This window comes from Felis catus, chromosome D3 (genome assembly GCF_018350175.1).
Source record: "Felis catus isolate Fca126 chromosome D3, F.catus_Fca126_mat1.0, whole genome shotgun sequence".
NCBI lineage: Eukaryota > Metazoa > Chordata > Mammalia > Carnivora > Felidae > Felis > Felis catus.
Genome location: NC_058379.1, coordinates 17,067,994 through 17,208,986, shown reverse-complemented (window position 1 = coordinate 17,208,986; position 140,993 = coordinate 17,067,994). Strand labels below are relative to the sequence as shown.

Here is a 140,993-nt window from a genome sequence, read left to right as displayed (position 1 = left end):
AATGTTTACTGAGCACCTACTCTAACCAGGCATGGCTCTCGGCTCTGGTAGATTGGATTACTGTTTCCACCTCCACATGCCTCCTTGACAGAATTATACATCCATGCCGTTTGCCCCTGTGACTTGTAGGTGGCGTCTACTTCCTCCTTCCACTGTTGTTTGGTCATGTGACTTGTGTTGGCCAATGAGATGCGGGAGAGGGTGATAGCGTCCCCGCTAGAGGTAGTGATCGTTCTAAACTGAGCTTCAGGAGGTGTCACGACCTCTTGCCCTCCTGACATCACCGTTATAATAAGGGCACACCCCCAGAAAGCTGCTGGTCCCAGAAAGAGACACACAGAGCAGACACACAGACTAGAGTTACACCCAACTGAAATTGACCGAACTTTAGCCCATCTGCAGACACAGAAGTGAAAAAAAACACGTGTTTGTTACTGTAAGTCATTGAGAAGTGGGAGTTACTTGTTTCACAGCATTTTTGCAGCCGTGGCTGACCAAGAGATCAAGCGTGCCTCAGGAGCAAGCACTTGGGAAACTTTTAAACAATATTGATGCCTAGGCCTGTCCTAGAGATTCTGACTCAGTTGATCTGAGGTGATGTAGGACCAACAGGGGCAAGAAATCATTATAGCTCTGATTGTTAGAGATTTAGCATCCAAGGTGGAATCCCACAGAGACCAAAGTGGATTGGCCGTGACGTTCGTGAGATTTAAGTTTCAGGACCCCTCACCTGAATGGACCTGCCAGATAAATATGTACTTTTATACCTCATATTTATTAATAATTTTGTGGGGGGGGGCGCCTGGGTGGCGCAGTCGGTTAAGCGTCCGACTTCAGCCAGGTCACGATCTCGCGGTCCGTGAGTTCGAGCCCCGCGTCAGGCTCTGGGCTGATGGCTCGGAGCCTGGAGCCTGTTTCCGATTCTGTGTCTCCCTCTCTCTCTCTGCCCCTCCCTCGTTCATGCTCTGTCTCTCTCTGTCCCCCCCCCCAAAAAAAAATTTTGTGGGTTAAAAAAAAAGTCACCCAAAATACACAAGCTTCAGTCCCCAAGTCGTGATCTGACCCTCTTGGGGCCTCAGGCCAAAGTTCACCAAGACTTTAGGTCCACCAGATGAACCTGCGTGTGTCCTGCAAAGTCTGCAGGCAGCTATGTTTCCCCCACATTCTACCTGCCTTCCCAAGGAGGAAGTTATAAATGTGTGGCCAAAGAACCCTGGAGTGGAGCCAGGCATCTACCTGCTGACCTCAGATGAGGCTGCGCTTCTGAAAGCCTTGATTTCCTCATCTGTACGACGGACACAAGAACAGCGTGCATACAAGGGTAGTGAGGATACAAGCCAATGGCTCCGTGTAGAGCCGGACGTTTAACAGAGGCAGTATGCAGTGATTCAGCACTTGGCCTCTGGAGGCAGAACTCCCAGATTCAAATCCTGCCTGTGCCACTGACCCGCTGCGTGACTTTGCAGGTTTCCCAACATTTCCAAGCCGCAGTCTCCTTGGCTGTGAAATGGGACTGATATAGTAAGGCCATCATGGAGTCAATCACTCTGCAGATTAATCAAAAGGACTAGCCAACTCCTTCTTGCAGAGTTGGGCGTTTGTCAATGGGCATTGTTATTATTTTTGCAAACACAGATGCTGGCTCTGTTCTGAAGTATGTAGGGAAGATACCAGAATGCCACGGTCAGGGTTACGCGGAAGAACCCCATGACCCTGGAGCTGAGTTATGCCACCAGCCCACCCAGGGTTCAAACCACAGCCTCGGATTGCAGCGCAGACACAGCCTACCCCCCACAGAGCCAGCCTGCCATGGGCCACCAAGCCTGTTTCCTTCTGCACAGACCTGGCAGCCACGTGCACCAGTTCTCAATTCGTTCCCGTATCATTTCCCCTAATATCTCCCTGGGGGCTGATTGATGGCGACAGGCGACAATCTATAGCTGTGTGACAGAATGTTTACTACCAGCCCTCTAGGAAATGATTACTTCGAGGTAATTTTGAACCTCCAGACTATGATGCAGTGTCTCATATATTAAACTGCAGCAAGCAGTGTATAAAAGTATTACAAGGAGACCTTGTATTTCACAGCTTACTGGGGAAGGAGCACACAGGGGCAAATTGGTTTCAGGGGAAGGCAAGCAGAGGATTCAAAATCTTTGCATCCGACACTATGGAAGAAACAGAAGACTAAGCTTCAGGTCTACATGGCCAAGGGCAATGCCCATTTTATGCCCCTGGGCTGCTCCAGGGGAGAGTCTACGACCAGTGCCACTGAGGCCCCAGACACTGTAATTCTTACTATTAAGCCTTCAGGCCCCTGCTATAGCTGCCTCCAGAAACTGGCTGGATTTCTTCCGCCTCTCCCACAACCATTACCAATAATGAATTCCTTGGGATGTCTCCTTCTTCACAAATCTCTCTTCTATGAGAACGTTTCCAAAACATTAGCTATATAGACCAATGAAACAAAATAGAGTCCACAAATAGAGTTGTATAACCACACAATTTATAACAAGGGTTCACTGGAAGCAGAGGGAGAAGGGATGTTTTTAAATGCTGGTAATGGTTCAATTGGATATGGATATCCGTACGGAAAAGAAAATTTCTTCTTGAACCCTACCTCACACCATATACAAAAATTAATTCCAGATGGATTATACAGCTAAACGTGTAAAGTAAAAGAATGAAACATTTAGGGAAAAACAAGAGAATGTCCTCATGACCTTGGGGTAGGCAAAGATTTCTTAAACAGTTCACATTAAGAGTTAACTGAGGCAAATACCAATAAATTGGACTACAACTACATCTTTTGATAGTAATCAAAACATTCCATGAAGGGAATAAAAGATGGCCAGTAGAATGGGAATGGATATTTGCAAATTCAAAATAAACTTCTATCCAAAATATAAAAAGACAGTTGACCCTTGAACAAGACGTGTTTGAACAGCACGGGGGTCCACTTCTATGTGGATTTTTCAATAAATAGGATTATAAATGTATTTTCTCTTTCTTATGATTTTCTTAACACTTTATTTTTCTCTAGCTTGCTTTATTGTAAGAATACAGCCTATGATACGCATAACATACAAAATATGTGTTAGTCGACTCTTTATGTCATTGGTAAGGCTTCCACTCAACAGTAGCTATTAGTAGTTAAGCTTTGGGGAAGTCAAAAGTTATACATAGATTTTCAATTGGGCAGGGAGTCAGTGCCCCTAACCTCTGCACTGTTCAAGGGTAATTTCTACAACTTAGTTAGAGAAAAGACAGATGACCCCAAAGAAAAATGGGCAAAAGTCATGAACAGGAAGTTCACAAATGGTGATATCCAACTGGCCAAAAGATACATGAAAAGGTTCTTAGACACCAAGGAAATACAAATCAAAACTATAATGTAATATCTCTCCCTCTTACCATAACAGGCTAAAATTAAAAAGACAGGGAGGAGTCAAGGTGGCAGAATAGCATGGAAGTTTTTTGTGTATCTCACGTCCATGAAATACAGCCAGACCAACACTAAACCATCCTGCACACCTAGAAAACTGATCAGAGGATTAACAACAATCTGCACAACCTGAACCACAGAATTCAGCAGGTACATGGCGCAGAGAGGTGAACTTGGGGAGCGAGAAGCCGTGGAAAGGGAGGTGCTTTTGCGGGCTGGTGGAGAGAGGACAGAGATGGGGGAGGCAGGGGCGGAATACGGGAAAAGCACCCCTCCCCAAAAGCAGTTGGAGAGAAAGTGGAAAATTGGAAACAGCCGCAGGGACTAAACTAAAAAGGGAGAAAGGAGAGGGTTAAAACTCCATTAAGACTATAAACGAGGGGAATGCAAAGGCTGCAACTCCGCAGCTCGATACCTGGTAGTGCTCTGGTGGGAAGGGCGAATCCCCAGGAACAGAGTGGGGTCCGGGAGGTTCTCAGGCCACTCGGTGAAAAGCTGCTGGTTCCACTGCTGGAAGGACATTTGGTAGAGACTGTTGAAGCCACCTGGTTCCAGCAGATCCCAGAGAACGGCCACAGTTGCTGGTGCTGGAACAAGGTCATTAAGGGGGAATCCTGGTGCCAGATGTGTGTTGTGATTCTCCATAATCCCAAAACACTGCTGCTACACTATCTCGTGAACTTTTTCTGGGGCAGGCTGGCACCTGGCCGCAGTCTCGAGGCACCAGCAGCAGCAGGCTCCAGCAGGCGTTCCTGGGTGCAGCCGACATTCGGCCATTGCTCATTCGGCCACTGCTCGGTGAGACCCTCCCACAGAGGGGTGGAACAGGTCAAAGCCGCAGTCCTTCACAAGTAGGGGGCCGGGGAAAACAGCCGCATAGGAGACAAAACTCGGGAGAGAGGTACTCCCTGGGGCCTGGTCACGGACAGTGAAAAAGCGGGGAGTGGACAAAAGCTGAAGACAGAGGACGGGTGCCTGATTGCTGATGGGGGAGAACAGAGTTCCGATACTAGAGACCGGGTAGCTGGGTGACGCCATTTTCACCGCTCCCGCGCATGCGCATACGCACCTACAAACGCCAAACACTCCACCCCGGTAGGCTAGCAGCGCCATCTAGTGGAGAACGGAGCCGTTACACTGAGCCCCTCCCAACTGAGCCAACCTCACTCTTTAAGAACACAAGTCTCACCACCTACTTAGTTTATGGACTATAAAGCGCTTCATAGTCTGACTTCTATGGGAAAAGGAAGTAACTTCAGTCCTATTTCAATCTGTTAGCAGGTCCATCTATTCAATTTTTTTTCCCTTTCACTTCTTTTTCTTGAATACAGAAAGAGAAAAAATTCATTTTTATTTTCAATTTTTATTAAAAATATTTTTCTTTAATTTTTTTACTCTATTTTTTACTTTTGTGTAACTTTTTTCAAATTCTATTTTACTTTAGTCTACTTCAGTAGAAAATTTTCAAATTTTCAAACGATCTCCTTTTTCTTTCTCTTTTTTTTCTCTTTTTTGGTTCTTTTCTGTTTCTTGAATGCAGAAAGAAAAACTTCATTTTTACTTTCAATTTCTATTAAAAATATTTTTATTTAATTTTTTTACTATAGTTTTGCTTCTACGTAAATTTTTTCAAATTCTATTTTACTTCCATCATTTTATTTTAGTCTACTACAGTGTATTCACTTTCTCAAATTTTCAAACGATTTCTTTTTTTTCCTCTTTTTCCTCTTTTTTGTTTCTTTTCTTTTTCTTGAATACAGAAAGAGAAAAAATTCATTTTTATTTTTAATTTTTATTAAAAATATTTTTCTTTAATTTTTTTCTAATATATTCTTTACCTTTGTGTAAATTTTTTCTTTTTTCTTTTTTTTTTAATTTTTTTTCAACGTTTATTTATTTTTGGAACAGAGAGAGACAGAGCATGAACGAGGGAGGGGCAGAGAGAGAGGGAGACATAGAATCGGAAACAGGCTCCAGGCTCTGAGCCATCAGCCCAGAGCCCGACGCGGGGCTTGAACTCCCGGACCGCGAGATCGTGACCTGGCTGAAGTCGGACGCTTAACCGACTGCGCCACCCAGGCGCCCCTGTGTAATTTTTTTCAAATTCTATTTTACTCCCATCATCTCATTTTAGTCTACTTCAGTGTATTCATTTTTTTCAAATTCTCAAACGATTTCCTTTTTTTCTTTCCCCCCTTTTTTTCTCTAATCTGTCAAACCACTTTCAACACCCAGACCAAAACACACCTAGGATCTAGCATCATTTATTCTATTTGTGTGTGTGTTTAATTTTTTAATTTTGATACTTTTTAAATTTTAATATTTTTTTAATTTTAATTTTTTCTACCTCATTAATTCCTTTTCTCCCTTCAAAATGACAAAAGGAAGGAATTCATCCCAAAAGAAAGAGCACGAAGAAACGACACCCAGGGACTTAACCAACACAGATACAAGCAAGATGTCTGAACCAGAATTTAGAATCACGATAATAAGAATACTAGCTGGAGTCGAAAATAGATTAGAATCCCTTTCTGCAGAGATAAAAGAAGTAAAAACTAGTCAGAATGAAATTTAAAATGCTATAACTGGGCTGCAATCATGTATGGATGCCTCAGCGGCAAGGATGGATGAGGCAGAACAGAGAATCAGCGATACAGAGGACAAACTTATAGAGAATAATGAAGCAGGAAAAAAAAGAGGGAGATTAAGGCAAAAGAGCACGATTTGAGAATTAGAGAAATCAGTGACTCATTAAAAAGGAACAACATCAGAATCATAGGGGTCCCAGAAGAGGAAGAAATAGGGCTAGAAGGGTTATGTGAGCAAATCATAGCGGAAAACTTTCCTAACCTGGGAAAGACACAGACATCAACATCCAGGAAGCACACAGGACCCCCATTAGATTCAACAGAAACCGACCGTCAAGAAGGCATATCACAGTCAAATTCACAAAATACTCAGGCAGGGAGAGAATCACGAAAGCAGCAAGGGAAAAAAAGTCCCTAACCTACAAGGGAAGACAGATCAGGTTTGCAGCAGACCTATCCACAGAAACTTGGCAGGCCAGAAAGGAGTGATGGGATATATTCAGTGTGCTGAATCAGAAAAATATGCAGCCAAGAATTCTTTTTCCAGCAAGGCTTTCATTCAAAATAGAAGGAGAGATAAAAAGTTTCCCAAACAAAAATTAAAGGAGTTTGTGACCACTAAACCATCCCTGCAAGACATTTTAAGGGGGACTTTCTGAGGGGAGAAAAGATGAAAAAAAATTATTTATTTCTACATATAGAAAGAAAGAAATACCAAAAGCAACAAAGATTAGAAAGGACCAGAGAACCCCACCAGAAACTCCAACTCTACAAGCATCATAATGGCAATAAACTCACATCTTTCAGTACTCACTCTAAACATCAATGGACTCAATGCTCCAATCAAAAGACATAGGGTAACAGAATGGAAAAGAAAACAAGATCCATCTATGTGCTGTTTACAAGAGACCGATTGACAATAAGGGGATGGAGAACCATCTATCATGCTAATGGTCAACAAATGAAAGCCAGAGTAGCCATACTTATATCAGACAATCTAGACTTTAAAATAAAGACTGTATCAAGAGATGCAGAAGGGCATTATATCATAATCAAGGGCTCTATCCACCAAGAAGACCTAACAATTGTAAACATTTATGCGCCAAATGTGAGAGCACCCAAATATATAAGTCAATTAATCACAAACATAAAGAAACTCATCAACAGTAATACCATAATAGTAGGAGACTTCAACACCCCACTCACAACAATGGACATCTAATCAAAAAATCAACAAGGAATCAATGGCTCTGATTGACACAATGGACCAGATGGGCTTAACAGATATATTCAGAACATTTCATCCTAAAGCAGCAGAATATACATTCTTCTCCAGTGCACACGGAACGTTCTCCAGAATAGACCCTATACTGGGACACAAATCAGCCCTAAGTAAGTACAAAAAGATCGAGATCATACCGTGCATATTTTCAGACCACAATGCTATGAAACTCGAAATCAACCACAAGAAAAAATTTGGAAAGGTAACAAATACTTGGAGACTGAAGAATGAATGGGCTAACCAAGAAGTTAAAGAGGAAATTAAAAAGTATATGGAAGCCAATGAAAATGATAACACCACAACCCCAAATCTCTGGGACACAGCAAAGGCGGTCATAAGAGGAAAGTATATAGCAATCCAGGCCTTCCTAAAGAAGGAAGAAAGATCTCAGATACACAACCTAACCTTACACCTTAAGGAGCTGGAAAACGAACAGCAAATAAAACCCCAAACCAGCAGAAGACAGGAAATAATAAAGATTAGAGCAGAAATTAATTCTATCGAATTAAAAAAACAGTAGAACACATCAATGAAACTAGGAGCTGGTTCTTTGAAAGAATTAACAAAATTGATAAACCCCTAGCCAGTTTGGTCAAAAAGGAAAAGGAAAGGACCCAAATAAATAAAATCAAGAATGACAGAGGAGCGATCACAACCAACACCGCAGAAATAAAAACAATAATAAGAGAATATTATGAGCAATTATATGCCAATAAAATGGGCAATCTGGAAGAAATGGACAAATTCCTAGAAATATATACATTACCAAAACTGAAACAGGAAGAAATAGAAAATTTGAACAGACCCATAACCAGTAAGGAAATCGAATTAGTAATCAAAAACCTGCCAAAAAACAAGAGTCCAGGGCCAGATGGCTTTCCAGGGGAATTCTACCAAACATTTAAGGAAGAGTTAACACCTATTCTCTTGAAGCTGTTCCAAAAAATAGAAATGGAAGGAAAACTTCCAAATTCTTTCTATGAAGTCTATGAAGCATTACCTTGATTCCAAAACCAGAGACCCCACTAAAAAGGAGAACCATAGACCAATTTCCCCGATGAACATAGATGCAAAAATCCTCAACGAGATACTAGCCAATCGGATCCAACAATACATTAAAAAAAATTATTCACCATGACCAAGTGGGATTTATACCTGAGATGCAGGGCTGGTTCAATATCCACAAAACAATTAACGTGATTCATCACATCAATAAAAGAAAGGACAAGAACCATATGATCTTCTCAATACATGCAGAGAAAGCATTTGACAAGATACAGAATCCTTTCTTGATAAAAACTCTCAAGAAAGTAGGGATAGAAGGAGCATACCTCGAGATCATAAAAGCCATATGTGAATGACCCAATGCTAATATCATCCTCAATGGGGGAAAACTGAGAGCTTTCCCCCTAAGGTCAAGAACAAGACAGGGATGTCCACTCTCACCATTGTTATTCAACATAGTATTGGAAATCTTAGCCTCTTCAATCAGACAACACAAAGAAATAAAAGGCATCCAAATTGGCCGGTAGGAGGTCAAACTTTCACTCTTCACAGATGACATGATACTCTATATGGAAAACCCAAAAGAGTCCACCAAAAAACTGCTAGAATTGATTCACGAATTCAGCAAAGTTGCAGGATATAAAATCAATGCACAGAAATCGGTTGCATTCCTATACACCAACAATGAAGCAACAGAAGCAGAAATCAAGCAATCGATCCCATTTACAGTTGCACCAAAACCCATAAAATGCCTAGGAATAAATCTAACCAAAGAGGTGAAAAATCTATACACTGAAAACTATAGTAAGCTTATGAAAGAAATTGAAGAAGACACAAAAAAATGGAAAAATATTCCATGCTCCTGGATAGGAAGAACAAATATTGTTAAAATGCCAATACTACACAAAGCAATCTACATATTCAGTGCAATCCCTATCAAAATAACACCAGCATTCTTCACAGAGCTAGAACAAATAATCCTAAAATTTGTACAGAACCAGAAAAGACCCCAAATAGCCAAAGCAATCTTGAAAAAGAAAACCAAAACAGGAGGCATCAAAATCCCAGACTTCAAACTATACTACAAAGCTGTAATCATCAAGACAGTATGGTACTGGCACAAGAACAGACACTCAGATCAATGGAACAGAATAGAGAATCCAGAAATGGACCCACAAACGTATGGCCAGCTAATCTTTGACAAAGCAGGAAAGAATATCCAATGGAATAAAGACAGTCTCTTCAGCAAGTGGTGCTGGGAAAACTGGACAGCGACATGCAGAAGAATGAACATGGACCACTTTCTTACACCATACACAAAAACAAACTCAAAATGGGTGAAAGACCTTAATTTAAGGCAGGAAGCCATCAAAATCCTCAAGGAGAAAGCAGGCAAAAACCTCTTTGACCTTGGCCACAGCAACTTCTTACTCAACACGTCTCTGGAGGCAAGGGAAACAAAAGCAAAAACAAACTACTGGGACCTCATCAAAACAAAAAGCTTCGCACAGTGAAGGAAACAATCAGCAAAACTAAAAGGCAACCGACAGAATGGGAGAAGATATTTGCAAACGACATATCAGATAAAGGGTTAGTATCCAAAATCTATAAAGAACTTATCAAACTCAACACCCAAAAAACAAATAATGCAGTGAAGAAATGGGCAAAAGACGTAGACACTTCTCCAAAGAAGACATCCAGATGGCCAACCAACACATGAAAAAATGCTCAACATCACTCATCATCAGGGAAAAACAAATCAAAACCACAATGAGATACCACCTCACACCTGTCAGAATGGCTAACATTAACAACTCAGGCAACAACAGATGTTGGTGGGGATGCAGAGAAAGAGGATCTCTTTTGCACTGCGAACTGGTGGGAATGCAAACTGGTGCAGCCACTCTGGAAAACAGTATGGAGGTTCCTCAAAAAACGAAAAATAGAACTACCCTATGATCCAGCAATTGCACTACTAGGTATTTATCCACAGGATACAGGTGTGCTGTTTCAAAGGGACACGTGCACCCCCATGTTTACAGCAGCTCTATTGACAATAGCCAAAGTATAGAAAGAGCCCAAATGTCCATCAGTGGATGAATGGATAAAGAAGATGTGGTATATATGTACAATGGAGTATTACTTGGCAGTCAAAAAGAATGAAATCTTGCCATTTGCAACTACGTGGATGGAACTGGAGGGTATTATGCTAAGCAAAATTAGTCAGAGAAAGACAAATATCATATGACTTCACTCATTTGAGGACTTTAAGAGACAAAACAGATGAACATAAGGGAAGGGAAACAAAAATAATATAAAAACAGGGAGGGCGACAAAACAGAAGAGACTCATAAATATGGAGAACAAACTGAGGGTTGCTGGAGGGGTGGTGGGAAGGGGGATGGGCTAAATGGGTAAGGGGCACTAAGGAATCTACTCCTGAAATCATTGTGGCATTATATGCTAACTAATTTGGATGCAAATTTTAAAAAATAAAAAATAAAATTAAAATAAAAATAATTAAATTAAAAAGACAGACAACACCAAGCATCTGAGCAATCGAAAACTCTCCTATATTATTGGTGGCAGTGTAACTTGATATAAACCTTCGTAAGTTGATTTCACCGTATCCAGCAAGGCCAATCGCACACATACGCCACGACTCAGCAATTCTACTCAAAGGAAATGCACACGTCTGGTCACCAACAAAGATGTGTAAGCATGTTCATAGAAGCCCTACTTGTATTAGCTGAAAACCAGAAACAATCCAAATGTCCCTAAACAGTTGAGTGAATGAATTGTCACACAGTGAAGCACTACACTGAAATAAGATTGAATGACTTACAACTACATGCGACAACATGGATGAAGCCCACAAAGTGTTGAATGAAAGAAGACAGGCACAGTTTATGTATTCTTTATATAATTTCATTCGATTCTATCTATATTCCACCCCACTTATATTTCCATTAATCCCTTTCATAGAAACTCCACGAATGTCTCTCTAGATACAACTTTGCCTGATTCCATTTTTCCGAAGTTCAAACATGAGCAAAACTAGCCTGTGCTTTTAGAGGTGTGGACAGCAGATACCCCTGGGGAATAATAAGGGGAAGGGGGCTCAGCAGGGTCTCCAGGGGAGCTGGCAACATTCTATTTTGTATTTTCTGCCTGGATACAGGAAAATATTTGGTTTGTAAATATTTAATAAAGGGCATAATTACGCTGTGTGTGATTTTCTATATGTATGTTATTCTTTTTTTAAAGTTTATTTATTTTGAAAGAGAGAGAGAGAGAGAGAGAGAGCGAGCATCAGCAGGGAAGAGGCAGAGAGAGGGGATAGAGAGAATCCCAAGCCGGCTCTGTGCTCTCAGCCTGCAGCTGGAGGCGGGGCTTGAGGTCATGAACTCCACTGTGAGATCATGATCTGAGCTGAAACCAAGAGTTTGACACTCAACTGACTGAGCCACCCAGGTGCCCCCCCCCCCCATGTGATTCTTGCATAGGAAATTTACAAGGACAAAAACAATCCCAGTCTTCCAAGACTGAGTCCCGGGGTTGAGTCACATGCTCGCAAGTGAATTTTTCAGTCTTTCTTTGAGTCAGCAGGACTCTTAAGGGAAAATGCCCCCCACTGAGGAAGAACATTGTAATGATGCTCACTGGCCAAAAGGGTGTCAAAAAATATCCACTAGCGCAGATGGAGGGGGAGGGGAGAAGGGCTTCCACTCTTGAGTGCCAAGCCCCGTGCTGAGTACCTGTGTATGCGTTTCTTTATTCAGGCTTCACCTCTGCTCATGAAGCAAGTTCTGTAGCACCCAATGAGGCAGGTTCTGCTGAGGAAACGGACACAGGGAGGAGGCCAGACACACAGGCATGTCTCAATGGCTCCAAACCCACGCCCCCAACCGGCACGGGTAGCCGATGGCGCATGGCAGCTGCATCCTGGGTAGAAATGGCTGTCGTTCCAGAGCCCTGGGTCTCAGTGAACCCCCAGCAGGGATGTGGGGACCGCAGCTGGCCAGAAAAGGCTGCGCTTCTCAGCAGGCGCGCCCACCCTGCCCTCCTGCTCAGCATCATCTGTGCCTTTAATTGGCACGATCCGCTCCACAACAAGGAGAATGTTTACCGTGTTAACCAGGCAAACTGTTAATTAAGACAGCGGTACCTTCGGGGGATTTTAATTTAGGGTAGGCACCAGCCGGGATAAAGAAGACATTCAAACCATGAGATTTGTGCTGTTTCTACACCCAACTGGCTACCACGCCACGTGGGATTTAATAAAGATGACGTCTGCTTTCTGATTATGAGTTCCAAGCGCCTGCGAACGAAGCCGTCACCGTCTCGGAAGTGTTCGGAGTCTGCAGCTGGGTGCTAATAAAACTTAAGTAAGGGAGGATCTGGGAGGCAATGAAGGGCGAGAGGTAAGTTGCCTGGTTCGAATCCCAGCTCCATCACGTAGTGGCTATAATAAGTGACTCAACCTCTCTGAGCTTCGGGTCCCTCATCTATAAAATTAAGACAATGTGCCCAGCTAACAGGGCTTTTGAGATTATTAAATTAGAAGATATATATGTATGTGTACACCCACATTTTATAGATGCACATATACATATAGATATACACGTCTTACTGGGCACAGTCCTGTGGTTTGTCTGTCCTGGGTTTGGCTCTGGGAAACTGACCTAGATGTTGTAAAGACCTTGACTTCAGGGATGCCTGGGTGGCTCAGTCCGTTAAGTGTCTGACTCTTGGTTTCAGCTCAGGTCCTGATCTCACGGTTTCTTGAGTTCAAGCCCCGCATCAGGTTCTGTGCAGAAGCGCAAAGCCCGCTTGGGCTTTTCGCTCTCCCACTCTCTCTGTCCACCCCCTCCCCCACTCATGCTGTCTCTGTCTCTCTAAAAATAAACAAATAAACTTAAAAAAAAAAAAACCAACACCTTGACTTCAAATTATGTAAACTGCCCAGGGGCACAGAGCTGTAAGGTTTGGTAGTTGGCCAAGGTGAGGTTGGGTCCCCACTGTATCTGACTTCCGAGTCCTTCCTTCTTCACTGGACTCTATTCCAGGTGGGAGCTGAATTTAGACCTCCCAGCACCAGCCCAGAAGCTCAGATCAGAGTAATTTGCATGCAGGGCCCAGGTGGGCATAAGGCAGGAATCCCTGTGGTTTCAAAGCGGGTTGCCTTCACACGGTTGGTTCCCATGAGACTTTCCACACTAGCTGCCGTTCTTGGCCAAGGATGAGATAGATTGTGGATTTCACGGCATCTGAAGGGTCCGTTAAGGGTTGAGGCACAAGAAAAGGTAAAAAGATGTCAGAATTATTAGAGCCTCTGAAAACCACTGCAAGGGCTCCCCTCGGTGCAATCATTCCCTTCCCACGTTCCCAGTGAGTGATGAAATGACCGGAAGAGACTGGGCCAAAGCGTTCAAATGCTGGATTCCAAAATAAAGAAGCCTGGAGCCCTCTAATGTCCACATTCCCGCTGCTTGAGGTGCATTCTTGCCTATCTGGGCCCTGGCTTCTCTGTATGACTTGATTCTACCCATGTGGCTCGGGAATCAGACATAGATTCAAGTTCATCTATAAACCCTAGGGAGTCAAAAAAAACACAAACAAACAGATGAGCTTTTATCCTAATCACTGATCTAGTTGTTGTTAAACTGCATCCATGGTCTTGTACTAATATGTTACATATACGGTGGTGAGGTGTCTATTTTTTTTTTTAATTTTTTTTTCAACGTTTATTTATTTTTGGGACAGAGAGAGACAGAGCATGAACGGGGGAGGGGCAGAGAGAGAGGGAGACACAGAATCGGAAACAGGCTCCAGGCTCTGAGCCATCAGCCCAGAGCCCGACGCGGGGCTGGAACTCACGGACCGCGAGATCGTGACCTGGCTGAAGTCGGACGCTTAACCGACTGCGCCACCCAGGCGCCCCTGTGGTGAGGTGTCTATTATAAAATATGGAGAAAATGTAAAAGAAAGAGGTGGAAGGTAGATACTAACAGAGAGTCTAATACCTTCTTACCACACCCTGTACATACAGTCAACACTCTCGGTGCCTGATCCCCTCCCTTTTCCATGTGGAATGCCCATCACAGAAGAGCTGCTCTCTCCTCTAAAAGGTTGTCCTTGGCCAACAGCAGCTGCCTCGTTTGGAAGTGGACATTGCCCATCACTGTAGGGTCAGGCGGCTGATAGAGGTATACAGAAGGTCAACACCCTGTGGTGCAATTCACCTTCTAGAGCTCCCAGTTGGATCAAGCTGAAGCTCGACTCCAGAGCTGAGACCACACCTTTGGGTAGCGTTTTCCTTCGACTCCATCTTGCTTCCCTTACTCTCTCATAGGTTCCTCCTAAGTGCACTCCCTGAAGAAGTCCCATGCATCCAAATCCTTGCCTCAAGCTCTGCTTCCAGGGAAATTGAACTAAGAAATTGTTACATCATGAAACGTGACTCAAACTAGAGCTTCCAAACAGATACAGTAGAAAATAAACAGTAGGAGTTCTTATACCTTCTTATGCAAAACAAAAGTGGTTCTTATACCTTCTTCCCTCGGCCGGGAGGATCAGCATCCATCGCCCCCAGCTTGCGGATGCCCCGCTTCAGAGACCAGCTTATGGTAAACTGAGTCTTTGCAGGGTTTGAGGCAGAGGAGAGACTGGGTCAGATCTGTGTTTGAAAAAGCGGTTCTGATTGCCCAGTGGAGAGTGGAATGGAATGGGGGCCAGGCTGGAAGCAGGTACAGAGCAGGGATGAGGTGGTTTCAGGCATCCAAGCAAAAACTGGAGGCAGCTTGGCCTGAGGTGGTGGAGGGAAGGAGAGAAGTGGCCGATGGGAAAAGACGTAAGGGGTGGGATCCCCAGCACGTGGCAGCTGAGTGACCGCCAGGGGACAAGAGAGGAGGAGGAAGGAAAGAGGGATGCCCGCTGTCTCGTGTGAACCAAGGACTGTGCTACGTCCACTGAGACAGGAGCCTCGCGAAGGAGCAGGCACGTGGGGGCAAAAGACAAGTTTCATTGTGGACACCACCACCGCCACCATCCAGCCGGCTTCTCTTTTCTTGCAAAGAACCAGGAGTTCAGAGAAGAAGCACATACATTCTCCATCATGGGGGTAAATCCTAGGGCACAAACCACAAAGCATACTCGAGAAGGCTGCAAGACAAGACTCAGTTTACTTTGTGGGCCATTTGTTGAGCACTGGCTGTAAACAAAGCCCTTTGCTGGGCCTTTGCAGACACAAGAGGCTGAGCCTTTGCCCACAGGGCAGACCTTCTGGGCTCCCAGTCCCAAGGCAGAGACAAACACACTCAGAAACACCTCTAACGGACTTCACTCAGCGGGCTTTGGAGCCAGACCTAAATGGGGTCCAATCCTGGCTCTTCAATTTAACCGGTGGCTCATCTCGGGGGTATAATTTCATCTGTCTGAGCCTCAGTTTCCTTGCCTATAGAAGGAGCATGAAAACAGTGGTACCTGCCTCGTGGGCTGTTGCTAGAACAGCAAGAACAATAATGAGCACTTACTGAGGCTCGAAAGATCTAGCACTGTGTACCTGGCACATAGTAGATGCTTACTAAATATTAGTTGAATGAATTGATGGAGCACTTACCATATTTGCCAGATGCTGGGGAAATTGGTACTCGATAAATGATGCTATTTTTTAATGATTCTTGTTTCTTGCTTTTGAATTTTCTTAACAACTCTGTGAGACAGGCATGGCCGCCCTCCCTATTTTTAGGAGAGAAAGCCGCGATCCTGGGACTTTTAGTTCATCATCTAAGGTCACACTACCAGTAAATGATAGAAGAGGATCCCAACACAGGCCACCGAAGTCCAGAACCTGTGTTGTTATCCCAAAGATTATTAATCATTTGATGCATGTAAATCCCAGAGCCACAGTGCTCCCTCTATTCCAGAAGCTTCTCCAAGGCAGGCTTGGCCATCTGGATTCTTTCCAGTGGGTAATATGGAGCCCTCCTCCGAAGGATGGGATCAGAGGCCTGACATGGGCACATGTGTGATTTAGGGAGATAATTCTGGCTCCCATGATGGGTTGGAACTAGGTTGAGGCCAGTGAGCCACAAAATTCAAGGAGAGGCCAAAAACAAACAAATAAACGAACAAAAAGAAAACAAACACACACACCAAAAAAAAAACCCCAATTCAGTTAATCGAGCTAAAGATGAGTCAGTATTACTGATATATCCTTTTGTCTCAGGCTCCAGAAGGCTCAGCAAAGCACTGTTACTAATCCTGTCTTTATTTAAAATGTTGATATTTTGCTCATCATAGCTTTTTTTGCAGTAGTTATAAATTACGGCATTAAAATATTATTGTTCTTGATTGCTGAGTTTTTTGGTGCCCCTTTAGCTTTGTGCCCATCTCCAGGCCCCTCGCCCACAGCTGGTTTACTCACATTTCCTCAAAGCAAGACTCTTCAGATCTCAGTTTTTACATCTGCAAAGTGGGAATCATAACACGTACCTCTCACAATTGCCGTGAGTGCAGGATGAAATTGTACAAGTACACGCCTTTCTTTGTGAATGATGAATTGTGTGACTTCCAGGGGGCGCTGTCTGTTCTCATGCCTCAAGTTTACCCCAGCGGTGTCCTTAGCAGAACTGTGATCCAGGATTTTCCTTTCTTCTTTTTAATTTTTTTAATACTTTTTTTTTACTTTTGAGAGAGAGAGAGACAGATAGAATGTGAGTGGGGGAGGGGGCAGAAAGAGCCGGAGACACAGAATCCAAAGCAGGCTCCAGGCTCCGCACCGTCAGCACAGAGCCCGATGCGGTACTTGAACTCACAAACCACGAGAACATGACCTGATCCGAGGTCAGAGGCTTAACCGACTGAGCCACCCAGGTGCCCCCAGGACTTTCCTTCTAAACCTCAGTCCTTTGTCACACTGTTCCCCATCCTATTCTCTCCTCCGCCACCTTCTGCCCCCACCACCCACCTAGTAAAGACACTCATACAGAAGGGCTTATTCGCAAAGAAGTTCTAGGGCCAGAAATATCCTCCAAGAATTCGCTGGGGGAAAAAAAATGTGTTCTTGTTTTTGGCAAAATCCATTCTGAACCAGGCAGTTGAAAACAAACACGGCTCCTTCCCTGGTGTCGGAAAACCATACATTGTGTTTGGAGGCCTCCTGGAGAGGGCGGAAATATTCTTTCTCTCGGGGGAAATGAACCTCAGCTTCACGCACTGCAGATGGGACTGTTTCCAGCCCCACATTCAGGACATTTGCTATTCTGATTGTATAAGCCTGAGTCAGGTACACACGCTGGGGCTTCTGAATATATTTACAAGGAAATCAGCATAATGCACAGTTAATATTCAGAATGTGATTAATCCAAAAGCCCCACTCCATATTACAATTACATCCACTGCTCCCCTGCGCGGGCCGGGTTTTGCTGAAATGCATATGGAGTCAATTGGAGCGCCAGATTTATGGAGGCTTCCGAAAGTCTGGCGCTCCGACAGTAATAAGTTCTATTCCTATTATGTGGTGGGCAATAAAAAATCTGATATTTATTCTGCTGGATTTTGAGAAACTCTTGGAAATATTCTAGACTGCCGGAACCCAGCGACATATTTCACAAACAAATGTCCGCGCTGTGGTTTGGCTGTTTAGAGGGGGACTGTTAGACAGGAAGACGGGAACCTGGTTCTGTCCACCCTGGAAGGCACAGGCTGTGTGACTTTGGGCAAGACCCTCAGACCTCTCTGAGCCTCTTTTTCTCCATCTGTGAAATGGGAACAGCAATGGCAACCACCATGAGTGTGCACGTGCTCAGGTCAGTGCCTGCTACGTAGTGAGAAACCGACAGATTTTTTTGTGACAGATGATTTTAAAAGATGAAATGGAATTCACAAACGAATCAATGGATCAAAGGTAATTTCTTTCAACTCCTGAAGGCACTTACTTATTAGAACAGTGTGTCCTCAAAATGTGGCAAACAGGGGCACCTGGAGGGCTCAGGTGGCTAAGCATCCGACCGCAGCTCAGTTTCTGATCTCATGGTTCGTGGGTTCGAGCCCCACATCGGGCTCTGTGCTGTCCGTGCACAGCCTGCTTCAAATCCTCTGTCTCCCTCGCTCCCTGCCCCTCCCCCACGCATGGTATCTCTCTCTCTCTCTCTCAAAAGTAAAATAAACATTAAAAAATGTGGTAACCGTACCACTGGGTGAGGGGAATATAGGGAATGATTTTTCATTGTACCTGGATAGTGATTTTTATTTTTATTTTTATTTAAAAAATTGTTTTTAATGTTTATTTATTTTGAGAGAGAGGGAAAGACAGAGAACGAGAAGGGGAGAAGCAGAGAGAGAGGGAGACACAGAATCCGAAGCAGGCTCCCACCTCTGAGCTGTCAGCACAAAGCCCCATGCGGGCCTCAAACTCCCCAACGGTGATATCGTGACCTGAGCCGAAGTCAGCCGCTTAACTGACTGAGCCACTCAGGCGCCCCAAGTGATTTTTTTTTTTAAAGTTGTGCCCTCATTTTAACGCGTCTTGAGGGGAAATAACAAACACATTAACCCCATGATTTTATGATTATTATTGTAAGACTACAGAAGGTTGCCTATTGGAATAAATATTAGATAAAAAATAAGGGATAGGACAAAAATCTTGAAAGTGACATTCAAATAACTGGGGTTTGGAAGCATTATTCTGGAAGGAGTGAAAATAGTGACCAAAAAAACCCCTTGGGGTTAACGAAGGCCTTTCTAAACATAAAAAAAAAAAATCAGGAATCATGAAGGGTAAGACTGAGTTGTGCGGGTATCCTAGGGTTATTCAGAATTCCCCCACCTGCTGCCCATTCCCCCCATCCCCCACCATTCCCACCGCTGCCCATTCCCACCCATCCCCCACCATGTGTTTTCAGGAAAACACATCTGAAAAGAGGGCATTGAAAGCAGCATCATGCTAGAGAGAAACTTGAGTGTTCTCCAATTTATTTTCGAAGCCAATCATTTCCCAACTGTGATATTTCACCAAGAGTTCAGGTTGTTTTCCAACATCCCTGGCGATGATGGCCATCCAGCGGCCAGGAGGTGCAGCGGCTGAGAATCGCTTGTCTCCAGAACCATAATACGCAGTTGCATTAAAACCACCCTGGGTATGGAGAACCCAAACTCAGACCAAAAAGGAGAGAGTTAGCTCCAGCTCTGGAGGGCACCTAAGGCCATTGTCATCTCCTCTCCTAATCACAGAGTTTCCTGCTCCCCGGGAACAAAAGCCACTTCAGGCTGGAGACTGTGGAGAAAGACAAGCTTCTGAGCAGCAAGGGGCGGGTTATTTGGTTGGGAGTGCACCTGTTTTTACACACATTTCTGAAGTTTTCTCAGGCACTCGGAAGGAGCAGAGGCTCTTTTCCTTTGGTGAATGCTAAGGCGCTGAAGCCTTTTCAGGTGACCAGCGGTGGGGATCCTCATTCAGAAACAGCGGGTGAGATTCCGGAGGTCTGCGGACCCTGTGAAATGATAGGCAAACCAGTGAAACCAGTGTGTGTGTGCGTGTGTGCCTGTGCGTGTGTGTGTGCGTGTGTGTGCCTGTGCATGCATGCGTCTGCACTGAAACGTGTCTCTGGGAGAACACGGCCTTCGCAGCCTGTCAAAGGCGCGGGTTCGGGTTTTGTCTGCTGTTTGTAGCTTTGGTGATAAGGAATCTTAAGGCAGAAGGGGAAAAAGTGTATCAGTCAAGAGTGTAGAAGGTAGTTTGGGGTGACGCTGGGCTGGAAAAGGAGTTTTAAGACATTTCGCGGTGCACTATGAGTTCACAGCGTTGGAGAATTACAATAAGTGAATGTGAGTCATTTTGCTGGTATTCCTGGGGTTGTTAAATTGTTCTTTTGATCTCAGTGCTTCTCAGAACTGGTTCATGTGGATCCCAGGTTATCAGCGCTGCCCCGACCCGTCCCTCCGGGTCTCATCTCTCCTACTAGATGCTGCTCTCCTAGAAGGCAGGAGCCCTGGCTAATACACAGCACACCCTCCTCCACCTGCAAAGCTGCTACTTGGTAAATACTTGCTGAAGGAATGAGTGTATCTATTTCCAGGAATCAGCGGTCAAAAGATGATGAGCTCTGTACCGAAACGGACGTGGACTCAAATCGCATAGCCACTGGACTCCATTACCCGGTCACGAGGTGTTCTTGGGCTAGTTTCTTAACCATTTCCATCCTCAGTTTCCCATCTGAGAAGTGGGGGTGAGCGCTCCCACTTCCTATGGTTATGGAGATAATTAGGTGAGTGAGTGGAGTTCACGCGCTTAGCGCTGTCCCCAGCACATCCGAGGCATGCTAGCAATCACGGTTATTGCTCTACAGACACAGTCGCTTGAAAGACTGACCCTACTTAATTGTTTAAAAAGCATTTGGGGTCAGCAGCATAAATCTCAAATTGCCACTAGCTTCAACAAAATATGACTCCATCAACTAAATTTTTGCTGAGATTTTTTTAAGCTTATTTATTTTGAGAGAGAGAGTGAGAGAGAGAGAGCACGTGTGCGCAAGTGGGGGAGGGGCAGAGAGAGAGAGGGAGAGAGAGAATCCCAAGCAGGCTCCGCCCTGTCAGCATAGAGCCCAACACGGAGCTCGAACTCACGAAACTGTGAGATCATGACCTGAGGCGAAACCAAGAGTCGGTCGCTCAACCTGCTGAGCCACCCAGGCGCCCCAACTTCGCTGAAGGCCTTCTATGTGCTTCCTGTGGGGGGCACAATGATGTATTTCCTGCCTTCATAGGCTCTCGGAGGGGAGGGGGCGGGTAGCCTTCACTAGCTCCGAGCAAGCTGTAGCTCCAACGGAAAGAGCTGGATGCCACGGGCGTTTACTTGGACGTGGGGTCAGAGAACGCTTCCCGGGTGAACAGACGTGAGGGGAGGGAAGCCGGTGTAAAGAAAGAGCTGGAGAGGTGGTCAGAGAAAGGAGCTAACGGGGATCGCCTCCTTCATTTTCGAGTGAGGTGAGGGAGAGCCTTGTGAGAAACCTGGGGGCAAGAAAGAGCTTAGTGAATTGAGGGTCAGGATCCCAGTGCCTCCGGAGTGGGACAAAGCAAGAAGTCCCTCAGGGTGGCCGGGCTAGGACCGCTGCTGGGCCTCCAACCTGTTCTCCCTGCCCCCGTTCTTAGAGCTGTCTCTTCCAATCTCCCCATGGCAGTCAGGGCCATTAGAATGTCTGTGCAACTTGGATCCTACTTCTCCTCTTCCTGGCTCTCTGTGGCCGCAGGACGAAGTCCAAGTTCCTTTTATCCTAAAACCCCTGATGACCTTCTCTGACCTCGTGCCACACCAGCGCCCCCTGTGTTTCACCGTGTGTACTGTGTGTCAGCCTCCTAACTGCATCTGTTCTCTTCCTTGTGTGGGCCTCGCTCATTCCCACCCCAGGGCCTTTGCGCCTGCTCTTCCATGGGCCTGGAGCACTCTGCCTCCAAGTCCCAGCCTGGCTCCCTCCCTCTCTCCATTCTCGTCTCAGCTCTGCTCCTGAGATAGGTCTTCTCTGGTTTCCCTATGAAGATCCCCCTGTGGCTCCTTCATATCTCAGTATCTTTTCTTTTCTTTAATTTTTTTTAATCTTTATTTTTGAGAGAGAGAGAGAGACAGAGTGCAAGCGGGGGAGGAACAGAGAGAGGGAGACACAGAATCTGAAGCAGGCTCCAGGCTCCGAGCCGTCAGCACAGAGCCCGACGCGGGGCTCGAACTCACGAACCGTGAGATCATGACCTGCGCTGAAGTCGGAGGCTCAACCGACTGAGCCACCCAGGCGCCCCGACACGTATCTTTAAAAACTACTTGATTTCCGGCTTTTCTTGTTTATCAGGATTACCTTTATGTTAGAATTCAAGTTCCCCGAGAGCAGGGACTTTGTCTGCTTCCCCACTGGGTGTTTATCATTGTGAATCTCAACTAAGGAATGGATGGAGCCGGAACTGTGGAAACACGTGAGTCTGGACCACACCGGAGGGGTGCTGAAGCTGAGGTTCCTCAGACTCACGGCGAGTCTGTCACCTGCGGCGGGGGCTCAGCCCGGGTACAGTCAGCCCTCAACAACAGCACGTGTGCACCCACGGTGTGCTGGATCCTACTTCAGAGCGCCCAACAGAATGAGCCAAAGCACAGGCTTCGGGGACAGTCTGCATCACATTTATGTCCAAGCTCTGCCATTGAATGGCTGGCTGAGTCTAGGTCAATCTGTTTGTCTCGCAGGGCACCTGGGGGGGCTCGGTCCGTTAGGCGTCCGACTTCGGCTCAGGTCATGATCTCGCGGTCCATGGGTTCGAGCCCCGCGTCGGGCTCTGGGCTGGATGACTGGGAGCCGCTAGTGTCACACTGGGAGTGGGGGTGGCTGTTTGGTTGGTGGACATTCATCTCCTCTCGTTGGAGTCGTGCTCTGTCTGCAAAAGGAAGAAGTCCTATGTCCCAAGATATCACTTTTTCAGCCCCTGGGGCCCAGTGGGGAGGGGCACAGTAGAGGCACAGGGTCAGGTGGCTGCGGCTAGGTTAGCAACCCCACTGCATTTTCAAAATGGAAACAGGTAGCTATTCTGAATGAGACCTCTGTGTAATGCGTGACGTGGAACCTCCTTCTCCCGGCTCTGGGGTCGCTGCCCTTCCGCTGGGCATCCGCGGTATTGGTCCCGATCGCCATGGAAAATTTGATTTCTTTTTTTTTTTAGTTTATTTATTTATTTTGAGAGAGAGAGAGCGTGAGTGGGGAAGGGGCAGGGAGAGAGGGACAGAGACTCTCAAGCAAGCTCTGTGCTGAGCGCAGAGCCCAGTGTGGGGCTCGATCTCACCACCCTGAGATCATGACCTGACCAGGAATCAAGAGGCTGCCGCTCAACGGAATGAGCCACCCGGGCGTCCCAGAAAACTCGATTTCTAATCCAGAAAATCCCCGACTCATCACAAGGCCCAGGAATTAGAGATTCTGATGAATTGAATTTTCCAGTCAGCCGAGTGCTAATCAGAACATCTTTTGCATTTTAACCCCTCTGGCTGGTGGGGTTTCAATCGGTGTGGTGGTTCCCTCTTGTTCTGAACCTCGGCTCTTATCCCTGAGGAGCTGCGTAGACCTGGGCCAGTTACCTAATGTCTTAGCGACCATCACGTCTTAGCGCCTTGGTGTTACGCAATGTCTTCGTGATCAAAACGAACGACTTCAAATTTAGCAGCTTAAAATAACCCACGATTAACATCTTGTGGTTTCCACGAGTCGCTGGTCCAGGCACAGCTTCAGAGCCCCAGCCGCTGCACCTAAGGTGTCAGCGAGCCCCTTGCTGGCGTTCAGGGTCCCCTTCCAAGTCCACACGGGCGGCCGTCGGCAGGATCAGTTCTTTGTTCCCATTGTCTTGCTGGCTGTCAGCTGGGGCCACTCTCAGTTCCTGGAGGGCATCCGAGTTCCTTGCCACGCGGCCCCCTCACAGCCCGTTGACTTACTTACATTACCGTGTTGAGTGTTCACCGTGATCCCCTGAAATACATGCAAGCATCATTCCCACTTAGCAGATGCGGAAACTGAGGTTTGGCATGGTGCTGTGATTGGCACAGGGACCTTCGCCTAGCACGGGCAAGGGCCCCCATCAAGGCCACGTTGAGATGGCTTCAAGGCCCACGTGCGTAACCAGCACAGGATGTTACTTCCTGTTTGTCATATCTTATTAAAAACTGGTTGAGTTTTGGGGCGCCCGATGGCACCGTCCGTTAGGCGTCCACCTCTTTTTTTTTTTTTTTTTTTTTTTTTTTTTTTTTATTTATTTTTGAGACAGAGAGAGACAGAGCATGAACGGGGGAGGGTCAGAGAGAAAGAGGGAGACACAGAATCTGAAACAGGCTCCAGGCTCCGAGCCGTCAGCACAGAGCCCGACGCAGGACTCGAACTCACGGATTGTGAGATCATGACCTGAGCCAAAGTCGAACGCTCAACCGACTGAGCCACCCAGGCGCCCACCTCTTGATCTTGCTTCAGGCCATGATCTCACAGTTCACGAGTTCGAGCCCCGCATCGGGATCTGTGTTGATGGCGTGGGGCCTGCTTGGGATTCTGTCTCCCCCTCTCTCTGCCCCCCCCACCCCTGCAACTTGTGCACGCTCTCTCTCTCTCTCTCTCTCAAAATAAATAAATAAACTTAAAAAATAAATAAATTGGTTATCTCTAAAAAGAAAACGGGTTGAGGTTTATTGTATCTTTTTAAATTTAAGAGTCTATGTCTTGCCCACTGGATCTAGACATTCTCTCTTTTTTTTTTTAACGTTTATTTATTTATTTATTTATTTAACGTTTATTTATTTTTGGGACAGAGAGAGAGACAGAGCATGAACGGGGGAGGGGCAGAGAGAGAGGGAGACACAGAATCGGAAGCAGGCTCCAGGCTCCGAGCCGTCAGCCCAGAGCCCGACGCGGGGCTCGAACTCCCGGACCGCGAGATCGTGACCTGGCTGAAGTCGGACGCTTAACTGACTGCGCCACCCAGGCGCCCCAAACGTTTATTTATTTTTGAGACAGAGAGAGACAGAGAGTGAATAGGGGAGGGGCAGAGAGAGAGGGAGACACAGAATCTTAAACAGGCTCCAGGCTCTGAACTGACAGCACAGAGCCCGACATGCGGCTCGAACTCATGGACCGAGAGATCATGACCTGAGCCGAAGTCGGACGCTTAACCGACCGAGCCATCCAGGCGCCCCGGATCTAGACATTCTTAGGAAGAGGAACCATGTCTTGGTCACATGTGTCCCAGGCCCCCATCACAAGCCCTGGCATACAATGGGTAATTCTGGGGACGCCTGGGTGGCTCAGTCAGTGAAGCGTCCTACTTCGGCTCAGGTCATGATCTCGTGGTTCGTGGGTTCGAGCCCTGCGTCGGGCTCTGTGCTGATGGCTCAGAGCCTAGAGCCTGCTTCAGATCTGTGTCTCCCTCTCTCTCTGCCCCTCCCCTACTCATACTCTATTTCTGTCTCTCAAAAATAAGTACACGTCAAAAAAATTTTTAATGGATAATTATTAAACGCTTGCTAAACGGGTGGAGAGGGCGGTATGCTACTGGCATAGCCGTGCCGCTTGGCTCTCGCCACGATGCCTGTCTGATGCCTCATCCACACGTTTGCAAAGAGTGCATGTTGCGTCGTTCTAATGACTCTTTTGTTCTTTGAATGTTTTCGGTGTCATTAACTTTTTACGTTAAACTCTCCTCACGTGACCAGTTGGAGGATGCTCTCTATTTCCTGGAGAAGACACAAATCCACCCTGCCACGGAGCCAGTGTTCTCGGAGAGCCTCGTCTGTGCCCGGCGTGAGGTAGCAAAGAACCAGCCTGGCAAAAGATAGCGCCTTCCTCTCGCTAAGCCCTCGCTGTGTTCTGTGCACGGGGCTAATTCATCTCGTGTGCGTTAGCTCATGTAACGATCACGGCCACCGTAGGTAGGGGCTTTGATGATTAGTCCCGAATAGGGAAAATGGGGCTCAGGGTGGTGGAGGGACTTACCTGAGGCTGCTGGGCGTAAAGGGGTAAAGGGCAGGATTCCACCCCCAGGTCCTCCTGACTCCACAGACTCCTGCGCTTGATAGACTCACGGGGCAGTAAAGCACGGGCCTTGCTAACTCTGGCTCATCTCGTCTTTATCCCTGCAATAGGCTCACGTAGTTGCCCATTTTACAGATGAGAAAACTGAGTGTCGGGGAATGGAGCCCAATCCCGCCGGCGTACCACAGGCAGAAAAACTGCACGGTCGGCTCACAAACCCAGTTCTACCCTGGCTCCAAAACTGGTTCTCCTCCTCCCACACCTCGCTGCCGATCCGATCTACTCTCTCAGCAAGACCGGGCCCCGTGCGGACCCCAGCGGGAAGGCTGGGCGGCTCTGACCCCAGCCCGTTGGGACCGAGGTCGGTGTCTCGCCCCCTCCGCCTTGCCTTTCAAGTAGCCTGGCCTCTCTCTCCAGGCCCCAGCAAGCTCTCTGCTCCCATGTCAACTGCTTTTCGGGGCCGCCCGTCACCCATGTTTTACAGCCCACTCGGTGAAGAGCAAATCCATATTGATTTCAGAACAACTCAAGCTGTAAATTACAGGTCAGGATTGGCTTGGTCACCCTGAGATGAAAATCTATCCGCTGCACCCGGGGTCTCAATCTAATTATCGTCCCAGGAAACCCATTGGCAGGGTAAGCCTGGTGCCTGTGTGTAAAAAAAACAAACAAAAACCCCCAAAAAACAAAAAACAAAACAAAACAAAACCACGTTAAGATGGTCAAGAGCAACCTGCAAATATATATACTGCATAATTTAGAGCTGGCCTCTGTCTTTGCCTGGCAGGTTGAAGTCTAGTGCCTTGCTTCGGTCATCCAATTAAACGTGAGAGCTGACCGTGAGCCATTTCTGTTATCAATAACAGTAGTGATACTGACAATGCAAATAAATGCAGCTAATAGCCACTAACTGTTTACACGCACTATTTCATTCTGAAGCCTCACAACAGTCCTTTCTGGTTGTGGGATTCTGGGCAAGCTCCTTGGCTTCCCTGTGCCCCCGTTTCCTCACCCGTAAACTGAGGGTTAAAAGCAACCCGTGGCTCATCACGAGGAGGGAACGTTTGAACAGAGTAATCTCTGTAAATGGCTAAGATCAGGAGCTGGGTGTATTCTTGCCGTCATTATTCACGGAAGACACAGAAGCTCAGAGTCGTTAAGAGACTTTCTCGAGGTCACACAGCTGACGCAGGATTTTGTCTGCGTCCCGGTGCATTGTTTATAAAATGTCGTTTAGGGGCGCCTGGGTGGCGCAGTCGGTTGAGCGTCCGACTTCAGCCAGGTCACGATCTCGCGGTCTGGGAGTTCGAGCCCCGCGTCAGGCTCTGGGCTGATGGCTCGGAGCCTGGAGCCTGTTTCCGATTCTGTGTCTCCCTCTCTCTCTGCCCCTCCCCCGTTCATGCTCTGTCTCTCTCTGTCCCCCCCAAAAAAATAAACGTTGAAAAAAATAAATAAATAAAAAAAATAAAATGTCGTTTAATGGCCAGCATTGAAAACTGCAGCTGATTCCTGTTCCTCTCGAACGTTTGAGAAAAACTGGCAGCACTGGGGCCATGTTTCTTTCTACCACACTCCCCTGCTAACCAAATCTATCCCGTCAGGTCAGCGAAGCCCCACGGTGCCAAAGGCGACCCACGGACTCTTGTGCAAAACCAAACATATGACACCCAAATCTTGGGATTTTGAGTTGTCTGTCCCCAGTCCCTGCTGCCCTGCTCCTGGCTCATCTCCCTCATTTCCAAGGCCTGCCTGGCCTCTGCAGACACCTGAGGTGGTGAGATAGATTAGCACACTCAAATCCCACATCGAATCCCTGAGGGGTATACTGTGGTCACCCCCAGTTTACAGGTGCAGAAACAAGGTCAAGGAGACAGCGACTTGCCCGAGGCCACACAGTCAGCAAGTGTCCGAGCGGGGATTTGATTGCAAGCCTGCTTCTTCGCAGAGGCCAGCCTTCTTGGCCCCCTGCTGAGCCTCCTTCCCAGGCTCACAGGCTAAACCAAAGCCTCCGAGCACAGACAGGAAAGTCAATGTCAGTCTCTCACACGCAGGCAGGCATGTAAAACCAGAGGGTGCTCTTGCGGCTTCTGGGTCTCACAGACTCTCCTGCAGCAACTTTTCTGAGGACAGAGGGCTGTTTCCAATGGCTAGTGGCTCTGTCGGCCACAAGACCCTTCCCGGAGGGAGCGCGGAGCTTACATTTGTCCCTCTTTGGTGACTGTCCCCCAAAGGGCTCCCGCTTCAGCTGACTGTTCTTTTGCATTCTTCAGACCTCGCAGGAAAGCACCAGGCAAGGAGAGCCTGTGGCTGGCCGCGACCCGACACCCAGCCCGGGCCCCAGTGGGTGACCAGACCGAGGCCCCACTGCCCCGTCAGCCGGGGTGAAGACACAGCTTTCCCCCCTCCCCAGAGAGCAACCCACGCCCCCCACCCCCACCCCCGGGGCCCGGGAGAGAGATTTCATTTTCTTTCCTCTCCTAGAGCTGACAGCTTGGACAGAGCACAAACTTTATTCTCGGGGAGATGGACAGGCCTGTGCTTTATACGAGGCCATGAATATTTGTGGCTTTTCTCCCTGCTTCTGACTCAGCCTTGGCGGATGTACAAGGATTCCCCCGGCTCATCATTGCCAGGCAGAAGCGGCACCCGGTGCGGCAGGGATAAAGAGCCACTAGGTGGCGCCGTTGCCCCGGGAATAAGGACCATGATCCCAGCCACCCGCCGTGGCTCAAGCAGCGGGCTGAAGGAGGAGGGCTTTCCACAGGTTCGATCGCTTAACCCTCCCAAAGGCCCCGGGGAGGAGGCAGCGAGGCGCAGAGAAGCCGGATTGCTTACCCAAGGTCACACAGCCAAGAGGTAATGGAGACAAGACTCCAAGCCATAAACCAATGGCAGAAAAGACCAACTGTGTCCCCCCGACAGCAAATTATATATATATATATATATATATATATATATATATATATATATATATATATATATATATTTTGGTTATTCGGGACTAGAAAAGCAGCAACAGGTACGTATCTGTATCATTTCAAAAAAGGAAGACCATCTTAACACATGAAGAACAGAAGGACATAACGTGAAAAAAATAATACTAATCAAAGCCCTTCCCAGTGGACCCATAAATGGAACCCAGGGGAATCGGTGAAGGATTTTCTTCAGCCCCTGGCACTGGAGGAGAGGGTCTTGACGTCATATTTGCATTTTATTTAAAAAAAATTTTTTTTAACGTTTATTTATTTATTTATTTATTTATTTTTTATTTTTTTTAACATTTATTTATTTTTGGGACAGAGAGAGACAGAGCATGAACAGGGGAGGGTCAGAGAGAGAGGGAGACACAGAATCGGAAGCAGGCTCCAGGCTCCGAGCTGTCAGCCCAGAGCCCGATGCAGGGCTCGAACTCACGGACCTCGAACTCACGGACCTGTCAGCCCAGAGCCCGACATGGGGCTCGAACTCACGGACCGTGAGATCATGACCTGAGCCGAAGTCGGACGCTCAACCGACCAAGCCACCCAGGCGCCCCCATACTTGCATTTTAAAGGTCCCCCTGTGGCTGTAGTGCCAGCAAGAGGCCAGAGGGGCTGCGGTGGGCAGGGGGAGACAGATGAGGAGCCCACTGGATGGTGGCCACCAGTCACATGGACTGGAACCATTTGAACCAAGGGTCGAATTATTCAGGGTCCTGAACAACAGGAACATCACCCGGAACGGAAAAGAATCAGTTCTTAGCGTGCAGTGTCAGGGGAGCTGGCGGGTAAGTGCTCTCCCATTTGCGGGGGTCTGACCAGCCTGTACCAGCCTTGTCCTAGGACATCCGTGGGAAGGGGCCGGCACTGTTTCCAGCTCTTGGTGTGATGGGCACTGTATGGTCTGTTACATATGAGCTCTGAATGTAGACAAGACACCTAAACGCTCAGATCCGCGGTCTCCTTGTTTGCACAATGGGATAATTGCAGCAGGTCAAAGTCTCGTGATTAGGGCTGAATGAGACAATGTGCGTCACTTGCCTACCCCGTTACCTGGCAAACAGTAGATACACTGGGGTCTGATTTCCTCGGCTCTGTGGTTGTGAGACTCATCCACATTGTTGCCTGCACTGGGCCTTTTTTCATTCTCCATGCCGTATGGCATCCCCGCTGTGTGACTGCCGTGCTTTATCCTGCGGTGTAGGTGGACATTTGGATAGGTGCATGTCCAGGGCACTTACGAATAGTGGTGCTCACAGAACCTTCCAGTTTGTCTGCATTTGTGAGCATAAGTACACGTCTGCGTTGGGACCATACAGAGGGGAATCGTGGCGCGCAGGGCATGAATGTAGTTTTAGGAGATACTGACACATAGTCTTTCAGAATGTCGAATCAACTCACGCAGCCGTCGGCACCGAAGGGAGTTCCAGATCCTGCAAATCCCCAGCAGCCCTAGATATTGACAATTTTCACTTAGACTTCCTGGTGCCTGTGTGCCAGCCTCACGTGGAGGGGTCAAATTGCATTTCACCGGAAACTGATGAGATTGAGCATATTTTCATTTGAGTTTTATCAATGGATATTCTCTTTTGTGAAATGTGTATTCACATCTTTGTCTATTTTCTCTGTCTCTCTCTCTCTCTGCAGACACAAGTTCTTTATTGGACATATGTATGCAGAAAGCATTTCCACTCTGTGGTTTATCGTTTTATGGTGTCTATAGATGAGAAGACGTTCTTCCTTTTAAAGTAGCCATTTGGGGGCCGCCTGCGTGGCTCAGTCGGTTAACCATCCGACTTCGGCTCAGGTCATGATCTCGCGGTTCATGGGTTCAAGCCCCACGTCGGGCTCTGTGCTGACAGCTCAGAGCCTGGAGCCTGCCTCTGATTCTGTGTCTCCCTCTCTCTGCCCCTCCCCCACTCGTGCTCTGTCTGTCTCTCTCTCTCTGTGTCAAAAATAAATAAACATTAAAGAAAAAAAAAACATGCTGAGTGCCTGTCCAGCTCTAGCTCTCAGAGTGAATATTGTCACCATAATGTCAAGGAGCCCAGGTAAACGCGCGGATCTCCACTCGCCTTCTGGGGAATGGGGAGGACTCCCCAGATCACCTCCGTGCCTCGTCCCCACAAGGACCTAGGAATCAGAAATGGGGGTGTTATAAGGGACGGTAGAGCAGCATCTAGTGGAAGGGAAGGAAAAGGGAGTGTCACAAGGACATTTGGAAGAGAAAGTTTCAGAGGCTGGGACAGAGGTTGGCGCAGAAGCCAGGAATGTGACCCGCATGAGGTGGCAGCCTCAGCACAGGAGGTCAGACAAGGTCCTCCTAACAGGACCCAGGACTCAGGGCCAGTGCGGGAGCAGCCTTCTCCCTGCCTCCCTCCCTCCTGGCCCCCCCCCCAGGTGCCAGGTCTCCGGGTCTGTGGGTTCAGAGGCCCATCTTCCCTGTTCTCCTCCATCTGTACTGTGTTCAGCTAAGGGCGCTGCCTCCGCTGCCCCCAAGTCCCCAGGGCTCAGGATGCCCGGGCAGGAGAGGGGTCTGCGCAGGGCGCAGCTGAGGCGTCTCCACGGCTCTGGGCCCCTGGTCAGCAGCTGGGCCTGCGTCCCTCTGACACCAGGTCTTTCCTTGGGTTTCTGGCTCTGCTGGTCTCTGCAGGGATGGTCACCACGCTGTCCCTTCCCCTTCCCCCATCCCCCCCGCCCCCCTCGCGCCCCTGCCCACAGCCCTCCCCCCTCCTCCTTCTGCCAAAAGCATCCAGAACAAACCAGTGTTCTCCCCTGTGTTTTGCCTGGGAGAGTGGTGAGAAGGGACAGTGCTATCAGGGTGGTGAAATAAACATTTGGTAGCAGAGGTCATGAGGGTCTGGGGATCCTCAGGAAAATCTTGGGGCCGGTCACAGGCTGTGGGTAAGGAATGAGTGGACCATCTAAGAGGAGATGGGACTCTGTCTCCTGCCACTGCAGGGTCTAGGAATGGATGAGGAGTCCTAGATTTGGGGGAGGAAGGAAGGAGCAGGGAAGGTGACCCCTCAGAGCCAGTACAACCCCTCCCTGCTGTCAGGCGGGCCTTAGCCCAGACTGCTTGGACGGTTACTCAGATCGACTGTCAGTGAAACACTGAGAGTCCCAGACTTCATTCAATAAACCACCAGCTCAACGGGCCACGTTCCCAGTTGGTTCACATTAGCTGCTCAGCCAGGGTTGGCCAGTTGAAGGGAACCTAATTCTTGGTAGAGCCGCCGTGTGACGGTTGGTTTGGGACGTCCTGGCTTCTGAGTCAGCTTGGGAGCCGAGCAGACGCCTGGCCACTGACGGTGCTCAGCTGGCCACTGGGGAAGGCTCCACACGAGGCGGCTGATGGCGTGAAGGTGTGGGGGCAGGATGTGCACGGCTGGGCTTCCCCTGCTCCTTCAGTGGGGCTTGGGTCAGGGATTGGTAGACACAGAGAAGAGGCTGAGCTGCGATTCAGGCTGAGCTGCTCTTTTGGCTCAGACGCCTCCTCCAGAAGGAACGTTGGGGCAGGAGGAGTTGAGGGTTGAAGGGAGGGAAGCCCTTGGTTCAGGAGTCAAGGGCATGATCCAAAGGACTTGCTTGGGGGTTCAGGGATCTCTGTCCCCGGGAACCCGTTGCATTCCTGTCCCAGATCCATCACTCATCGGCGTTGTGAATCTCTGAAGGTCCCTAAGGTTCCATGCCGGGAACTATAAGATAGGGGTCCCCAGGCCCTGCTCGGCCCACCCCACAGGGCTGACGTGGAGACCGCAGGAGATGACTACAGATATCCTTTAGGAGCTGTAAAGATCCTTCCCATGGAAAGGATGGAAAGGAAACCTCCACCCCCCGGTTCTGTAGCCATGCAACTCCCCTGTCTGGAGGCAGTCACCACTTGAACACTTACAGAGCGTGTAGGGAAGTAACAGTCATCGTCCGAAGGCTTTACCTGTATTTAATCTTTTTTTTTTTTTTTTTAGCTTCATACCGTAATATGAAACAGTAGGTTCCACTGAAGCCTTCATAGGACAGTGCAGAGAAACCGAGGCACACAGGGATGGCCTAACCTTCCCGGCTTCATGTGGTCTCTAGTGGGATTTGAACCCAGGCCATCGGGCACCGACCCCATGCTCTCAGTCACGATGCGCTGACTTTCTATAGTGCCTCATTTAAGGAAAGGTATTTTTCACAGTCTGTCTGCTGCATGGGTTTTGTTTTTTTTTTTATGTTTACTTATTTTTGAGAGAGAGAGAGAGAGACAGAAAGAGACAGAGTGCAAGCAGGGAGGGCAGAGAAAGAGAGAGAGACACAGAATCTGAAGCAGGCTCCAGGCTCTGAGCTGTCGGCACAGAGCCTCACATGGGGCTCGAACCCATGAACTGTGAGATCATGACCTGAGCCGAAATCAAGAGTCGGATGCTTATTAATCAACGAAGCCACACAGATGCCCCCATTTCTATGTTTTTTAAAAATATATAATACCTGCTATCGACCAACCAGAATAGTCTCACTGCTCTAATAATCCCCTGGTTTCACCTGTTCACCCTCCCTCTTTCCTTGAAACCCCTGGTCTTTTTAGGGGCGCCTGGGTGGCGCAGTCGGTTAAGCGTCCGACTTCAGCCAGGTCACGATCTCGCGGTCCGTGAGTTCGAGCCCTGCGTTGGGCTCTGGGCTGATGGCTCAGAGCCTGGAGCCTGTTTCTGATTCTGTGTCTCCCTCTCTCTCTGCCCCCTCCCCCGTTCATTCTCTCTCTCTGTCCCCAAAATAAATAAACGTTGAAAAAAAAATTAAAAAAAAAAAAAAAGAAACCCCTGGTCTTTTTAGTGTCTCTCCAGATCTGCCCTTTCCAAAATGTCATACGGTTGCAATCGTGAACACTTCACGGTGACTTAGATGGCCCTTACTGGAAAGTCAAAAGGCTCTGTTTCTCATTTCTCTTCTGTTTCTCCCCATTGCCTCCTTTTCCACCAAGGAAAACCCTGGTCATGGTTATTAACTAACCAGCTCTGTAAGCCCCCCCTTCCTTGCCCAGTCAACCAAACCTGCCTAAGTCTCGACTAGCACCACTCATGACTGGTGTATCTTTCTAGATCCCCCGGAAGGCCTATCGAGGAAATTCCTCATGACACGGCAGACGAAGAGGCTCCATCTCATGCCAAGGTGAGGTCTCCTGTCTTTGTCTGAGATTGATACGTTGCTTTGGTGGTTTATTTCAGGTTTGATGGATTTCACGCAGGAGGATCTGACAACGTATATTACGGATGGCATATGCAACTTCCATGGTGGGGAGAGTGTCAGTTGGGAGTCTCTCAACCACAGATACCCGAGTCAAGAGGGCACTCAAAAATGACAGCATCCATTCCAAACTGGACAGCAGTGAGCATCTTGGCATTTCTCTTCCTTGGAAAAGAATTTTATAGTTGCCAATCAAAATGGACCTGAGACCTATCCTCCAGGAAAAGTCGGTGCCTTTCGGCATAAGTACATTTGCCGTACTCTTGCCTTTGGGTTCCCTTGAGTCAACTGCTTTTTCCCATCTGGTTTTCTAGACTCACCAAGAGAACAAAACCCTCGTGCAAGCAGAATACAGTATGACCTGACTCTCACTGTGTTTTCATTTCCACGATCGCAGGGGGACTCAAGGGCCCGTGAAAATGGTGTGTGTTTTAGAATCATTGACCTATGGAGGAAAAATCCTTAAGAAAGGAAAGGTGGGGCTTTCTGGCTGGTTTTAGTCTGGAAGGTTATCCCATTTCCAGCTTCCTGTTGGGAATGAGGAAAGGGGACGTCTCTGTGAGGACCGATTTTCCAGATAAAGAACCATGGCCAGTCCTACAGTCCCTGGGAACAGCCACGCTCCCTTATGCGGTGTGGGTCTGTGTGTATGGGCTTTAGGGGCGGGGGTCTCTGTGTGCGTCTGTGTGGTGTGAACGTGTGGTGTGGGCAGTGCCTGTGGGTAAGAGCACGTGTTTCCCCAGGAGACAGGCCCCACGTACACATCACAACGCCGGGTCCCTTTTCTCAGAGAGAACCCCATCACCCCGCACGCTTTGCATCCATTGTCTTGTTCACCCCTCGCCACAGCTGTGCTGGCATTGGCTTTCTCTCCCCGCCCCTCGGAGAGAGGGGCTGAGGTGCAGAGATGAAGGGCCCAAGCTCAGGAGCTACCATGCGGCCCCCAGGCCCGTGGCCGCAGCTCTGAACTCTGACCTGCACTCCTCACTCGCACTCGACGTGGGGCGGGGGCGTTACGGCATCTGGGAACATGCCTGGAGCGCCAGAGTCTACCCAGGTCCCCGATCCTGCCAGCCTTACAAGGTGGCCTCATCGGTCACGCAGCCCCCCGCAGCCACAAGTGCCTTCAGCCGACTTCGGCACGGCCATTAGTGGGAAATGCACGGAGGAAGCCCTGTGCTCCCGGTCGGCCCACAGTTTCTGAGAAGTGTGAGGCCACCTTGGACAATGTAGGTCAACGCCTGCCAGTGCTGGGGTCACTCCTCAGCCTCTGGCCCAAGGCAGGTAAGACTCGGGGAGATACTTTAGGGCATTTAATAATAGGATCACCACAACCCTGGAAGCGTTGGGAACTCAATATGCGCTTCGTTATCAGCCCGGCCTCTGCCTCTCTCTCCCTTCCCGCCCCTCTCTTTGGCTCCTTCCTTCACCAAGACGGGTGGCCCGGAACAGCTCAGTTCTTGCTTGTTAACCCGTTGCTGCCAGGCAGGCTGGGCCCGTGTCACGTCAAGCAGAACCCCCCGGCGTGAGCCCAGCAGCACCGCCAGTGACTGACGGTTACCCTGTGTCCTCCTAGCTGCCCCCCAAGGGCCTGGTGGAGGAGCATCCTGGGGACAAGGCCGAGGGAAAGGCCACAGCCAGTGCCAAGGTGAGCTGACCTGCCTTTGTCTGAGACACAAACCCTACTTTCTAGGTTTCTTTCTTTCGGTTGAATTCATGTGTGAAAACGTGGGCATGCTCATCAGAGACGATATTTATCAGTGGATAAAAACCATTTTATCAGTGGATAAAAACCATCAGGGGATGGGTGTCGAGTCCCGCCAGTGACACCTGGTTCACGTGGCTGTTTGCGAAGGGCCACAGCAGCTCATAGACTGTGTGGGGGCAGGACTTTCCTTAGCAGAAACCCCCCCCTCATCGGATCAAGAATTTCACGATTGGCAACCGACATGTAGACTGTGAGGGGGCAGGACTTTCCTTAGCAGAACCCCCCCCCCCATCGGATCAAGAATTTCACGATTGGCCACCGACATGAACTTGAGAGGACGTGATCCAGGAGTTTTCAGCAGCGTCCTCTATGCTGACCTTGGGGGCTTCGACGGGAAGGTCTCTCAGCTAGGTCTCTAAAGTCCCCCAGAGGACACGTGGGAGCGATCTGATCCTCATGCTTTTCTGTCATTGCAGGTGGTCTCGGGAGAAAGTGAAAATAGTAAGTTTTGCGGAGTCCCGCACTTGCTGGGGAAAGATCGAGGTGGTAAGAGACGCGGGGCTTTCCTGCTGGCTTTCATTGGGAACGCCACCCCGATTCTGGGTGCCTGCTGGGAACGGGGGCTGGGGATGTGGGGAACGAGGCCGACCGTACAGGGAAAGAACCGTGGCCATTTCTTAACAAGCACTTTTGTTCCCATTTGGGTGGTGAGGGTTTGCGTGCATGGTGGTGGGCTCTTCCCTGTGTGAATCTAGGTGGTGTGGCTCTGAGTGTGTGTGTGTGTGTGTGTGTGTCTCCCTAGACTGGTGTCCCCTCCAAAAACACAGTTGACGACATCAGCTTCTAAGTGAAAATTCCCATCACCATTGTTTCATGCAATTATACGTATTTCAAACTTGATCAAATTCTGCACTTTGAGTGTATGCTAATACACTTGGGGGGAAATCCCGTGGCCAGCTAGGAAGGGCTCACAGCATTCTAAGCAGACAAAACTGTTTGAGAACCACCCTTAATGGGTCAAGAACCACTTCGTTTAATGATAGACCTCACCTCTGAGCACGCTGTTTCCTTATCCCCAGGGCAGGTGGATCAGTTCTGATTAAAGAGAAGGAGCCCTAATGGTATCTAATTGGCCCCTGGGAAAAGGGAGACCAGAGAGGGTGATGGATTACAGGGGAATAGCACAGCCTGTGTGGATGGGGAGCCAGGCACTGAGACGAGGCCCTTGGCCCTAAGCCCCGTGTACTGTCTCTCACGCCTCCACTGCCTGGGAACCACTTATGAGCAGGGATGGGGCAGGACGAGCTGGCATGGCTGGTGAGAGCACGGCATTGACATCTTCCTAAAAGCCTGGAGAGAGGGGCGTCCTTCCCGTCCCAGCCTCTTCTCCGTCTATCAGACTCTTACCTTCATCGACACTGGGGAGGGGCAGACAATGGAGTCAGGTCTCCTTTCTCCCACCCGGGACACATCAGCAAAGATGGAACCAGAGCCAGGCCAGACACAAGGAGGTTCCCAGGCCTGATCCACCTGGGCCAGGAGGGACCAGTTTGTACTTTTCACCGCTTCTGGGGGTCATCTGGCAACCAGTCCTTGTCTACACACCGTTGGCCAAGGGTTGTTTGGCTGGAAACACATCCATACGAAAGGGATCTCACCCCACGTGACCGGGGCAGCTGTAGAACATTCTAGTTGCAGAGGAGGTGAGAGGGGCTCAGGCTCCGGTGCACAGGGAGCTCAGCAAAGTGGTGGGGGTGATCCCAGGGTTAAGGTGGTCCTTGCTGTACCTTTTCCTGGCCCCGAGGACATCAGTTGGAGAGTTTGTCTGAAAGGTATTGGAATTCTCAGCTCCAAACCCTATCTGTGTCCTTCCTTCCACTCATGGGCACAGGAGCCCTAGCCCTGGATGGTCACTACAAGGATACCGACATCCTCTCCCTCATTCCTGTCCCCCACAGTGCTCCCCCACAGTGAGGCCTGTTGGGCCTCACACTAAGCCAGGTGTCTGTCCCGGCTCTAGTCTGGATCAGAGAGAGAAGGGTAGGTTCCTGAGGACGGTGAGGTGTCCCCCCCACCCCTCCCCACTGCTCTGATTACATCCCTTACAAGCAGGGGGTGGGGGGGAGGGAGGCGGGTATACTCTTCACTCTGACAAGTGGGCCCCTGCTGGGATTCCTCTAGGACTTGGTGGTGACCATCCTGAGTGTCCCCAGGGCCTCACGTAGTGCCTGGCACGTGTGCATGAGCCCTGGAAGAACCTACGAATGAAAGATCAGATCAGGCCAGCAAATTCCTCTGCAGGCAACCCGAGGGCAGGAGGGTCCCGTCTTCCTCACGTTTAGATGCTAGAGCTGCGCTATTGGGCCGGCAGGGGAGGGGGGGGGGCAGCTACTAGCCAGACGTGCCGGCTCACGTTTAAACTACTTAAAGTAAAGGAAGTTAAACATTCCATCCCTCATCACACTAGCCACAGTTCAGGTGCCCAGCAGGTGCATGTTTACAACAGAGAACATTTCCATCCTCACAGACGTCTCTCCTGGGCAGCTGCTCTGACCCTGGCCCAGGGTCTGCTCGTGGAACCCACCTAACCCGACGTGTGTCCATCACAGGAAGGTCAGTCTGGTCCGTGGCAGGTGAGAGCCGTGATCCCGTGCGGCTGGGGAAGTGCCAGGTGAAGGGGGATGCTCTCTCATTAAAGGTTTACAACTGCGGCCAATGTCTTGTTGAAGGGCTCTGACTCCCCCGAGCCCAGGGAAGGTCTGAGGACCCGGAGAAAGGACAGGTGAGGCCGGGTGAGCCAGCGTGGCCTCAGCGGGAGCAGCAGGAACGGGGGAGCCCCTCTCTCTAATAACCTGCTTGCTCATGCTTGTGTCACTACCGATTGGATCGTCCACAGAAGGCATGATTCGAGCAGTGAGGACGAAGAACCCGCAGGGAGGGAACAGCCCTCAGGTGCATCAGGAAACGGTTCCCGGGAGCAGTCAGGTTATACCTGCAGCTTTGGAGACTGAGGAAGCGGGGTGTGAAATCAGAGAGAAAAGGAAATGTGTGTCCTTCTCTTATTTTAATGATGTAGGAATAAGAGCTGTCGTGTCTGTTGGCTTAGGGTGTACTGTTTTGAATCATCTTTTCTTGCTTTGTTATTTAAAGTTTCTCTTTCCCCCAAGACCGGCTCTTTTCTGCTCTGCCTCTGCCAAGCGTCAAAGCCTCGGCGATGTTAGCCTCGCACGTCTTGGGAATCGAGCAGGGGCAGTTACTGGGTCGGGTTTGGTGCGACCTGTGACAGAGGCGGTCCGATGAGGCACTCTGTCACGCACACTTGAACTGGAGACAAAGTGCTTCCGTGTGAGCCGGGCGCTGGGGACCCGGGGACCCTCTCCCTCTGCACCTTCAGGTCACGGAGCAGCACCTCCATGGGCCACCCGCAGCTTTGCCCGTGGGTGAAAGGGCGCTCCCGGGGTGGGCATCACAGAGAATGTTCCCTCTCGGCCTCCTTCCTGCGCGTGCTCCCGGGACCTTCTGCAGAAGCGAGGTGAGAAGTGCTCCCTAGAGCACATTTCTCTCCTCCTCTCCTCATCCAAATCCCGGGTCCCTGGACCAGAATAAATCCCGTACTTGCCTCCCTGTGAGAGAGACCTCTGTGCGGCTGTCCCGAGGCCCTCCCTCGTTGGCAGGAATTCTAGAGGCCTGTGTGAAGGCTTCCGGGCCGGTCGTACACACTGGCTCTCACAGCCCCGCTGAGCTGTCTCCTAGGACTGAACAGGCCCAGGACAGAGGCTCTTGGCAGTGGGGCTGGGGTTCCTGCCCCTGTCACATCCCACTGCTCCAACCACACAGCAATGGGCCTGCTCCCCACACCACGCTTATAGCCCACACTGTGATCTTTCTTGTGCCTGCCCGGGCCCTCCCCTACTCCTCCCAATGCTCAGGGCAAAGGCTGGTAGGCACAGGTGTTTCTGTGGCTGCACCTGTGGGTGTTTCCCTTTGCTTTGCCTATAGACTGGGCCACTTTGGATAAATTGCATTACCTCTAATGTCATGGTCACCCTCCCTAAGGGGCTCGGGGACCCATGCGGAGGACAAGGTTGTGTGAACGTCCAGTGTCTCCCAAGTACCTAAGGTCGGAGCAGGCACAGGTCACATGATATGGGGAATTGGTGGTCACTCTCCACGGGCCCAGCACAACCATGAAGGTGCCCCTGGATTTGGCTGGATCGATTAGTTGATGGGTTGACTGGTTAGGGAAGGTCACAGTATACCCATGGTTGTGGTTCCGCTGTCCCCATATTGGAGAAAACTACTAAGGTGGAGGCTGACCAGGAGACGGGAAATGGACAGGAATCAGGAGGCAGGAAGGAGGCCAGGTGGTCACTGGGGGAGGGAAATTGGCAGGCGGGCAGTGTCTTGCACACAAAGTCCTGGGGACAGTGACTGCCACTCGGAGGGACGGGGTGGCTCAGGTGCTACTTCCTGGTCCCAGGTATGGAATCTGAGGGCTGGGAAGGACCTAGAGACCCTGGACCTGCTCCTCATCACATTGGAGAAAGGATCGGATCAGGGCTCCAGGGGGACTGCAGCCCTGAGGACAGAATTGCCATCTGGGGTTGGGGCAAATCCCAGGGGCAGCGGCCTGAGTTCTCACCTCACCCTGACCTCACCCTCCCTTCCCCAAGGCCACCCCATCACTGTCGCTGCCCTTGTGTGCGCAGAAGTCTGCTTTACAGATCCTGAGGATTAGGATGCAGACCCCAGCCATCTGCATATAATTTACTTCCCACTTCCGGCTCTTTTCTATTTATTTCCTGCCCATAAATCTCCTGTGTGACTCTTCCCTGCTCTCTCTTTGGACGATTCTCATCCTGAAGGACCCGGTCCCGTCCAGGCACAGGAGGTCCTCGCATCTCCAGTGTCTATACAATCTCCCCGCCACTCCTTCACCCACTTTCCCAGCAGCACCCTGGCTCCAGACCTGAGCTCTGCAGGGCTGAATCCTGCTGAGCAGCCCTGAGTTTGTGGGCCGAGGGCAGGGCTGGAATGAGGAGGGCTGGGCCCCCACCGCTGGAGGTCCCCCCTGGAAGCCTGGGTCTGCCCTGGCCGACCCCCTCTTGGTGCTCTCCTGTCCCAGAGAGGGGGTGGGGGCCTCTGGAATCACACGACTGTCTTCTGCCTTACAGCTACCAAGGTCACACAATTTTAAAAAAAGAATTATTCCATCAGGAATCTGATTCCAGAAATCCTCCTGTCCTGGACTCAAGAGAATGAATCAAGAAAGAAAGGGCATGGAGTGGAACAGGAGGAGGAAATGGAGTGCAGAGAGGCAGGAGGAAGGGCAGAAGGCAAGCAAGTGCCCTTCAGGGAACCTCAACCTCCAGGAGCACGCTGGGGTGGCTGTAAATGCGCATGACCTCTTGGGAGGGCATGAAGGTCATGGCCACTGCCACAAGTGAAGGGTGTACTGACAACATTTCCGAGGAAGTAGACACCCTACATTTGCTGGGCCAAGGCCTCCACTGGCTGCTGAATTTGGGAGACAGGGCTGGAGGCACCTGCTGGGCCACCGTGTGCCGGACTGCAGGAGGAGCAGGTCACATCGTGTTCTTTGTGAAAAGTGTCCCTGGAGGGTTCAAGAACCCAGTTCTGCAGGACCCTATCCCGCCCAACCCTCTCAAGGTAAACAGGGAGCACTTCAGCCAATCAATATGGTGAGATAGTGCGGAGGTGGGCTCAAAGTCTCCCAGTTTGCGGAGGTGGGCTCAAAGTCTCCCAGTTTGGGGCTCCTGGGGGAGGGGTGAGGAGGACAGAGTCCCCGGAGCTCCCTGCCATGGTGGAGGGAGGCTCCCCTGGCCCAGCTCTGCAACCCCGTGGGCACATAGCAGCCCAGCATCAAGGAGGGGACACCACAGCCTCCAGTCCGGGCTGGGAGTTGCCCAAGCCCCGGGGGCCCCTCAGCCTCTGAGGAGCCCTGTGGACGACCTGGTCACCTCATGGCACCGTTTCTGAGGCTGGGATTCTATAGATTTTGCACATATATGTAAAAACCAAACAGAACAGAAAAAATTTGAAGGAATCTCAATGCAGGGGAAACTTGGGATAGGTTAAGGAGTTAGGGTTACAAGTTACTTACATTCCTCTTTCCAATTTTTTTTCAACATATGAAGTTTATTGTCAAATTGGTTTCCATACTCCTCTTTCCAATTTTGTAAATAAATATCAATTGCATTATATTTTAAAAAGCAGTGTCTTCTGTGACCTTACCTTGCCAGAATACACTAAAGCCATACAATTAATGATTTTAATATGAAGCATAATGATTGTTTTTCATTGAAAGCCGTATGCAAAGTTTGGCGGGGTGTTAAGAAGGATTATAAGTGAGGAAAAGGAGGGGGGAGTTTCGGGTCTCTGTACATTGTGACTGTACAGGTGTCATGACGGGCTGTATTGCCTATTGGGGTGGTGGGCAGGGTCACCACTCTCACATTGTGTCATTAGCACACCTGCTCCTCACAGGTGGGCCTTGGCCTTTTCCTCCTGTAATTCCTTACATTAGGCTCCCCAACTGGAGCTTTGCATAGAGAGGAGCTCACCTGCCTTCCCCTGGGACAGTGGTAAAGCGTTCCTTGCCCACCGGAAAGTGTCTGGTCTATAAGGGTCACCTACATTTGATTGGACCTTGTGTTTCAACATCTTACTTAGCCGGGGCCAATTCCTACCTCCTGTCCCCGGATGTGAGTCACAGGACCCGAGACAGGACAGGTGCCTCACCTCGGACCTTCAGCATCCTTGAGTTAAGCTGTTGAGTAGTTCTCAACGGTGGCTCCAGGTTCTCGATCTTGGACGCCAGCTTTCCCAGCTGACCATTTGTCTTGATCTTTTCCTTCTGAGTGATCACAGACAGCATGGGCACAGCAAACCTTCCTCACGGAGCTCCTTCAGTCATGAATCAATGCACTGGAGGCATCAAATAGTTTTTAAAAAGAAACGAAAGATGAGACATCACAACTGACACTATAGAAATGCACGGGATTGGAAGAGACAGCAATAAACAACTATATGCCAACAAATGGGATAACCTACAGGAAATGGATACATTTCTAGAAGCATACAACCTACCTAGAATGAATCAAAAGGAGTAGAAAATATGAATAGCCACAACGTGCTACACATCAATACTCTACAATGAACAGCAGACACTGGCCCAAATGTCCCATACTGGTTGTCGCCTTTGAGTCATTTCACGTGTTGTTCCTTCTGCCTTACAGGGTCTGCCACTTCCCAGCAGTAGGTCCTGTGCAAGTTTCTCGGGCTCATCGACCTCAACTATCTCATGTATAGAATGGGAAACACATTGGTCGTAACACTTACCTCACAAGGTCATCATGAGGCTCAGGTGACGTGTGAAAATGCTTTATAAACTGTAAAATCTTGTACCCACATGAGCTAACGGAGGATAAGACAATGAGTGTCAAGGGGTTAAGACAGGGAGGGAACTTATAAGATAGAAGTGGCTGCTGTGGGGGACTGGTAGATGTGATTTTTGTTCCACATTCCGGTGAGAGAGTCTTTATAAAAGACCAAATGAATTAACAGAACATAATTGGGGTAAGGGATAGGAAAGAAGATAATTGAGAAAGGGAGGCCTGGATGCTCTGGAATCTTCTGATCTCTGGAGAGAGGGAAGTGTTTGTCTGTCACCCAACAGAGAGCCATTCCCCCAAGGGAGGTGGGACAATTTTTGCTTGACCCAGACGGATTCAAATCTTGCCTCTGCCATTTTGACATTAGGACTCGGTTTCCTCATCCATAAAGTGGGCATAATAATGGTACCGATCTCAGAGAGTTGCTGAGATGCTTAAATTCATTCTTTTCTTTTTTGTCATTCAAAAATACTTCTTAGTAACACAGCATTGGATTATAACCAAAGCATGAAATAAATATACATGAGCTCATATTGATATAAACAAATGAACAAACAAACAAATGGGGGAGAAGAGGCAAATTTTCCTTTAAAAGAATTCCAAATAATAGACTCCCCACTTCAGGAGATGAAGTTGAATCCTCCCCATCTCCCACCTCAAGCAAAGGATGGCTGGATTTAGAACATGCTTCCAAATAGCAGAGTATAGACAGGGAAACAGTGATTTAGTGGAGCAGCCTGGCACACACAGCCTTAACTGAATGACAGAAGTCAGCAGCAATGTCCTGTGAATCTCAGGCACCCCCCACCCTGCTGTTAAGGGACGAGAAGGCACAGAGGCACTTCACCTCTGTGGTATTCTTTCCAAAAACCCATACTCCCAGCCAACTCATGACAAGAACATCAGACAAACCCAAATGGAGGCTCATACTCCAAAAGAGCTGACCAGTACCCTTCAAAACTGTCAAGGTCATGAAAAACAAGACGGAGAAACTGTCCCGGACCAGAGGACGCTGGGTAAGCATGACAACTAAACGCAGCGTGGGTGCCCTGGGTTGGATCCTGCACAGGGAACGGACATTAAGGCAGAAATTGGCAAAATCAAGTATGGAGTTTATCTAATGGAAATAAACAACAGCATCGTCTTCACTGTGACAAATGTACCATGGTAACGGGAGGTGATAACAATGGAAGAACCCAGGTAGGGGGGATACAGGAGCTATCTGTACTGCCTCTGCAACTTCCGTGCAATTTTAAAACTATTTCAAAACAGTTCGTTTGAAAAAAAACAAACGTAAAGAATCTTTCTGGAGAGCATCTGTTTATGGCCATGACAGTGTTGGGACTGGGGACCCAGCCGTGAGACAGATGTGGTCCCTCAATCTGGAATCTACAATGAGTGGGGATCCGGGAACAGATAAAGAAAATGTGATATGTTAAATGAAATATTGGGGTGCCTGGGTGGCTCAGTCTGTTAAGCGTCTGACTCTTGATTTCGGCTCAGGTTACGATCTTGCGGTTGTGAGATCGAGCCCCACGTCAGGCTCTGCGCTGACGGTGCGGAACTTGTTTGGGATTCTCTCTCTCTCTCTTTCTGCCTCTCTCTCTCTTTCAAAATAAATAAACATTAAAACATAATAAACTAGGGGCGCCTGGGTGGCTCAGTCGGTTAAGCGTCCGACTTCAGCTCAGGTCACGATCTCGCGGTCCGTGAGTTCGAGCCCCGCGTCGGGCTCTGGGCTGATGGCTCAGAGCCTGGAGCCTGCTTCCGATTCTGTGTCTCCCTCTCTCTGCCCCTCCCCCGTTCATGCTCTGTCTTTCTCTGTCTCAAAAATAAACTTAGAAAAAAAAACATAATAAACTAAAATGGAATATTATTCAGCCACGTGAAAAAAGGAAATCCATTTGCGACAACACAGATAAAGTTCAAAGGCATTATCCTACATGAAATAAGTTCGAGAAAGATAAATTCTGTATAATTTCATTTATATGTGGAATCATAAATAAATGAAACAAACAAACAAAAGAACTCACAGAAACAGAGAGTAGATTGGGGCAGTGGGAGTGGGGTGAGGGGTAATGCGTGAAGGGAGTCAAAGAGTACAAACTTCATCGTTGTAAGAGGAATGAATCCTGGGAATCTAATCTACAGCATGGTGACTACAGTTAACAATTCAGCTGACCCTCGAACAACATGGGCCTGGCCTGCGAGGGTCCACTTACAGGCAGATTTTTTTTTTGACAAATAAAGTACAATACCATAAAGTGTATTTTCTCTTCTTTACGATTTTCTTTTCTCTAGATAGCTTTATTGTAAGAATACAATATGTAATGCATATAACATACAAGATATGTATGTGGTTGGCAGTTCGTTATCGGTAAAGCTTCTGGTCAACAGGAGCTTATTGGTGGTTTTCAGACGGTCAAAAGTTATACACAGGAGCGCCTGGGTGGCTCAGTCAGTTAAGCATCTGACTTTCGGTTTCGGCTCAGGTCATGATCTCATGGTTCATGAGTTCGAGCCCCATGTCCAGCCCCACGTGGATAGCACAGAGCCTGCTTAGGATTCTCTCTCTCCCTCTTTCTCTGCCCACCCGCCCCCCTCATGCGCATGCTCGCTCTCTCTCTCTCTTCCTCCCTCCCTCTCAAAATAAATAACTTTTTTTAAAGAAAAAAAGGTATATCCAGATTTTCAACTGTGTGGGTAGATCAGCGCCCCAACCTCTGCATTGTTCAAGGTCTACTGTATCGTATACTTGAAAGTCGCTGAAAGAGTGGATCTTACAAGCTCTCACCATACTCGAGAAAATATAACCATGAGATGATAGATATGTTGACTAACCCTACTATGGATGCATTAACTAACCTTACTATGGTAATCATTTCACAATAAATAGGTATATCAAATCATCGCTTCATACACCTTAAACTCAGGCACTGTTATATGTCAGTCATACTTTAATAAAGCCAGAAGGAGGAGGAGGAGGAGAAGAAGAGAAAGAAGGAAGAGGAGAAGGAGAAGGAGGGGGAGGAGTAGGAGGGAGAAGAGAAGGAGAAGAAGGAGGAGGCAAAGAAGAGGAAGAAGAAGAGGAAGGAAAAGGAGGAGAAGAAAGACCTAAAGACAATCCCAAAGAAAATAAACAGATGGCAAATAAGCTTATGAAAAGAGGCTCAACATCGTATCCTGGTGGGAGTTAAAAATTGTACACTTTCGGGGCGCCTGGGTGGCGCAGTCGGTTAAGCGTCCGACTTCAGCCAGGTCACGATCTCGCGGTCCGTGAGTTCGAGCCCCGCGTCGGGCTCTGGGCTGATGGCTCAGAGCCTGGAGCCTGTTTCCGATGCTGTGTCTCCCTCTCTCTCTGCCCCTCCCCCGTTCACGCTCTGTCTCTCTCTGTCCCAAAAATAAACAAACGTTGAAAAAAAATTTAAAAAAAAAGTTGTACACTTTGCTGGCTTTTTTTTTTTTTTGAAGTGTAAGTTTATTTATTTATTTTGACAGAGAATCACACATGGGAGGGGTGGAGAGAGAGGGTAAGAGAGAATCCCAAGCAGGCTCCACACTGTCAGCACAGAGCCCAACACGGGGCTTGAACTCACAAACCGTGAGATCATAACCTGAGCCAAAACCAAGACTCAGACGCTTCACTGACTGAGCCACGAGGGGCCCAGAGGTTTTTAAGGCAGAGACGTTTTCCTGTATAATAGCATTAATGGTGGATACGTGTCAAGCTGCATTCCTCAAAACCCATAGATAGACCCTAATGTAAACTACATACTCTAGGTAATAATGATGTATCAATACTGATTCATCAATTATAACAAATGCACCACACGAATGGAAGATATTAATTAGAGGTGTAACTGGGGCGGGGGGGAGGGGTTGAGAAAGAGAAGGTAAATGGGAACTCTGGTTATTTAATGACTTTTCCATAGGCTTATACTGCTCTTAAAAATAGTCTATGGGGGCACCTGGGTGGCTCAGTCAGTTAAGCGTCCGACTTCAGCTCAGGTCATGATCTCGGGGTTCATGGGTTCGAGCCCCGTATCGGGCTCCGTGCCGACAGCTCAGAGCCTGGAGCCTGCTTTGGGTTCTGTGTCTCCCTCTCTCTCTGCCCCTCCGCCCCTCGACCCTGTCTCTCTCTCTCTCAAAAATAAATAAACATTTAAAAAATGTTTTTAAGTCTATTAATTTAAAAAATGCAAGGATGAGAAAAAGATATACCATGAAAACAAGAAAAAAAATGAACATAGGAAAAAAATAAGGAATACTCAGGTGCTCAGAGGGAAGCAAGAAAGCAGGGGGAAAAAGAATGAAAAGCAAGAAAGCGTGTGCCCTGAAAACCCAGTTTACACCCGTTATCAGGTATACACAGAGGTAGTTCCAGTACTGACCGACTCCACACCAGCAGGGCTGGCCTCCATTTGGCGTGGCAAGTCCTACCAAACTAAAAATGTTCCCTGGCCATCTGTCCTACTGAGAAGGCTGTGCACCAGTCACCGCTGGTCATCAAGGGGAGAGAACCTGCGAGGATGTTCTGCCCTTGGACAAATGCTTCAAACGCTTGGTTTTACGTCTGAGCCATTTTTTGGCAACAGCTGGACTTGGGTGCCAGAAAGGCAGAGGGGAATCACTCCGCGTTACTTCAGCCCAGGCCACAAAGACGTGTGTAATAATCCGAGACGGGCGCTGACCTCGAGATCTTTCCAATTAACTTCAATCACCCTTCATTCAGCAAACAACCCAACGGGCACTCGAGACCAAGCGGTGAGCAAGGGAACCCGGTCTGCCTTGCACGTGAACTTCTCTCTCACATCCTGCCTTCTATGGAAGGCGCCTCTCAGACAGGAAGCTCGAGTTCAGGTCCAGCTCCTTGTAGCAACAGACAGTAGTGATGGATGGAGGATGCACGAAGACAAGGACAATGTCTGCCTGCAGGGATGAGGAAGGAGGCTCCCAAAGGACAACTGGGACTCAGCAGATGGAAGGAATGGGGGGTGCGCAGTAATGAGCTCATCGCGAGAAGATCCGAAGGCTGGGATGTTTGGGGAAGTGGCAGCAACGATGAAAACATAGGTAGGAGAGTAATGAGAGACGGGGCAGGCTGAAATCGGAGACACCTTGATCCACAACCCCACGAAGAAGCCTGAACTTTAACCACAGACGAGGAGGTAGGAAGCCACCGGAGGATTTCTGCAGGGGACTGACATGTTCCTGATGAACTTTTTTTTTTTTTAAGACTTCATTTCCAACTAAGCTCTACACCCAACGTGGGTCTCAAACTCACAACCCTGAGATCAAGAGTCCTGTGCTCTACTGACTGAGCCAGCCAGGCACCCCCAATGAACTTTTTCTGATCTAGAACTAATTTAATCTTTCCCTGACTCTTTCACATTTGGCTTTTAATTTACAGAACCAAAATATTGATGAGGATGTGACTTAAGGTCTATATAATTTCTAACTAGTAAGACTCCATTATGCATAAATTGGACATTAGCAAAATGTAATACTCTTGCGATTTAAAGGACACGATTTAAAAAGTGAAAAAAACAAGCCACAATATAGAGAAAGATTTGAAAATCACGAATCTGATAAGAAACCTGTATCTAGAATCAAGAACTACTATGATTCAATTATAAAAAGACTTCAATTTTTTTAAAATCGCAATCCAAGCTAGTAAAGGATTATGATAACAGAGTGACCTGTAAATAAAAAAGGAATTTCACGTTCAGACCCAGGATGATATAACATGGAATATAAAAGAATGGATAAGTGGATTTAGGAGGAGAAAGAAGGAAGTGGCAGGAACCCTATACTATAAAAGGCATCTTTGTAAAAGAAAAAAAAAAGACAAATGAACTGAACAATCTCCTCAAAGAAGATACAGAAATAGACATCAGGCATATGAAAAGATGTCCAACATCGTTAGCCATCAGAAAAAGACAACGCAGAACCACAGTGAGGTATCACCTCACAACCACCAGAGGGTGACTTATCGGAAGAACAGATGAGCGTCAAGTGTTGGAGAGGATGGCGAGCAATCACAGCCCACAACGATCGATCGTCCAGGAAATGGTGCAGCCGCTTTGGAAAACAGTCTGGCAGGTGGGCGGTCAAATAGTGAAACAGTGTTACGGTGTGACCCAGTATACACTCGAGAAATGAAAACGCGTATCCAAAATGTGCTCACCTTCAGCAGGGCGTCCAACCGGAGCCGCCCGCCTCCCGGAGGGATGCTGACCTGCTCCTCCCGCGCCCCCTCTGGTCTCGAGGAGGGATGCAGGTGTTGGGAGAGGAAGGCTGTTCCTTGGCAGGAACCCTGAACCCTTTCCACAAAGAGTGTCACTAGCTTCGTTTAAAAGGATTAAAGAGGGGTGGCCCAGTTGGTTAAGCCTGTGACTTCAGGTCAGGTCATGATCTCGCGGTTTGGGAGTTCGAGCCCCGCATCGGGCTCTGTGCTGACAGCTCCGAGCCTGGAGCCTGCTTCGGATTCTGTGTTTCCTTCTCTCTCTGCCCCTCTCCCACTCATGCTCTGTCTCGAAAGAAAGGAAGAAAGAAAGAAAGAAAGGTATTAAAGAAGCTGTGGGGAGCCTGAGTGGCTCAGTAGGTTGAGCACCCAACTCTTGTATGATCTCACAGTTGTGAGTTCAAGACCCACATCTGGCTCTGTGCTGACAGCATGGGGCCTACTTGGGATTCTCTCTCTGCCTCTCCCCCCCTCCTCCTCAAAACAAATAAATAAATAAACTTAAAAAAAACAAAAGTATTAAAGAAGCTGAAGTGCTTAGACACTGGGGGATGCACTAAAACTGTTGGCTATTGTAATGTTTCTTATCCCTAATTAATTAAACATTGGCATTGATGGCCAGGGGTTCTGAGCGGCTTAGGGGAAAAGTCGGGGTAAATAAAAGTGCTTTGAGATTGAACTGGGCACCAAGCTGGCTTACTCTTATGGATCAAATGATTACTAACATTAATGTATTGCTTATTAATGTAATGCCAGGCACTATGCTGAGTACTTTATATGCATAATCACCTGAAATTCTCTCCACTCAGTGAATTCTTCCTTTAGAAGTAGTAACTAAGAAGAAAATAATAGTGGACTCGAACCCCTTAGAGTAATCTGAGTTGGCAGATTGAATAATAGAAGAGGACAAAGTTCAGGGAATATTAAAATTAATCCCATGTTTGTAAATCTTGATTCTCATTGCATTGTACTGCCTCTTGCTGGAAAACTAGGAGGCTGGGAAAGTAGTAAATGGTTGATCCTGCTACAGATGGGATGCCTTATTTTTTTTTTTATTTTTTTTTTAATGTTTATTTATTTATTTATTTATTTTAATTTTTTTTTCAACGTTTATTTATTTTTGGGACAGAGAGAGACAGAGCATGAACAGGGGAGGGGCAGAGAGAGAGGGAGACACAGAATCAGAAGCAGGCTCCAGGCTCTGAGCCATCAGCCCAGAGCCTGACGCGGGGCTCGAACTCACAAACCGTGAGATCGTGACCTGAGCTGAAGTCGGATGCTCCACCGACTGAGCCACCCCGGTGCCCCCTTATTTTTTTTAATTAAAATGTGTAAGAATGGAAAAATACTTTCCCTGGACAAGAGGGAATAAGAATGGCAAAAAGAAAAAAAAAAGAAAAGAAAAGAAAAAAGATCCACAGTACCGTGGACACATCAGACCCTGTGTTGCCGACTCTGGGCTTGGCACTTTGCATGCTTTTCTCCCTCCCACAAAACCTGGAGTGGCCCGTGCAGCCAGAAGCCAGCTTCTCCTGGTCCCTCACCACACCTTAGCATCCGTATTTCCAAAACCCAGTCTCCTCCTCCTAGCCATGGCTTCCCCAGACGTGCCCCATACCTACGATCTCAATGAATGGCCAAATCTTATCCTTGCCATTAACAAAAAAAAGAGAAGAAAAATCCTCCTGGCATTTTGTTGGCATGTTGTGGAAGGAGTTTGGATGAGGGCGGCTTTGACTTCATAACACCGACCCCGGCAAGTTTTTGCACACCCTGGGGATAAGGGAGACGTTGGCCTGGATGTGAGGAACAAAACAGCAAATGAAGGGTGTGTTTACCTTGGCTCTTAGAAAAGAAAGAGCTCAGTTCATCCTGGGCCTGGCCCTGAGTAGGGAAAGGATTAACAGAGGCAGGGAGAGAGAAAGGACCCTCAAGAAGGCGCCAGCTCCTGGGTGGGGGGGGGGGGGGGGGGGGGGGCGGCAGGGAAGGCCAGCACACTGGGAAACGCTCAAACTGAGAGTCAGTGAGTGATCTCCAGAGGGCGCTCGGCCCCACACTCAGCCCTTTTTTTTCCTGATCACGTAAAAACAGAAAGAAAATTACAGCTGAGCAGATTCACTTTCGGTTTCCAAACCCAGTGAGCGAGGCCTGGGAAAGAACCGCCTCTGGGCCCGAGGCCGCCCGAGGAGGAGAGGAGGAATGGAATGTGTTCCCCCCGTCCTTTAGCCTTCCGGAGAAAGGCTAGACCCCCTTACAGGGCAAGGCAGAAGCCCAGAGAATTCACCCCAAGGGGCAGCCTGGTCCTGTAGAGATGGAGCTCTTCCAGAACCTGTATGAGACCCCCGCAGACATGCTGTCCGCCTTTGTGGAGCGGAGCCTTCAGCCTGAGGGGGACTGGAAGGAGGAAGTGAAGGATGCCTGGCAGAGGATCGAACGTTTCTTCAGGGATCGATGCTTCCATGATGAGCTGGTTCTAGACCAGGAAGTCAGGGTGTTAAAGGTGGTGAAGGTGAGCCAGCGGGAACTTGAGTGGGGGACTTGAATCCCAAGCCCTGCGCTTGGAAACCATGTGACCTTGCGGGAGAGGTCATTTCATCTCTGGAAGCCTCATTACCCCCACCCCCCACCCCGTCTTTAACCTAGATTTGTTATAAGGAATAAATGAGTTAAAGCGTGGGTGTAGCAGGATTCTCACAGAGAGAGTCGTGACACCCAGGCTTTGCTTTACAGGAAGCAACTTTATTCGTGCTGTCACTGATCAGTTGGGTTCATACTGGAAGAAGTGAGCCCCCAATGCCACGTGGTGTAGTTTTTCATATATTTTTTACTTCTTTCTCTCCCATATATGGTAACACACAAACGTGTAGTCTGGTTGAGTGGTTTCATGTTACAAGGTTGTGAGGGATGTTGTCATATATGCCTATAGCCAGGTTACCTTGAGGTGTTTTTTTCCCCCCGTAGGGAGGGGACCCTACCGCGTGGACAAGTGCTTTTAAACAGTAAATCATCCTATAAATCTGAAGGATGGTAAGGGATGATGATGATTATTTGAGATCAAGCTGGTTGCCGGGGTGGCAGGAAAAATATGGCTAAGCTTGCTGTCTCTCTCAAAATAAATAAATATTTTTTAAAAAAATCTACCTAGCAATTAGGAGTACTTAATGAATTAAACGGACTGACCATGTAATTCAACACTCACTTATATCATGGTTTTTCCTGGAAAGTACTAAATTGTAATACAACTTTTAACATACCACCCTAAGTCAAAAGTGCCTTGACCATCAATCAGGCTAGGTTTTGCTAATTTCGCTAAGATGAAAGATATCTATGAACCTAAAAAATAATAATAAAGTAGCCAATTACCTTACCAGCAAAATAAGTTTATTCAGGAAAAACAAAGAATGGCAACTCAACACAGGCCAGCTTTGGCAAAACCATAATAAGCAAGTCCCACCCCAAAGTAGAGGAGGAACTTACCGGAAGGAAGAGGAAGGTGGGAGGGATTGTTCTGAAGGAAAAGCTGGTCAGAGTAATGAGACTTTCTCATTGGCTGAGTTGCAGGGGTCGTCGGTTCCTTGCAGAAAATGCAACGTGCATCTTTTGGGGGGGGGGGCGGAGCACTGCAATTGATGTGTCTGTTTACAATTCTGTTGGGGTCTGTAATTGACAATTCCTGCAATTGATATTGAGTGGTCCCGCTCCTCCTGCTGGCCTCCCCCTCTGGCCTCAGACCCCATTTTGTGAGGTCTCCCTTAATTTTCATAAATCTAAAATTTACTTAAGTAAATCAGGCTTTGCCTTGGGTGTGGTATGGCTGCCAAAGGAAGGACCCGCGGCTTTAAGGAATTTTTTTTTTTTTTTTAAGAATCTTTAAATAAAGGATGGAAACCAAAGAGTCAGGGGTGTCACCAGCATAGCAGGAGCTTCCAAAATGGAAATCAAGAATTACAAACTCTCTAGTTAAAAAGATACAAACTTTGCACCGCCGGGCTCTGCCTGTTCCACATAGCTGAATTTCCTGGAGGGACTGTAATGTATGCTTTCAGGACCGAAAACCAAAAAAAAAAAAAAAAAAAAAAAGAACCAGAAATGGGACACATATTCTCTGAAGGGTGGGATTGAAAGTGTTCAAGTGGGGCGCCTGGGTGGCGCAGTCGGTTAAGCGTCCAGCTTCAGCCAGGTCACCATCTCGCGGTCGGTGAGTTCGAGCCCCACGTCAGGCTCTGGGCTGATGGCTCAGAGCCTGGAGGCTGTTTCCGATTCTGTGTCTCCCTCTCTCTCTGCCCCTCCCCCGTTCATGCTCTGTCTCTCTCTGTCCCAAAAATAAATAAACGTTGAAAAAAAAAATTAAAAAAAAAAAAAAGAAAGTGTTCAAGTATTTTAACACATGTCGCAAAAAGAGCTCCTCCGTGAATTTGAAAGTGCTGTGTTTCCATTGGAGATGCACGTTGCATTTTCTACATGCCATTTTATGTTACTTCGAATACCCCTGCCCTGAAGTTCCCATTCTCACTTTTAGGGCTATGTGTCAAGTGGAGGCTATTTGAAGAAGAAGAAGGAAAAAATCACTTTCCCTTTCCCTCTTGTTCTCTCAATGATCTTTATTTCCAGAAGTTTCAATACTCCTGGAATAACTATGTCCCAAGTATTTTGAGCTGTACCAGAAATGCCTAGAACGAATGTTTATGGAGTTAAACGCCCTGTTTGGATAAACACTGGTAAACCAGCAACTGCAAAAAGGACACACGTTGGTAACGAATGTTTCTGTTTCTATGTGAGGAGGAAGGAAGGAAGAGGTTACATTGCACCAAGTCAACACTTCCTTCTCTCTGCCTTTCTGGACCTTGGTAAGCACTAGACTTTCTAAGTTGCATCTAGTTTTCGTGATTCCGTCTATCCATATGGTGGTGAGAGTACTGTGACTTTCTTGAGTTAAATGTACTGATACCATTGGATTTCCTACCACGAGTGACCTAGAGAGTCTTCTGGGACCAACAGTAACTTTTGCAAAGATACCCCCTGCAGTGCTTGATCACGGCCATCCTTTGACATCTATATTCTTCCTTGTACTATTCTGTTTTCTCAGGTCAAGGAACCCGATGCCAAAATCAAGGCTACATGGGAACCTGAGATCAAAATTACCTCATAATTAAAAAAAAATTTTTTTTTCACATTTATTTATTTTTGAGACAGAGCTTGCACAGGGGAGGGGCAGAGAAAGGGAGACAGAATCTGAAGCAGTCTCCAGGTTCTGAACTGTCAGCACAGAGCCCAATGTGGGGCTCGAACCTGTGAACCTCAAGATCATGACCTGAGCTGAAGTCGGCTACTTAACCATCTGAGCCACCCAGGCGCCCCAGCCTCATGTGATTTAAAAAAAAAAAAAATTTTTTTTTTGGATTTATTTATTTTTGGTAGAGAGAGACAGCGCACAAGTGGGGGAGGGGCAGAGAGAGAAGGAGGCATGGAATCAGAAGCAGCCTCCAGGCTCGGAGCTGTCAACACAGGGTCGGACAAGGGGCTTGAACTCACGGGCTCAAACTCACAAACCGCGAGATCATAACCTGAGCCTAAGTCAGATGCTTAACCACCCAGGCGCCCCTCATGATTTTTTTTAACGTTTATTTTTGAGAGAAAGAGAGAGAGACAGAGCACGAGCAGGAGAAGGGCAGAGAGGGAGAGAGGGAGACACAGAATCTGAAGCAGGCTCCAAGCTGTCAGCACAGAGCCTGATGTGGGGCTCGAACCCACGAACCGCGAGATCATGACCTGAGCTGAGGTCGGACGCTTAACCGACTGAGCCACCCAGGCGCCCCGTGATTTTTAAAAACTATACAAGTAATTTCTGGCACCAACCCAGATGAAGTAAGGCTCTTACAAACTCTCACACAAATTACAGCTAAAACTCTGGACAGACATCAAAAAACAAGTGTTTAAGAACTCTGAAAAGTAAACAACATTAGGCAGATTTGGGACCGAAGTCAAAACTCAAATAACAACCTATAACAAAGGTGGTTACAGTGGAGCAAACTAGCAGTACATGGAACAACATGGATGGATGTCAAAAGCACTGTGCTCAGTGAAAACAAAAAGCCGGCTTCTAAAAAGTCCCATACAGTACAATTGCCTTTGTGTCCTTCTTGAAATGACAGCATTATGGAAATGGAAAACAAATTAGTGGTTTCTAGGGTTTAGAGATGGGGGGGGGCAGGTGGTTAGGTCTCTAAAAGAGCAGAAGGAGGAAATACAATGAGATAGCTCTGTATCCTGATTTCGGTGGTGATTGTAGGAATCTACACATGCATAAAATGTCTTAGAACTATATGCCTTGCATCGATGTTGATTTCCTGGCTATAATTAGATAAGGTGTGATCATTGGGAGGAAACTGCAGACCTGTCTAAACTATTTTCCTGCATACCTGTAGTTATTTCAAAATAAAAATCAATTTATTGTGCGGGGGAGAAGAGCCAGCCCCCTTCCCTGCCTACTGAAGGAGACCCCCAGATCCCCCTTCCTCAGAGGACATGTTCATTTCAGCGCTGTTTACCCAGCCAAGGAGCAGACACAGCCCCTCAGACGTAGCAACAACCCCCGGAATTTGGGAGTCTTTATTTTTCTTTTAATGTTTATGCATTTATTTTTGGGAGAGCGATAGAGGGTGAGTAGAGGAGGAGCAGAGAGGCCGACAGAATCCCAAGCAGGCTCCACGCGGTCAGGACAGAGCTCGACGTGTGGCTCAAACCCGCAAACCGTGAGATCATGACCTGAGCCGAAACCAAGAGTCAGACGCTTAACCGACTGAGCCACCCAAGCTCCCCGAAATTTGAGTCTTTAAAAATAACATTCCCCAGGACAGGGGAACAAATAAATAAACTTTATTTAAATATACATATATTTATACATAAGTGTGTGTGTATATATATATATATATATACATACATAAGTATATATATACGTGTGTGTGTATATATATGTATATATATGTATATATAAACTTAACAACATATATAACATTCCATAGGACAGTGGCTGCCTTTCCACACTTCGGCGGAAGAGGACACATTTTCTCCTTCTCTTGTTGAGGTTTCTTTTGACCAAATATTAAGAACATGTAGTTTTCTAGTTCATTCCCTGCAACTGCATCGGCACTAAGTAGGGGGAAAGGACAAGGCAAGAGGAAGATCATTTGCAGGTGAACTGAGGGCAGGCAGGACTTTCCGTCCTCAGTCCCCCTCCAGTAGGGGGACCCCATCCTCACTTTGTACCGGGATTTCGATGCTTGTCCATGACATCCGAATTCCTTTTCCTTGCTTCTTTCTTTTCCAGGAAAGATTTATTTAAAAAAAAATTTTTTTAATGTTTATTTAATTTTGAGAGAGACAGACTGACAAACAGAGCGTGAGTGGGGGAGAGGCAGAGAGAGAGGTGGGGGGAGACGCAGAATCTGAAGCGGGCTTTAGGCTCTGAGCTGTCAGTACAGAGTCTGATGCGGGGCTCGAACTAACAAACGGCGAAGGAGAGATTTGCGATGCATCTTTCAAGGCTACTGTTGTGCCTTGTTCTATGAACACATATGTTACCTACACACTGGAAATTCCAGCATCCCTGCCTACCCACACATCCGCACACACAAAGTCCAAAAAATGTATTTGTGCATACGCACACAAAACATATGTACAAAATACATACGTACAAGTATGGTTGCCTAGGCCAGAGCTGTCCAATAGAACTTTCCCAGTGATGGAAATGTTCTACACATGTGCCCCCCAATGTAATCATCACTCTCTGTGGGCGGCTGTTGAGCACTTGAAGTGAGGCTGGTGTGACTATGAAACTGAATTTATAAATTTCATTTCATTTAAATTTAAGTAGCCACAGGGGCACCCGGGTGGCTCAGTTGGTTGAGCGTCTGACTTCGGCTCAGGTCACGATCTCACAGTTGGTGGGTTTGAGCCCCACATCGTCGGGCTCTGTGCTGACATCTCAGAGCCTGGAGCCTGGTTCAGATTCTGTGTCTCCCTCTCTGTCTCTCTGCCCCTCCCCCACTCATCCTCTGTCTCTCAAAAATAAACATACATTAAATTTAAGCAGCCACATGTGGCTCTTGGCTACCGTGTTGGACGGCACGCAGTTAGGCATCGAACATCTCTGGAATGAGCTAGAAGAAGCTGGTAACTGTGGGGGCCTCTGCAGAAGGAGTTTAGGGCCTGAGGTACAGGAGGGTTTTACGTTTCCTTTATATTCTTTGAACTGTTTATCATGTACTTAACTTTTCTAAATGAATGAAAAGACGTGGTCGGCAAAGGCCACCATGTACGGAGGAAACTAGGAGCTCCTTTGGTCTACCTGTGTAGACAGCCTAACATGAGGCCCCTGGCTTCACCCCAGCCTCAAAGCTTCAGTCCCCAGGGGAGGTGAAGCTCCAACATTACTGTCCTCCCCAGGGTGGATCCTCCGGGAAGGGGACGACGCTGAACTACAGCTCCGACGTGGACTTGGTTTTGTTCCTGAGCTGCTTCCCCAGCTTCCAAGACCAGGCAGAACACCGTGCATCTGTCATCAGTTTCATCGAGAAGAGACTGACTCAGTATGGCAGGAGCCTGGCCTACAGCATCACCATGGTCCCGCAGAGAGAGACGACCAGGGTCCCCCGCTCCCTGTCCTTCCACGTCAAGGCCAGGAAGAACAGTGAAGCCATTGGAGTGGATGTGCTCCCAGCCTATGACGCTCTAAGTAAAGAAAACAATGGGGCGGGGCCAGAGAAACTAGGCAGGGGCCCTCCACCAACCTGGCCTTGGGGGAGGTTTGGGAAAGTGGAAGTCAGAGTGGGGAGAGTGGAGTTTGCCTTTTTTTCCCTGAAGGGCTGGGACTGGAGCTATACCTTGAAGATTAATTCCTTCCATAAACTCATGTGTTTCCATGTCCGCTGCCGGGGAGCTAGGGAACTTCTGGATTCCCACCCAACCCAGGGAGGAGACTCTTCTCTGACCTTCTGGGAAACACCAGGGCAAGTAGGCACTTCAGGGTCTTTGGAGTTAGCTTGGAATCTTTTTCTTCATGTTTCTTTATTTTTGACAGAGAGAGCATGAGCAGGGGAGGGGCAGAGAGAGGGGGGGACAGAAGATCCCAAGAGGGCTCTGCACTGATAGTAGAAGCCCGACACGGGGTTCGAACTCACGAACCATGAGATCATGACCTGAGCCAAAGCCGGTCTCTCAACCAACCGAGCCACCCAGGCACCCCTAGGTCGGAATCATTCTTAAAGACAGGGCTCTGGGGGCATCTGGGTGGCTCGGTGGGTTAAGCGGCCAACTCTTGATTTTGGCTCAGGTCATGATCTCACGGTTTGTGAGATCGAGCCCCAAGTCAGACTGTGTGCTGACAGTGTGGAGCCTGCTTGGGATTCTCTCTCTACCTCTCTCTCTGTCCACACACTCGCAAGTGTGTGCTCTCCCTCTCAAAATAAATAAATAAACTTAAAAAAACAAACAAACCAGGGCTCTTAATGTCTTCAAATTTTGGCAATAAGACTTACTAACTATACGGCCTTGAGCAAGCTATCTAACACCTCCAAGACTCAATATACCAGCCTGCCAAATGGCATAATGTCAGGTTGAACCATAGGAAATTGGCAACATTTGACCACGCGTGGGCCTCAAAAAGGGCACTCCCTATGGGTCCACTTAATTTTACCTGCTGCATGGAGCTGTTCTAAGGATTCCGTGAGCTTAACCCAGTGTCTGACTCATGCTAAGTCTTTGGTCAATGGGAGTTCTTTAAAATCTATGTGACTTTTGAGGGGGCCACCAAACCCTCTAAGCTTCCGTTGGAAAATGGGAAACATAATGCTGTTCGTGCAGGAGACGATTCATGTCCACTGGATACCTCGTGGTTTTATTTCCCATCTTCCTCTCCTCAAAGAGTGGATTTTCTCACACAGGTTCTTTTGTCTCCCAGGAAATTTTTGCCCGGACTCGAAACCATCTCCGGAAATCTATGAAGATTTGATAACCAGTGGCGGCCACCCTGGGGAGTTCTCACCAAGCTTCACAGAGCTACAGAGGCACTTTGTGAAAAGTCGCCCTGTCAAGCTGAAGAACCTTCTGCGACTGATGAAACATTGGTACCTGCAGGTGTGGGGCTGGGCTACCGGGCTGGGAGGTGCAGGGACAACAAGGAGGGCAGGTGCACGCTAACATTTTTTTTTTTTTAAGAGAAAAAAATGGAAACAAGCCATCTCAGAATAGAGCTAAATAGGGACGCCTGGGTGACCCAGTCGATTAAGCGTCCGACTTCGCCTCAGGTCACCATCTTGTAGTTCGTGAGTTCGAGCCCCCCATTGGGCTCTGTGCCCGCAGCTCAGAGCCTGGAGCCTGCTTCGGATTCTGTGTCTCCCTCTCTCTCTGCCCCTCCCCGCCTCTGTCTCGCAAAAAACAAATAAATACTTTTAAAAAATTAAAAAAAAAAAAAGAATAGAGCTAAATAGTGTAGGCAGGTGATGTAATTGGAAACTGAATTGTAGGGAGTTGGACAGCATTTTGCATTATTGTGGCTGTTCTTTGTTGTTGCTCTATTCTGTTAACTTTTTTTTTTTTACATCCAAGTTAGTTAGCATATAGTGCAACAATGATTCCAAGGAGTAGATTCCTTAATGCCTCTTACCCATTTAGCCCATCCCCCCTCCCACAATCCCTCCCATAACCCTCTGTTTGTTCTCCATATTTAAGAGTCTCTTCTGTTTTGTCCCCTTCACTGTTTTTATATTATTTTTGTTTCCCTTCCCGTATGTTCTTCTGTTTTGTCTCTTAAAGTCCTCATCTGAGTGAAGTCATATGATTTTAGTCTTTCTGACTAATTTCACTTAGCATAATACCCTCCAGTTCCATCCATGTAGTTGCAAATGGCAAGATTTCATTCTTTTTGATTACCGAGTAATACTCCATTGTACATATATACCACATCTTCTTTATCCATTCATCCATCGGTGGACATTTGAGCTCTTCCCATACTTTGGCTATTGTCGATAGTGCTGCTATAAACATTGGGGTGCATGTGTCCCTTCAAAACAGCACACCTGTATCCCTTGGATAAGTACCTAGTAGTGCAATTGCTGGGTCGTAGAGTTGTTCTATTTTTCATTTTTTGAGGAACCTCCATACTGTTTTCCAGAGTGGCTGCACCAGTTTGCATTCCCACCAACAATGCAAAAGACATCCTCTTTCTCTGCATCCCCGCCAACATCTGTTGTTGCCAGAGTTGGTAATGTTAGCCATTCTGACAGGTGTGAGGTGGTGTCTCATTGTGGTTTTGATTTGCGTTTCCCTGATGATGAGTGACGTTGAGCATCTTTTCATGTATCTGTTAGCCATCTGGATGTCTTCTTTGGAGAAGTGTCTATTCATGTCTTTTGCCCATTTCTTCACTGGGTTATTTGTTTTTTGGGTTTTGAGTTTGGTAAGTTCTTTATCTGATATGTCGTTTGCAATTATCTTCTCCCATTCCGTCAGTTGCCTTTTAGTTTTGCTGATTGTTGCCTTCTCTGTGCAGATATTCTCTTAACTTCTAACGCACCGTGCCTTGGTCACAGCCTCTTGGTTTCTAAAGGACAATTAAATGGTTCCTGACATGCACAAATGTGATTTTCCACAGGCTTCAGACCTCAGGCATTTCATACAACAGTAAGAAGAAAGCTACCACGTATCAACCTTTTTTTTTTTAATTTTTTTTAACGTTTATTCATTTTTTGAGAGACAGAGAGAGACAGAGTGTGCGCAGGGGAGGGGCGGAGAGAGAGGGAGACACAGAATCCGAAGCAGGCTCCAGGCTCTGAGCTGTCAGCACAGAGCCCGACGCGGGGCTCAAACCCACAAACTGTGAGATCATGACCTGAGCCGAAGTCAGATGTTTAACCGACTGAGCCACCCAGACGCCCCGCTATGTATCAACCATTAATTGTCTGCCGTGGTCTATGCTGAGTGCTCTGCATATTTTTTTCTCAGTCTTTCCAACAGCACTGTAATGTATGTATTTTTCATTAGCCCCATTTCGGGGATGAAAAAGCCAAGGCTCAAGGGCTAAAGTTGGGCTGAGATTTGAACATAAAGGTGCCTGCCTGTGTGCTCTTAATCAACAATGCCACCTGGCTTTTTACAATAATAATTTATTTCATGGGGTTCCTGGGTGGCTCAGTCGGTTAAACGTCCAGCTCTTGATCTCTGCTCAGGTCATGATCTCATGGTTCATGGGTTTGAGCCTCACATCAGGCTCTGCACTGGCAGTGTAGGGGGTGCTTAGGATTCTCTCTCCCTCTCTCTCTGCTCTTCCCCCGCTCTCTCACTCTCTCTCTCTTTCAAAATAAATTAAAAACATTTAAAATAATAATAATAATAATAATTTTTGTAATCATAATTTTCATAATAACAATTTTTTTTCTGATTATTTGTATGTTACATTGGGCTCATGAAAAATTCAAGTGATGAAAAAAAAGCATAAGAGAGAAGGCAAAATTTACATGAAATGCGGGGTGCTTGGGTGGCTCAGATGGTTGAGTGTCCGACCTCGGCTCAGGTCATGGTCTCACAGTTCCTGAGTTCGAGCCCCACATCCGGCTCTGTGCTGTCAGCTCAAAGCCTTGAGCCTGCTTCAGATTCTGTGTGTTTCTCTTTGCCCCTCCCCCACTCATGCTCTGTCTCTCTCTCAAAAATATATAAACATAGGGGCGCCTGGGTGGCGCAGTCGGTTAAGTGTCCGACTTCAGCCAGGTCACGATCTCGCGGTCCGTGAGTTCGAGCCCCGCGTCGGGCTCTGGGCTGATGGCTCAGAGCCTGGAGCCTGTTTCCGATTCTATGTCTCCCTCTCTCTCTGCCCCTCCCCTGTTCATGCTCTGTCTCTCTCTGTCCCAAAAATAAATAAATGTTGAAAAAATATATATATATATATATAAACATTAAAAAAATATCTGTTAAATTTACACAAGATGTGTGAGATGATACTAATAACATTTTTGGAGACTATGCCTTACGCCCCTCTTTGTATCTGTGTTCACACAGCTCATGCCTGGAGCTTACTTAAGTGGAATCCTATCACGTGTACTCTTTCTATGGTACACTCTTTACAAAAACGCATTTGCTTACGGACCTTTGGAGTTGAACTTTGGGGACTTAACCTGTTCGTGTATTTTGCATCTTCTCCCATTGGGACATTTTCTTATCAATGGAAAGACCTTTTTGTAAATATTTACCATTATTTCTCATGTGTTGCAAATATTTTTACCAATCGACCGCTCCTCTATGGACCTTAGTTATCGTATCTTTGACAATACAATTATTTCTAATTTTTAAACTACACAAACAGGGCTGACTTTTCTGGGTTGTCGTTTTTCTATCTTGCCGGCAGTGTGTAGGTGGTCTTTTAATTTTCTTCTAATATGTCTCATATACATTTTTACTCCATTTGCAATCTATTTTGGTATTTGGTGTGACAGTGGGATCATCTTAATTTTCTTCCAAATTGGCTGACAAGTCGCGCTAGCATCATTTGTTGGATTATGCATTTTTTTCCCATTGTTCATCACCCTTACCGGTTGTTAAATTTCTGTATCCACTGGGCACTCTGTTCTGTTACACTTGGCTACGGTTTATACTGACACCAAAACCACACCATTTGGGGGACAACTGCTTTCTAAGTCATATCTGAGAAAACAAATACCAACCTCTCTGTTTTTCTTTTTCATAATTTTCTTGGGTCTCCTAAGCATTTATTCCCGTATTTGAATCTTAAGATCATTTTTCTCCCACTAAAAAACACCAGTGGGATGCTAATTGTAATTACAATAAATTTCTAAATTAATTTTTGAGGCACTGAAAATTTCCCATGATTACACCTTCTCCATCTTTCAGTTTGTTCCGATTTTATGTTTTCAGTGTGTCGATGTGTTTTTGTTTTTAATTAGCTTCCATATACACTATATTATATTGCCTCCCCCATTCCGACTCACTGACCCAGAAGGCCCATGAGAGGCCTCGGTTTCCTCTTTCATTGAAATTTTGATGGCCCCAGGACAGAATCCATCTAGAGCCCAAGCTGCTGGGCTCATTTCAGATTTCATGGATGTGCTACATAATCCAGATGTAAAATGGAGTTGACAAAATAGTTATTTTATTTCTTTATTGTTATGCAAGCTCTATACCCAACATGGGGCATGAACTCACAACCCTAAGATCAAGAGTCAATGCTCCACTGGCTGACCCAGCCAGGCACCCCTGAAGTTGACAGAATATTACTGGGACCTGGAAACTCCCAGTTGCCAGGGTAGCAATCTCATATCCATTCTCTCTGTCTCTCTCCCTCCCTCCCTCTCTCTTTCCCTCTCCCCACCCCTCAACCCTGCAGTACTTGAAACCTAAATATCGAAACAAAGCATTGCCCGCAAAGTACGCGCTAGAGCTACTGACCATCTACGCCTGGGAAATAGGTACAGATGAAAGTGAGAACTTCAACCTGGATGAAGGGTTTAGAGCCGTGATGGAACTCCTCATAGATTATGAAGACATCTGCGTCTATTGGACCAAGTACTATGATTTCCAAAATGAGACTGTCAGAATCTACATCAAACAACAGTTGAAGGAATGCAGGTGAGTATTCCTTTCAGCTGCAAGGAATAGAAAGCCCAACTCATGCGAGTTTCAAACTAAGGGGAACTTACTGGCTTTTGTAACTGAGAAGTCCAAAGATGAAGGAAGCTTCAGGTGTGATGTGATCCAGATGTTCACTATGTCCTCAGGGTCCCATTCTGTGAAATCTCCCCTTCCCGGGGGGGTTTACCTTGGAATTCAGGCTCATCTCTTCATGACTTCCATCTTTTCTAGTCTTCTCATCTGAACTCCTCCCTTCCACTGCAAGAGGGAGTACACCTTTGTCCTGGGATTCTAAGCAGAATCCCCGAGGCTCACTCTGATGGGGTTACAATTTGTAACCTAATCCAATCATGAACCGAGAACTTGAGCTTACAGGAAGGCTTCCCTTCACACAAGCATGTACGATCCCATAGACTTGAGTGACAGAGGCCAGGATCCTAAGTGTGATGGAGATCCACTCCCTTTCTCTCTCCCAGGCCAGTGATCCTGGACCCAGCTGACCCTACCAACAACCTGGGAAAGGAAAAGAGATGGGACCTCGTGGCCAAAGAGGCTGCTCACTGCCTGAGGCAGGCCTGCTGTAGGAATGAAGACCCCAGCCAGGGCTGGCATGTACAGGTACAGTCACTGTCCCCAACCCCCAGTCGTGATTCAATGATGACCGCACGTCAACTCCCCCAAGAATCCCCTCAAGGGGCACCTGGGTGGCTCAGGTCACGATCTTGCGGTTCATGAGTTTGAGCCCCTCTGAGCTGTCAGCACAGAGCCTGGAGCCTGCTTCTGATTCTGTGTCTCCTTCTCTGTCTGCCCCTCCCCTGCTTGCACTCTGTCTCTGTCTCTCTCTCAAAAACAAATAAGCATTTAAAAGAGAGAGAGAGAGAGAGAGAGAGGGATCAGGGCACCTGGGTGGCTTAGTCGGTTAAGCGTCCAACTCTTGGTTTCAGCTCAAGTCACGATGTCACCGTTCATGAGTTCAAGCCCCACATCGGGCTCCTTGCTGACAATGCAGAGCCTGCTAGGGATTCTCTCTCTCCCTCTCTCTGTCCCTCCCCCACTCACTGTCTCTATCTCTCTCCAAATAAGTTAATACGTTTAAAAAATTTTTTAACGTTAATAAAAAAGAAAAAGATGTAAAAAAAAAAGAAAGAGAAAGAGACTTAATAGACACAACCAGAACAGTCAGTGAGGAACACAGGATTTGACCACAGACAACAATACCAGTGGTGAAGGCCCCTGGGCACAGCTTTTCCTGAACCATCATAGCAGTCTTGGGTCTGAACACTACATAGAAATCCAGGCTTCAAAGCCCCGGACTATTAGCTCATCTGAGAGCTAATCTCCCCAACCTGCCACTCCCAGAGAAATCTTGTTGCCCCTCCCACATGTCACATCCCACGGGAAAATTCTGAGGCTGGCCTCAAAGGCAGATCTGCGTAACCATATAACATGAAGTCCAAACCAGGATATTCACCCAGGAGATGGGGTGAGGCTAATTATGCCAGAACAAGGCACATACACCTGGACTGCCCTAGACCAACAGGAACATCGGGTCACCCTGGATTAACAGCTGTGTCATGCATGATGCAGTGAATGAAAGTACCGTAGTTTTTATGACCACTACCCCCCCTACTGAAAGATTCTTTAGGCTGCTCCCAGACTTTTGCCATCACAGTGAATATCCTTGAGCATATGGCCCAGTGCCTGACATCTGTTAGGCTATTTAACCTAGAACAACCCTATGATGCACCTGTGGGGTAGGCGCAAATGTTATCCCCGTGTGACAGGTGGGGACTCTGAATAACGCCACACAGGAGGAGTGGCTCTTTGGAGAACGGTTGCCACTTGTTACTCTGATCAGGGTGAGAGTCACAGGACAGAGGGTGACCCAGTGGTCCTGTAAGCCTAGGGCGACCGAATGTTCTGTTTTGCCTGGGACAGTCCTGGTTTATACCCGTTGGCTGCGATAATCATCGATAGCCCCTTTTTCTACTCCAAGTGTCTGGGTAGGCGATACATCATATCATTGGTAGACAAGAAGAGGAGGATTTGGAGGCAACAGCCACGACCATCACATATCTTTGTCTGCTCCTCCTTCCCTTCCAGCCAGCAAGAGAGGTCCAGGTGGTGGTGAAAAAGACAGGAGAGGAGGCCTGGATATTGTCGGTGGACCCCTACAGTCCCATCTGGAAGATGAAAACGGAGATCAAGAGGACGTTTGGCCTCAGAGGGCAACAGCGTCTCTCCTTCCAGGAGCCGGGAGGGGAACGGCAGCTGCTCAGTAGCCAGCGGACGTTAGCTCATTACGGGATCTTCTCTAAGGTTAGCATCCGGGTGCTGGAGACCTTCCCTCCCGAGATCCAGGTCTTCGTGAAGAACTCTAGCGGCCAGAGCAAGCCTTATGCCATCCACCCTGACGACTCTATCTATGCCTTGAAAGAGAAGATTGAGGAGGCCGAAGGACCTTACGTGGAGGATCAGATACTAAAGTTCCAGAATCGGAAACTGAGGAATCACTGCAGCCTCTCAGACCTGCAGATCAAAGACTGTGACACCATCATGCTCATTAGGAGAAGCCACAGGCCCCTAGGAGTGCCCACGGTCGGGTTGTACATGATATAGACTTCTATGGCCCTCTTCCCCCACCCACCCCCTTCTACCCAGGCCACTGTGATTTTCTGAAGCATAAATATGAATAGACCCTTCCCCTGCGTGAAGTCCTCCAATGGCCCTGTTACCTATGTAATAAAGTTCAAGTTCTTTTGCTTGGCATTCAAGGTCCTTGACAATTTAGCCCTTGCTTACCTCTTAATCTCGCCTCACCACTCTCAAAACACACCAGATGTGCCCAAACCCTTGCATCTCCAGAGCACTGAATGCCGGATCATACCTCCATGACTGTGAATCAACTATTCCTTTCCCCATGCTTTCGTCTTTCAACACGCACACCTCTAAGTCAATCTCCAAGTATGGACCCCAGACCAGCAGAATTGGCGTATCCCCCGGGAACATCTTAGAAATGAGATTTCTCAACAACTGTGCCGGATTCACCCGAGTCAGTTCTTGGTGGTGGGACTCAGCCATCTGTGTCTCAACAAGCCTTCCAAGTCATTTTCTGCCGCTACACCCAGGTCAGACCTTCCGTGAAAGCACTTGGGACCCTCATTGTGTTCCCGTGTGGGGATCATAAGTCTCCCTGATTTAAAGAGACTTGACAAGAGCCTTATTCCTGTGTCCCCGTGGTCTAGAATGCTGCTGGCCTGATGTACATGTTCAGCACGTACTTGCTGAACAAACAAACGAACCAAAGAATGACTTTGAATTCTTCCCTCTTATCTTCCTGACGGTCTCAAGCCAGTTCTGTTTTGGAGACCACATGGTTTGGAATGCTCCCCCACCCGTCCCCCAGCTTACGTCTCATTCTTTGAGATTGCCCATTCTCCTCCATACAAGCCCGGTGCTGGAGTCGTAGACCATTCCATGCTCCTACCCAATAGCTTCACTCATCTGTCCAAACCTAACCACCCAAAGGAATCAGCTGACCCAGCATAGAATCCATCTATTGGCTTTACTTGGCCGATCAGATTTTGAGTCCTGGTGGGTGGGACCAGTTCCCAGTATAGTTAAATAAGGGTGAACATCTAAGCAGAAATGCAATTGGAACAGATCAGCCTCAGCTCAAGTCTACAGGTGAGTAAAAAGACACCCCTCCACGCAGACAATGGAGCACTGGAGCCACGCATAGCAAGAGAGAATCCAAAGCCCTTACACAGCCCCAGGGAGAGACACTGCGGCGGGGGGGGGGGGTGCCTGTTAGACCTGCCCTTTTAAAAAATTGGGCGCCTGGGTGGTTCAGTCAGTTGAGCGTCCGACTTCGGCTCAGGTCATGATCTCACAGTTCGTGGGTTCGAGCCCCGCGTCGGGCTCTGTGCTGACAGCTCAGAGCCTGGAACCTGTTTCAGATTCTGTGTCTCCCTCTCTCTCTGCCCCTCCCCCACTTGCACTCTGTCTCTCTCTGTCTCAAAAATAAATAAACATTAAAAAAAAAATCAAATCCCCCCCAGCCTTTCATCAGTCTAAATTGAGCAGATCACAGCGGATCAGGTGTGCCCCAAAGCCTTGACTAACGTCTGCTTCTTCAACTCAGTACAATTCTTTTTCTCTGTTCCTCACTAAATTCATAGTTCCATGCATCGACATGGCATTGACACCAAGAGTCTCTACCACCATGATGTCATTGAATCCCTATCCTCCCAGCTAACCCCGGAAGTTAGATGGAGGAGTAGGATTAACACCTTCTCTCCCGTTTTACAGGTGAGAATCCTGAGGGTTAGAGGCATTCCACAACACGCCCTTCCCAGTCTTTCCCGACTCAGTTAAGGATAATTCCATCCTTCGAGTTGTTAAACCCAAAGCTTCCAAGTGGTCCTTGAGTCCAGTCTTTGTCTCACATCATATTCTATCCATTAGCAAGACTTGTTTATATTCAAAATATACTCAGGGAAATGATGTCATGTCTAGGATTCACATTTAAATAACACAGGAGAGGGGCGCCTGGGCAGCTCAGACAGTTAAGCGTCCGACTTTAGCTCAGGTCAGAATCTCGAGGTTTCGGGAGTTGGAGCCCCGCATCCGACTCTGTGACCACAGCATGGAGCCTGCTTGGGATTCTCTCTCTCTCCCTCTCTCTGTGTCCCAACCCCATTCGCGCTGTCTCTGCCTCTCTCAGAATAAATAAATAAACTTAAAAAAAAAAAGTCAGACCATGTCACTCCTCTGCTTGAAACTCTCCAGTGGCTCCCCATTTCATTCAGAGTAAAAGTCAGGCCCAGTGGTCTTGAAGAGCCCATAGCATTTACTCCCCACCCTTTGCCACTTAAACCTCATCCCCTCCCACTCTCCCCCTTTGGTCATTCCCTTCCAGTCATGCTGTTATTCCTCAAACCCACCAGGCACATTGATACCACAGGACCTTTGCACCTGCTGCTCCTTCTGCCACGAATGAGCCTCTTCCCTCTAGCATATATGTGGCTCACTCTTCGCCTCCTTCGTGTCTTTGCTCAAATATCTCCTTTTCAGGCCTTTCCAACCACGTCATTTAAGACCGAACATCTAAACAGCCATACACGCACACACACCGGGTACCTCTTAACCTCTTGCTTTGCTCTGTTTTTCTCCTTAGCATTTCTCACCATCTTATTTACTATAAAATTTGACATAGTTATCCTATTTATTGTCTGTCCCCACCATCAGAATGCAAGCCCTCTGCAGGCAGGGATTTTTGTCTCTTCACTGCTGTATCCCCAGCACCTGCCTGGCACGTAGTAGCTAATCAATATTTGTTGAATAAACGAATGAATGGCCAAGATTCGACTCCTGCCCAACTGTCCAGGCCCATCCCTCTCCTCTCCCCCTCCCCCTTTACCTTCTGTGCCAACACATAGTTGACAGCTGAGTCCCTGGCACACACCGGGATCGTTCGGACTTTTACTTTGCTCTTGGAACGCCCTCTCCCTTCTGGCCGCGTCCCCGGTCTTTTAAGGCTCACACTGGACTCTCAGAGTCTCTTGTCCGGCTCCCCTACTGCTCTGGGAGCCCCTGGGACAGGAACTGCATCTCATTGTCTTTTTAACACGGCATCTGGCACCTAGCAGGCATTCAATCGGTGTTTAGTGACTGAATCATAATATTTGCATTTACCGGGAGCTTTCTGTGCTCAATGCTCAGTGCTTCATCTGCACAACCTCCTCGGGGGTGGGTTAGCATTATTTTTTACAGATGAATTATGCGAGGGTCACGGAAGTTAAGAGTGTGGCGGGCAGTCTATTCTGCCGGACTCTGGGGTTCCCCTGGCTCACCCTGACCGACCACCAACCGACCGTGAGCAAGTCCCTTGTCTTTCTGAGCCTCATTTTTGTGTGACAAGAGGGGGTGGCCGGGCCGATGGATGCCATCCCACTCTGACCTACTGGGAGAGTTGCCTCCTCTGGGGCCAAACCCAAGCCAATTTCAGTTTCCAAACGTCATGAAAGGGAAACTCTAGAAACTCTAAAAGCTGAGAATCGAAACCAACAGCAAAAAGGTGGACTGGAAGCCAAGCATTTTAAGGTGGCCCCAGATCTCCCAGCTTGGCTCGCTGTCCCTCAGTGTCCTCGCCGCGGCCAGGGGTCTCCAAGAAGAGGAACCCAGGTCAGCCCAGACACCCCTGGTTCCGTCTCCTCTCTGGTCCCTTTATCCCACAGGACGCTGGCAGTCAGCCGAGGGGGAGCCCCCTTAAAGAAGTGGGTGTGTGCAGGGAGCTGGGTAGGTGCGTGGCTATAAATCTGTGCCCCAGTGGTACTCTCCTCATTCAGAGATGGCGCTGACCCCAGAGCTCTATGACACCCCTGCCTCCCGGCTGGACTCCTTCGTGACTCAGTGGCTGCAGCCCAGCCGGGACTGGAAAGAAGAGGTCCTGGAGGCCGTGCGGACGGTGCAAAAATTCCTACGGGAAGAGCACTTTGAGGGGGAGCATGGGCTGGACCAGGAAGCGCGGGTGCTGAAGGTGGTCAAGGTGAGATTGGTCGCTCCCATCCACAGGCCAGGGCCCGGCAAAGGCAGCATGGGGGTCCTCGCGTCAGAGGATGCCTGGGGACGTCTTGCCTCGTTATCCTCAGCCCGCGCCGCTGACGCGTCAGGACACCCCAGCTAGCCGCGTGCACCCTGTAGTACGTACGTACGTACTGTCTGCCTTGAGCCGAACAAGGCTGATAAGGAAACGAGTGATTGTAGTTCACTAGCCCAAACCCTTAACACACCCTGTCTCTAATCCATGCACCCTGCGAGGTAGGCACTGTCCTTTGCCCATTTTACAGATGAGCACAATGGAGGCGTAAGGTTCCTAGTGACCAAATGCAATGCGAGGTCTCTGATTGGATCCAGGTGTGAAGTAGACCATCTGGAAAATAACAGTGTGGGGACAATTAAGGACATTTTAATACAGCCTGGATATTAGGTCATCTAAGGCAGCCATTGTTGACTTTATTAGGTGTTAACAGTTTGGCGGTTATGGGAGGAAATGTGCTCCCTAAAGTATTCAGGGAAAAAGTATCTGTAATCTGCTTTACAGTGTTTTTGATGATGCAAATGTGGCGAGAAGTGTAAACCTGTTGAATCTCACTGGCTGGATCTATGAGTGCTCGTTGTGTTCTCTTTCTATTCTTCTACGTTTTAAGTTTTAGATGAAAAAAGTTTTCTTAGATGAACATAAGGGAAGGGAAACAAAAATAATATAAAAACAGGGAGGGGGACAAAACAGAAGAGACTCATAAATATGGAGAACAAACGGACAGTTACTGGAGGGGTTGTTGCAAAGGGGGATGGGCTAAATGGGTAAAGGGCACTAAGGAATCTACTCCTGAAATCATTGTTGCACTATATGCTAACTAATTTGGATGTAAATTTAAAAAAAAAACTAAATGAAGCCTTCAAAAGAAAGAAAATAACCTTAAAAAAAAAAGAAGTTTTCTTTAACGGAAGCTCAGAGAGGCGAGGTGACTTACCCAAGGTCACACAGCTGGTGGTGGGGCTGGGATTTTTTTTTTTCAACGTTTATTTATTTTTGGGACAGGGAGAGACAGAGCATGAACAGGGGAGGGGCAGAGAGAGAGGGAGGCACAGAATCAGAAACAGGCTCCAGGCTCTGAGCCATCATCAGCCCAGAGCCCGACACGGGGCTCGAGCTCACGGACCGCGAGATCGTGACCTGGCTGAGTCAGACGCTTAACCGACTGCGCCACCCAGGCGCCCCGATGGGGCTGGGATTTGAACCAGGATCTATCTGATTCCACAGCCGGGGCTCCAGGCTGCCCTCACTGAGATGTCCCCCCAAGCCCTTTCTTCAATTGCTTCTTGACCTGGCTAGAGTCAAAATTCAAGAAGGTCAAAGCGAGAACGGCCCTGGAGAATCAGACAGTCTCAGCCACACCTTTGTTTAAAAATGAAGGAAACAGAAGCACAGAGAGTGTGATAGATGTCCCAAGTTCACCCAGAGAGCTAGTGGCAAAAGCAAGACTAGAATTAGGGCACCTGACTTCCAGCCCAGTGCTCTAGTTCTGTCTCCAGGGGCAGCCACCTCAGGGAAGGATTTAGAAATCTCAGGTCCCTAGCCCTTCCTTACACCCACCCCTAGCGCCTAGAGCCTGAAGCCGTATGATTTCCACAGACCTGGGTTTGACTCTCGGCATGTTTTCTTTACCAGCTGTGTGATCTTAACTCCTCTTCTCTCTCAAGCTTCTGTCTCCTCATCACCATTTCCTCCTTGTCCAGCAAAAGCTAAAAGCTAAAAGACTAGCACCTGGGGGCGCCTGGGTGGCTCAGTCGGTTAAGCATCCGACTTCAGCTCAGGCCATGATCTTACGGTTCATGGGTTCGAGCCCCGCGTTGGGTTCCGTGCTGACAGCTCAGAGCCTGGAGCCTGCTTCAGATTCTGTGTCTCCCCCTCTCTCTGCCCCTCCCCCACTCGTGCCCTGTCTCTCAAAAATAAACAAACCTTAAAAAAAAAATTAGCACCTGGTACATGCTCAAAAACAAAAGCGTTGTTATAAATTCTTGCTCTGAGTCAGGCAGAGCCTCCCAGCGTACCCCACCCCTAACAATCCAGAGAATGGAGTACATGAAATAGGGCAGGTCCGGAGACTATAGGATGCTACAAAGAGGATGAGTTTTGATGGCAGGAAGTGGTATTTACCCAGCCCTCAAACTCTGCCCGAAGACTGTAGCCCTTGCCTTCTCTCTGAAACCACAAAATAAAAGAGATAGCCCAAAAGCAATGGTCAATGAGAAATATTGCTTTATTCAGACTCTAAACCCTCTTCCCGCCCCCCCCCCCAACTCCCAAAAACCTGATTTACTGGGCTTGTCCTTGAACAAGTTGGGTATAAACAGATTCGGGCTGAAGCAAGTCATGAAGATTATTCTAGAATGTTCTTTCTTCTCTGCCTGGGTCTTACCACTGAAAACGGCAGGAAGCCTATAGCTTTCAGGGGGATGAGCCCTTCATTCACACACAGGGTTCCATCCCCAGCCCTGCCAAATGGGGCAGAAATGCTGGGTCTCAGTGAAGGAAGAGAATGCAAAAGGGCGGGGGGAGAAAAGATGGCAGTCTTCTCCTCAGAACCAGGGCCTGCCTCAGAGACTCGGGTCACAGGACAGAAAGGGAGAAGAACCACCCTTGTCTTCTGCCCCTTTATCTGACTGACTATGACTCCTGGCTCGGAGTCCAAGGCAAGTTGATTAATCCTCACTGCCTCAGTTTTCTTATCTGTGCACTGGGGATGATCATACCTGTACCCACCTCAATCAGCGGGTGTTAGGATTAAAAGATACCGTATGTGTAAAGGGCCTTCAGTGATATAGTGAGTGTTCACCCCGTGACAGCTGGATTATAATCAACCCTTGGTGACTCCACCCCCCAGAAGCGGTAGCCAACTTGAGGTCTGGGGCATCACTAGCAAATCTACCGCCCCACCTGAGGCTGGAGAGTTGTGGGGCTTTGTATAACAGAGGCAGGAGGGGCGGGAGAGCAGGTCTAGACTCTCAGAACATCGAATAGACCACTTCCAGCTTGTCCAGCTCAGGCCCCTTCCATCCAGATGGGGAAACAGAATCCCAGGCAGAGAAGGGATGATCTCAGTCCACTAGACAAAGAAGAGCATGAGAAATACATTGCTGACCTCCTGCATTCCGGCACGTGGTAAGCCCTTGCCATGCCTTATGTATCATCCCAGTGATACACTGAGTCTCCTCCCAGTGACTCAAGTGCCATTACACTTCTCATTTCACAGATGAGAAATGAGGGTTCACGATGATCACACAGCTGAGAAACAAGGGCAAGAATCGGGGTCAAAGTCAGGCTGCCCCATCCCGCAGGCTGCCCTACGGTTCTTATCCACCAGGCAACCCTGCGCCCCGCTTTTTCCTGTCATGAAATTACTCAGACACCCAGAAGGCTCAGAATGCGCTGGACAGAAGGCGCCACTAGGTTTCTTGGAGGAGGCGTCACTCCACAGGTTGAGAATACCCCGTCTCAGAAGCAATGCGTTGTCATTAATAAGAAGTGTGGGCTCTGGGGTCCGGCCGCCTGGGTTCAGACCCAGACCCTTCTTGTGCACTGTGTGACCCTGGGTGAGTGACTTAGTCTCTTGAAAGTCCAGTTTTCTCACCTGGAAAGAGGAGGACGGCGGTACCCCCCACCTGTACCTCTGGGCTGCGGTGGACGTTACGTGGGATAGTTCCTATAAGGAGCCTCAGGGACTGCCTGGCAGGGGCAGTGGCTCAGGGTGACGGGGCTCTGTGTTCCGCAGGTAGGCTCCTTTGGGAACGGCACGGTGCTCAGGAGAACCTCGGAGGTGGAACTGGTGGTGTTCCTGAGCTGTTTCCACAGCTTCCGGGAGGAGGCCAGGTACCACCAAGCCGTTCTGAGTCTGATGTGGAAAAAGCTGTGGTGTTGCCGGGACCTACTGGCCCTTGGGCTCGAGAACGTGGAAATAGTCCAAGGAGTCCCCGACGCCCTCGTCTTTACCATCCAGACCAGGAAGACCGCAGAGCTCGTCACTGTCACCGTCGTGCCGGCCTACAGGGCCCTGGGTAAGGGGAGGGGAAGTCGATCTGATTCACACACTTGCCCTCCCCGGGAGACCCGAGTTCCCTCACCTCCCACATGCAGACACCTGCATTCATCCATTCAACCCATGTTCTGAGCTGGGGGCGCAGCGACCACAGGGCCCAGGACTGGCCCAACGTGGGCCACTGTGTCACCCAACTCGGGAAACGCTTACCAAATAATCATGTGGATAAATATGTGATTGCAAGAGGAGACGAGACCCACAGAGGGGAATGTGTTAGAAGCATAATCTGGGGTGCTTCTGTAGCATTTATCACAGGTGTAGTGTTTGTGCTTTTCCAGAAGCAGACCCTGAGACAAGGGTTTGAGGACAAGCAGTCCCAGGAGATGCTGATAGGGAAGTACGGGAGAGGGACAGGGGAGGAAAGAAGCATCGTAAGGTCACCATTATGAACCACAGGGCTTTGTGCTCCTGGAGAACTCTAAGTCACCGTGTACAGTACCCGTCAACTGAATCCCAAGTGGGATGTTGGAGTTTATTCCCCGATTTCGCAGTCACCCTTGGCTGACGGCTGCTTCCCAGGACCATTAACTCCCCAGCACTTCTGGTTTGTCCTCAGGCAAAGAGTCCTTGATGTTTGAAGTAAACAGTATCAGCTACAACCTCAGATGATCATGTTTCCTCTTGTGCCAGCTCCTGTTAACTAGAGTGGTTGCCAGGAGTTGCTTTGTAGAGAAGGTGTCAGAAGTGGGATCCTACGTGAGCAAGAAAGAGAGTGCCCAGATGCATTAGTGATGCATGCCACAAAAGCACAGCGTTCAGCAGCACACTGCTTGAGGAGCCCAGCTTTCTTACCTGGAACTGGTTCTCTGCTTCTGGGGTCAGGAGTTTGGAATAAATCCCCGAGAAAGAAATCCAAAGCAGACATTAAGGAAACCTGGGGTATTGGGACGTGGAGAGAAGACCACAGTCTTCTGAGACCCGAGGAGTGGAAAGCCCACTTTTGGTTCTCCAGAAGTACAATCAAGCAAGGCAAACCTTGATTCCCTTAGACTGTGAGGTCTCAGGTTTCCCTGGAGAGACACTCCAATGCATGAGCAGGCTAGCTCCATAGACCTCTTATCAACCTGGGGCTTCCTAAATCCCCACTCTCTACCTCTGCCTCCTCCCACTCAGGGCCTTCTGTTTCCAACTCTCAGCCACCTCCTGAGGTCTATGTGAGTCTGATTGAGGCCCACGGTTACCCTGGAAACTTCTCCCCATCCTTCAGCGAGCTGCAGAGGAACTTTGTGAAACATCGGCCAACCAAGCTGAAAAGCCTCCTGCGGCTGGTAAAACACTGGTACCTGCAGGTGAGGGGGCTGCCAGGATGGGGGCAGAAGGGGTCGCTGGCAGAAGCGGGGAGGGGGGGTCGGGGGGGGAGGGCGGGGCTGATTTGTCATTCCAGGAAACTGGGGGAGGGGGAAGAAACTGCTAATCTTTTAAACTGTAAAAGTAAAGTGAAACAGTGGAGAAAGGTGGGAAAGGAGGAGGAGGAGAAAGAGGAACAGAGAAGGAAGGAGGAAAATAAGGAACACACAGTATTTCAGTAAACAAAGGTTTGTAACACCCCAGTTACGGTCTATGTTGGCTAATGTCAACTTCACTGAGTTCTGTGGACATTAGTTAATCTCAGCTGGTTAAGGACTAACCAGAGGAAAGTTTTGTTTAATTGCACCCACACCAATTTCCCCCCACAAATGGTCGGGTTCCTATCACAACCACTATTGACTAAATATATCCACTAATAGCTACTTTTTAGATTTCACACGTGATAGTTTGCAAGGCACCAAGGATATTCCAAAATATCCAAATGAACAAGTCGTCTAAAATTACAAAAGGAAAATTCGGAAACAAACTCAAAAATGAAAAAGGGCAGGGGGGGGAGCTGCTTTCTTATTTAAAGATTTTTTTTTCAACGTTTATTTATTTTTGAGACAGAGAGAGACAGAGCATGAACGGGGGAGGGGCAGAGAGAGAGGGAGACATAGAATCGGAAACAGGCTCCAGGCTCTGAGCCATCAGCCCAGAGCCTGACACGGGGCTCGAACTCACGGACCGCGAGATCGTGACCTGGCTGAAGTCGGGCGCTTAACCGACTGTGCCACCCAGGCGCCCCGAGCTGCTTTCTTATTTAAAAAAAATGGTAAGGAAAAAAATTTTAGTAAATAAATGGTCAGAAAGTCATATTTTAGAAAGATTTGTTCATTTTTAAAAAGGAAGTTTTTTTTTAAGAAAAAAGTATTTTTTTAAAAATCAAGGGGCTCCTGGGTGGCTCAGTTGGTTGAGCATCCGAGTTTGGCTCAGGACATGATCTCACAGTTCGTGGGTTCGAGGCCCGGGTCGGGCTCTGTACTGACACCTCAGAGCCTGAAGCCTGTTTCAGATTCTGTATCTCCCTCTCTCTCTCTGTCTCTCGCCCGCTCACACTGTGTGTGTGTGTGTGTGTGTGTGTGTGTGTGTGTGTCTGTCTGTCTCTCTCAAAAATAAATAAACATTAAGAACTTAAAAACTTTCCAAGGTTAGAGAGTTTGCAGTTACTTGGTGGAAAAATAGCCATTTTCTTACATGATTATCACATCAACCAAGGTTGTGATGTATCTTCACACACCAGCATCGCCAAAGCCAAGGATAAAATTGGTTTTGTTGGTGAGTCAATTACTTACAGGAAATGATGCAAGGTTTTGTGGACTTGAAGAATCTGAACCCGAAAGAATGATTCATTTGCTTGCTTTGTCTGTTTGCTTGAGCGCTGAATGTTTTCTTCCTGCGTAAGATATACACATTTTTTTTTGTAATATCCACAGGACAACATATCAGCTTTACTTCTACAATCCTCCCTTCTGTTTTTGTTCAAGCCTTCTCCCTTAAAACAGGGACTTGATCACGTGTGGTTTCTTAAAACAGTTTTTTGGTTCAGTGTTACTGATTTGATATCTTTGGTTCAACTAGTTTTGTTTAGCTGAGTGTTGCAAGATGTGTTGGTCAATATAGAAGGACATAAAGAGCTCATGCTATTTGGTAAACACAACTAGAGTCTCATTGTGGTTAAAAGATTGAAGTTTGTTTGTTTGTTTGTTTGGAGGCTTTGTAAAGTCCCAGGAGTTGTCATGTACTTTCATGGCTCAAAAGTATTTCATTCTTCTTTTCAGTCCATCAACTAGGGGGTCGGAAACCAGGGAGCACGCAACTTAGCTCCTCGGGGGTTTCATCTTTCTAATTGACTGTAAGGTTATCACCGATCTTAGAGACGTCTAAGTGTGTTCATGCTCGTAGCCTGTCCCCAAAGTGTTATTTTTGCCATCTATATAATGCTGGGCTTCTATCAGCCTTACAACAGTATCAGATCAGTTTCTGGCAGGGATTTTATAAGCATCATTTCCATGTGTGAAAAGGAGGGGGTTATTCTTGCTTTTTTTTGTTGGTTTTTTTTGTTTGTTTGTTTTTCTTTTACAGACAAAATGATGTTTGTTTCTTATATTTGGAAGTATTTAATTCAGTACAGTTCTGGGAACAAGATGGGACTTTTTCCAGTGTTTTAGTTGTGCTTTTCACACAAGGTTTTTTGTTCATTTGGGGTTTTTTTTTGTTTGTTTGTTTTTGTTTTTTGCCATTTTAAGTATACAGTTCAGCAGCATTAATTACATTGACAGTGCTGTGTAAACCTCACCACTGTCTGTTCCCAGATCATTTTCACCCTCACAGGCAGAAACTCTGCACCCAGTAAATAGTAACTCCCCATCCTCCTCCTCCCCAGGCATTGGCAACCACCATTCGACTTTCTGTCTCTGTGAATTGGCCTATTCTCTGGGTCCCTCATTTAAATGGAATCATACATTATCTGTCTTTCTGGTCTGTTTTATTTTGTCCTTGATTCTTTTGAGGGAGAGGAGGCAGAGAGAGAGAGGGGAGAGAGAGAGCATCTTAAGCAGGCTGCAGGCCCAGCACAGAGCCCAACGTGGGCTGGATCTCACCACCATGAGATCATGACCTGAGCCACCCAGGTGCCCCTGTCCTTGATTCTTTTTCTTAATTTTAATTTAATTTTATTTATTTGTGTGTGTGTGAGAGAGAGAGAGCTGGGGAGGGGGCTGAGAGAGAGAGAGAGAGAGAGAGAGAGAGAATCTTAAGCAGGCTCCATGCCCAGCACAGAGCCTGATGTGGGGCTCGATCCCATGACCCTGGGATCATGACCTGAGCCAAAATCAAGAGTTGGGCGCTCAACTACCTGAGCCACCCAGGCACCCCTGTCTTTGATTCTTAATAGTGGAATTTTCACACCTAATGAAATGAGATTTCTTGCATGAAAACAATTTTATTTATAAACTTGATTTATTATTGGTTATCGGTTGATTGACACATTGCCTTATCTAAACCTATCCTCGTAGGAAGAAGGATAAATTTGTATTGAACTTATGTAAATGCTACGTATTCATGAAAAAGAAGTTAATAAAATCACTCTGTAAATGTTTAACCATCATTCTGAATGGTTTTGTAAACAAGGCCAATTTATATATGCTATGCTTTTACAGCATCATTATCTTTGTTCTTCTGAGGATTTGTTAGATTATGATCGATGGTAGGAATTTTTATAGGCATTTTTTATCCTGAGGTGTTGGAATAATATGTCATTTAAAGAACGTTTAAACTTAGCTTGCCCAAGTATAGCCATAGATTGGGGATAGAAATTAGATTAAGAAGAAAGAATGGGTCTTTTTTTTTTTTTTTTGTCACATATCCATCAAAAATAGAACATTAATCTGGCTAATTAATTCTCATTTTGTTGATCTTTGGTTAAGCAATCTGCTTTTATGAAGTCATCCGCTTCTGGGATAAAAGAATCTGGTGAACTTCTGCCTCAGTCTCCTTTTGGGAATATGAATTTATTCCCAATTATGCTCCATAAATTTCCAATCTCTGAGTGGGAAGAAAGAAATCTACCTCCCAATAGATTATATTGTAATCAGATCATTCTTTTGTAAAATGTTTTCTTCTTTTATATACAAAAACAAAAAGAACTACCACTTTCGGTTTTACTACTTTAATTATGGTCAAAAATAAACACAGGGTGAAATCCAGCCATCAGTCAGCTCCTCATCTCATAGGGCTGTTTTCCACGAGTCACGTATACATGTGCACACATGCACACATATTCACACATGCAGACAACTTTTTGAGTAATTTAAAAACTCATAAGACAACAACAGTGAGCCTCCTGGGAGATCCCAGAATCCTCAAGAAAAAAAACAGACCAAAAGAGAAACAGAGAAAGACGCAAAATACGAGCAAAGTCCCATCAACTGCCACCCAGCAGAGAATAAAGTCCTATCATCTGTCTCCCCATAGAGACCAAATGGTCAAACCATAAAACTAGATGCACAGGTCATTGTCACCAAAAGGGACATAAACGGCCCTGTACAAATAAGTAAGAACACGAACCAGAATCGGATTTGGCCAAGAATCAGACTTAATTAGGATCAGACGTACAAACAGTCGGATTGGGGAAGGTGGAAAGAAACATCAGCAAGGGTAAAGCTGTTGCCACACAAGGTCCACCCTGGGAGCTGGAAGAGGGGCGTGTCCAAATGTCAAAGCCCATGGGGTACATTTCTCAGGCAACACAGTTCAGGTCGTTTGGGAAATCAGTCCTCCTGGACAGTCTCAGTGAGACAGACCTCCTGCTGCAAAAAGAAACTAACAGACAAAAGTCACTTATTAAATGAGAACTTGCAGGCTAGTTTGCCAGGGAATCAGACTGCAGAAGAAAAGGCTTAAGCCAGTGGAAAATATAATGGGTGTTTAAAGAAACAACAATTATCAAGACTAGGTTTAGAGTTTGTCTGGTCATGGAAAAATGGCAATTTTCTCACATTTATCATATCTAGAAAGGTCATGACATATCTCAGACGGCTCCATTGCAAGAGTCAGAAACATTCTGAACATGGAGAAAGCAAAGTATCTCTGAAGATCAGCCCTGGAAGGGAACACAGATGTTTTCTTCTGGGTTTTTTTGTTTTGTTTTGTTTTGTTTTGTTGTTTTTCTTTGTACCATTAAATAGTCTGTTGAAGCTCCTAAGAGAATGAAGGGGCTCATGTTCCCTAAGGCTTACATCTTACGATTACAGGCATTCTGCATTATATTTATCATCTAAATTTTAAGAATCCCACTAGTAGGGGCACCTGGATGAATCAGGTGATTAAGCATCAGACTCCAGCTCAGGCCATGATCTCTCGGTCCATGGGCTTGAGCCCCGCGTCCAGCTCTGCTCTGTCAATGTGGAGCCTGCTTGGGATTCTCCCTCTCCCTCTTTCTCTGCCCCTCCCCAGCTCTCTCTCTCTCAAAATAAATAAATAAATAAATAAATAAGCTTTTAAAAAAAGAATCCCACTAGTAAAATCTCCCTAATACTGGAGAAAATAAATTGTATTGCTATGAGTTTGAATTCTTAACAAAATTACATTAGTCTTGAGTTTTAAGTGTGAATTCAAAAAATGTTATGAAAACAAATTCATTAATTTGTAAATAAATTTTAATTCAATGAAAAAATGCTTCTAAAAGTTGAGAATAAAGTTGTTATCCTTTAGATGACCTGTTTTTATTTGTTTCAAGGTCGAAGTAGGGTTTTTCCCCCCTTTGACTATGGGGTGTTAGTGGCCACAGGGCAAGATGTCAATTTCACATCCACGAACCAAATAGCTGGATGTTTGACAGAAATTTTCATTTTCTAACTGAATACTAGAAAAACTGTTTAGACAAGAAGTGACTGGTATGCTTCCTTTTTAAGAAAAGATGCTTTTCTTTAAGATGCTTAAGTTAAGATGCTTTCTTTTGCAAGTAAGAGAAAAACCAACGCAGACTGACTCAAACACCAAGAAGAATTATCAGCTCATGTGTGAAAACCCGTAACAGTGGGGATGGGGTTTCAGGCACTGTTGGGGGGGGGGGTGGTCTCCAGGTCTGTTTTCTCTAGAATTGCCTCAAGTTCTCTCTCTCTCTCTCTCTCTCTCTCTCTCTCTCTCTCTCTCTCTCTCCCCCAACTCAGATTTCAGGCTGATTTAACCTCAGGATGGCAAAATGGCCACAGCTATTTCTGCCCTCACATCCACACATGGGAGAAGATTTCTGTCCTTTCAGCCCCCCTGGGCTTCACTCGCATTGCCAGCTCACATCACAAGCTTCTCTTGAACCAATCACTCAGCAAGGGGAATAGGTTTCTGCTGATGACCCTGTCCAGTCAGGACCCACCCTGGAGTTGAGGGGGATGCTAATCCCATCCTCCAACCAGCATCGCCGCTATACAATGGAGAAGAAAGAGATGCCTGCTAGAGCATTCTGCGTTCCCCACAGAATCTCAGCTATTGACAAATTCTATAGATACCTCCCACCCCTCCCTTTTTTTTTCTATCAGCTAAGAAGACTTTTCTTTGAAGGAAAACTTTCAGAAGCCCAGTACACTAAGACAGATAGAAATTGAGCTGCTTAGGCTGGGATCTAGTAGCAGAGTCCCACCCCTCACTCCGTGGGACATCTCTCTGTAAGTCCACACCAGGGGTTATGTCAAGCCTAGTTTGAGGGATGCAACTCTTGATCTCGGGGTTGTGGGTTCAAGCCCCACGTGTAGGGTGTAGAGATTGCATAAAAATAAAATCTTCTAAGGGCTGCCTGGGTGGCTCAGTTCGTTAAAGTGACTTGATTTAGTCTCAGGTCATGATCTCAGGGTTCGCGAGCCCCACATCAGGCTCAGGGCTGACAGCACAAAGCCTGCTTGGGATTCTGTGTGTGTGTGTGTGTGTGTGTGTGTGTGTGTGTGTGTCTTTCTCTTTCTCTCTCTCTCTGCCCCTCCCCCTGCTCTCTCTGTCTCTGTCTTTGAAAATAAATATTTTAAAAATTCTTTAAATGAAACCTTAAAAAAAAAGCATACTTTGAAACCCACTGGGCCAACTGAACGAGCCCCTTAAGTCTAAAACCAGGAAAATCATGTAGGGCCCGAAAGGGAAAGTGACTGGCCAGGATCACACAGCCGGTAGGTGGCAGAGCTGACACAGGAAGTTGGGTTTTCCAGTTTGTGGTCCGTCCAGAGCGGATCCTGACACACAACCTTGGGGTCTCTCTCTCCCGGGTCTCTTTCTACAGTACGTGAAAGCCAAGTGCCCAAGGGCGGCGCTGCCCCCTGTCTATGCCCTTGAGCTGCTGACTATCTACGCCTGGGAAGTAGGTGCCCAGGAGGACGAGAGCTTCAGGCTGGACGAGGGCTTTGCCACTGTCATGGAGCTGCTCCAGGAGTATGAGTTCCTCTGCATCTACTGGACCAAGTACTACACATTCCAGAACCCACTCATCAAGGGCTTTGTCAGAAAACAGTTCAAAAGAGACAGGTACTGGGCCCCTGCTTGCTCGCCACATCCCACGGAGACCGGAGAGAGAAGGGAGGCAAAAGCGGTGTCGCACTGATTGGCTGGGCTTTATCAAGTAGTAAAAGTGAACCGGAATCTCACAGTGACTCGGGGCACACCTCCAGGTGGCCGTCTTTCGGAGTACCAACTGGGGCGGCCGGAGTGATGGCAGAACAGGCGTTTAGAAAGTTTCTTCCCCTCTTGGACCGAGTTTTAGTTGAAAGGGGTCCCGCCAAAATTGTAATCCACGGAGGCATTGTGCTTCCAGAAAAATCTCAAGGAGAAGGATTGCAAGCAACAGTGGTGGCCGGTGGATGGGGATCTAAAGGAAAGGATGGAGAGATTCAACCAGTCAATGTGAAAGGTGGAGATAAAGTTCTTCTTCCAGAATATGGAGGCACCAAAGTAGTTCTAGATGACAAGGATTCTTTCTTTAAAAAAAAAAAAAAAACATTAAAAAATTTTTTTAATGTTTATTTATGTTTGAGAGACAGAGGGAGAGTGTGAGCGGGTGAGGGGCAGAGAGAGGGAGACACAGAATCTGAAGCAGGCTCCAGGCTCCGAGCTGTCAGCACAGAGCCCGACGTGGGGCTCGAACTCACGAACTGTGAGATCATGACCTGAGCGAAGTCGGATGCTTAACCAACTGAGCCACCCAGGCGCCCCTAAAAAATTTTTTTAATGTTCATTTATTTTGGAGAGAGCGAGAGAGAGACAGAGCATGAGCGAGAGAGGGGCAGAGAGGGAGGGAGATACAGAATCCGAAGCTGGCTCCAGGCTCTGAGCTGTCTGCACAGAGCCGGATGTGGGGCTTGAACTCATGAACTGTGAGATCATGACCTGAGCCGAAGTGGGATGCTCAACCCACTGAGCCACCCAGGTGCCTCGTCAAGGATTATCTCTTATTTAGAGATGGTGGCATCTCTTATTTAGAGATGGATTATCTCTTATTTAGAGACGGAAAGTATGTAGACTGAAACAAATCATTATTGAAATGGCGTGAAGTGAAGCTGCCTGTTCCAGTGAAGTTGCGAAATCTTTCATCGTGTAAATAATTTTCATGTCTCTCTTTTATAATAAATTAATGGTATCCAAACTAAAAAAAAAAAAAAAAAAAGTTGGCCACCTTTCAAACTCGCAGGAGGCCGGAGGGGTTGAGGGGCGTTTCCCTGTCCCTCAAGGAACCTTGCCCTGCTTTCCTCTCTGGCTTCCAAAAGCCCATTTCGGTGCGTTTTAGCGACAGCATGGAAAAATGGAAAGAATCACGGAGAGCCAGGTGTCATCCCAGTCCTGCCTTTTTGTCTCACCTCTGTGAGCCTCAGCTCCTCATCTGGAAAACAGGAGAAACTGGCACCCACTGTGCAGGCTGTTGTAAGGGTCAGAGTCTGAGGGGTCTACGGGGTGCAGTCTATGGTAGATGCCGGGGAAACGTTCATTATTGTAGCTCACACCGTTGGAGCACATGTAGCTCTAGGAAAAGCACCAGCGCCCGCCCCCAAGCCCTGGGCCATCAGCCATTTCAGCGAAGGCTGGCTCAACCTGAAGCGTCAGCACTTGGGTCCCTTTGCCTAAGGGTTTTCAGCCTCCCCTAATGACAGGTGGAAGCTGGGGGATAAATACCCCAGCTCCCTCCTGTCTCAGATGGGAGGACTCTGTCTGGATCTCGTGTGCTACGCTGTTTCCCAGAGGCCCTGCGGTGGAACTGACCGCCGGTGGCCCACATATCCTTCCAAATAAACCCCTAGCACTCAGATCCTGCTCTTGGCACCTACTTCTGGGGACACCCAGCTGAAACAAGTCTTTACATTAGCTCTAGGTAGCTGCAAGCAATATTTATTGTTCCCTTATATGAGTATTGGGTCTTTTTATTTCTTTACAAGGAAGAAAACCCCAATCTCCTGACGAGAAGGGGATTTTTATTACAAGGATGCCCAGGAATGTGAGGTTGGAAAACCACTGGCACGCAAGGCAAACCTGCAGACACCCTCTTTCTCTGTCTCTCTCGTGGTCCCCAGGCCCTCTTTCTTCCCATGACCTCTGCTGCTCTCCCCACACCTGCCCTGTTCCTCTCTTACTTCCGTTTGATGAAGAGCCTGCATCATCCCTGGTCCAATCCCCAGAGGGAACTAGTCTACCCATTGGGCACAGGCGCTATGTGTCAGGTCACCTGGTGGGTCACTTTGGGTCAGGTGATCTCACCCTCTAGGACAGCCTGGCACCTCCCCCTTTTTCAGGCAGGATTATTGCAGGGATGCAGGGATGTTGCATTCTGTCACGGATAAAGTCACAGCTCCCTTCTACGCCCAAAGCTCCTGGAGTATAAGGGCCAGGTCTTAATCATGGGCTTGGCATCCAACACGTATGGCCACCCCACACCACTTAAGGAAGCGATTAGACCTCCTTCAAGCCAATATTCTTTAAAAATTCATTCACCATTTATACAGAAGAGAGACGTTTGGTGGCAGCCTAACCCCTGCTCTACTGAGGCAGAGCCCATGGGTGAGAACACCCATTTGCTGGCTGTGAGAACTCACAGAAAGAAGGCTGTGCCTCAGTTCCCTCCTCTGTGAAATGGGGACAACAGCAACAACAGCAACAACAATAGTCGCTGCCTTTCAGAATTGTTAGAAGGATTAAAATAGGTGAATTCACACAGGGTTTGGCCCAGCGCCCCAATAAATATCAGTAGTTGGTGGTGGTGGTGGTGTTTCTATCATCCAAAGCACTTCAGCAGCCCTAGCCTTCCACTTACCTATGGAGCCTCAGCAAAACAAAAGCTCTGCCCACCTGCCTAAGCGGGTACCTGTTATCGCTACCCATGCCCTTGGGGCATCTCAACACTCCACACACCCCCCCCAAACACCTTGCACGCACCTCTCCCCAAAAGGAACTCTTGGAAATATAATCATCCCCACTCGCTTCTTCTCCACCAATGTTCTTGGGTCCTCTCGGCCTGACAGCCCTCCCAGGGCTCCAGACACAGCACGTGCTCAGTGGCTGGAACAGATGATCGCTTGAGCAGGATTCTTTCTAGTTTGCTGGCCTCCAGACGGGAGAGAGTCTGGGAACCCTCTCCCTGTGTTGCAGGCCTGTCATCCTGGATCCAGCTGACCCCACCCACAACGTGGCAGAAGGGTACAGATGGGACATCGTCGCTCAGAGGGCCTCCCAGTGCCTGAAACAGAACTGTTGCTATGACGACAAGGAGAATCCAGTCTCCAGCTGGACCGTGAAGGTAATGGCTCCTCTCGGGGTTGTCAAGGGCTTGAAGCTTGGAAGCGGGTAACTGCGTAGCATATACTTACTTCTGTGTCGATGGAGTCAAGAAGTTGGAAGCCTGGCTGGGGCACCCACCAGCTCTGTGAACTCGGGGACATTTTTTCAACCCTCTGAGCCTCAGCCTTCCTTACAAACTCGTGTTCTCCTTGTCTTTCTCTTTCCCACAACCCCCTGGAGAATCAGTCATGCTCGCGAGCATTCTTTGCATGAGCTGAGCCCAGGCGAGTCAATTCAACAGCTCTCTTGTGCCAGCATTTGGGGTTGCTGTGGGGAGGGGCAATGGAACAACAGTAGTGCAGAAATAAGACTTAGCCCCTACCCTCAAGGGATGAAGAAACTGAGGCTCAGGCAGGTTCAGTTAATTAACCAAGATCACACTGCAAAGGGGCAGCAGAGCCAGAATTTGCACCCAGGTCTTTGTGGGGCCCACCAGCCAACTGAGGCCCACAGATAGACTGAAAATATATGCCTGTGGGCTTTTCCTGAATCTAAAAACCGTTGTGCAAAGACTTTGATCTTGTAAAATCAGAAGACTTGGGGATTCCGGGCTTATGTTCCTTCTCGAAAAGATCAGCTGGTGTCCAACCCTCCCCAGCACCTTCCAGGTGGTGTTCTTCAGCCAGCAGGGACTCCCAGGCCCTCGAGCGTGGCCGCTGATGGTGGTTCAGAACAGACTTTGAAATCTGACCAACCTTGGGTCAAATACCCACGGTGTTCCTCACCACCTTTGTGATGGTCAGTAAGTTATTTAACCACGCTCGACCACAATTTCCTCATCTGTACAATGGGATAATAGGAACCAAGGTCGTAGGGCTGCTGTGACAATAAAATGCATTCAGAAGAGTGTGACAGGTGCCCAGCCCAGGGCCTGGAAGGTGGTTGGCACAACCCAAATGTTTACTGCTGTTGGAAACACGAGGATGGGTAAAGGGAAATTTTGCATGTCAGAGGAGGGTGGAATTAACCCTCTCCCTCTTCTCTCCCTTCCAGCGGGCACGAGACATCCAAGTGACCGTGGAACAGTGGGGTTACTCAGATCTGATCCTCAGGGTGAACCCTTATGAACCCATAAAGAAGGTTAAAGAGAAGATCTGGCAGAGCCGGGGCTGTGTGGGCCTACAGCATCTGTCCTTCCAGGAGCCTGGTGGCAAGCGACAGCCCCTCAATAGCCGGTGCTCCTTGGCCTATTACGGAGTCTTCTCCAACATCCGCATCTGTCTGGTGGAGACCATCTCCCCCGAGATCCAGGTCTTTGTGAATCATCCCAATGGTGGGAGCCACGCCTACGCCATTGACCCCAAAAGCTTCATCCTGGGCCTGAAGCAGCAGATTGAAGACAAGCAGGGGCTGCCCACAAGTCAGCAGCAGCTGGAGTTCCAAGGCCAAGTCCTGCAGGATTGGGTGTCTTTGTGGAGCTATGGTATCCGGGATAGTGATACCCTCATCCTCTCCGAGAAGAGAGCTGGAAAGTTTCCTTTTCTGCCCAACTAATCCAGGACTCAGCATATCAACCACTTCCTCCAGCTCTCGCCTGGGGGAGGTCCCATGTCTTCACCAGCTTTGTAAATAGTGAGCATAGCCCCGCCAGGAGGGATGTGGGACACTTGCTATACGATGGACAATGGCCAGACCATACATGACAATAGAATTCTGACCCACAGCCTCTGCAGTCCCCTAGGCCAGGAAGCCAAACTATCACCTCTGCAGCAAGCACCCCCAAATCATCAGGACTTGGTTGATCACTGCCAGCTTCCCTAATTCGACCTCACTTCCAACTTAGAACCAACCAGAAAAATCCAGATAGGCTCCCTAACCAATCACAGAGGAGGCCCTGCTTCTAATTGGCTGCCTACTGCTTCTCCATGCCAACAGCTTCAATCAGAGTATACCTGAAGCCTTCCCTTTGTTTCCACTATAAAGCTTTCCCTGTCTTGGAATCTCTGCCAGTTTACGAGGGATGCTGGCTGACTCCCTTGCAATAGCAAGTTGGAAATAAATAACCCTTGTTTATTCTCCTTTGGGTGGTCGTCATCTCTTTCTACGGGTGCTGATGCCGTCCTGGTGGTTCTTGCTTACTCATTGGAGCCTCCTAACTCTGGGAGGCGAGGACTGCAGGGAAACTGAGACAGACAGAGACAAAGCCCAGGACAGCGAGGACGGTGAAGTGTAAAACGATCCCTTCAACTCCTGATGCACACACACAAACAGTACATAGTGGTCCAAGGACTTGAGGAAAAGAACAGTGTCTTTACCATCAGAGGATATCATGTGATCAGGTTTCCTCCCATCAACCAGTAAAAAGTTTCCTTTTTACTCCTCCCCTTTGCCCTGGTTTCTGATGAACTACTCCCTTACTATAGAATATAAAATGTACTTTATAATTGGTTCTCAGCAGCCTCTGGGCAATTTACCAATAGTAACCTATTCCCCGCCCTCTTTTGCCTTAAGGGACCAACAACTGCCTCCTTTCCATAGGGTAGACAGGCTAGTCCACCCCCGGCTTTTATTCTTGATAGTGCCCCCAGTACCCACGTTGTAATGGGAAAATTCTTGTTTAAAAAAGAAAAAAGGAATTAATAAGTCACCGTCCTCTCTTTCATAATAGAAAAGCCCAAGGCCAAAGAGGTTTTGTTTTTGTTTTCAAGATTTTATTTTTCCTTTAAGTAATTTCTGCCCCAGGGTGGGGCTTGAACTTAGAATCCTGAGATCAAGTCACATGCTCTACCGACTGAACCAGCCAGGCCCCCCCCCACCACCCCGAGAGTTTATTTTAATACAATTTCTGACACGCAGCCTCAAAGGTAAAACATGAAGAGAAGCATCCCAAAGACAAAAGTCACTTTGTTCATCCTACGTAGCAGAGTATCTTAACTGCAGAGATTCTAATGTGTCGGTCCTGGGTGGGTCCTAGGAGTCAGTATGTAAAAGCTCCCCAAGTGTTTCCAATGTGCAGGCTGAGTGGCGAAGTCCTGAGCTAAAAAATTGGAGAATGTTTTCAAAACCAAACTGTGCATCAGAATCACCCGGGTGGGGCACCTGGGTGGCTTGGTCGGTTGAGCGTCCGACTTCGGCTCAGGTCATGATCTCACGGTCCGTGAGTTCGAGCCCCGCGTCGGGCTCTGTGCTGACAGCTCAGAGCCTGGAGCCTGTTTCAGATTCTGTGTCTCCCTCTTTCTCTGCTCCTTCCCTGTTCATGCTCTGTCTCTCTCTGTCACAAAAATAAATAAACGTTAAAAAAAAAAAAATCACCCGGGACTGTGCCTCTTGAATTTTAATGTGCACACCAATCACCAGGCAATCACGGTTAAATGCAAGTTCCGATTCAGTAGGTCTGGGCTGGAGTCAAGGTTCTGGTATGACCTAGGCAATTCCTTTTCCTCTGTAGGTCTCATTTTCCTCATCAAGAAAAGGATGGAGTTCACCTCTTAGGCTCTTCTAGCTCTCATATTTGAGGAAACCCTCAGGGCAGTCCGGGGGAACCGAGGGCGGACTGAGCCTGAGAACTACAATCCCCACTATGCCCTGCGCGTCTCCGCCCTCAGTGCCGTGGTGGAGAAGGGTTGCTAGTGGAACGCTCCCCACAATCCTTCGCGGTGGCCCAAGATGGCCGCGCCCAGTGGCCCCCTGAGCGCTTTGGAGAGCAGCAGCAGCAGCAGCGATGAGGAGGAGCTGGCACGGTGCCGCGAGGCAGCGATGCCGGCCTGGGGCTTGGAGCATCGCTCGAGGGGGCCGGGGAAGCCAAGAGCCGGTAGGAGGCTATGTGCAGGGAGTCTGGCCGAAAGGCGTGGGATCTTCCCCTGGGGTCTGAGAGGATGGGTGGTGAGGAGGGGGTGACTGGCACGCGACTTCTTTCCCTGAGAAAGCTCCGGGGACTGCGCGGGACTCAGATTCAGAGAGCGGGCAGGTGCAACAGGGAGGGTACTTCCATTACCCCGGTCGGGGAAACTGAGGCACCTGAATGCCTCTTGACTCTGCTTCCTTCGGTCCTTCCTCACTGCCGCACGCTGGCAGCCCGCCACCTCTCCGAGATGGCTGGGACAGCCCCCCTTCCCGGATGCTGGCATCCAGCCTTTCCCCGCCTCCAGCACCTTCTCAGACCCTGGGGCTGTCAGCGAGCTGGGTCCTCCACGTGTCTGACGGTGGCAATCTAGTGCGACAGTAGTTTGGGCAGTACCTGTTACTTGGTCCTAACAAAATCACAGATTTCCATATCCCGTTACCGTCTGCATGTATATCAAAGTATCATTTGAGTCAAGGTAAAATGTTGGGAAGAAATAATTGACACTCATCCCTGCTTTAAAAGTACAGTCGTTTTGGGGGGCGCTCGGGTGGCTCGGTCCGTTGAGTATGGGGTTTCCACTCAGGTCATGATCTCGAGTTGCTGAGTTCGAGCCCCACATCGGGCTTGCTGCTGTCAGCGCAGAGCCCGCTTCGGATCCTCTGTCCCCCTCTCTCTCTGTCCCTCCCCTGCTTGTGCCCTCTCTCCCTCTCTCTCTCTCAAAAATCAATTAATTAATCCGTTTAAAAAATTACAGGCATTTTTGGGCCCACTAGTAGATCGTAATGCATTCATAAAGATTTAATGCATTAATAAAGAAGCACATATATTATTAATGTGCCAAATTTGGGTTTGTTTGTTTTTAACTATTAATGGTAACTGAATTTCTGTATCATTGGCTTTCTTTGTAATGTGTTGTGTTTTATGCATTTAAAACATTAGTCTGAAAAAGGATCCAAGCTTTCCCACATTGCCGGAGCAGGCCATAGCAAAGCAAGGTTAACAACCCCTGCTTTCGTTTAAAAGGACTTACAAGTCAGGGCGCCTGGGTGGCTCAGTCGGTTAAACGTCCTACTTAGGCTCAGGTCATGATCTCAAGGTTTGTGGGTTCGAGCCCCACATCAGGCTCTGTGCCGATATCCTGGACTGCTTTGGATTCTGTGTCTCCCTCTCTCTCTGCCCCTCCCCTGTTCGTGCTCTGTCTCTCTCTGTCTCTCAAAAATAAATAAATGTTAAAAAGTAATAATAAACAAAAAGAAAATAAATAAAAGGACTCACCAGTCTTTTGGTAATTCATTCCCCACTGCCTCTCCCTTCTTGCTGTCCTGCTACATTGTATGTCCCATAGGTAGACGCCAAACAGTATTATATCCTCCCATCTCTGGACACCAAAACTCGGGAGTTTTCTCATTCAAGCTCTATCTACAGGTCTGCCTCTCCATCTCCATCGCTCACTAGCAATGAGCATTGGGGCAAGGTACCCGTCAACTAGGGATAATGGTGGGTACCCCTGCCCCCAAGGTTGAGAAGTAACCCAGATGATACATCTGCAGTGCTTGGCACATATTAAAAATTTTTTTAAGGTTTATTTACTTCTGAGAGACAGAAACAGAGCACGAGCAGGAGAGGGGCAGAGAGAGAGAGGGAGACGCAGAATCCGAAGCAGGCTCCAGGCTCCGAGCTGTCAGCGCGGAGCCCGACGTGGGGCTCGAACTCAAGAACCGCGAGATCATGACCTGAGCCGCACCTGGCCTGACTTGCTCCACAAATATGGCAAGGGAGAGGTTACGTGACGGGAGCTTAATGAAGGCTGGGATCTGGCCTGTCCCTTCACCGTGGTATCCCCTCCCCTGGGGCCTGGCACAGGTCATGATCAGCGTTCAGGAAAATAGTTCTTGAATGAATGACCTGGCCAGAAAGGCACTTCTCTGATGAGGTCGGGGGGGGGGGGGGGGGGGGGCGCCGAGACTCCAACTAGATTTCCGGGCCAGTTGCTTCCGCCTTGGCAGGATGGATTTCTCTGTGGCAGCGGAGGGAGCACTTGATAGGAAGTGCCAGCTCTGAAGCTGGTCCTAGACAAGGAAAATCATTTCTGAAAGCCACAGTTTTCTCATCCGTAAAACGCCTGGGTCTTAGGGTTGTGGTGAGTCTCCTACGTGAACAGCTTTGGCCAACATGTGAAGCAATGCGCGTGTGAGGAGTGGCATCCAAGATACCACTTTTACAGCCTACCCTTTTGTGCATTCATGAAGCTTCTGCCGATCAAAGTAGATGTGACTGCTGATGACAAGTCTTGTTACCTATTGAGCACCTACTGTGTGCCAAGCAAGATCCTGAACACGTGACACGCATTCTTGGGCCGTATGATAATAAAAATTGCCGCCACGGGTGGAGCTGTTACTGTGTGCCCTGCCCTAAACACTTTGCATTTGGTGTCTAGTTTAATTTTTCCAACAATACCATTCCAGCAGCTATTAGCCCCATTATACAGATGCGAGAGCTGATGCTCAGAAAGGTCCTCCAGCTTGTAAGTAGGAGACCCAGGCATCCCATCTAGGTCTTTATGCCTCCAAGCCCATGCTATTAACTGCCCTCTGCCCCTCCCTGCCACGGACAGTTGCCCATTGTGGGCAAAACTCTGACCCTTTGGTCCATAACCATGTGGAAATGTAGGTCACTATATATATATATATATATATAATTTATTTATTTATTTTTTTTTTTTTTGGAGAGAGAGAGCATGAGAATGCAAGTGTGGAGGTGGGGCAGAGAGAGAATCCTATGCAGGCTCCATGCCCAGCACAGAGCCCCACTTGAGGCTCAGTTCCAGCAACCCTGGGATCATGCCGTGAGCCGAAATCAAGAGTCAGACTCTTAGCTGACTGAGCCACCGAGGCGCCCCTATAGGTTACTATATTATTACTGTAACCCCTGATACAGCTCTTTAATCCAGTAATGAAGCACTGGTCACCCACACCTCAAACCACTTACATTTTAAGGCAACGTACACTGTGATTACTTTATGCAATGTTTCTTTCACACCAAGGCACCATGCCAAGAGCTGGAGCCGTACAGAAAGCAAGACGCAGACCATGTGCTCCAGCAGCTTTCAAATCCAGGGGGAGACAGACGTGCAAACAAAGTGTCCAAACCCATGTAAAATTTCGCTGTATCCTCACAGTGACCCCGGGAAGTTGGAGGTCTTATCCCCACTTTCTAGATGCCAAAACAAGGCTCAGGGAGGTAAAGGGACTTGTCCGGAGTCACAGTGGAAGAACCAGAACTTAACTGAAACCCGTCTTCTGAGGCCTGGGGTCTAATGCTGTTTCTGTTCCATGACATTATATCGCAGCCCTCGCTCTGTAGTCATGACAGAGGAAATCCTTCTCCTCCTTGTGATGGCACGCTCAGAAGGAAGGACTCTGGGTCTATCCCGGCCATCTGCATTCTCCGACTCCAGGGGCATCGGGCACTTTATATTCCATGTCATGCTCCACAGCACTTGTGACATAGACCACAGTGTGAACTGTGTGCCCCGCAGTTGTTTTAACACCACATGGCCCTGTTGTGGGCCCAGAGTTACCAAGTGACCAATTTGACCAGTTGGCTCCTTAAACTCACAAGAACGTTTTGTCCCGTTACTCAAGTCAAGAACCTCAGAACCATCTTTCATACATCTCTCACACCATCCATCGAATCTGTCAGCAAAATCCTGTTGATTCCTTCAGAATACATCCAGAGTCCTGCCCCTTCTCATCGCCCCCATGGTTGCCATGGTCCCCCTCCTTCTGCCCTTGCCCTACCAGGATCTATGTCCACACTGCAGCCAGAGACGTGCTGTAAAATCCCAAGTCCATCCGTGTCCCTCTTCTGTGCAGACTCCAGTGGCTCCTCACCTCCCTCAGGGCCCAGGTCGTCACACTGGCCCACCAGTCCCTTCATGATCTGGCCCCCCATAAGGTCCCCATTTCTGCTGCTCCCCTAACTCACCGGGCCGCAGCCACCCCGGCTTCCTTGCTGGTTCTCAGATGCACCAGGCAGGCTTCTGCCTTGGGGCTTCTGTAGGTGCTCTTCCCTCTTCCTGGAAGACTCTTCCCCAGATGTCCACTTGACTCACTCCCTTGCCTCTCTGAAATCCATTCACCTGTCACCTATACGTGAAGTCCTCCCTACCTGCCTTTATAAAATGATCCCCCGCCTAGCCCTCACCACTTCTCTCTCCTGCTGTGTCTATTTCCCCTCTGTATTTATCATGATCTAATTTTATATTTTAATTGTGTGTTTTAGTCCTCCGTATCCACCAACCAGCATGTAAGCTCCGTGAGGACTGGGATCTATGTCTAAATTGTTCAGCACCTAGAACACCACCTGGGTAATGTTAGAGCTTCAGTATTCAGTTGAGTGAATGATCACCAGGCCAGCCATTTCCAGTCTCAGCTTGAAAAAATGTGATCTACATAATGGATTCTCTGTCCCCCACAGCACTTAGCACAGAGCCAGGCACATAGTAGGTGCTCAATAAATACTGGAATCAAATACACTTTCTTGTTCAGCATGGTGGTTAAGAGGGGGCTCTGGAGCTAGATGACTTGGGTCTGGCCCCAACCCTCTCGGTTATTAGCCGTGTGACTCTGGCCAAGTTATCTTCTCTCCTCGTCTCAGTTTCCTCTTCTGCAAAATGGGAATAATAACTCCCTTAACAGGGTTGTTGGCAACATTCAATGAGTTATACGCGTAAATCACTTAAAATCACCTCTGACGCACAACAGATACTGTTCCTGTCATTTCCTCTATAAATGCCTCAATTTTCGTTATTTCCACAGATGCCGCAAATAATCAGTTGCCAGCCAGCCAGCCGAGCCTCAGGTACTGTGCGCTTTGGGTCCAAGTTTAATCTACTCTCTAAACAAATATTTATCCCCTACGGTGTGCCAGATGCAAGGATAGACCCTGGGCTATCGGGGTGAATGAGACACATGTCGTCCCTGCCCTCGTGGGTGGGGGGTGGGGAGCAGCCTCTGAGCTGGCGGGAAGTGAGGTCCTTTCGTGTGCGTTGCAGGCGGAAAGCGGACGAACATGAACAAGATGGCAATGAGCTTCAGACCACCCCTGAATTCCGAGCCCACGTAGCCAAGAAACTGGGAGCCCTGCTGGACAGGTAACCAAAAATGTTCCTTCTCTTCCCCTGCTTCCGTTAATACGAACAGTAGCGGCCCACGTCGGTGGGGAGCTTGGGGTGTGCAAGCAGGCGCTGTGGGGAGCACATGCTGTGTCACCTCACGGCATGCACCATCTGCCACGTAGGTCCTGTCGTTGTCCTCGTCTGCAGGTGAGGAAACAGGCTCTCTGGGAGAAGGAGCGTTTGCTCGAAGCCACAGGGAGGAGGGAGCAGAGCTGATATTTTTTTACCTTTATTTATTTATTTTGAGAGAGAGCACAAGTTGGGGAGGGGCAGAGAGAAGGGGAGAGAGAGAATCTCAGGCAGGCTCCACTCTGTCAGCACAGAGCCCTACGCAGGGCTCGAACTCACAAACCATGAGATCATGACCTGAGCCGAGATCAAGTGTCAGACACTTAACCAGCTGAGCCACCCAGGTGCCCCCCGGAGATTTAGATTCCTAATCGTGTAGTCAAGGCTCTGAGAATCTGCGGTAAAGGGACATGCGTGACTTTGCTTGGCCCAGCAGTTTCCAAACTCATCTGGCCACAGTGGCTTTGCTTCATGGAAGGCCGATCGGTGTAGCAAGGAACACATTTCAAGAGACACTGGCCTAGATCCATCCCTGATTGACTGAACCCTACCAGATTTTGAAAGGGAAATGAGGATGTTCAGGCCTTAGTCCTGAAACATGAAAAAGACAAACATGTCCTATCACAGTGTAAACCAGCTGCTCTGAGATAGAGTGGTGGGCCAGACCTTAGCAGCCTGAACCACCGCGGTCTCAGTACCAGTGCCCCAGGTCGAGAATGTGGTAAACATGTAGGAGGGTCTGTTGGCATTTCAACACACGGGTGCAGTTTTTCTTCATGACTCTTCGGCTTCAGGGTGAACAAGGCCCACCCAGCATTGCAATGATCCACATCAGACTTTTCCGCAGGTGGAAATCCAGCCGGATGCATGTCGACCGCAGTCAGCACATTCCCTGCGGCGTTTTTGTGTTTCTCTGCAGTCCTCACGGAGCTTTTTGTGTTTCTCTGCAAGGAGACTTAAATGGTGCTTTAGTTGGTCTCTTGTGTTAGATCAGGGCTTCTTGGCCTTGGCACCACTAACCTTTTAGACTGGCTCTTCCTGTTTCACTATAGAACGGGGAGCAGCTGTTTCCGATTCTGTGTCTCCCTCTCTCTCTGCCCCTCCCCCGTTCATGCTCTGTCTCTCTCTGTCCCAAAAATAAACGTTGAAAAAAAAAAAAATTTAGAACGGGGAGCAGCATCCCTGGCCTCTATCTACCAGATCCTAATAGCATTCCCCCCCCCCCGCCACCACCACCAGTTGTGACAACCAAAAATGTGTCCAGACATTGCTTAATATGCCCTGCAGACCTACATTAAACCACTGTGTTAGAGGGGCGCCTGGGTGGCTCAGTCGGTTGAGTGTCTGACTTCGGCTCAGGTCATGATCTCATGGTTCATGGGTTCAAGCCCCGTGTCGGGCTCTGTGCTGACAGCTAGGAGCCTGGAGCCTGCTTCAGATTCTGTGTCTCCCTCTCTCTCTGCCCCTCTCCTGTTCGTGCTTTGTCTCTCTCTCAAAAATAAATAAACATGGGGCGCCTGGGTGGTGCAGTCGGTTAAGCGTCCGACTTCAGCCAGGTCACGATCTCGCGGTCCGTGAGTTCGAGCCCCACGTCAGGCTCTGGGCTGATGGCTCAGAGCCTGGAGCCTGTTTCCGATTCTGTGTCTCCCTCTCTCTCTGCCCCTCCCCCGTTCATGCTCTGTGTCTCTCTGTCCCAAAAATAAATAAACGTTGAAAAAAAAAATTAAAAAACAAAACAAAACATGAAAAAAATTAAAAAATAAATCTGTCTTAAAAAAAAAAGGAAAAACAAAACAAAACAAAAAAAACCACTGTGTCCGAGCTGACAGCTGACCTTGAACCAGTTCTCTAGATCGGGCGGTCCTATTTCCCTTTTCATGCTTGCTGCCAGGATGCTCAAAGCAAAACATGTGCCTGCTCTCCAGCACTTTCTGTCCCTCCTGGCCTATTTTCTTTGCTCTATTCAAAATTGCATTCATTCTGTGGTACTGTGTATATCTTTACAACTTCTTCAGTACTTCCTGGAATAAAGTGGGGTTCAAACAAATGAGGCACTGCAGTTTCAGCTGTCGGGGGCTGATCAGCATGTTATGGCTGTAGGCGTTAACCGTTCTTATCAGGTCGGCGTGCTTGCTGCCATTGCGTTTAACATCACATGCCCCCGTCCCCTCCACTTAAAAAAATTTTTTGTTACCCAAAATCTCATCCTTAATCAACCATTTCCTCCTTCCGTAGCTCAATTACCATCTCAGAAGTAGTGAAGGAGCCGAAAAAGACTGAAATACAGAAAGTCCCCCCGGAGGATGATGGTGAGTGGTTATACTATTAAGGCCAGCTCTTGTCTCCCACCTCATGTGTATCTGGAGCTGGGAAATACATTTTGGTACGTTCTGGGATCTCGGAGGCGGGTATGATGATGATACCCCTGTTTGCAGGGCAGGGTGTCATGGGAGCTGAGGCTCTGAGAAACGAAGTCACTTGCCTGAAGCACCTTTGTCTGTCTAACCCCAAGCAGGGGCATCTTAACCACGGCACTTCACAGCCTCTCCCTGCTGAGTGTCTGTCCCGCGCCCAACCCACCTGCCACTTTGGAAGCTGCCTTAGGCAGAAGGCTCAACCGCTGGCTTCCAGAAGCCTCTTAGGGCTTGCTGCTCTGAATGCGCAGCTCGCGTCGCCTCTGGCACCTCGGGCCCTGGCTCCAGGAGGCACCCGGTGCCTCTCAACATACATCTGTTGGATCTCCTCGAGGGCAGAGGCGGGGCAGCCTTGGCACCTGGGAGGAGGGGCTGGCCCCTGGCAGTGCTGACTCGATCGACCCCTTTGGATTTTAGGCTTCCGCCTTTTCTTCACATCCATCCCCGGAGACTCCGACAAGAAAGCTGCTCCCCAGCCCAGCCGAAAGCGCTTCCCTTCCGGCTCCAGGTGAGGGATCATACCCCCTCCTCACGTTCCCTCCTTTTTGCCCGTCGTCTGTGTTTGCCAGCCCCCCAGAATAGCCATGCAGAATCTGGTCAGATCTAGGCCAAGAAGGAGCCGTGTCAGGGAGCTCGAGAAGTAGGACCCTCAGTGGGAGAGGGAAGAGGGTTCTGTTGGGAGTTCGCTTTGGATCTTTACTGCTTTTTGAGCATCATCTTGCGCCAGACACCTCACTCCTGGGGCATCCCTGTGAGACTCACGCACCCATTTCATAGATGGAGACACTGAGGGTCAGAGAGGTTAAGTCACTTAATGAGATCACACAGCTGGGAAGCGGAGAAGCCAATGTTGGAACCCAGGCCGGCCTCATTCCCAAGCTGGAGCTTTCTAGCACCGCCCCCCCCCCCCCCCCCCCCGATCCCGCCGTGACCTCTTCCTGCTGGCTCTGGGGCCCTGTCCCCACTCTATGCCCTCCCCTTGTAGCAGCGAGGACAGCGACGAGGAGTGGCAGCGGTGCCGGGAGGCGGCCGTGTCAGCCTCCGACATCCTCCAGGAATCTGCCATCCACGGCCCTGTCAAAGTGGAGAAAGAGGCAAAGAAGAAGAAAAAGAAGTTGAAAAAGAAAGCCAAGAAGGAGGCCGGTGCCGACTCGGTCGCCCCGGCCGCCGCCACCACCACAAGCGGGGCCACCATAGGGAAGCAGGAAAAGCATTCACCCAGGCTCAATGGAGACCAGACATCACTTGGGACCAAAAAGAAGAGAAGGAGGAAAAAAGCAAAGGCCAGCGAGGCTTCCCCAACCCCACCAATAAAGAGGGCGGTGGCCGTGCCTGCCAACTGATCGGAGCCCCACAGGCACGGGGCCCAACTAGCCCGAGGACGAGGCATTTCCAAGCCCCACCTCCCTCCAAGTTCAAGGACTTGGCTGGACAGAGGTCCAGACTCTGCCCATGATTGGGGCTCGCCCGAGGGTTGGGACAAAGACACGGTTGTAGGGTGAGAAGCCTAATCAAGGCCTGCCCATCTGTGCTCCCGTTGGGAACTGGGGCAGACCTGTGATGCCAGAACATTCCATGGCCTCAGGAAAAAGGAGCCTTCCAGTTACTCAAGACCGAAGGCCACATGGTAAAGCTTCCATCTTCCCAGCACTGTCTGAGGAGAGTTTTTCCTTCCCCTCCACCTTCCCAACCTGGTGTGGGAGACCACCTTAACGAGGGAAGGGGCCCCTGAGATGACAAGGCCAAGAAAGAGTTTGGTACTTCTCCCTCCAGGTTGCACAGACTTGATAAAAAGAAGGAGAGAGATTTTTTTCCCCCCTAGGCTGCCAGCATTTTCTTTCTCCACATTTGTGAATGTGCCACACATGATCGTGTCTCTGAGCCAACCAGATTGTTGAAAATAAATGACCCCAGATATAACAAAGTGATCTGGGTGCTCCTTCCCTGTCCGTGCCGAATCTTGATGAGACATGCTAAATAAACCTCACGTAGGTGGGGTCCTGTCTACACCCCAAGCTGTGTTCCTGCACCCCAGCCTCAAGACTTCGAGAAGCACCACAGCACTTGTGGACCGGTTTTCAGACACCTGCAGCATTTTGCAGGGGAAGAGCAGAAGCTCAAGGTTAAAGTGGAATTCTGGCTTTGTGGCCTTGACTCTGAGGTTTGGCAGAGGGAGAAAGACAGAGGCAGGACGTGAGAGTGTGACCCACCACCACCTCCCTCTGCCTGCCCAGCCCCATCTGGGCAACGTGTGGACAAGCAAGAAGTTTCCAGTATGCATTTCCACTACTCCGTTCCTCATTTCCTTTACTACAAGTTAAATAAATGTACAGGTTGGCTCTTGGCTGGCTGCAAGCCTCGGGGGTGCTGGTTCTGCCCCGGCCCTTTCCTCCATCCAGGGTGGGAGCAGCCCTCAAGGCCAAGTTACCTGCAGCAGCCCCTTCCTGGAGAGGAGGTCATAGAACCCCGGGCTGACAGTGTTCCTCCTGGTGGCACTCAGGACCTCCGGCTCCTGGGTGTGGCTGTGACCACCTGGCCTCCACATCCCTCAGCCTGCCGAGCTCCCAAGCTTCCAGGCATCAGCCCCGTCCCCACGGGGAGCTCCTCTCCGCCGGTCTCGTCTCTCCCCTCACCCTCTGGGCACTTCAGCTCTGTCATCTGCTCAGGCCTTGTTGCCTTCTGACCCCAGCAGCTTGTCCCCCAGACCAGGGAGGGGCTGCAGGGCCCCAGGGGCCAGAGGAGCTGTTATCAGAATCTCAACAGCGGCACCAGGCGCAGAGTCACAAGGCTGCCGTGGAGCAAGACAGACTTCCTAGTCCCGAGGGGGGCTTTTCCATTGAGGCGAGATGCCGGGCTGGCGTGAGAAGGTGTGGTGCCCGGGGTGGGGGGGATGAATGGCCGAGAGAACCAGCCATCTTGGAGGCCAGGGGAGGGGTGGCTGAGGACGAGAGAAGCTGGAGAGCCCTGCATGCCTCGGCTGCTAGCCTGAGCCCTCCTGGGGCGTGGGCATCTGAGCCCCAGCCCGGGCACTGGGTAGCCACTCGGAGAATGCTTACGTGAGTGGGGAGCAGGGGTCAATAGCTGGAACTGGGGCAGGGCGGAGGGGCCTGGTCAGGGCACAGGTGACAGGACGGGGCCATGTTGATCTTGGGCCTCTCACTGAGCTCCGTGAGTCACAGCTACGCAGGCTTGTGTCCCGAGGAGTGCGGCTACAAGGGTTCCCTTGGGGGTTCCCGGGGGTCTCCACAGGCACAGGCTGGAGGTACCAAAGTCCAAAGGCTGTCCCCTTCTGTTCCAAGTGGCAAGATTCACCCTGAGCAGCAGGGACAGTCCCTCTCGTCCGCGTCTTGCTCTGCTTCCCAGCTCTCCACAGTCCCCTCTCGTGCACTGAAACAGCCCTCCTGAGGTCGGGGCGCCTTGAAACCCTCCTTTCCGTTGCTGACAGAGCAGGGTGGCAGTTTTCCAGGGAAGGCCGCTCTCTTGTGGCAGTGGAAGTTTCACAGGCTCACATGTCCCAGTCACCCCCCAGGTACGCCAGGCACGCTCCAGGCAGGGCCCAGCCCCTGGGGGGCGGTTGCCGTGGTTACTGGGAAGATGAAGCCATCTGTGTGGAAATGAAGGTCTCGATGACACTGTGGTTGGATGGCAGCAGGTGGCTGTGGCCGTCGTTGGAGTCGGAGCTCTGGTACAACACCAGGCTGCTGGAGGACACTGCAGGGGCAAGTGAGACAGCTGGCTGTCTGCCAAGCCCTTCCCAACCCCACCTCGCCCACCCATCCCTGGGGGCACTTGGGACAGGCAGGCCGCACAGGGCCTCGCCACCTCCTGAATTACAGCAGATAACCAGACCCCCAAAGCCACGCCTCTACCCTTGGGTCTTATTAACCCCCAGCCAGGCTCCGGGGCCACCCGGGGGGTGGCCACCTCAGGACGTTTTAGTAGGAACGTCGGAGGAGCCCTGGTGGGGCGGTGTGGTTACTTTCAGGCTTCGGCGTTGCTAGGCTGCGGCCCAGTCATGAAACCAAACACTGAAGTGTTGCAGTGGGGGTATTGAGTAGACGCGGTTAACACCGCTGATCAGTTGACTTTAAGTAAAGGAGATTTCTCTGGCTGACACGGGTGGGTCTCATCTAATCAGTCAAAGGCCTTAAGAGCAAAAGCTGAGGCTTCCTAGAGAAGAAGGAATCCTGCCTCAAGATTGCAGGATCACATCCTACCTTTGCTGCCAGACCGGTCGGCCCCACAGGCGTGGGAGCCAGTTCCTTGAATATATATCTATACCGTTGACCCTTAAACAGTGTGAGGGTCAGGGGCGCTGACCCCCTGTGTAGTCACAAATCTGCAGGTAACTTTTGACTCCCCCAAAACTTAGCTACTAATAGCCTACTGTTGACCAATAATATAAACAAGTCAATTGACACATATCTTGTATGTTAGAGGTATTAGGCACTGTATTCTTACAAAAAGGTAAACTAGAGGGAAAAAAGTATCATGAATGTCATAAGGAAGGGGAGCCTGGGTGGCTCAGTCGGTTAAGTATCCGACTCTTGATTTCAGCTCAGGTCACGATCTGTGGTTCGTGAGTTCAAGCCCCATGTCGGGCTCTGCGCACACAGCTGGGAACCTGCTTGGGATTCTCTCCCTCTTCTTCTCTCTTAACCCGTCTCTCTCTCTCTCTCTTTCCTTCTCTCTCTCCCTCCTTCTCTCTCTCTCTCTCTCTCTCCCGTCCCTTTCTCAAAAATAAATAAATATTAAAAAAGAAGAACATCCTAAGGAAAAGAAAATACATTTACAGTCCTGTGCTGTGTCGGAAAAAATCCACGTGGGGGGCGCCTGGTTAAGCTTCCGACTTTTGCTCAGGTCACGATCTCACAATTTGTGAGTTCAAGCCCCACATCGGGCTTTCTGCTGTCCGCAAGGAGCCTACTTTGGATCCTCTGTCCCCCAATCTCTGCCCCAATCCCACTCGTTCTCTCTCCCTCTCTCTCTCTCAAAATAAATAAACTTGAAAAAAAAGTAACTTAAAAAAACGATGAAATAAATCCACATGTAAGTGGACCCGTGCAGTTCAAACACCATGTTGTTCAGCGATCTACTGTATTCCTGTTGGTTCTGTGTCTTACGAAAACCCTGACTGATTCCGACAGCTAAGAGAATGGGCTTTGAGTTTGGACCTGGGTTCAAGTCCTGGCCCTGCCACCTGGTAGTAGCTGTCGGAGGCAAGACCAAGTCCCTCACCTCCTTGGCGTCTGCTTTCCCATTTGTAAAACGGGGATGATGACGCGTGCCCCGTGGGTAGAGCAGGGAGCCCTCAGTTCCTGTCGCTGCAGCCACCAGGGCTGGACGGAAAAACCTGAGGCTCACGGGATGAAGCGGCTGCCCACGTCCCGCACTTAGCGAGTGGCCACCCCCGGCCTCAGAGCCCAGCAGCCTGACTCCCCGGTGCCCGCCCTTCATCGACATCGTAGATTGCGGGCTCGGGGCACCGGGGGATGGAAATGAATGGGTCAAGTGCGATGTAGCTGACCTAGAGAGCCCGCACGCTGTTGTTGCTGCGTGGGAACACGGGTCTCCGATTCTCCAGGAAAAGCCAGAAATCACGATTCCTTTGTGAAAGCTCATCTTTAAACGTGGACAACGAACTCCATGCTAAACCCTGAGCCACCCAACACGCTTGCGAGCCACCTCTGGCCCAAAGCAAGGCCAGATCAGATCGCTCCTCACCGTCACCCTCCCCTGTCTCTCGCAATTAATCTTTTACCCGTCTGAGTCAGTGAGATATTCCTGTAAGACACGCCCACTTCCTTGTGGTTTCACGCCCCTCTTGGCTCCCGTGGGGGGAGCACAGGGCACCCTCCCGTTTGCCGCACACACCTTCCTCCCCGCCTGAGGGAGCAGGGAAAGGCGGCTCACCGGTGGGGCTGGCGCTGAGCCGGTGGGTGGGCTGCAGGGGCTGGATGCCGGCGGGGTCCTGGCTGGGGATGTGGATGGTGGTGGTCTGAGACGCCGGCGTATGCAGCCCGGATTCACTGGAGGCCTCCGTGTCTGAGGCGAAGACCTGGGGGAACAGAGCGGCCTCCTGAGCCCCCCATGGGTGCGCTGTGGGGTGGGGCCCGAGCGAGGGGCCAGGCAGGCCTGGGCCTTACCTGCTTGGTGGGCGTGAGGCTGGCCAGAGCACTCAGGTTGGTGGTGTCGGTGATGAGCATGGTCTGCGGAAGCAGGCCCGTGTGGGTGTACTGGGCCACCTCAGGCTTGTGGCTGTAGAGGGCTGGCCAGGAGGGAGGAGAGAGGGGGGGTAAAGACCAGACACCCTGGGCCAGGCTGGGCCCCTCCCGAGAGGGCCTCAAAGTTGGGCACTGTGGGGGAGGTGAGGCACAAGGCCTGGTAAGTGGCCCGATGGAGCAGTGGTTGGGGACTCAGGACAGATATCCCAAGCTGGGAGCTCCAGATAGAGGGGTTAGACCCTCTCCCCAACTACAGGACCCTGCTCAGGCTGGCTCCATGGGGGGAAGGCTGGGGGAGGACAGGAACCCACACCCACCACCTGAGGACGACAGGCGTGACCGGCAGTGGGAGGCACAGGTGCTACTGTGCTAAGTACGGGCCACGGAGGGAAAGGCTGGCAGCTCCCGTTAGGGGGTTGAGCGGGACAGAGGGCCGTGTAGCTCCGCCTCCAGGACACCTCTCCAAAACGTCACCCAAAGTTTCACCTGCAGCCCGGCCCCACAAGAACGCACACAGACACCAGCAGAAAAGCACGTGAGCACACATTCTCACATCGACGCAGATGAAAGCATACACGCACATAAATACGTGCACTGAACCAAATCCACACAGATACACAGGTGCACAGTCCCTCAGGCCCGGTTCCGAACTCCACAAAGGTCTGAAAAACCCACAGATTTTCGTAAGGTCGGCACTAGAGCGCTTTTGGTGGCAAACTCCCACCCGAGCCCGCTGTGAGGTTGTGCCCCGTCTTTATTAACCTCCTTCGTGGCCTTCTGCCTCCTGCTGCAGACATCCCAGGGCTTTGATGACGAGACACTGCCCGAGCCCCGCTGGGAGTGTGATAAAACATACGGCGGATCCACCATATGTGAAGTCTGAGAAGTAGCGAATTCTGAAATACACGTGGCCCCGTGGGTTGCAGAGAAAGGACGTGTGGTGTCCTCTCACGTGGGTGTGCCCCTGCAAACACCCGTGGACGCCCACGTGCCTTCCCACTCACAGAAACACCACGCATGTTTACACACTGAATCATATTCTGGCCTGCAGACCACCTCATCACAGAAGCGCTCACACACACAGACCACGACAGCTGCGAAGCCACCCTCTACCTCCACCCGCCCACCCCGTGCTCGTGGACAGCGTGGGGCTAGGGGTACTCACCGTGGGGGCTCTGCAGCTGGGCCATGGTGGCCATGAAGGGACTCTGGGCCACGTGGCTCTGCATGGGGGGCATGAGTGGCTGCTGGTAGGAAGGGTGCAGTGGCTGGGAGAACTGGACTGGCTGCAGGGTGGTCAGGCTGCTGCCCATGCTGTTGATGACCGGCACGCTCTGTGCCTGAGTGGAGGCCAGGCCTGGAGCGGGAGGAACGGGAGTCAGCCAGGCTTCCTACCCCCTTCACTGCCTCCCCTGGCCCCGCACCGACCCCTGGGGGCACTGTCCCTCCCTCCCAGAGCCAAAGGGTTGGGGGAAGGGAAGAGGCGACCAGGAAACACCTTTGCCCTAGGAGCTGTCACTAACTTACTTGATCTAGGCAAGGCGCTCCCCCTCTCTGAGCCTTTAATTCATTATAGGGGCAGGGGCTTTGTCCAACTAGGTTGGTTCCACAGCAGTGCAAAGGCCCTACAGCTTAGCTCTGTTCCCCTCTCCCAGCAGCTGTCTCTCTGTCTTCTATATTGAGCCTCTGCATCCTGGTTCCTACAAATAAAGTCTTTCTGGGCTTAAAAAAAACAGGGGCGCCGGGTGGCTCAGTTGGTTAAGTGTCCGACTTCAGCTCAGGTCACGATCTCACGGTTCCTAAGTTTGAGCCCTACATCAGGCTCTGTGCTGTCAGCACAGAGCCCGCTTTGGATCCTCTGTCTCCGTCTCTCTGCACCTCCCTTGCTCTCTCTCTTTCCCTCTCTCTCAAAAATAAATAAGACATCTTAGAAAAAACACACGCAACCCCAAACCTACAAAACTTTGATCCCCCTTTCCCCGCTTACTTTTCCCGTAGACATTTTGCCTTCCAAGACACTGTGTGACGTCTGCATTATGTTTGCTGTCTGCCCCCCCACTGGAGTCATTGAGATTTCAGTCTGTTTGGTTCACCTATGTATCACTGATGTAGCGTAGTACCTGGCACGGCGCAGGCTCTGAATAAGTATGTGAATGAATGAATGAATGAATGAGTCCCAGTGGTCCTTCCAGGTTCTGGATTCTGTGGCAGCCCCACGAACCCTCCCACCCGGGTGCTCCCCCCCACCCCATGCCCACCAACTTACCAATGACCAGGGTGGAGGCACCTGTGTTGGTGAAGGTGGGCCCCAGGGAGGCGGGCTCACCGGGCCCAATGGCCATGACCCCAGGAAGTGAGGCCATGATGAGATTCTGGGGCTGTTGGTTGAGGCCTGGGGATGTCTGCTCCAAGCTGTGCAGAGCTGTCAGGGTGCTGACGGGGGGGAGAGGGCCTCCGGTTGCTGAGACCTTGGAGGGGAAACCAAGCTGAGTGAGGGTAGAGCCCCACACTGTCTCCCTGGGGATGACTCCAGAATCTCCCGGCCAAGGGAGGATGGAAGATGGGGTTGGAAGGCGCTTCTCCACCCGGGGGGGTATGAGGACGCTCACCAGCTTGGCTTCGGTGCTCAGCAGGCTGTGACTGGGCTCCAGACCCGTGGGGGACACTTGGTGTAGGGGTGCAGACACCGTCACCAAGGGACCACCGCTGCTTGAGGGCACTTCTGCCCCCTCGCTGGTTGTCGGCTGTCCATAGCGCACGCCTGGAATGGGAGCAGCGTCCAGCCTCAGCACCTCACTTCCCCGGCCTCCTTGGCCCTCATCACCCCAGACCGCACTGGTGTGCTTAGGCCACTTGCCCCGTGTTTCTGTGTGCCAGCGGCAAACTTCACCTGAACATCCTCCTGCCAGCTCCTGGGCTGGCTGCCTCCAACTCCTTGAAGGCAAGACCTCAGTTTTATTAGCTCCATGGCCCCCACTGCCTAGCACTACATGTGACAGGCAGTAGGTGTGCAGTGAAAGGCATTTGAATCAACGTGAGCTGATGCTGATGAAATTGCAGTGAGCCAAGTTGAATAGAAGGAACTGGAATTAGTTCAACGAAATGGAATCCAGCTGAATTGAGCCTGAAATGAACTGAGCTAGATTGAGCGTGTGGAGTTGAACTGAATCGGATCAAAGAGAATTGGATTGAATTGAACTGAGCTGTACAAAATTAATTTCCTTTCCTCCAATTATATTTAATTAGACGGAGTGTAATTTAAAGGAACTAAATTGGATCATATGGAGTTGAACAGAATTGAATCGAAGTGAATTGAATTGAACTGAAGTCAATTGATCTTGAATGAATGAACTGAATGGAAGTAACCCAGGTCAAGTTAGGCTGGACTGGAGAATGGAGGGGCGTGGTCAGTGGGACGGACAGGAGAGGACTGGATAGAGACTGTAATGAGTGCAGTGGAGTGATAAGGATCCAAGCTGAAGTGCTGAGAGGTTTGGGTGGCTACCGCCACTGAGGTGGTGCCCCGCAGCTCCCCAGCCGACACTCGTGTCCCCTCTACCCTCTACATTTCAACCCCCCTGCCCACTTATCACTCACCGTGGACTTTACTGGGGGAGAGGGCGGGCGGGGGCAGTCCCGGGGAGCTGTGGGCTGGCAGCGCAGGGCCCGGGCCCGGCCCCGGTGGCGGCCCGCTGTATGTGTCCATGGCCAGCTTGTGCCGAAAAGCTTCTTCCTTGCGCCGATTGGCAAACCAATTGTAGACGCGCACCTCCGTGACGAGGTTGGAGCCCAGCCCCTGTGCCTGCGATGGTGACACCCCCCTCTGGATGCACTCCGCCCTGCAGAAATGGCCACTCATGAGCCTCCAGGCCAGGCTCAGAGGAACCCTCTCCTGGGGCTGGAGGTGGCGAAGAGAGTTCTGAGCGGTAGGGTTCTACCTTAGTGTTTAAAACTGGCAGATCTGGGTTCTAATCCCAGTTCTGCTGTGTGGCCTTGAGCAAGTGTCTTAGCCTCTCTTAGTGTCTCCATTTATAAAGTGAGCAAAATAGCCATGAGGCCAGATGAGGGTGAATGAGACGAGCGGCCACGCAAGGGTTGCTCGGGTGGGGGGGGAGTGGGTGCTAGGAGTGGAGCTAGGTTGCAGACACTGAGCGGAAGTTGAGTGCCCCGGAGCCAGCAGGAGGAGCTCTCGAGGACTGGCGAGCCTCCCTCAGAACCCAGAGCCACCCACCCTTGCCCCAGCCCAGACCAAACCAGCCCCGCTAACCCACCAGCCACTATACCTATTGCACTCCTCCACCAGTGCCTCTCGCTCCTCCTTGCTGGGGTTCTTCTGCCTCTCGTAGGCCTGGAACAGGATCTGCTGGGAGGCTGGGCCCCACTTGAAACGGTTCCTCCGCCCCTTCTTGGTCGGCAACTCATCACCTGTGGGCTCTTCAATCAGCCCACCCTGCCCTGCGTGGGTGAACTCTGTAGGCACAGAGAGCCATCAGCAGGGCCCCGGCCACTCCCGCCTTCCCGCTTCTGACCACGCTCCCGGGTCTTTCTCATTCCCAGGGTGCTGAGCCAAATGAGTTTACAGCTAGAACTTAGAAATCATCTAACCCGGGGACGCCCGGGTGGCTCAGTCGCTTAAGCGTCCCACTTCAGCTCAGGTCACGATCTCGCGGTTCATGGGTTCGAGCCCCACGTCGGGCTCTGTGCTGACAGCTCAGAGCCTGGAGCCTGCTTTGGATTCTGTGTCTCCTTCTCTCTCTGTCCCCCCTGCTCATGCTCTGTCTCTTTCAGTCTCTCAAAAATAAATAAACATTAAAAAAAACTTTTTTAGAGGTGCCTGGGTGGCTCAGTCGTTTAGACGTCTAACTTCAGCTTAGGTCATGATCTCATGGTTTGTGGGTTAGAGCCCCGCGTCAGGCTCTGTGCTGACAAGCTCGGAGCCTGGAGCCTGCTTTGGATTCTGTGTCTCCCTCTTTCTCTGCCCCTCCCCCGCTAGTGCGCTCTCTCTCTCTCTCTCTCTCTCTCTCTCTCTCTCTCTCTCTCTCTCTCAAAAATAAATAAACATTAGAAAGAAATGTTTTTAGAAATCATCTAATCCAGTGATGACAGTCACACAGCACACATACCACCACTGTCTTAACCTGTGTCCAAGGCAGACATTACTAATCAACCCCTGCACCCAAATGTCCATCCACTGATGAATGGATGAAGAACATGTGGTTTATACATACAATGGAATAGTACTTGGCAATGAGAAAGAATGAAGCCCTGCCATTTGCAACAACATGGATGGAACTGGAGCATGTTATGCTAAGTGAAATAAGTCAGAGAAAGACAGATACCATGTTTTCACTCACATGTGGAACTTGAGAAACTTAACAGAAGACCGTGGGAGAAGGGAAGGGGAAAAATAGTTTCAAACAAAGAGTCAGGGAGGCAACCTCATAAGGGACTCTTAAATACAGAGAAAAAACTGAGGATTGATGGGGCAGGGAGAGAGGAGAAAATGCGTATGGGCATTGAGGGGGCACTTGTTGGGATGAGCACTGGGTGTCGTATGTAAACAATCATGGGAGGCTACCCCCGAAACCAAAAGCACACTGTATACGCTGTATGTTAGCCAACTTGACAATAAAATACATAAAAAAAAAAAAAACATAAAAAATAAATCTTAAATTTGCTAAGAAAAAAATAAAAAAAAAAAAAAAAAAACCTGCACAGTTTTCTACTGAGCCAAGACATAAGCTTGCAATCTTTCCCAATACAGGGCTCCAGGTAAGCATTGGCATTTGTTCAGATCTAACACATTTGCTATCTCATTTTACAGATGAAGAAGCTGAGGCTCAGAGAGGCTAAGTATCTTTCCAGGGATGCACAGTAAAACAGAAACTTGAACCACATTTCTTGAGTAGGTTAGAGCTATTTCAAACTTTTCAGACCTGTAAAGCACACTTAAAATGCAAGTGTTGGCCAAGAGAGGAGAGACCCAGCCAGCCCTTGTCAGCTGGTTCTACATTAATAGAAACTGTTGGATTATCCCTGAGCAAGCCTCCAAGAGAATAGAACAGATAAATGCCAAGCCGTTTTTATGAGAGGGGAGGCAGGAAGATCGAGTCGGGGATAGTGCAGGAGTGCCTTCATCATCTGAGTTTCAAGAGGCAGAAGCCAGCACCAGTGCTCTGGGGACAGGTGGGATTAGACCCACCTAGAAGCCACTAGAAGCCCGCTTGACTCAGATTCCAACTGACTTCGTTGGCCATCTCTCCTGGCAGCGGGCTGGACCAAGATCTGGAGTACCAGACATGACTTGGCCCAGAAAACTAAGATATTTCAGCTTAAAAGAAAACTATCTGTCGGGGCACCTGGGTAGCTCCATCTGTTAAACATCTGATTTCAGTTCAGGTCATGATCTAGCGGTTCATGAGTTCGAGCCCCACGTTGGGCTCTGTGTTGACAGCTCAGAGCCTACAGCCTGCTTCTGATTCTGTGTCTCCTTCTCTCTCTCTGCCCCTCCCCTGCTCACACTGTGTCTCTCTCTCAAAATAAATAAACATTAGAAACTATCCTGGCAAGTCCATCAAAAACAAGGAAAATCTGGGGCGCCTGGGTGGCGCAGTTGGTTAAGTGTCCGACTTCAACCAGGTCACGATCTCGCGGTCCGTGAGTTCGAGCCCCGTGTCAGGCTCTGGGCTGATGGCTCAGAGCCTGGAGCCTGTTTCCGATTCTGTGTCTCCCTCTCTCTCTGCCCCTCCCCCGTTCATGCTCTGCCTCTCTCTGTCCCAAAAATAAATAAACGTTGAAAAAAAAAAAGTTTAAAAAAAAAACAAGGAAAATCTGAGAAACTGTCACAAGCCAGAGCAACCTAAGGCGAGATGGCAACTATATACAGCGTCTCCACAACTGGATACAATCCTGGACCAGAGAAAGGACATTAACGTTAGGGAAAAACCGAAGAAATCTGAATAACGAAGTACGGACTTAATAATCCTGTGTCAGTGTTGGTTTGTTAATCATGACAAATGTCCCATACTAGGGGTGGCTGGGTGGCTCGGTCGGTTAAGCAGTTAAACGTCAACTCTTGATTGAGGCTCGGGTCATGATCTCATGGTTCGTGGGTTGGAGCCCCACATCAGGCTCTGCACTGACGGTGCTGAGCCTGCTGGAGATTCTCTCTTCCTCTCTCTCTCTCTCTCTGCCCCTCCCCAGCTTGCGTTCTCTATAAATAAATAAATAAATCTTTAAAAAAAATGACCCATACTAGTGTTAATAATAGGGAAAGCTGGGTCTGGGGTAAACTGGGAGTCTCTCTACCATCTGCCCAGAAGTTCTGAAAACCAACACTTACTCTAAAATTAAGAGTCTATTATGTGCTATTTCGGTTTTATCTGCTAAGGAGGCGTAAATTAAAGCCGTGCTAATTTTATAAAAGCACTTAGTGCCTTCAAAGTATGTCATCTACAGTCCCAGCCCCTTGAGACCCGAGAGTATGCTCCTGGCAGACAGAGGTGGCGCAGACACTCATTGGCCCCTCGGGCATCAGGAGGTGTTGCTATTTCTGCACGAATAAGCAATCAGTGATCATCTTTGTAAGAAAACATTAATGCTTTCCCATAGTGGTTGCTCGGTAAATGTTAGTTCACTTAATGTTTTAATCAGCCTGCTGATAATGCCAATATCATAGTTTTTCGCGGCTTTTAAAAGTTGTTTTTTTAAGGGCACCTGGGTGGCTCAGTCGGTTAAGCGTCTAACTCTCGATTTCAGCTCAGGTCATGATCTCACAGTTTGTGAATTCAAGCCCCGCATTGGGCTCTGTGCTGACAGCTCAGAGCCTGGAGCCTGCTTCGGATTCTGTGTCTCCCTCTCTCTCTGCCCCTCCCCCGCTCACATTCTCTCTCTCTCTCTCTCTCTCTCTCTCTCTCTCTCTCTCTCTCTCATATAAGTAAACATAGGGGCGCCTGGGTGGCTCAGTCGGTTGGGCAACCGACTTCACTCAGGTCATGATCTCACAAATTGTGAGTTCGAGCCCCATGTCAGGTTCTGTGCTGACAGCTCAGAGCCTGGAGCCTGCTTCTGCTTCTGTGTCTCCCTCTCTCTCTGCCCCTCCCCTGCTCATGTTCTGTCTCTCTCCTTCAAAAATAAACATTAAAATTTTTTTTAAATAAATAGACATGCTAAAAAATTTCCAGCTTGTATAAGTAAATAAACAAACAGCAAATCGATATGTGAAATTTAGGACTTTAACGTTTTAATAAACGTTCAGGAAGCATGGTGAGGAAAGTTTATTTTTTTAATTACCAAACATGCAGATTGTCGCTATGTCTTCATAAGGAACTACGGGAGTATCTATCAAAAATTTTCAAGTACTGGGGCGCCTGGGTGGCGCAGTCGGTTAAGCGTCCGACTTTAGCCAGGTCACGATCTCGCGGTCCGGGAGTTCGAGCCCCGCGTCGGGCTCTGGGCTGATGGCTCAGAGCCTGGAGCCTGTTTCCGATTCTGTGTCTCCCTCTCTCTCTGCCCCTCCCCCGTTCATGCTCTGTCTCTCTCTGTCCCCAAAATAAATAAACATTGAAAAAAAAAATTAAAAAAAAAATTTTCAAGTACCTACACTCTGACCTAGAATTTCACTTCTAGAAATTATTCTATAGACACTCTCGTGTAAGCACAAATAGATACAAAAAAGGATGTTCTTTGAAGCAATTGGTTCTAACAGCACACTGGAAAAACCCTAATAAAAGTCCTTTGGTAGGGAGCCAATTAAACAAATAACGGTACATCCAAATAACAGAATAGCTAGCAGCAAAGCAGAGGAGGGGCGTCTAGGTGGCTCAGTCAGCTAAGCATCTGACTCTTGATTTCAGCTCAGGTCATGATCTCCCAGTTTGCGGGTTCGAGCCCCTCACTGGGTGCTGTGCTGACAGCACGGAGCCTGCTTGGGATTCTTTCTCTCACCCTCTCTGTCTCTGTCCCTCCCCCACTCATGTGCACTTAAAATTTAAAAATCTCGCTTAAAATTAAAAAAAAAAGCAGAGGAAAATACATATATATTGTTAGTATATGCATTAAATATCTCTGGAAGTATACATAAAACTGGGGATGTCCTTTAGGAGAAGAACACCTAACTTTTATTGTAAACTCTATTTTCTCCTATTTTTTTAATTAAAAAAATTTTTAATGTTTATTTCTGAGAGAGAGACAGAGCATGAGTTGGGGGGGGGGGTTGGGGGCGGAGAGAGGGAGACACAGAGTCCGAAGCAGGGTCCAAGCTCTGAGCTGTCAGCACAGAGCCGGACGCAGGGCTGGAACCCACAGACTGAGATCCATGACCAGTGCTGAAGTCGGCCTCTTAACCGACTGAGCCACCCAGGTGCCCCCTCCTATTTTTTTAAATTAAGTATGTATTGCCTTTTTTAAAAACTTGGATAAATCATAAAATAAACGTTTTTTTTTAAATGTCTACACATAGGCTCAGTAGTGTGAAAGTGCACTTGGGATTTTGTGGGGTGTGAGGTCAGAGTAAGGAAACCCACAATTCTCTGAAGAGAGCGTGGCCACATCTCCTGGAGTTTGCAATGGAGGATTCCCTGAGCCTACACCTTGCCTCTGAGCCTTTACTCAGGCTGCTCCTTTGGCCCAAACACCATTCCCTGCCGCCTCCATGGGCCAAAATTCCGTTCTGACTTTAAGACCTAGTCTGAAAGTTCTGCCTCTGGTGTGGTCCCTCCTGATGCCCCTGCCTCCCCGCTGACAATAGATTACTCTCTGGTCCTCTGCCAGTTCAACATTTTGAGATACTTCACGTAGTCCTACTCTGCCCTGGGCCTGGCACACAGTGAATGCTCCATAAACACTAGCCGTTACTGTTGTTTTTATCACATTATAATACATGTCTCGCTGTATCATGATGATCTTTTCTGCTTCCCATCTACACAGAACACTTAGAAGGCAAGGACTCCATTCACTCATCCGCGGATGCCCAGGACCAACCTACTCCCCTCCCCCAGAGTGCCTTGCGCAGAACAGGTACTAAGCGCCCGTTGACTCGCATGGACTTCCGCTCAGACGGCCTATCCCCGTCGTGCGGTGGAGGAGCTTCCGGCCCCCACCCCAGAGCTGCCAGGGAGGACGGGCTGTGGTCTTTACTTACGCTGGGCCACCTCTCGCTGCTTGCGGACGTACCAGGTGTACAGGGCCGCTCGCTTCTGTGTCTTCATGGGGGTGCCCTTGTTGAGGTGCTGGGACAGGTGCGACTGGTTGAGGCCGGTGGTGTCGACTACCTCCCTCTGTGGGATGTTGTGCTGCTGCAGGTAGGACTTGACCATCTTGGCCACGCGCCACGGGTCCTCCCTAGGAGGAGGGGCCAGGACAGAGCCTGCTGGGCGTGGGGGTGCAGGCAGGGTCGGGGGTCCCGTCAGCCCTGAGAATGGGGATTGGGGGTGAAAGCAGGCGTGGGGATTGGGACCTACACTTAGACTCAGGGACAGCAAGGGAGGGGCACTCGTGCCAGGACACAGGAACGCAGACACACGAACATGGGAACAGAGACTTCTAGACACACACGTGTGGACACAGGCCTCAAACAGTGCCACACAGACGCGGGCACAGTGAAAAGTTTAGAAGCATGAATGCACAGACATATGGACTGACATGAAGACATGAACTGACTCCCACCAGAAGCTATACAGGCCACTTGGGGAAGATCCTCACCTTTGTGCCTCCTTTGAAGACCCCCACCTCCTCCTACCTCAAAATGTTGTTTGTGGCTGTGTCTTATCCACTGTGAGAGACCGTAAACACTTGGAGGGCAGGAACTCTCTGGTTCTCAGCACCCAGCATAGGCCTGCATGCCCATGGTGAATGCATGAATGAATGAATGGATGGGTGAGTGGGTGGATGGATGGGATAGTGGGTGGGTGGATGAATGAATGGATGGGAGGGTAGGTGGATAGAGGGATGGAGAAATGGGTGAGTAAATGTGATGCTGGGTGGATGGATGGATGGATGGATGGATGAGTGGAGGATGGATGGATGGATGGATGGATGGATGATAAATATATGATAGCGACTGGATGGTTGGATGAATGGATAGGAAGGTAGATGGATAGGTAGATAGGGGAATATGTAGATGGGTGGACAGGTAGATGGCTGGGTAAATGGGATGGTGGATGGATGGATGGATGGATGGGTAGTTTGATGAATGGATAGGAGGATAGATGGGTAAGTGAATAGGGGTGTGAGCAGGTGGATGGATGGATGAGGGAGACCTACTTGGCGGGGGTGGTTCTGAAAACAAGGAGAGAAAAGCAATTCTCTCATTTTACAAGCAGGGTCACTGATGCTAAGAGTGCTGGCATAGCATCTTTTGGCCAAGGTCACAGGGACAGCCCAGCAGAGTCCCATCCCATATGAAGGGGTTCAGTTCTAAGTCAACCTATCAGGTACAAATCACATAGGGTCAAAACACCCCCTGAAAATCTGTACTAACCCCTAGGCTGTGGCCTGGCCAGTTTCCCAGAGCACAGGGGCAGACAGGTCCAGGTGAAAAGGTTGTCAGCTGGTATACAGCTGTGTGTGTGTGTGTGTGTGTGTGTGTGTGTGTGTGCGCGCGCGCGCACCTGAATCCCACTCTGTGGGCTGAGACTGTCTCACTGGAGAGACAGCCATCCACGATTCATGTTCTTATCCCCTGCTCACTGTGGAGAATGGGGGGGCTCTGAGTGCCTGTACTACACAAATGCTCTCTCTCCCCCTCCTGTTCTGTCTCAGCCCTCCTCTCTTTGCCCCGTCCTCCCCTGAGCTGGTAGGACAAATATGTCTGATGAAAACAGCTCCACACAACAGTGCTGACACAGGAGAGCAAGGGCGGGAGGCGGGGTTTGAACCCAGCGCTGTGTGGCTCCAAAGCCTGAGGCTCTCGCCTCCTCAGCTGAGCCGTTCGCTTCTAGAATTTGAGCCTCCCAGTATTCGCACGTGTGACAAATAGCAGGTGTGGGAGGCAGTTCATCGCCATGTTTGGCACAGCAAAATATGGGAAACCACCTAAGTGCCGGCGAAAGGGTACCAATCGCGGTACCTCCAGCAGATGCGGCCGTAAAAACCCAGTGAGAAAGCTCTCCCTGCGCCCTGATGGAACAGAGCCCCTCTGGTAGGTCTGCTGTGCGATTTGTGTAAAATGTGAAATGCCCTGACAGATTTCCACATATTTGCTTGTGTTTGCATGAAATACCGGAAGAACACAGAAGACACTTTTGACACCAGTGGTCTTGAGATAGAAATGGAGTGCCGGGGCCAGGGGGAGAGGACGGTGTCCTCTGTTGCTTTGCTGCGCTTTTAAAATAATGTAATATATCGTTGTACCATATGCTATTCATGCACGTATGACACTTAAAACTAAATCGTAAAAGAACAAAAAGCAAATAAACCCCCCAGCACTTTGAGGCCCACCTCATACTGCCTTCTCCCCTTCCCTCCTTCCCAAAGGACCAGCCTGGCCTTGCCCCCTTGATGATGCCCTTGTCAGGTGTGATAGGCACAGAGCCTTTCAGCAGCTTGGGTCCCGTGACTTTCTCCTTTTTATCAGCAGTTCCCATACGCGTAGGGAGGGAAGGGAGGCAGGGGCCATTCGATTTAAGTCGGCCGGCAGTCGGTACGGCAAAGTCCCGGTTGTAGAAGAGTGACCGACGTGAGAATTCGTGTTTCTTACTTGCCGTGAACCAGGCACGGCGCTCAAGGCCGGTCATTTACATTTTACCATGTAACCCTGGGAACCAGGTGCTACTTACGTGCCCATTTCACAGATGGGAAAACAGAACCTCAGAAAGGGAGTGCTTGTGCAAAGCGACCTAGCTGGGACTCCAGGATGTTTCTCTTTTTTCCAGACACCTCCCCCCACCCCAACCAGAGCTCTCCTGGAGCTTTTCCTCCTCCCTGCATTTAGGATCCTCCTTGTCAACCCCTCCCCTGCTCCCTGGATGCCAGTCAGAGCCAGGAGGGAAACGAGGTACAAAGTCCGGTGTTGTGCTTCGAGGCAAACATGTTTATCTGATTCTGGAGCCAGGCTGCCTGTTGGCCTCCCTCCCCCCCCCCCCCCCCCCCCCCCCCCCCCCCCCCCCCGCTGTAGGCATCACCCTCCTGAGCAACCCTCCCTCCCTCCCTTCTCTCTTCTCAGGAGAGAATGAGCTAAGTCTTTCTCTCAGGGGGGCCTCCCTGGCTCACACTAAAGATTTACTATCTGTCACTGTCCATTTGATTCACCGTGTCTCTCTCTGTATCTGTCTTAGCTTCTCTCTGCCTCTCTCTCTCTCTCTTTCTCTCTGTCTCTCCTGTCTGTGTCTCTGTTGTTTGCTCTGTCTCTTGCTCACATCAGTCTCAGAGGACCCGACCCTTTTCAGGGCAGTTCTCCCAACCCAGCACGAAGAGGCCACCTCTCCAGATAGCTCCTGCTCTTATTCTAATGGGTTTAAGGGTCAAGCCAACCTGGGTTCACATCCCACCACGGCGCCCTAGCACGATGTGCGCGTGCCCCACGCCTCATCTGTACCATGGCAGGAAGCCCACGTCTGCCTCCCAGTGCCCTTGGGACAAATGAGTGAGTTTCAAACAGGAGTGAACCGTGTAGAGCGGGGCCTGGCCCGTGATGCTCAGTAAGTACAATTTGTCACCATCATCATCATCATCGTCGTCATCATGATGATGTGGCCATGGGACCCCCAGCCCCAGAGCAGAGGGCAGAGGACCCAGGAGAGGTGAAGATCTGCGCACGTCTCCTCCTCCCACCTGCTACACATTATGGGCTCAATCAGAGGTTCAAGACTTTGGGCCTTTGGCTCGCTGGCCCCGGGGGTTTCAGAGGGTCCAAGGCTGTGGAGCTTGGAGACCAGCTGGAAGGGGAGCTGAGTTCTCCGTGCATGTGGCTGGTGGAGGGGGGAGGGTTCCCATCTCAGGTGGAATCTCAGCTCTGCCACTCGCTCTCCAGGTGGCCTTGGGAAATGGCTTAACCTCAGTGTGCCTCAATTTCCCCAGCTGTGATACTGGGTTAATAGTATTTCATAGGTTGCCAGGAGGAGAAAATGAGCCACCGTGACCTCTAGAGCCCTGCATGGAAGTGAGTGGATGGGAGGTTGAGAGCAAGAAGAACTCGGGAGGATAAAAAGGAAATAAGCTTATCAAGGAAGGGCATACAACCTCAAGGGTGCTGTGCAGAGCACAGGGATTAGGAGGACCTGGGGTCCCAGTCCCAGCCTTAGTACTTTGTAAATTACCTCGGGCAAGTCGTTTTGCCACTCTGAGCCTTAGGTTTGCTCATCTGTAAAATGGGACTATTACTCATAGTAACCGTTTACTGCCCCGCGGGTAAGTGTTATTGTCATCTCTGCCTTGCGGGTGAAACTAGGGCTCAGAGGCATGAAATCACCTGCCCAGGTTAGGGTGGGGTTGATTTGGGATTTGAACCCACGCAGGTTGGCCTCAGTCAGAGATGTCAGACTGTCCCACCCTAACCACTGTCTTCCTGGGTCTCAATGCCCTGGTGCTGCCTGATGGAGAGGATCAGAGACCCTCAGGTTGTGGTTTGAGCTGCTCAGGAACAGGGAGGACCCGGGAGGAGACCCGGGAAGGAGCCCTGGGTACAGGTTCCTCCCTTGACCTTAACAGATGTCCCCAGGGCTTCAGGGAACCCTAGCCACCCATTCATTCTTGCTCTGTGTTAGCCACTGGGCTAGATATCAGGGTGGTAAACCAGGCCACGCAGAAGCTTTGAAAAGTTTCTATTTTCATGACAGGAGATAGAGAACACACAAAAATAGATCATCATAAATAAAGTTAAGGGACAAAGGCTAGTAACAGAAGGTGGTGGAAGACAGCATGATTGTAGTGGGTCCTGCCTTTAGATAGGGAGTCAAGGAGGGCCTCCCTGAGGAGGTGACATTTGAACAAAAGGAGAAGAGGGAATCGGTCATGGGAAGATCTAGAAAGAAGTGTCCGCAGAAGGAGCTGTACATGCAAAGGCCCTGAGGTAGGAATCAGCGCATTCAACATAACTGGAGGAAAGGGAGGGAGGGAGAGAAGGTTCCCTCAAGAAGAGGTCAGGGAACCAGGACAGAGAATTTGAATTTTATTCATCGGCCAGCTAGGGAAACTGAGGCAGGAGAAGAGACTTGCCCAAGGTCATGCGGTGAACTAAGGGTGGAGGTCTGAGGGAAGAGCTCAGGTTCCCGATCACCACTTGCTCACCTAGGACCCACCCTGCCTCTTTCCACACACTGTCTTCTCCAAAGACACGGCTTCCCCTGGAAACCTGGCCTGTGCACCATCCCTTCCAGCCTTAACCTCTCCCACCCCCAGTGTCCAGGCCTTCCTCACGGGTGCCCACCCCACTCCCTCCTGTGCCCTGAGGGTAGAGGCCCCACTTTTTCCCCTCGGGGCGTTTTCAGATCCCTTTTGTTACCTGAACAATAAGTAACCCAGGTAGTTAGTTATAAACTCCGCAGGAACAAGGAGCTGGTTGATAATTTATAGCAACATCTCAAATTTAAATGGAAAGTAAATAGCATGCTGTTAGCATTAAAGAAAACCCAATCGGGGCAGGCGGGGAAGCACTCCAGCCTCCTCTCGGCTTGGGGCGTCTCGCTCTCTCCCCAGCCCCTTCTCCCAGCTGGGTGTGAGCCCCTCTGCCCTCCTGGCTCCTCCGCTACCCTGGGCTTCTCCAGGCCTCTGCATCTCACCCCCCCCCTCCCCCATGCCCTCTGTCTTCCTCAGTGGCTCTTCTCTCTCTCGCAGCTTCCAGGATCTCTGCTGGTCCCCAGGGAGCACTTTGACCTCTGCTCCCCCCTCAAGTGCTGTGGATCGAGCCTCCCCCCACCCACCATTCCACTAAAGGGGCTGCTGATCAACAGGCCCCACCCAGCCAGGTAAGAAAGGCCCTTGGCACCTCCTGCCCCCACTCCCACCCCAAAGCCCCCAGTCCCATCTGGGGCCCTGAGCAGGTCTGGCCCAGCCCCACCCTGTCCCGGTGGCCCTCGCCCTGGGTCTGGCAATGCCTGACTCTTTGCCCCTCCCCTGCAGCTCAGCAGGGCCCTTTGCCCTCTTCTTCCTGCCAAGTCAGGGGGCCCAAGCTGCTCCCTGCCCCCTGCCCGGGCCCTCACAAGGCCAGGCAGACCCTGAGGGCTCCCCCACCCCAAGCGGGGATCAGGACCTTGGACAGAAAAAGAGATGGTCCCCTAGAGAGCGTCTCTGGGACTCTCCCTCTGGCTGCCTCGTCCTGGCAATTGAAAGCACCAAACAGAGTGGCTGTGGAGTCTCAGCTGGGTGGCCTTAGTCAAGCTACCTTCCCTCTCTGGGCCTCGGTTTCCTCATCTGTGAAGCAGAGTTATGCCTAGCTTCCTTCCAGGGTTCGTCTCAACATTATCTGAACATCTCCGTGTAAAACTGCAGTACAGTGCCTGGCTGTTAGGATTAGAGCTTAGGAGCCTTTGGGGAGGCAGTCCCTGTAGCCCCTGGGCCCCCTCCCCCCACCCCTGCTTGGTGGGAGGTTGGTTGGCCCAGGTCTCCCCAGGCCATCTTTACAAGTTAATGATCACAGGCCTTATCAGAGCCTTTTACCGTTTATAAATTTATAAAACAAAAGAGAAATAATAAAGCTCGTGGGTAATTAGTAACCAGGTCAGCACTGCTGAGGAGAGGGGAGGCATCGGGCTCAGACCCACCCAGTTCTCTGGGAGATGGGGAGCCGGCCAGTGGATGGGGGTACACAGGGAGGCCTCTAATGGTGCCTGCTGGTGAGTTGTGGGGGCCTAACTGACACTGTGCAGGAAAGGGGAACCAGGTCCTGCTCCGAGGTTCCATCTCGCTCAGGTAAGACCTGGGCTTTCCTGGCTTGATGCTTGAGTCCCTGGGTGGCTAAGGGAGCCCCTAACCTCGGCACCCCCTCTCGCTAACCGTGCTTCCTGACCCTGGAGCCTGCGATCTGAGTGCGTAGCAGGAAGTTAGGGTTTGGGAAGTAGAAATGGCCCTGGGGGCTAAGAGTTCCCACCACCCTCTGGTTCTCCAGGCACTTGAATTATGAGCTTTCCTGCTTTCCACCCCCACCCCCACCCCGGCTCAGAGCTCCCCTGGAGCATGCCCTTCCTTCTCAAGCACTGGGTGGAAAGCCCTGGCTCACGGGACCTGGGGACCTTGCCGAGGGCCAGCTCAGGGGCTGGGAGACTCCAGCCTCTGAGCAAGGACGCCCTGAGCTCTCGGGGGCCCTGTCCCCCTTCCTCACAGCCAGGCTAAGAGCCATAGCTCCCAGACGAAGGGCTAGTTGAGAGCCGAGGGTGGGCCTCCCTGGGCTCTCTGGACGCCGGGGACGGGCAAGGGGTCCTTACTGCAGCAGGGTCTCCACCACGGCCTTCTGGTGGGCCGCCTCCTCGGGGCTGAGGTTCTCCAGCTCTTTGAGGATGGGCGGCGTGAAGTCTTCCCCATCGTCGTCCGTCTCGTCCTCGGAGCCCCTCGCCTCCCCCAGCCCATTGGGCAGCTCGGCCAGCTCCGCCCGACCGCCACCGCCGCGGGACTCCCCCTTGTCCGGGGGGCCATCTCCGGCCAGCAGGTAGGGCCCCGGCTCCCCCAAGGCCTGGATCAGCGCCTCTTTGCTCAGGCCTGACTCGAGCAGGGCCGCCAGAAGCTCCGTCTGCAGCTGGCTCAGTTTAGACACCATGGCTCCACCACCACCACCGGGCCACGCGGCCTGGGGCCACCACACCGGCCGCCTCCCCCACCGAGTGGGCTGTCTACTGGCTGGCCGATCGGCAGGCAGTCACGAACCAGGCTCTTTGCGCCTACTGCCCCCCCAAACCCCACTAACCAAGCCCTGTGGGCACCCCCAACCCCCAACTCTGGCCCCAGCGGCCAGTGAATCAGGGCCCCTGCCCGCTCTGTTTACATTGGAGCTGGGGAAATTCTCCAAGGTTCATATTTATCCGTGTGCTTAGCGAAGGGACTGAACTTTGGACTTCAGCCCTGCAAAGTGCAGGCCTCACGGCAGCGCAGAGGGACGGGGGAGCCGAGGCCTTCAACGGGAATGGGCAGCGGGGAGGGTGGGGGAGGCCGTGGCAGGGGGCAGGGCAGCTGGGACGGAAGGGGCTGGGGGCCACCGAGGCCTTCTGGCGAACAGCTTCGGTCCCGCCCCGAGGACTTTGTAGGGGGTTCAGGCCGAGGCAAGAGAGGGGAAAAATAGCGGGTTTCCCTCAGGAACTGAAGCAGCAAGGGGTTCTAGGCAGGCGGGCCGGCTCTCCTGAAGGTCAAGGCTAGGTCACATCCATTTTGAGACCCACCTGTGCAGGCCCAACCCCAGGCCCCCTGTGTATATTGCCTCATTGTATCCCCCTAATCGTTGTCAGTAGGTACAGGGATCATCCCCATGTTACAGACGAGGAAACCAAGGCACCGAGAGGTTAAACAACTTGCCCAAAGTCACACAGCTAGCAAGGGACAGGACTTGCAAGGTGGGAGCAAGGGGAGGCCAGTCAGGCACTTGACTCAAGTATACATTGTAAGGGGGCATCAAAAACTCCAGTAATCATATGCAAAAATATTCGGTGTACCAAAGTACATAAAAATATGCAATGTATTAAAAATAAAAAGTAATGCAGGCCCCCAAAGAATTCAAAACGTGTCCACACAAAAACTTGCGTGTGAATGTTCATAGTTCATGGTTCACAATAACCAAAAAGGGGAAGAAACAGAAACATCGATTGATGGACAAATGGACAGGTAAAATGTGGTGTATCCATGCAATGGTATATTATTTGGCCATAAAAAGGAGTGACGTGCTGAGACTTGAAGGTATTATGCTAAATGAAAAAAGCCGGTCACAAGAGGTCGCATAGGATTCCACTGACAGGAAACATCCAGAACAGGCAAATCCATGCCTGCGGAAAGTAGATTAGTGGTTGCCAGGGGTTGGGGATGGGGGACTGGGCGGGGGGATGGGAGGGGGGGTGACTGCTTAATGGGTGCCGGGGTTTCTTGGGGGATGATGAAAATGTTCTAAAATTGATTAGGCAGTGTCACACAACGGTGAAAATACTAAAAACCACGGAATGGAGCACTTTATTTTTTAAGTGTTTTAAATTTATTCATTTAAGTAATCTCTACACCCAACGTGGGGCTCGAGCTCACAACTCTGAGATCAAGAGTCACTCGCTCTACCAAGTGAGCCAGCCAGGTGCCCCTGAATTGAGCCCTGGTTTGTTTGTTTTTTTTTAAGTTTATTTATTTATTTTGAGAGACAGAGAGAGAGAAAGAGAGAGCGCAGGAGAGGGGCAGAGAGAGGGAGAGAGAGAATTCCAAGCAGGCTCCGCACTGTCAGTGCAGAGCCCAACGCAGGGCCCAAACCCACAAACTGTGAGGTCATGACTTGAGAGTCGGTGGCTTAACTGACTGAGCCACCCAGGCACCCCCTGAACTGAGCACTTTAAAAGCATGAATTTGTGATACAAGAGTCAATAAGGTATGTTTTTTTAATTCAGGCAAAAGTATCTGTGATGAGCAAACTATCATATTTTATTTATTTTTAAGTTTTATTTATTTTGAGAGAGAGAGAGAGCGCGCATAAGTGGGGAGGGGCGGGCGGGGGGGGGGGGGGAGAGAGAGAGAGAGAGAGAGAGAGAGAAAACTAAGCAGGCTCCACACTGTCAGCGCAGAGCCCAATGCAGGGCTCGAACTCACAAACTGCGAGATTCGTGACCTGAACCGAAATCAGGAGTCTGAGGCTTAACTGATTTAGCCACTCGGCCTCCCCTAAAATATCACAATCTTAAATAAAGACAGGCTGCAGTCCTCACTGGCCTCCCCCTAATCCCAGCCCTGGGCAAGAACTCGTCCCTCACACACCACACCACCCCCAACCTCTTCCCAGTTCCGGTCAAGATCCTTGACAAAATTCCTGCAGTTTGTCCCCCTGGGGTGGCCCCAAGCTCCCAGAAAAAGGGGTGCACGCCATTTCCTGGAATGAGCAGGGTGGTGCATCTTTCAGGGCTCTGCAGAACTAGGGTCATGCTTGGGGGCAGAGGAGGGGAGGACATGTCATTGGCCAGAAAACCCTCCTGCGGGCCAGGCCAGGCCAGACAGGAGCTGGTTAACCACTGAAACAGAGCTCTCTGTCCACGGGAATTCACCTTCTCTGTCCGTCATCTGCCCTCTTGCTTGGGGCTCCTGTCCCCCTTGCCCTGAACTATGTCTTCATCTCTCCAGTCATCTTTTAACACTCTTCGTAACCCGTGGCTACCGAGTCCTGGAAATGTGGCTAATGCCTCTGGTGGAAATGATAATATTTTGGATATATTGGGTGAGATTTCAATTTTTTTTAACACAATTTAAATATTTTTTTTATTTCTTTTTTAAAATTTTTCTTTTAGCTTATTTTTGAGAGACAGAGAGCATGAGCAGGGGAGGGGCAGCGAGAGAGGGAGACAGAATCCGGAGCAGGCTCCAGGCTCGGAGCTGTCAGCACAGAACCCGACGCAGGGGCTCGAACCCATGAACCATGAGATCGTGATCTGAGCCGGAGTCGGACGTTTACTCGACTGAGCCACCCAGGCGCCCCTAAAATTTTTTTTAATTAAACATTAGAAAAATGAATTTCACCTGTTTATTTTTACATTTGTAATGGTACTTCTGGAAAAATTTTGGTTTCATACATGGTTCACGCTATATTTCTATTGGACGGAGCTGCTCTATAATTGACTTACCCATTCTGTTTGTTATTAATGGTCGGTCTCGCTCTGCTAGGACGTACGCCCCCTGAGGGCAAGGCGTTTTTTGCCTGGCTTGTGCCCTGCTATATTCCCAGTGCTTAGAATGTACATACACACAGTAGGTGCTCAATAAATATTTGTTGAGAGTGAATCGCTAGCTAAATTTCACTGCGCAAGGACCATGCATACTTAGCTCCGCGCTAAGCAGAGGCTTTAATAATGCATTCAATTCTTAGAACAACTCCGCCTAGTAGGTGCTGCTGTTCCCATCTGCAGGGGGGGAAACGGGCTCAGAGGGGTTAAATGACTGGTTCAGAGTCCCCCAGAGCCAACAGCCCGCCTGCGCAGGATGAGGCTGGCAGTTGCCCCTTGGGAAAGTGGGACCCCGCCTTTCCTCCAGGGCTTCTCCTCCGATGCAGGTTGTTCTGGGGGGCGGGGCCGGATTCTCAAGTCCAAGCTGAAGGACAGGATGCTGTGTGCTGCCCCTTCATGGTCTCATGGTTTTCCTGGCCGCTATCCCCTGCCGGGAGGCCGCCTGCAGCTCCCCGTGGCGACCTTTCACCCAGGAGGGACCGGGAGGGCGGGGCCTGGATTCTTCGAACCACTTTTGAATTCTAACTGCTGTGTCCTGCGCAGCCTGGCGGCTGAGCCTGGGACTCTGAACTGAAGGTGGGTTTGGTGGGGGGGGTTGGGGGGTGGGGGTGGGGATGGGGTGGCAGAGCCTCCAGGGAGCTTCCGGTCCCAGTACCCACAGAGGCTGCTGTCCTGGGTCCCCTGAGTAGGGCTCCCTGGTGTGAATAAGAAGGGAAACGTCACGAACCTGACCCTGCTTTTCCACAGGGACGAAGGAACAGCGAGCAGAAAGGGCTGCCCTTCCCCACCATCGGGAGATAAAGCTAAATTGAGGAGCTGTTCGCCTTCTAGAGAATGACACAGGACCTACTTTGTCACTGACCGCACTCCGACCCCCACCCCTGGCTGGCCTCAGGCCACCTTAGCCTTTCTCGACGAGGTATGGGTCTCCTAGGGTTGCTTAAGATGACTTTTCGTAAAGCGCGCAATGCAGAGATCCCAAACTTTCTTGGTTTGAGGCCCCCCCGGGGTCTCAGAAATTTTTTCAGGGCACCTCCTACTCCCACCCGTGCGAAACAAAACAAAACAAAACCAAAACCAAACCTAGCCGTTACGTTTAGTAAGTATTTAGGTCAAAACAACCCTTTTTTAAAAATTTTGTTTAATGTTTATTTATTGTGGAGAGAGAGAGGCAGAGCACAAGCAGGGGAGGGGCGGAGAAAGAGGGAGACCCCGAATCTGAAGCGGCTCCAGGCTCTGAGCTGTCAGCACAGAGCCTGATGTGGGGCTCGAACCCACCAACCGTGAGATCGTAACCTGAGCCCAAGTAGGACACCTGACTGACTGAGCCACCCAGGCACCCCTAAGGTCAAAACAAGTCTTAAATCTGCATGTTCTAACAACTTAGTAGCCACTTGCAAAATACACAAAAGCTGAAAGAAAGAGTAATATTTTAGTTCCTTCCTGAATAATCCTAAGTACACCCTAATGGAATGAGAGCTTGCTGGACTCTCAACAACTCAACCCTTGGAATTACATTGGTCATTACCATCCTAATTTCCTGTTCCACACTAATTTTCGCATTATACTTGTTTTTTTATCGAAACTGCCATCAACCCAGCTCTACCGAAGGAATGAAGCTCCGACGTTGAAAATGCGAACTACCTAGAGCTAGCAGTTTTCAAGGTGTCCGGCAGGTGTCGCTGTGGACCTCTCAAAAAGCTTCTGATCTGGTCTGCGGTCCCCTGGGGCACCTGCGTGCAGTCTGAGACCTGCCCACCTAATAACGGAGCGACGTGGACACGGTAGGTACTCCGTACACTCAGCTCAGTAGCTGTGAGCTTTATCGCCATTCTGCCCCCCACTCGGTGAGCAGCGATTTGCAAGGCCAAAGTTCAGGGAAAGCATAAGGCTTCCCCCTTGGCCATCAGAGACAGCACAAGAGGGGTGCCAATCTCCGCGCTCTCTTGGAAATCAGTTACCACCCCCATCTCAGGGTCCCCCTCTATTCAGACTCAGACTCTTCTTCCTCCCAGCCCCTCTTTAGCCCTTATTGAACAGTGGCTGGCGTATGCAATGTTCGTCCGCTTTCTCCTTTAACACCTCAACAGCCTCAGGAGGTAGGGACGTCTATCCCATTTTACAGCTGAGGAAACCAGGGCTCTAGGAAGATATGTAACCTGTCCAGCTGGTGCATAGCAGAGCCAGGATTTGAATCCAAGTCCCCCGGATGCCAGAGTCCAAGCTCTAACCACTATTCCATGCTACCTTTTTTTTTTTTTTTTGAGAGAGAGAGAGAGAGAGAAAGAGAGCATGTGCACTCATGAGAGCATGAGCCGGGGGAGGAGAAGAGAGAGAGGGGGACAGAGGATCCAAAGCAGGCTCCATGCTGGCAGCAGTGAGCCCAATGAGGGGCTCGAACTCACGAACCCTGAGATCATGACCTGAGCCGAAGTCAGACACTCAACCGACCGAGCCACCCAGGTGCCCCGCTACCTCTTTTTTTTTTTTTTTGAGGCAGTTTGCTCTCACCAAACCCCTGTTACTGTTACTTTGGTGGTGGTGGTGGTTCTGGGCGATTCTGCCTCTCGGCCTTGACACTTTTGAGCTGGTTTTGCAGATGAAGAGACTAAGGTGCCACGGAATAAGACAGTGGTCAAGAGCACGGACTCCACTCGTGGCTGCCTGGGTTTGAGCCTGGCTCTGCCACTTACCAGCTGTGTGACCTTGGGCCACTTGCTTAACATCTCTGTGCCTCGGTTTCCTCTTCGCTGACGTGGAGGTGAAAATACTATCTGCCCTGTGAGTTGGCAGGAAGATTAATGAGATAATACACGGGAGGCACTGTGACGGGCACGTTGTAAGCACACCCCCCACCGGAAGAGTGTTGTCACGTGGTTATGAACACGCGTGCCCCCCTCCCCTTGGCCAGGCTTTCTCTTCTTTTGCAAAAGTTCTTCCCATAAGAGGCCCTGTCGCCCATCCCCTTTGACTGCTAAGCCCTGATGCTGGCATTCAAGGCCGTCCTTCCTCAACTCCACCCTCTAACCAGCCACACTATCGGCCACTTCCGGAGCACGTCTGCAACTCTCACATCTACACTCTTGCACAAGCTGTTTCCTCTACCTGGACACCTCCACCTGTTAACCTGTCCTGAAGATCCTCCCGGGCCTCCTTCTGACCCCTTCTATTGCCATTGGCAACAGACGCCTTCACTAGCCAGCCTTCCCTAACCTCCCTGGAGCAGGACCAGGATACCCCGGACTGAGGGTTAGAAATACAGGTTCCTGACTGCACATTCAAAGGGTTTGATTTTTAGTAGATCCGGAGTGTGGCCCAAATACGTAAGCCCTTAAATAAACAAATAAACTTAAAAAAAAAAAAAAGACACCACATGTAAAATGAAGTGATTTGGTGTGTGTGCGTGTGTCGGTATAAACCACGGTGAGCGGTTATGGGAAGATGGTCTCCAAAGATGTATCTGCAGTTATCTGTAGATAGTGGGATTTCAGGTAATGTTTACTCTCTTGCTTATTCTTTTCTGTATGATTTGAATAGTTTAACATGAATATTTACTTTTTATATCAAAAAGAATGTTTTTGGGGGGCGCCTGGGTGGCTCCGTCGGTTAAGCGTCCAACTCTTGGTTTCAGCTCAGCTCATGATCTCATGGTTCGCGAGTTCAAGCCCCACGTCAGGCTCTGCACTGACAGCACAGAGCCTGCTTGGGATTCTGTCTCCCTCTCTCACTGCCCCTCCCCTGCTCTCTCTCTCTCTCTCTCAAAAACAAATAAACGTTTTTAAAATAATAAATGTTTTAAAATTTCTTTTAATGTTTATTCTTTTTTTTTTTTTTTGAGAGGCAGAGCGTGAGTGGGGGAGGGGCAGAGAGAGAGGGAGACACAGAATCCGAAGCAGGCTTCAGGCTCCGAGCTGTCAGCACAGAGCCCCACATGGGGCTTGAACTCAAGGACCTCGAGATCATGACCGGAGCTGAAATCGGACGCTTAACCGACTGAGCCACCCAGGTGCCCCAAAATAATAAAAATTTTTAAAAGTAATATCTACGCCCAACATGTGGCTTGAACTCAGGACCTCCTGAGATCAAGAGTTGCTTGTTCTACCAACTGAGCCAACCAGACGCCCTAATATAAAGTTATTTTTATTTGATTGGTAACTCCTAACTACCCCCCCCCCCGCCAAAGAGCCAGGCTCCCCAGGCTATGGTGGTACCCCAGGGTTTTGTTCCCCATCTCAGGTGTTCGGCTCTGGATCCCCACCTGGTGGCAAAGCCCACGGTATGTCTACTACTGGGCACCCAGAGCTCATACATTCTGATTCTACACTCCTGGGGTCTATACACAGCACATGCCCGGGCAGTACCCGTGGGATGGAGTCCAGTACGATTTCTGAACCCGTTTCCTAGGATTTTCTGAAGGTACCTTGTCAGTGAAATTAGATTGTAAGCTCTGCGAAAGCAGGAGAGCCCTGACCTTTTTACCCCCCTTGCCCCTGCCCGGTTCTGATATGGGCACATAGGGGCCCTTCAGGGTAGAACCAAGAGGTGAGGCTGAAAAACACCAGTGGAAGAGAGGGTGTGTGGGGGGGGGGCGCCTGCTCAGAGTGCCTTCGTCTGTTTCGATGTCATCCTCGTCATTGACAGCAGAGGGCGCTCTACTTCCACGCAGCAAAAATTGCCAAAAAAAAAAATTCTATGAACTCCCCAGTCCCAGAGTAAAAGAGGTCCGGATTCCAAGGCCCCGCCCGCATTGTTCCTGAATCGGACTCTGGCAGAAATGACAGAGAATCTCTTCTCTGAACAAGACCTTGGGTCATTTTCTCGGGATCAAGCAAGTTGGAGAAGAAACTGCCTCACACAGCTGCCCTGGTGTCTCAGATGTGGCTTCTGCCCCCCTTAGGAGCAAAGTCGAAGCCCAGGGACACTTACTAGAATGCAAAGACAGGAATCAGAGTAAGCAAATGAATACATTAGCCAGGACTTCGATGGCCGCCCCAGGACGAGGCAACGGTGCTGGCCGCAGAGTAAACTGTTGCAAAGCTCTTCTGTGTACCAGCTGCGTGGCTGAACAAGTCCCAGAAGCAGGTCCAGCCTCAGTTTCCTTACCTGCAAAGTAGGCATGATGTGGGCCTCCCAGGGTGGGTGGGATAATTCAATAAGATAAATTCGGTGAACTAATCTATACGGCAAGCAGGCGTTGACGACATGTTGGTTTTCGTCCCAGCAAAAATAGCTAATATGTACCATGTGCCAAGCCTCACGTTTAGTGCTTTACTTTATCGGCTCCTTCGACCCTCACAATAACCCTGTGAAATAGGTTGTATTATTCTCCCCCTTTCACAGATGAGGAGACAGGCCCAGAGAGGTTAAGCAACTTGCCCAAGGTCTCCCAGCTAGAAGTGACAGCTGAAATTGGGGTCCAGGAAGCCTGGCTCTGGGCCCCAGGATGAAATGGCCTCAGGGTGACGAAACTACCGTGTCCTTCGGGAGCCACGAACATTGGCCCTTGGCTGCTTTGGAGAAAAGTCGACCAATCAGCTGAGCAAGTCCAAAGAGCAGCTGAGGGGTGGAAAGCAGGTTCAGGCGCGAGTCCTCGCCCTACAAGTTTTCCCAGATTGGCCCCCATGCACCTGAATTCGGGGGACCAGGAAGTGCCGATGCCCCGGCATCGCTGATGGACAAACGTCAATTAGTCACAGCCTCAATACAGGACATGGGCAATTCCAGAAAGCCGTAGCTTCTGGACTCCACCCACTGAAAACGGAGCCCCTGTGAGGAGAAGGGACATGAAGGAACTGCTCCATCAAACTCAAGCAGGTGTCCTTGGGGTCTGGCATTGGAGTCACATCCATTCACATGCCTCGGTGGGCCTCACGCTTCGCGAGTCATTGATGATCCAGGACAAATAAACCAAAAGCCTGTGATTCTGTTTCTGAGTGGATGGAGACAAAGGAGCCTGGGAACACTGGTTGTTTCTGGGGGCAGGGGGGGGGGAACCCAAGGACTGGAGGACAAGGTGGGATGAAGTCTTCTCTTTTGTGCTGTTTCATTTTTACGGCACCTTGGCAGGATCCAGCTGGCATTCTCAAATTAGATGATGAGACTTTCCGTAAAGGGGCTCTTTACCAAAGTGGGAGATGTAGAAAAACCCGAGGGACGGAGTATCTGGGTGGGGGCTGGGGCTGGGGCTGGTCGGCAGCCTGGACACGTGAGGGGTGGGAATGGCCTTCAGTGCTTTGGAAAGGGCTGTCCTGAGAGGCCGGAACCAGGTGACTCCAAGCCAGGAGGTGGGAGGGCAGTAAATACCTCCACCTCCACTCCAGTGTGGTCTCCCCACCTGCCCCAGGGTCTCCCCACCTGCCCCAGGCAACCACCAGGGACAGGAAGACTCCCCGGTACACAGAGCAGAGTGGAGACCAAAGATCACCGCTGCAGGGCAGACCAGACCACCACACAATGGAGGTGACTGTGATTTTAAAAAAAATTTTTTAATGTTTATTTATTTTTGAGAGAGAGCACGAGCTGGGTAGGAGCAGAGAGAGAGGGAGACACAGAATCACACAGAATCGGAAGCAGGCTCCAGGCTCTGAGCTGTCAGCACAGAGCCCGACGTGGGGCTCGAACTCACAAGCCGTGAGATCGTGACCTGAGCTGAAGTCGGACGCTCCACCGACCGAGCCACCCAGGCGCCCCGAGGTGACTGTGATTTTGATGATGTAAGAAAAATATATTTGGTCCTCGTCGCTGGATTCTGGCAGAGCCCCTAAATCCTTGTAAAATGGAGTGATGGGGTGATAGGAATATCTTCTGTTACAATCTTTGACCTTAGTCCCGGGTTCCAGACTTCAGACCTTCCAAGATCTTTGGAATCTCCAGAGTGACAAAACTGTCTTTTTGTATGTTAAGGAGATGACTGATGGCTGGGGGGGAGCGGGGGTGGGGGGAGTGGAGAGGGAGGAGGGGCACTATGGGGGCTCACCACCAGAAAGACCAACTCAGGATTAGAGGATTGGAAATTTCAGCCCCACCTTCCTCACCCCCACCCCTGACCTCTGAGGAGGGACGAGGGGCTGCCCACTGAGCTAATCCTCAAAGGCCAATGATTCAACCACCCATACCTACATAACGAAACCTCCATTAAAACCCTAAACGAGAGAGCGTTGGGAGAGCTTGGTGGGTTGGTGAACATATCCATGCACCACAAAGGTGGTGCCCCCCAACTCCATGGGGACAGAAGCTTCTGTACTTGGGACCATTTCAAATCCCGCCCTATGTGCCTCTTCCTCCGGCTGCTTACCTGCATCGTTTATCATATCCTTTCCGATAAACCAGTGATATGAGTAAAATGTTTCCCTGAATCCTATGAGCTGTTACAACAGAATACTGAGCCTAAGGACAGGGTCCTGGGAGCTTCTGATTTGAGGCCAAGCCGGACAGAAGCGTGGGTACCCTGGGAACCCAGTACCTGTGACTGGCGTCCGAGGTGGGGGCAGTATGGCGGGACTGAGCCCTTAGTCTATGGGCTCTGCACCAACCCTGGGTAGTTAGCGTCAGAACCGAATTAAAGGCTGAGACTCCTAGAGTCTCACACAGTACATCTACCTACAGTTCACTGAACAAAATGCAGTCACGTGGCCACACCTAGATGTAAGAGAAGCAAGGATAGGCCTTTAGACAAGATCAGGATCCTGTTACTAAGGAAAAATGGAAACAAAGTATATTGGATGCGTAACTAGCTACAAATGATAACAATAACACCTCCATTTATTCCGGGCTTACTATGTGCCAGACACAGTGCCACTCGATTCCTAAGTGTGGCCTGGTCAAACCAGATTGACCTCTGCCCCTTCCGTAGCCAGGGACACACACACACACACACACACACACACAGGCACAGAGGAGCCATTTGGACATGGCCCCTTAACTGTGAGCAGCTGATGTGAGAAGTCTTTGTAATGTGACCCCAAGCAGGGAGGGGGAATGTTCCCTTAGCATAATAAGGTCAGGGTTACTGGTTCTCCTGAAATGGAATCAAAATGCTGTGACTTGGGGAAATATTAATTTCCAAGCAGAAGACTGGGGGGGAATGTTTTCAGAAGGAAATTAATCTCTGTGGTTTGAGATAGGTTTGATTGTAAATACACTGAGAGAAGACTGGCCGCCCCTCTCTGGCATGGAAACCCCCGTCGCTCCAGCCGACCCCATCCTCCCCGCGCTCCTGCCCCCAGAGGAGTCAACAGATGGTGAGACCAAAGTCCCTCTGTTCCCCTCTGCGAGTCAGCAGAAACTCGGAGAAGAAAGGCTTTTGATAGTCAGCAGACTCCCAGAACTGCGCACTTAGCAATTTACAAAAAGGGGCTTCGGTGGGGACTCTGACACCTTTACAGAAATGGGTGATGGCCAGAGTGGCAGGAGGAGGGGAGGGCGGGAGCTGGGCAAAGGTAGGAGACAGAAGTAGGCGGGCGGGGAGGAAGGGAACATCACAGGGCTGCCATTTTGCACAACTCCAGGGTCACGCCCCCCACAGAGAAGAGAGGCCAGCGCCGGGCCGGTTCTAAAGGCCCGTTGAAAGGAGATTACGCAGGACCCTCCAGGCAGGTTGGCGGGGGAAGGAGCTGGGAGAGACGATGGCTGACACAGAGCCCATCCTCTGGGGAGTGGAAGCTATCCCAAGATCTGGGGGGCCTGAGGATCGGCGATGGAGGCAAAACCCCAGGAGGCTTGATCCTGGGTAGGGAGCGGCCGGTCTGAACCGAGACACCTGCACCAAAGCTTGGCACAGGGTCTTGCCAGCCTTGCGGGGGGGGGGGGGGGTTCCACAGGCTTGAACATTAGTGTAACCAGTGTAGACCAAAGGCCAGAAGGCCCCCCTCAACCAAAAATCCCGCAACCTTTGTACCAGACTGAAAAGAGGAAACCGAGTTATGACCCAGCATGAAACGCCGTCCTCTGAACACAGACAAGTCTTGGGTCAGGAATAATTGGAAAATTTCAGAAAAATAAAGTGTTGTTCCCTAGCATCCATCTGTGGTGGAAATTCATACCTGCCCCAACCTGCAAGGAAAGGGAGGTGTTATTTTAGGTGGATGGCCAGATCCTTCTGCAATGAGTTGGCAAAACTCAAGGAGAGGGACACAATCTTCGACAAGACCACCCTGATCTCACACCGGCTGCAAGTTTGGGGGTCCCCAGGCCACCCTCACTTTTGCCCTTTTTATATTTCAGGAGCTAACAGGGAAATGGAAAAAAAAAATGAAAAGACCAAGGCTGATCAAAAGTGTAGTTCTGGAAACAAGGGAAGCAAAGTTAAAGCTATAAAGGATGATTTTTAGCCTGGATTAAAATTCTCCAGGGCGCCTGGGTGGCTCAGTCAAGTTAAGCGTCTGGCTCTTGATTTCAGCTCAGGTCATGATCTCGGGTCATGATCTCTTGATTGTGAGATCAAGCCCAAGTCTGGCTCCGTGTGGAGCGTGGAACCTGCTTGGGATTATAAATAAATTAAACAAACAAACAAACAAACAAACAAACCTTAAATCAAATCAAATCAAATCAATTCTCCATCTTCTCCCCAGAAAACTTATCCATCCACAGCCTTCCCCAGGGCACCTAAGGACAACTCCATGGCATCATTAGGACCTCAGGTTCTCGCCATGTTCCTTCTCAGCCGTCCATAGCACGAGACTCCCTGATTGGCGATTCCCCTCATGGTCACAAAGTGGCTGCCACCACTCACTGAGGCATGTTGGCCTAGTGGGGGAAGAAGCAGAGGGAAGAGCTGTTTACACCTTTTTGGTTCGGCCAGCTCTGAATCAATTGAGGGCGAAAGGAGAAAGAATTACCACAATTGACTTAGGCCAGTGGTTCCCAGAGTGCAGGTAAGGACCAGCGGCATTCGCCTCACCTGAGAACCTGTTAGAAATGCAAATCTTCCAGCCAACCCCGGGAGCCGGCGTTTCCTAAGCCCTGCAGGGGATTCTGAAGCAGGCTCAAACTGGAGAACCACTGCCTTAAGGAAAGGTCTTCGCCACCATACTCAAGGTCCAGGCGTGTGGGTGGCTTCGGAGGAAGGTAGGTGAGGCGGCATGAGGTCAGGGAGAGGGAAAGAAAGCCCTCGTCAGTGGGACTGCAAGTCACGCTGTGGGTAATAAGATGACAAGGACAATATGGACTCAGGAGTCCCCATCTGCGGTAAAGATCAGTAAGACCGGAGTCTCTTCTGTTATGACCCCCAAAGGAAAGGGATCAACCCAATGGACAGAGCAAGCATCTACACGTGCATTAGGCCATTGGATCTCACAGCTGTCCTTTATTTATTTATTTATAAATTAAAGAAAAATTTTGGTTTTTTCTTAAAAACATTTTTTTTTAATTTTTAAAAATGTTTGTCATTTATTTTTGAGGGAGAGAGAGACAGAGCAGGAGCAGGGGAGAAGCAGAGAGAGAGCGGGAGACACAGAATCTGAAGCAGGCTCCAGGCTCCGAGCTGGCAGCACAGAGTCTGATGCGGGGCTCGAACCCACGAATCGTGAGATCATGACCTGAGCCGAAGTCAGACGCTTAACTGACTGAGTCACCCAGGCGTCCCTGAGTTTATTTATTTTGAGAGAGAGAGAGAGCGAGCTTGCATGAGCAAGTGGGGGAGGGACAGAGAGAGAGAGAGAGAGAGAGAGAGAGAGAGAGAGAGAGAGAGAGAGAGAGAATCTCAAACAGCTCTGCGCTGATGTGGGGTTCGAACCCACGAACCGCGAGATCATGCCCTGAGCCGAAGGAGAACGCTTAACAGACTGAGCCACCCGAGTGCCCCTCACAGCTGTCCTTTAAAAGAGACGTTATGAAATGCTCATTTTAGCCATGATGAAACTGAGGTTCAGGAAAGTCAAGGTTGCACAGCCATACACAGCCACCCACCTGGGTCCTACCCTCTATGCCACCTGAGATGGCCAGTCTCTCGTCCATGTGACCGGTCATGTACCACTGGCGGGACAATGGGAACAGCTATCAACAAAGGGGAACATTTCGTGTAGAGAATTTTCACATAATGGGAAACCAGCTAAAAGTTAGTTTTTATCAAAGTGCAGAAGTTTTTTTATTACCAAAATGCAGCAGAAGTTCTCACCAATGTGAGTGATAAAATACTTTCCCCTCTGAGTTGGTTTAATTGTTCTGAAAACAATTGCTGCTGGGGCTTCCGGCTGGCTCAGTCAAGGTGGAGCACGTGATCCTTGACCTCGGGGTTGTGAGCTCCAGATAAGTAATGCAGGGATTACTTAAAAATAAAATCTTTAAAGGGGCGCCTGGGTGGCTCGGTCGGTTGGGCGTCCGACTTCGGCTCAGGCCATGATCTCACGGTCAGTGGGTTTGAGCCCCGCGTGGGGCTCTGTGCTTACAGCTCGGAGCCTGCTTCCCACTTCCGATTCTGTGTCTCCTTCTCTCTCTGCCGCTCCCCCGCTCAAGCTCTGTCTCTGTCTCTCTCAAAAATAAATAAACATTAAAAAAAGGGATTTAAAAAATTTAAAAAAATAAGTAAACATTAAAAAAATTCTACATAAAATCTTTAAAAAATAAAATAAACAATTGCTTTAATTACTGCTGTGTTTTAATAATATAAACGATTATATAACAAGTGCACACTATAAATTAAAGTAGAACACAAGTAGGGGCGCCTGGGTGGCTCAGTCCATTAAGCGCGACTTGGGCTCAGGTCATGATCTCAAGATTTGTGAGTTCGAGCCCCGCGTCGGGCTCTGTGCTGACAGCTCGGAGCCTGGAGCCTGCTTCGGATTCTGTCTCCTCTTCTCTCTGCCCTGTCTCTGTCTCTCAATAATACATTAACGTTAAAAAAAACTTTTTTTTTCAACATTTATTTATTTTTGGGACAGAGAGAGACAGAGCATGAACGGGGGAGGGGCAGAGAGAGAGGGAGACACAGAATCGGAAACAGGCTCCAGGCTCTGAGCCATCAGCCCAGAGCCCGACGCGGGGCTCGAACTCCCGGACCGCGAGATCGTGACCTGGCTGAAGTCGGATGCTTAACCGACTGCGCCACCCAGGCGCCCCCAAAAAACTTTTTAAAAATAGAACACAAGTAATATAAATGTAAAACTAGCACTTTGAAATAACTTAACCTTTTTTTTTTTTTTTTTTTTAAATAAACATCGTAGAGTACTCGTAGGGAAGTTAATTCGGAGAATTCCAGTTATACAGCTGGTGGCATGGCTGGTCTCAGCTATCTTGGTTTCAAGAGCAAGTTTGTAATAATATAAAGTCATTGGGTTAAAAAAAAAAAAGCAGAATACAGTGACTATACAGACGAAGTAACAGAACTCAGCCTACCTAGAATTCGGTCATTTTACGTGGCCACTTGGAATTTTTGTTTCCAACATTTAACACCGCGAAGCACCGTGTGAACAGCAAGATGGAACACTCTCGGTGGTCAGTGCTGATTTTAGTTCATGCATGGTGTTTTCACTCAATTCAACAGTGTCTTTAAAATTGAAATGGATTCCTACTTCCTAACTGTTGACTGTTTTAAAATGAAAGAATGAATTGAGAAATGATGATCTTTGTCGATTTTCACACGATTAGTTGAAAACATTTTTATCATCTAGAGGAAGGGAGAGTTAAAAAAAGTGATGTGTTCTGGGCCAGATACAGTCCCTCAAATGTCTGAAGATTATTGTCACACCACTGCTAGTTTTCTCTTCCGGGCTAAAAGGCCCTAATTTCCCTCCCCCCCTCCCCCACCCCGGCCCCGCCCTGCCCTGCCCCGCCCCGCCCCGCCCCGCCCCGCTTTTGTTACCTCTGGAGCGAGGTGGGGATCTTCTAAGATCATGGCATCCAAAACAGTGGCGTCTGTAGGAGAGGAGCAAACACACACTTTTGAACCAGGTGGGTCTGGATTCAAATCCTGGATCTGGCTGTGTGACCTGGGGCAAGTCATTTTCTCTCCGAGCCTGTTTCTTCCTCCCTGCAATTTGGTTAAAGATCTTTATAATCCCTTGGGGTTTATATGAGGGTGAGATGAGCTAATATATTATTACCTAGGTGTGATTATTCATACTCTTTCCCTCCTCATCTTTTTTTGTTTATTTCTTTTTCGTCATCTCTATACCCAACGTGGGACTTGAACTCCCAACCCCGAGATCAAGAGTCACATGCTCCTCTGACTGAGCCACGCAGGTGCCCCGAGAAACTGTGTTTTAAAGAAGCCTTGCTCTGCATAGAAAAAGTGCTTACTGGGGCGCCTGGGTGGCTCAGTCGGTTAAGCGTCCGACTTCGGCTCAGGTCATGATCTCGCGGTTCGTGAGTTCAAGCCCCGCGTGGGGCTCTGTGCTGACACCTCGGAGCCTGGAGCCTGTTTCAGATTCTGTGTCTCCCTCTCTCTGACCCTCCCCCGTTCATGCTCTGTCTCTCTCTGTCTCAAAAATAAATAAACGTTAAAAAAAAAAAAAGAAAAAGAAAAAGTGCTTACTCCAAAATCGCACCTATTTGAATGGCTTCAATTAAAAAACTGACGGTAACAAGTGCTGGCAGGGACGTGGAGCTTCTGGAGCCCTGGTGCACTGCTGTTAGAAACGTAAGGGGGTACAACCACTTTGGAAAGTAGCTTGTAGTTTCTTTAAAAGTTCAATACGTAACTAACCTCTGATCTACCCACTCCACTTCTAGGTATTTACCCATGACAAATGAAAACACCTGCCCACATGTAAACGTGTGCCACAAATGTTCGTAGTAGCCAAAGATGAGAGGCGGACCAAGAGACCACCAACCAGTGGACAGATAAAGTGTGTTCTCTCCATGCAATCGAGTATGACTCGCGAACGACTCGTTCAGGCACAACTACGTGAATGAATCTCAAAGTTATTATGCTGAGCGAGAGAAGTCAGGCAACACCGAGCACATACTGAACAATTTCGTTTATATATTTGTTTACTCCCGTGGGGTAAGCCCGATGAGAACACAGCTTCTCTTCCTTCCCGTAGTGGTCCTTTCCCCGGGCCGATCGTGATCTGGAAGGAGAAAGACCTCAGGGAGCCCTCTGGTGGGCATTCTAAAAAAAAACAAAAAACAAACAAACAAAAAAAAACACAAGAGTTGACACACACAGCCTCTTAAGACTGTATTTTTGTTGATAAATTCCTTTCTTTTATGTTTATTTATTTATTTTTTTTTGAGAGAGAGAGCAGGGGAGGGGCAGGGAGAAAAAGAGAGAATCTCAAGCAGGCTCCATACTGCCAGTATAGAACCCGATGTGGGGCTCAAACCCACGAACCCTGAAATCATGACCTGAGCCAAAACCGAGAGTCAGATGCTCGACCGGCGGGGCCACTCAGGCGCCCCAATAAGGTCCTTTTTTAAGGAGTTCGTCTGTGTCTGAATATTCTGGGATGGTAATGCAGGCAGGTTCACTTTAAGGAAACCGTCGCGTAAGAGCTCAAACTTGCAGAAAAGGATTTGTTTATTCATTCCACAAATATTTACATCTGGTGTTAAGCAGTTTAACAGTGTAACTAGATGCCAGGCACAGTGTTAAGTGTTTTATAGGTATCAATTAGTTCTGGAAAAAAATGATTTAGGTGGATTCTGTTATACCTGGCCCCTTCAAGCTGCCATAACAGACTAGGTGGCTTAAGCAACAGAAATGTTATTTCTCCCAGTTCTGGAGGCTGGAAGTCCAAGATCAAGGTGCCAGAAAGGTATGTTTCATTCTTTTTTTTTTTTTTTTTTTTTTAGGATTTTATTTTTTAAGCAATCTCTACACCCAGTGTGGGACTTGAACTCACGACCCCGAGATCAAGAGTCTCACACTCCACTGACTGAGTCAGCCAGACGCTCCAAGGTAGGTTTCATTCTGAGGGCCCTTTTCCAGACTTGCAGGTGGCTACTTCCTCACCATGTGTTCACCTGTCCTTTTTGCGGGAGAGAAGGAGCTCTCTAGTGTCTCTTAGAAGGACACTAATCCCATTGGATCAGAGCCCCATCCTCATGACCTCATTTGACCTTAATTACTTCTGTAAAGGCCTTATCTTCAAACACCATTCACTGCGGATTAGGGCTTCAACTTGGGAATCTGCGAATTTAAGTGAGGGGAGGCAAACATTCAGTCGTTAGCAGGCATCATCTCCGTTTTACAGGTGAGGAAGATAAAGGACTGGGTCCTTACAGTGGTAAATAAATGAACGCTAATCCCACCCCCTTGAGCTTACAGCCTGGTGGGAGAGACCAGGGTTAGAGACCAGTAGCTCGTCACCATGGAGAAAAAGCAGAGGGAGTCCATGAGGGTAGGGGCCGTGGAACCGCGTCTGGAATGGGGAGTCAGAGAGAGAGATTTTCCTGAGGAAGTGCTGGGTGGGCCTCTCCATAGCGTGGAAAGGCTGTGTGGAACAAGGCACATTCTAGAAATTCAGGAAGTGCGGACAGGATGAAGAAAGCCACGAAGGGCGAGGAGGCTGGAGAAGTGAGCTGGGGCCAGACCCCACGAGCAGGGAGAGGGTTTAGATTGGCCCTTAAAGCAATGGGGAGCCACTGAAGGCTTTAAGAAGAGGAGAAACATCATGGTATTTACAGTTTTGTTTTGTTTTTAATGAGGGTAAGCGTTATTTATTGATTGATTGATTTTTCATGTTTATTTTTTATTTAAAAAAATTTTTTAATGTTTATTTATTTTTGAGACAGAGGGAGACAGAACGTGAGTGGGAGGGCAGGGAGAGAGGGAGACACAGAATCTGAAACAGGCTCCAGGCTCTGAGCTGTCAGCACAGAGCCTGATGCGGGGCTTGAACCCATGAACCGTGAGATCATGGCCTGAGCCGAAGTCGGACGCTCAACCGACTGAGCCACCCAGGCGCCCCAATGTTTATTTTTGAGAGAAAGACAGAGACAGAGACAGAGACAGAGCATGAATGGGGGAGAGGCAGAGAGAGGGGGAGACACAGAATCTGAAGCAGGCTCCAGGCTCTGAGCTGTCAGCACAGAGCCCGACGCAGGGCTTGAACCCACGAACCACGAGACCGTGATGTGAGCCGAAGTCGGACGCTTCACCGACTGAGTCATCCAGGTGCCCCAGGATATAAATTTTGGGGGGAGAGTCATCTAGGTGGGTTGAGGGTGGAGTGGCGGATGGGAGGACCTC

General features: G+C 49.4%; 4 protein-coding genes and 2 long non-coding RNA genes across 10 annotated transcripts; 4 read left to right on the top strand and 2 right to left on the bottom strand.

Moving 5' to 3' along the window:
* Positions 1-51,535: 51,535 nt before the first annotated feature.
* Positions 51,536-66,834, top strand: LOC101099332 (2'-5'-oligoadenylate synthase-like protein 2). Its single transcript, XM_003994735.5, has 6 exons — positions 51,536-51,937; positions 57,874-58,162; positions 59,387-59,562; positions 63,821-64,062; positions 64,542-64,683; positions 66,169-66,834. Exons 1-6 carry the CDS (start codon positions 51,740-51,742, stop codon positions 66,682-66,684), a joined length of 1,563 nt encoding a protein of 520 aa, XP_003994784.1. The 5' UTR covers positions 51,536-51,739; the 3' UTR covers positions 66,685-66,834.
* Positions 66,835-70,381: 3,547 nt separating this feature from the next.
* On the top strand, positions 70,382-88,393 carry OASL (2'-5'-oligoadenylate synthetase like). Of its 2 annotated transcripts, none has more exons than XM_045041254.1 (6): positions 70,382-70,615; positions 74,406-74,688; positions 75,843-76,018; positions 82,840-83,081; positions 86,187-86,381; positions 87,369-87,534. In XM_045041254.1, the coding sequence occupies exons 1-6, from the start codon at positions 70,418-70,420 to the stop codon at positions 87,388-87,390; spliced, it is 1,116 nt and encodes a 371-aa protein (XP_044897189.1). In that variant the 5' UTR covers positions 70,382-70,417; the 3' UTR covers positions 87,391-87,534. The 2 variants fall into 2 exon arrangements, with proteins under 2 accessions (XP_044897189.1, XP_003994783.2); XM_003994734.5 differs by having other exon boundaries at positions 70,387-70,615; positions 86,187-86,334; positions 87,369-88,393.
* LOC109493244 lies at positions 75,172-86,276 on the bottom strand. 2 transcript variants are annotated; one of them, XR_006587732.1, is made up of 4 exons: positions 85,974-86,276; positions 83,202-83,421; positions 77,372-77,472; positions 75,172-75,603 (listed from the first exon to the last, which is right to left on the bottom strand). It is a non-coding gene; the product is annotated as an uncharacterized LOC109493244 (long non-coding RNA). The 2 variants fall into 2 exon arrangements; XR_002147363.3 differs by lacking the exons at positions 75,172-75,603; positions 77,372-77,472 and having other exon boundaries at positions 83,104-83,421; positions 85,974-86,270.
* Positions 88,394-89,949: 1,556 nt separating the features above from the next.
* Positions 89,950-100,165, top strand: CD3H12orf43 (chromosome D3 C12orf43 homolog). 2 transcript variants are annotated; one of them, XM_003994733.5, is made up of 6 exons: positions 89,950-90,126; positions 94,980-95,022; positions 95,216-95,314; positions 97,643-97,716; positions 98,239-98,329; positions 98,810-100,165. In XM_003994733.5, exons 1-6 carry the CDS (start codon positions 89,982-89,984, stop codon positions 99,162-99,164), a joined length of 807 nt encoding a protein of 268 aa, XP_003994782.2. In that variant the 5' UTR covers positions 89,950-89,981; the 3' UTR covers positions 99,165-100,165. The 2 variants fall into 2 exon arrangements, with proteins under 2 accessions (XP_003994782.2, XP_006938588.2); XM_006938526.4 differs by having other exon boundaries at positions 98,807-100,165.
* HNF1A (HNF1 homeobox A) lies at positions 100,112-121,731 on the bottom strand. Its single transcript, XM_003994731.5, has 10 exons — positions 121,403-121,731; positions 114,187-114,386; positions 108,329-108,515; positions 107,643-107,884; positions 106,655-106,806; positions 106,312-106,513; positions 105,211-105,402; positions 103,968-104,089; positions 103,735-103,879; positions 100,112-101,532 (listed from the first exon to the last, which is right to left on the bottom strand). The coding sequence occupies exons 1-10, from the start codon at positions 121,729-121,731 to the stop codon at positions 101,405-101,407; spliced, it is 1,899 nt and encodes a 632-aa protein (XP_003994780.1). The 3' UTR covers positions 100,112-101,404.
* Positions 121,732-133,323: 11,592 nt separating this feature from the next.
* On the top strand, positions 133,324-140,534 carry LOC123381129. 2 transcript variants are annotated; one of them, XR_006587733.1, is made up of 3 exons: positions 133,324-134,929; positions 138,530-138,803; positions 139,595-140,534. It is a non-coding gene; the product is annotated as an uncharacterized LOC123381129 (long non-coding RNA). The 2 variants fall into 2 exon arrangements; XR_006587734.1 differs by lacking the exon at positions 133,324-134,929 and adding an exon at positions 137,661-137,749.
* Positions 140,535-140,993: the final 459 nt, after the last annotated feature.

Bases quoted from the DNA above. Each gene is read 5' to 3' on its own strand.
- LOC101099332 (XM_003994735.5), top strand. From the start codon at position 51,740: ATGGAGCTCTTCCAGAACCTGTATGAGACCCCCGCAGACATGCTGTCC. The intron at 51,938-57,873 runs GTGAGCCAGCGG...TGTCCTCCCCAG, and splicing joins GGGTGTTAAAGGTGGTGAAG to GGTGGATCCTCCGGGAAGGG. The intron at 64,684-66,168 runs GTACAGTCACTG...CTTCCCTTCCAG, and splicing joins GCCAGGGCTGGCATGTACAG to CCAGCAAGAGAGGTCCAGGT.
- HNF1A (XM_003994731.5), bottom strand. From the start codon at position 121,731: ATGGTGTCTAAACTGAGCCAGCTGCAGACGGAGCTTCTGGCGGCCCTG. The intron at 107,885-108,328 runs GTATAGTGGCTG...CCATTTCTGCAG, and splicing joins CTGGTGGAGGAGTGCAATAG to GGCGGAGTGCATCCAGAGGG. The intron at 106,807-107,642 runs GTGAGTGATAAG...CTCCCATTCCAG, and splicing joins CTCCCCCAGTAAAGTCCACG to GCGTGCGCTATGGACAGCCG.
- CD3H12orf43 (XM_006938526.4), top strand. From the start codon at position 89,982: ATGGCCGCGCCCAGTGGCCCCCTGAGCGCTTTGGAGAGCAGCAGCAGC. The intron at 95,023-95,215 runs GTACTGTGCGCT...TGTGCGTTGCAG, and splicing joins GCCAGCCAGCCGAGCCTCAG to GCGGAAAGCGGACGAACATG. The intron at 97,717-98,238 runs GTGAGTGGTTAT...TTTGGATTTTAG, and splicing joins AGTCCCCCCGGAGGATGATG to GCTTCCGCCTTTTCTTCACA.
- OASL (XM_003994734.5), top strand. From the start codon at position 70,418: ATGGCGCTGACCCCAGAGCTCTATGACACCCCTGCCTCCCGGCTGGAC. The intron at 70,616-74,405 runs GTGAGATTGGTC...TGTGTTCCGCAG, and splicing joins GGGTGCTGAAGGTGGTCAAG to GTAGGCTCCTTTGGGAACGG. The intron at 74,689-75,842 runs GTAAGGGGAGGG...CCTCCCACTCAG, and splicing joins GCCGGCCTACAGGGCCCTGG to GGCCTTCTGTTTCCAACTCT.